The following is a 144,179-nucleotide window of genomic DNA, read 5'->3' on the forward strand; positions in this document are numbered from 1 at the left end:
AATGCACAAGGGAGCCGTCAACTTAACTTAGCCAGTCGTGGATTGTAAGGCACAGAAGGATTTAAGTGCAGAGAAATGCTCACTTTCGAAAAGTGGCATTTCTAAAATAGTATTATTAAATTCAACTTCACCAGTCAGCAGGATTTTGTATTACCATTCTGGCCATACTAAATATGACCTTGTTACTCCTTTCAGATCAGAAGCTACCACTCAAACATTATATGAGGGTAGCCCTAATGTTGGCCTATGAAAGGAGCAGGCCTCACAGCAGTACAAAACTAATTTAGGAGTTTTACACTACCAGGACATGTAAACTACACAGGTACATGTCCTGCCTTTTGTCTACACAGCATTCTGCCCTATGGGTTACCTAGGGCCTACATTAGGGGTGGCTTATATGTAGAAAAAGGGGAGTTTTAGGCTTAGCAAGTACTTGTAAATGCCAAGTCGAATTGGCAGTGAAACTGCACACACAGGCCTTGCAATGGCAGGCCTGAGACATGGTTAAGGGGCTAATTAAGTGGGTGGCACAATCAGTGCTGCAGGCCCACTAGTAGCATTTAATCTACAGGCCCAGGGCACATATAGTGCACTTTACTAGGGACTTATAAGTAAATTAAATAAGCCAATGGGGTATGATCCAATGTCATCATGTTTTAAGTTTTAAGGGAGAGAGGATATGCACTTAGAGTTCTAAAACCAGCTAAAACAGTGCCCAAAAAGTGGAGGGAGGCAGTCACAAAGTTAGGCGTGACCACCCTAAGGCTGTCAGGTCTAACAGTGACATGCTCTGCCACAACTCAGACACAAATGTGTATGATTGTATGATTTTTGTTCTATCACTTATTACAAAACTGCCAGCCTCTCTAAGTCTACAGTTCAATTTAGTTTCCTGATACACAACATAATTCTCTGATATTTCTGATAGTCCTAGCTGAAAAAAGGATGCTTTCAAAATTAAGCAGGTCAAGTCTGCAATTGGCAATCACGTATAGCTACATAAAACAATAAAACATTCTTGTTTCTGCCAAATAACTATTAACGCTGTTTACAAGAGACAAACAGACAAAGGTGTGTCTTCTTAAAGTAAACAACCAACTTGGACAAAAAGAAGTACAACCGTGTATTTGTTAAACCATACTAAGGCCCATTTTTATGCTTTTTTAGCGCCGCATTTGAGCCGCTTTTTGAAGCAAAAACGGCGCAAACTAACTAAATACAATTGGATTTTGTAAGTTTGCGCCGCTTTTGCGTCAAAAAGCGGCGCAAATGCGGCGCTAAAAAAGTATAAATATGGGCCTAAGTTCATTGTGTGCCATTTAGTTGTGCTCTAGTGGGTAAGGCTCCAGTGCTGACCTGGTGGTCTTCACTAATTGGGAAGTTATGGTTTCAGTGCTGTAGCACCATTGACTTTGATATCTTTGCTGCCATTTGCAATATCTTCCTATCATCTTGGTTCACGAAACATGGTCTTTGAAAAAGGTAGGGGATGTGAGGTGCCGGGAAATCACCTTCCCTCCTATTGTTTTTTAGTTTTAAGGCATGAAGTGACTGTCTCCAACTCCCTCAAGTCATCTTATAGCATCAGCAGAGGGCGGCCAAAGACATAAGTGATGTTTGAGAATTTTCACATCTCAATGTAGCGATTCACTAAACACATTCAGAAATTTTAGTGATTCAATAATGTGAAAATCATGTTTAAGGACCTAGGTCGAAAAGGCAACAGGTTTGGAGTTCTTTAAAAATCACAATTTTTGCGACTCTGCAAAGCTCTTTTTACATTAGGGCCATGATTACTTTTCAGATCAGTTTCTTTCATTTAGTGCTTAGAAATAGAACAGTATTCCCTAGTTTACATGCCAACTCCCCCTACTGTTTTATTTTTGTATCCCGGAGGATGGCAAGGAGAGCAATTAGGCTGGAGGAAGATAATAATGACTCATGTGGATACCAATCAATGAGCCATAAGAAGTCAGGCTGGAGAGATGTACCTGCAGCGGCTGATTCATACCTCCCCCCCCACACACACACACTGTCAAGAGCGTTCTACATATCTGTCACCTTAACGAGCTATGCACTCCAGAAAAAGCACGGAAACCAGCTCCAGAACCTTCGGAAATAGGCGATTTGTCGCGAACGAAAATATCTTCCGTTGAATGTTTAGTTTTCAATCATTTTGTTTACTGTTTTTTTTTTAGAATGAGAGTTCTAAGGCTTTTAACTAATGACCCAGTTTGCTAAACAGCTGGATCACACCTTTAGCTCAAATACAGATTTAAGTTAATGAATAAACTTGACGTGTGCACATGACAAAACCAGCTGTAAATCACCGTTGCAAAAGCAAAGACCCAATGTGAATTTGAATAGGCGGATTAATGCATCCACAGTCTGCAGGTTAGAATTTATCCAGCACTTACAGAAAGAACCGTTGATTCTTTAGAGAGAGTCGTCCCACTTGAATGCACGCATAAGAAGGCTTACAATGGTGTATACGCCTGGAATGATCTGTGTAGAAAGGCGTGCTATAAATGTAATGTGAATTCAGCTATGAGAAAGTCGATGCTTGCCATCAGGGATAATGGATGTAGCCAGAACCCACGGAGACAGAGAGGTCTTGACTCCAAATGTACTACGCTGAGAACCATTTATATAATAATGTAATCTGAGCCTAGTGTAGTTTATGCCCAGAGAGAGGTCCACACCAAACGTCTACATGACAAAAATGGGCCAGGCATGGGGCAAAGGCTCCACATGCATGTGAACAGGCCAGCGGGGGTGGCTCCTCCATTAAGGCGAAGGAGTATCACCCCCCGCCAGCAGCAGCAGCTGCAAAACTTTCGCAAGAAAATGATAATAAACTGTGTTTATTATTGTTTTCTTGTAAAGGGGCGGGCCACTGGGGTGATGAGCAGTGAGGGGTAGTGCACACGTATGTTTGTCCGGCCGCCTCGGGCTGGCCAAACTCACATGCGCAGTAGGCTCTCTCCAGCCCAGTAACACAATTGCCAGGCTGGAGAGAGCATGCACAGGCTCCCAGTCTGCCTGGGAGCGCCCTGGGTGGGGGCTCACAGCCAATCCTAACGCTGCTCTGACCAGTGTCAAGATTGGCCGCAGGGCAGGCTGGGAGCCTGTGCATGCAGCAGAGAAGTGGATGGAGCGGTGCGGCTGTGGCAGCGGTAATCGAGGTATTTAAAAAAAAAAAAAAATTATTTTAATTTCCCCATCCCCGTGTGCCACTATGCCCCTTCTGCGCACCGCAAGCCGCGACTGCAGGCCAGTTTCTGACCACACAAAATTTCAGAGTGGAGCAATTTGCCACTACTGTTTGATCTTTCCTCCCACTGCTGGAGGTAAAAACAGTGCTTAATTTGTGCAGGTTGTGGACACAAACGTATTTTTGCGAAGTTGGACTTGGACCGTAACCTAGGGTAAGACAGAGAAAAGTACAAAGTTATGTAACTAATCATCTGAACTGGTGAGGATGGTCTATCAATGCTACCCTCATGAAGGTAGAGGGCTACTGCCCTTACCAGGAGTTAAGTGACATGAGCACTATGGTGGGAGTATACCCGTTTTGTGTTCAGTAGAATCAGTAATGTGAACATTCCTTCTACCTCAGTAACTGGAGTGGGGCCTACTGGCCCACTCATGGAAAGTTCTGTGTATGTGTATTTAACTCACCGTTGGCCTGCATAGATTACATGAAGCACCAGACAGTGTGTGTATACTTGTGTGTGTGTGTGCTAGGTTGCATGTGCAGCACACCAAGAACCACAGAGTGAGGTGTTCATTGTGGAGTGCAGGGGAGAAAAGCAACCTGGCTCTTGGACACTCCTGAAGTTCCTGGCTGGGGTAAAGTTAAATCAGGGCCTATGACCCGTGTGAGGCTTGTTGTAGCTTGGCAGTCTCCTGCCTGTAGAGGTCAAAGCTTTTGAAGCTAAAGCCAGACTTTGATGTATATCATTAGTGCGGGCAGCACCTTGTTTCATCTCCTAAAATTCACCAGGGATGCCATGTATAGTGTGTAGGAGTAGAGGGGGTAATGAGAGGACCATAAAAGGGAAGTACTGCTGATAGGCATGATTCTTGAGAGGCTACTTGTGTGGATTTCTTGTTTTTCTGTGTTTAGTGTGTATAATTCTGCATTTTACACTAAAGATCAGTTTTGGACTGGGCAATCATGTTAATGGGGTCACTGTGGGTACTTTGAGTTATGGATCCTTGCATCCCTTGCAGTTAACTCCTCAGATTGTTGAAGGGGTAGCACTTGGCCTAGTTACCCAAGACCCATAGTTTGTTGGGCTCCGGGACCTCATGTATAACAGGCCACAACCCACATGGTTGGGCCTAGTAGCTCCTGCTTGGACTGTCGCCCTCTGAAAGGGGTTCTAACAGCATCCAATAAATACTGTGGTCTTTAATGTGCATAAATAGTATCTGGCAAGTTTTGGAAATTGCACCTATGCTATAGGAAATTAAATTTTTGCACTGTGATTCAAGTGAAGTCATAGCTAAACACTTCTTGGATGTGATGCAAATAATGGTAAATAATCCTGAAATTGGTAATTTTTCACAATTGCGAAAGCAACTCTCACCATACCAGAAAAAGGCAGATATATGTAAACTACATATTAGGAATTGGGTTATCAATTTGGGATGGAATGACCCCTACTAACCCTATCAACCCACTCTGGCCAGGCCAAAGCACAATTTATTAGAAAATCTCTGCTCAATCCCTGGTAGCTATGGCGCAAACAACAGTCAGTCTCCAGAGAAATATATGTGAAGATCAAGCAGTACCAACATTTCTAAAGTCAAGAAAACAACACATTAACATTTCCAAACTAATTTAGAATAATTGAGAAAATATAGCAAACTGAATAGGCAAAAAGACACCAACATCAGAAATATTAGGTTTAACAGTTTTAAGACAAAAAGTGCCTAGAAAGGGTAAAGCACTTCGAAAAATATAATTCCTTGGCTGACTGAAACCTAAGCACAATTTCAGGTTTACCATGATGGAGTGTAAGTTGGATGCTTCAGGCAGGTTATGCTGGTCAAAAGGCTGGGAGCCTGTGCCTGCAGTTGGAGCGTCAAGGGACAGAAGATCGACGGCAACGAGGAGGTACGTTTTTTTCTTTATTTTGTTTATATTAAATGTCCCGCTCCCCCCCTTTCCTCATGCGCCACGCCCATCCCTTTCAATCGGAGCGACCTGCGACTGCCCACCAGTAGCATTTAATTTACAGGTCCTCTGCACAAGTAGTGTACTTGACTAAGGACTTATAAGTCAGTTAAATATGCCAATTGTGGATAAGCCAATGGCAAGATGTTTTAGGGAAAGAGCACATTCACTTTAGCACTGGTCAGCAGTGGTAAAGAGCCCAAAGTCCTAAAGCAGGTAAAAATGAAGTCGGTAAAACAGGAGGTCAAAAGGCACAAAAAGTCAGGGGAAACCATGCCAAGGATGCCAGGACTAACACCTTGACAGTGCTTGTGCTAGCTCTTCCAGACCATTTGTTTTTTAACAGTGGACTTGAAAGACAACCATTGCCTTGAACCATGGCTTCATTGTCACTTCTGTTTGCTTGCTTCCTATTGATCAGTTGCATTAGACATCCTTCCTCTTCATGTGTTTGCCCCTCCTCTTCTGCGCATGTGTGTTTGGCTGGCCCAAGACGGACGGCAAAACACATATGCACTCTGAGAGGAGTAATCTGTGCACTCCCCTCCGAGGCTGTCATCCCCAATGCCCCCCCTTTCACCAGGAAGGGATAATAAAGATAGTTTTTTATCCCTTTGTGTTGAAAGGATTGCAGCTTCTGCTGCTGGCCGGGGGGAGGGTGCAACACTCTTCTGCCCTTATGGAGGAGCCACCCCTGCTGGTGGGCCTGCAGCACTAATTGTACCATCCACTTCAGTAACCCTTCAAACTTGGCTCAGGCCAGCCTGTCAGGAATCCCCAAGGTGCCTCCTGCGTTATCTGTCAGCATCCCCAGGGATTAGGGTTAAATCATATCTATGTTCTTGGTTAAACCTTCATATTTCTAAGTAAACATAATGTGCTGTGTTACACAATTGGTTTTATCAATGCTTGTTTTTACCAGTGCTTGTGTGCTAATGTGAGCAGGTGTAGACCTGTGCTTCTAATTGGGTGTGGTGTAGACATGTGCTTCTAATTGGGTGTGGTGACTCATCCACATGTGGAAACTCAACTGCTTTCCTGATTGGCTATGAATAGCAGAGTGAAGCATGCCTCCCTGCTTGGCTTTGTTTTGCTTCCTGATCTCAGCATCTGATTTGGCAGTCCAGCCCTTGCTGTCATCCTCATATTCAGGACTTTTGAGGCAATACATCTAAGTGACTAGTATTCTCCAGGGAGTTTGTTCTTTGAGTGCCATGCTTTCCTAGAACAGCTGGTGAATTTCAGACCTCGTATTTGGCAGTGTGCTTAGCTTGAAGAGACAAATGCATTTCTGAACATTCTACATTATTACTGTAGTTACTTGTCTAAATGTGCTTCAGGAACTCTGCTTAAGCTCAAGTACTACAAAAAGTGACAGTGCAATTTTAAAAGAGCATTTACATGACCTTTCTTTCTCTAATAGCACAACTCTTGGATTTAAATTGTGTCATTTATGCCTGTGTTTCAGGTTTGAGGAATTTGCTTTTGAAGGGTTTTTCACACACATAGTGAAACCAAATCAAACTGTGCCACCCTAACTGTTTAAACCCAGAGAGGACATTTTTATTTCTTGGATTGTTGTTGTTCCTTTTAGTTTAACCCTATTCATGCAGAAAAGTTATATGTGATATAATTAATGCCCTTGTTTGCCTTTCTTGTACATGATGAGTGCAACCACAGTTTAATTGTAATGTGCAACAGTGAACCTCTGTGAAGCCAGCCCTAGTGTTGCAGTACTTATTGTTATGGTACTCAGTTTGGGTTTTTGGTAATGCAGTGTTAGTAATTGTGCCATCAGTTATTATTATCCAAGAAAAGTGATGGAGCATCCAGGTGTTCTTCTACTGCTCCCATGCCCAAATCAGAAAGAGAGATTAAGTTTCAAGGAAGTTGAGGGCACTAACTCTACTATCACTCTGTCAACAACGACCTGCCCCCGAAGATACAGGGTGCCTGGCTGGACCAGCAAGATGTGGCAGTGTTTCGTCTCTTTCTCTTCCACTCCCCCTTTCCTTTTGGGACACCTGCCGGGGTTTCTGTGTTCACTAGGAAGTGCCAAGAGGTGTTCAAGGAGGTCGGGGCATACCAACGTCCCTGCAGACATCCTGCTTTTCAGGTGAGTGGCCCGTCTCGACACTGCCATTGCAGAGCCTGTGTGTGCTGTTTTGAACTGCCATGTCAATCTGGCAGGTTATCCCATTTACCAGTCCACACCTTCCTTTTTTAATACACCCCTAAGGTAGGCCCTGGTCAGCCCTAAGGCAGGGTGCAGTGTAATTAAAAAGTTGGACATGTATGTTTAAGTTTTACATGTCCAGGTAGTGAAAAACTCTTAAATATCTTTTTGAATCCTGCACAGCCTATCTCTCTTATAGGTTAACATTGGGGTTACCTTATTACTTTTTTAAGTGTAATTTCCAGTTGGAACCTGGTAGATATTTGGCGTTTGGTGTCTCTGGACTCACAGTTTAAAATCACAACTTATGATGAAGTTGGATTTTAATTTACAAGTCTGAAAATGCCAATTTGAGAACAGTGGCCTTTTCTTACTCTAAACATTCTTTGCTACTACCTGTCCCTGAACACCCATCTGGGTGGGTGACAGCATGTTCTTGTGTATTCCCTCCAGACAGCCACACAAAGGGAGCTGAGATGTGCCACTTACTTCCTGAAGGCCCATCACCAGGCTGCCACTGTGAGTCCTACCCTGCCAAGTGGTGCCAATCCAGTCCTAGTCCCCTGGAAGTGGGTTCTGCAGCTGTGTTTTGAGAAAATCGACATCAGTGCAGCCATCGGAACCACTCTATCCCTCCTCAACACCGAAGTATCCCAGCTGCTGATGAGTACGAGGACTTTGCATGGCAGATTGTGTAGCTCAGGATCGACACATCACCATCAGTCATGGCACATCACCTTCACATTGCTAGCTGAGTGGGTTGACGATGCATCACTTTAATCACAACGGATTGATGAATGGATTGGATTCAACGCTGCATCTAGAGGACATCACATTAATGATTGCATGACTTGATGGCAATGCATCCCCTGACTGCGTGGATCAGAACCGACACATAACATCACCTCCTTTGCTCCTCGCATCGGATCTACGATGGCAACACAACACTCCCTCCAAGGTACAGTTTTAGCGGCACAAGGTTGGTCCCTGTAGCTACATGAAGACCTGTAGTCTTCCACATGTGCCTCATCCCTGGTGGTCCAGTGATGAGTTTTTGTCTCTACTCTTAATCTGGTTCTCTTGTATTTTTTCTTTTTCCTTTTTTCTTTTTCCATTATTATTCCTCACTCCTTTCCACTTCCTGCACCTGCCACTGCTCCGTTCCTGCGGCCCCACCCCCTCTCAGTGCCACTTTCCACCTCCTAGCTGAATAGCCCCTCCCACCTCCCAACCTTTCTTAATGGCAGCTGCTGTGTGGCTGCGCCGCTAGTGCGCCAAAGGCAAGCCCATCTGTGCCCGTGCGTGCCCAGACCTTGTCCAGCATCACGGACCCTGGTCCCCACCCCTTTCACCGCTACAACACCAGCACCCTCCACACCCTCAACTCCGGATGATCCACTGCCTTCCACCTCCTGTCGCCAAAAGACACACAAGGTGTGTTCACCTGCTGCAACTGCACCTTCTCTTGTCTCCGCACACCGGACCTTCTTACCATACGTCCACCTAGCACCGGACCCGACCATTTCAGCTGTATCGTACTCAACACCTGCTCCTCTTCAAACACACAGTGGAGATCTGGGACCTGCTTGACTTAATTGCTCAAGACATCACCTTCTTCATGGAAACCCAGATGACCTCCAGCTCATCCCCAGACATCGTCACTGCCATTCCCAATTACTACAAAATCATCCACAAGGACTGCATCAACGACCGGGAGGAGGCATCGCCATCATTCACAGAAACACCTTTTGCCTCACTACTAGCTCTGACGATGTCTCTTCTGACATGGAGGACCTCAAGTTCCAGATCCACGCCAACCCTAACACCACCCTCTGCGGCACTACCCAGACCCTGTCCCTCCTTCAGCAAATCCATAGCTGATTTCATCACACACCACGCCCTCACCTCAATGGGCTACATCCTTCTTGGAGAGCTCAATTTTCACCTGGAAAAACCTCAGCAACCCCAGCACATCATCCCTACTGGAAAACCTCACAACCCTGGGACTAAAACAACTGGTCACTTCCCCAACTCACTCAGCAGGACATGCGCTGTTCTCTGCTAACAACAACATCTACGTCACACACACCTCTGAACTGCACTGTACTGACCACCACTGAGTCCATTTCTCCTTCACCAAACCCATCAAACAACACTGCACCCACCGCCACCAACACAGATGCTTGAACATGGTCTCTGAAGACCAACTCACCACCGCCCTTTGCAAAACACCACCGCCAGCCACCGCGGATCCCATCACTTCAGCATGCAACCTCCACCAATGGATCTCCGACTGCTCCAATACATTGGCTTCACTCAGGAAATCCTCCGAAAAACAACCCCTCAAGTAAACCAGCTGGTTCTCCCCCACCCTCCAAGAGTCCAACAGCACCTGCAGATGGCTTGTAACCACATGGAGAAGCAGCAAGACCCCGGCCGACCATGCAGCCTTCAAAACAGTGGTCATGCCACCCACTACCTCATCAGAATCATAAAGAAAATAACCATTCAGGAACTTATCGATGTCATCAATGCACACAACAGCAAAGAACTCTTCACTGTGATCAAAGAATTCACTAAACCCAGCATGGACTCCACAGAAATCCCCATCCCAAGACGTCTGTGACAACATCGCAACCTTCTTCCACCACAAGATTTCAGACATTTACAACATCTTCCCAACCCATGACCCACCCACCCCACCCGCAAACACTGCACCCAAAAGCTCCATTTCCCTGATGGCCCTGCTCAACTGGACCACCCTCACCACTGATGACACCCTAAACATCATGATAAACATCCACTCCAGAGACCCCTCAGACCCAAGCCCCCACCACATCTTTAACCCAACCTGCGCCATCATCGCCCCTGAACTATGCTGCACCATCAACTGCTCCATTGAGTCTGACACCTTCCAAGAAGACTGGAAAAATGCAGAAATCAACCTTATGCTGAACAAACCTTCCGCCGACAAGATGGACCTCAAAATCTATAGACCCATCTCAGTACTCTCGTTCCCAGCCAAAGTAATCAAGAAGGCCATCAACATCCAGCTCACCGAATTCATTGTAACCATCCACCCACACCTTGGACCCTTCCTAATCAGGCTTCAGAAGCAATCGCAGCACAGAGACCACACTCCCTGCAGCAACAGAGGACACCTGAACTCTCCTCATCTGAGGCTAAACTGCAGCCCTCATCCTCCTGAACCTCCCCACCGCCTTCAACACCATCTGTCACCACATCCTCTGCACCCGACTCCACGACAGCGACATCAGAGACAAAACCTTAGAGTGGATCCTCTCCTTCCTCACCGGCTGAACCCAGAGAGTCAGACTCACAATGTTCTGATCAAAGCCTACAGAGATCGGCTGTGGAGTTCCTCAGGGCTCCTCTCTGAGCCTCACCCTCTTCAATACCCACTTGTTACTGCTTGCGAACATCGTCAGAAACCAATGACTTAATATCGCCTCCTATAAGTCAGTCGCCGCCTGGATGAAAGACAGCTGCCTGAAACTCAACTTTCAGCGAAACAGCAGGAAGTGGAAAGGAGTGAGGAATAAGAATGGAAAAAGAAAAAAGAAAAAAAAAAATACAAGAGAACCAGATTAAGAGTAGAGAAAAAAACTCACCACTGGACCACCAGGGATGTGGCACATGTGGAAGACTACAGGTGGAGGTCGGCTTCGAAAGTGCGACCGGGAGCAGGCAAACGACAGCAGCAAATAGGTGGAGCTAAGTTGTGGGGAGCAACTGAATGCTGACCAAGGGTCAGTGAGGTCGCTCTGTGACCGCGCAGCAGCTGCCATGAAGACGGGTAGGAAGGTGGGAGGGGCTGGTTAGCTGGGAGGCAGGAAGTGCCGCTTTGAGGGGGGTGGCTGCAGGGATGGAGCAGCAACAGGGTCAGAATGGGGAAAGGAGCGAGGGATAAGAATGGAAAAGGAAAAGCAAAACGACAAGAGAAACAGAGTAAGAGCAGAGACAGAAACTCACCACTGGACCACCAGGGGTGAGGCACAGGCGGGAGCCTGCATGTGAAGGAAGGCCTCAAATGTGCGACCCTGAGCAGTGGAAGCGGCAGCAGCAAACAAGTGGCGCTGAATGGTGGGGAGTAACTAAATGCTGACCAATGGTCAGTGAGGTTACTCTGTCAGCATGCAGCAGCTGCCATTAAGAAGGGTAGGGAGGAGGGAAGGGCTGGTTAGCTGGGAGGCGGGAAGTGGCACTTAGAGGGGCTGACCACAGGGACAGAGCAGCAGCAGGGGTGGAAAGGGGAGAAGAGCGAGGAATAACAATAGAAAAGGAAAAAGCAAAACAACAAGAGAAAAAACAAAATGACAAGAGAAACAGAGAAGATCAGAGACTGAAACTCACCACTGGACCACCAGGGATGAGGCACAGGCGGGAGCCTGCAGGTGGAGGAGGGCCTCAAATGTGTGACCCAGAGCAGCACAAGGGGCAGCAGCAAACAGGTGAGCAACTGAACACTGACAAAAGGTTAGTGAGGTCGCTCTGTCACCATGCAGCAGCCACTATTAGGCAGATCGGGGAGGTGGGAGGGGATGGTCAACTGAGAAGCATGAGGTGGGAAGCAGTGCTGAGAGGGGGTGGGGCACAGGGACAGAGCAGCGGCAGAGGCGTGAAGAGGAGAGGAGTGAGGAATAAGAATGGAAAAGGAAAAAAACAAAAAGACAAGAGAAACAGAGGAAGAGCAGAGACAGAAACTCACCACTGGACTACTATGGATGAAGGGTCAAAGACTGCGATAACTTGTTTCAGTTACAGATATGAGAATCTCATAAATATGTATCTTCCTAGCGTAGGACAGAACTCTCTCAGTTCCTGCTTCGACCCTTTCCAGACTTCTCTGCAGAGCCCTTTGTAGACGCTTTTCAGATTCATTCTGAGAGACGCTTTTACTTTATCTAACTGAATCTATGCTGCTCTGAGACTGCACTGAGTTTCTTGAACCTCTCTTTACGGGAAGCTCTGCTTTGATTAATAATTTAGATTTATTACTAAAAGCTTCATGCTTTTACCTCTGCTAACTGATGCTTTTCTCTCATTCCCCATAGCTTAGAATAGGTAGTTTTCCTTTATGGAACATTCTTTATGCACTTGTTCTGATATTAGTGATTTGTATTGATTATTACTAATTGATTATTCTGATAATGATAATAAAGATTTACTTACTAGGCGAATTAAATAAAGCTTTGACTCTCACGCAGTCTCGACTCTTACACAGTCTGATTATTGGCTCTCAAAAGATTTTACATTGAAACTGTTATACTGCTATGAATAAGCTGGTTTGACTTGCAGCTCCTGGCTACTGTCCTCTATGAAAAAGGTCCATTACCTGGGCCCAATGAGAAATCCTTTATGCCAGGATGAGTTGGTAAGATTTCGTCACAAACTGCCACTTATAAAAGATGAAAAATCAAACTGTTCACCTCATCAAAGATAAACTGCATCTCCTCAGAAGATCACCAGTGGAGCAACATGATGTGATTGAAAGGAAGAGTGCAATGTGTAAATAAGTCAGTCAACAGTGCTTTTAGGGCTTACAAAATGAAAGCCTCTCCTTTACGCCTACATGCTGGGTGTTAGAAGGGGTTTTACCATTATACTATTTCTGTAGCTATCCTTTTTTCCAAATCAGGTACCCAAGGAGAAGCAGGAACCTTACCCCAGTTTAGCAGGCCTCAAACTAGGCCCACTCTTTATATGATGCATGCTTTGAAAGCCGCACTTGGTGGAGGGAAACTGTGCATTTTAGTGGAGCCCAGTTGAGATTCTTGCTAGGTCTATGTCTCCACGAGACGTTTCAAGAAAACAATGTAGATGCCCTGTGGGAGCACTGAAGGCAAGAGGAAGTGGCATTATAATGGGAGGTGTGCCCTTAGCTTTACTGTGAGACTAGTGTGCAGCAACCTAAAGTCTCTGGCTTCCTGCCATTTCTTCTACATCATCAAAAGCAAATGGAGAAGCCGGTAGGTTTGGAAGTACAGTGCAGCCTCACTGCAACTGTTGCAGGTGCTATCTACCGTCTCTTCCTTCTTGCAGGTTCTAGCTACTGTCTTTTCCTCCTTGAACAGGAGTGGATACATGCTACATACAGTGAGAAGCAATGCCAGTCATACGGGATAAAGGGGGACTTGGAGTCCAACAGCATCAAGTCTGCTCCAGTGCATAAATAAACAGAACTGATGCTCTCGTGCATCTCAAACAATGATTCATCTTTAAAGCTCTCCGGTGTGTCATAACCTATAGTATCTGGGACTTTAGGTTTCCTCTTCCTTTTCCTAAAACAAATAGCCTGTCAACTGGAAAAAGAGCTGCTAGGGTGAGGGGGGTATGGGCCAAGAGTCAACAAATATGTAAATTGCTGGGTAGGTACAAGTTCGTCAGTTTCTTTAAGTGTCTCCACAATGTGAACATGCAGAGTTAGCAGTAGGTGCAAATAATTAATTCAGTTTTATCATTTTGCAAAACATCTGTACATTCATCATTCAAAAAGACACATTTTTCATAGCACTGAAGTTTATTCTGTATCATAAAAATCTCAATAGAATTTTTGCTCTTTTGAGTTCATAAATTATTTATTTACTATTGACCATTAAATAAAGATCAGCTGAAAATTAACAATAAGGAAAATAGCTTGTATTCTTCTTAAAGTATATGTACATTAATTACATCAAGTAGATATTGGATATTGAAATATTTTTTTATTAAAAAATGAGGTGAAGTCAGCAACAGACTGCACTAATGCCCATATTTATACTTTTTGACGCAAACCTGCACTAGCGCAGGTTTGGGTCAAAAAGTTTAACGCCGGCTACCACCATTCCAATGCGCCAGCCGGGCATTATATTTAATGAATGACGGTTGCCGGCGTTGCGGCCTGATTAGTGTCAAAATAATTGACACTAATCGGGCAGCGGAGGTGTAGGGAAGACTGGGGGTTGTGTGTCAATGAATGGTACAAGTCAGGTTAGAGTAAAAAATATTGACTCTAACCTGACTAGCGTCATTTTTTGACACACAACCCCCATGGAAACGACTCCTGTCTTAGCAAAGACAGGAGTCATGCCTCCTGCCCAATGGCCATGTCCAGTGGACTTCTGTCCCCTGGGCATGGCCATTGGGCACAGTGGCATGTAGGGGGGCCTAAGTTAGCCCCCCCATGCTACTTAAAAAAAAGAAATACTTACCTCTACTTACCTGTACTTATCATAGATGGGTCCCCCATCCATGGGTGTCCTCCAGGGGTGGGTGAGGGTAGCAGGGGGTGTCCCTGGGTGCAGGGAAGGACACCTGTGGACTGCTTCCATGGTCAGAGACCATGGAAATAAGCCCACAGGTCCTCTAACGCCTGCCCTGACCCAGGCGTTAAAAATAGACTCTAAACAGGCTTAGAGCCATTTTTTAAGGCCCTCCTCCTCCTGTGCGTCATTTGTGCACGGGAGTATACATAAGGTGCAAATGCCTTTGAGTCATTATTTGCCTGGGAACACCTACCTTGCATCTCATTGACGCAAGGTAGGTTTCCACAGTAAAAAAATGACTCTAACTCCATAAATTTGGCGCTAGACAGGTCTAGCGGCAAAGTATAAATATGGAGTTAGGTTTGTGCCGGAATTGTGTTAACAAAATGATGCAAATCCTGTGCAAACAGAGTATAAATATGTGCCTAAATCCACTAATTAGGAGTAGCAATGGGTACCTGACAAGAGTCACTGTCAGTTTGAAATAAACTGTTCTGAGCTTCTTTGGGCCCACCAGCAAATCTATTACGCTTTCCCTAAATCAATTACCAGCATTCAATATAGCTAGATTTGAAACTCGGTGTCTGTCAGCTGCCTAGGAAGACTAGTATTGCCATTTGTGAAGGCGTCGTGTTGAAGCAAATGTCAATTTCTTCACCCGAATCTCAATACACTACAGTGAGAATAGTGGCAAGTGCAACATCCAATTTATAAAGATCTGTGGTTGTATGTAACGACCAATTCATTATATTTGCTTGCATATTGTTTAATATTAAAAACAATGGCTGAGATTTACTGAGGGTTTAAATAAACATTGCGGAACGCTAACAATGGTTGCCAATGGTAAGCAACACAAACCGTAGCACTGACCAAATTTTGCATGCAAATTGATTTTTGTAGTGAAAGTTGGTTCGCTTTGAACTGAGAATAGACGCCAGTAAATCAGAAGCCATACTCTGGCCGGGTGCGACATGTAGGCTATGTTGCTAGCCCCACGCAGACCTCTTTTTTTGCTCTGCCCTTAAGAAGTGGCTTAAGTTATGGCACCACCGCCTTGACCTTTCAGAATAATGGCAATTTAAAAAGAACGTCGAAGAGTGACGTTCTATCACTGTAAATGTGCAGCGGTGGTGGTGGAAAAATAATTAACACACCTGGTGACTCAGAAAGATGAAGTTTACATACAGGTGCATAGACAGATGACAACTATCCTGATCAGACCTACGAACTCACCGTGGGTCATTTGGATTGATCCATGTAGGAACCCACAACATCTTTCTGGAAAGATTCTTTTTGTTAGTTGATATACATCAAACTCGGGTTATAATAGTACTCTGAACATATGACTCTGTAAATAACATTACGTATTTTGGAGCTCTGCACCGTGTATACCATATTTCTTGCTGTACAGTGCTGCAGCGCCACAAAATCCTAACTATTACTTAAGCTGAATAGTGGATTTTGCGTAAGAGGACAATGGATAGAAGTGACAGGGGATTGAGGGGATCTCATCAATAAGCAATGTGATTATCAACGGCAAACAACATATTTAGATTTCTGAACCTTAAACAATAACCACACCAGTTTATTAAAAAAAAGTATGAATTTATTTTCCTAGATTAACAATGCTAATGTCATGAAAATAACTCTCAAACACAAGTGATAAGCATATAGAATCAATAGTGGCTGATTAGAACTTCTTATATATCTGAGTTTAATCAAAACAATCAAACAAATAATCTCCAATATCATAACACTGATTAATAACACCAGAATTGGTAATAATGGGAATGTATACATTAGTACAATCAATCAAAGAGTGTCAATATGATTCTTGATCATTTGAAAGTTAATACCTTCACTAACCCCAAATTAGCATCAACATGTTGGACTTCATGTAAAAGAATTTAGAAACACAAATTTAGAAAAACATATTAACTCGGGTTATAAAAAAAAATATTATTGTTAATATGCAGCATTTAAACTGTATGTTGCAGCTGGTACCTACAAAGCAAAAGAGACACATATAACAATGCAATTTCATACATTACCCATAGAACAACAACATGTAGTCTACTTCAGCAAAGAGACACCATCAGGTAAATCTTCAGAAGATCAGGCCTATCGACAGCTAAACCCACACTGCTAGTATTACTCAAATCATCAGGAACTCGAACTAAGAATCTCAGAATCCCTCTCTATAGTTTTTCACTCTTCTCTTCTCCTAGAGTCTACCTGTAGAAAAATCCTACCCAGATTGTTATATTAATCTTCAAATAATTTATGATTGGTCAGTACATGGGGTGGTTACGATTCAACCAATAGTAGCTGTAATTGATAACCTAAAATATCATGACATCAGTGATAACCAGGACACATTCATAACAGTAACTTTTCCTCTTCCATCTCGTCTGTGACCCCATTGTTCCATCTCGTCTAAACTTCTCTTCTCAGGAAGAAACTTCTCAATCTAAAACCTTTACTTCCATCCTCGAGGAAGAAACCACGTAGTGGTGACAATTTCAAACAATAGAACATTCAACTCATGCAAGAACTTTATCAAACTTGACCTTGTAAGACATAATGCAGCAACCCACTAGGGGTAGCTGTGTACACACCTATTAAGCTATTTGACACACTTTTATGTAAGCATTGAACCACGGAAAATAACCACAACTTTAGTTAGAATTTTGCTCAGTCAAAAAACAGAAATGAATTATGGCAACCATTTTCAAAAGTCACCCGTTCTCGCATGTTAATTCACTATATAGTTGATACATTGAAATTATTAAGAAAACATTTTAGAAAATTCACACTCTCACAATCTCTCCTATGATGAATATTTATGTCATCACATCAATCCATAATACATTTATGTATTATCACACAATAATTCAAAATCTGGTCTGATTTACTTTCGCATTATTTTTTTTTTCCCTTTATTTTCCCCATAGACTTTAGTCATTTGTATATCAGATATTCCCTGATTCTTCTCTAGTCTTCTCCTTTTCAAACATTTTATCAATTTATATGTTCCCCAGATTCCAACTAAGCAAAACACAATTATTGACACCCATTTGGTTATTGTTAATATAATTCCTTTTCCCACATTGCCAAACCAATTTCCCACAGCTGCAATTCCCTTGCCAGCTTTTCGTCAAACTGTAGTTTCAGTTAGTTCTTTTAAATCTTCTTTGTTATTTGTTACGTTTTTAATCAACTCTCTAACGTCTCCTTAATTATCAGGAATATAAGCACATCAATGACTTAAACCAAGTAATTTACAAACTCCGCCCTCTTTCACCAAGAGACTATCTAATGCAAGGGGGTTCTGAAGTGCCATAGCTCTTGCAGTAGCCAACTCAGTTTCTAGAAGAATGATAGCTCCAGAATAGCTTGTCAACATGTTATCCACAATTGTAGACAACTTCTGTATCTTGATAGAATTCAGAGCTACTCCCACTGAAGGAATTATGGCTCCATAAATGTCTCACACTATGCTAGAAATTGATTCTCGCTTATGTCTCATTTGAATTTTCATCGTCTCAGGAAATTTACTCAAGTCTTCCAGCTGATATTTTTTTTGGAAAGACTATTCCTAAACAACATGTTCCATACCATCCTTTAGGAAGACGGTAATAAGTAATTCCTCCACACATATAGTAAATACCAGGCACAGGTGGATCCTGCCCATTCATCCTAAAATCCTATTTACTCTGGAACATAAACACATGTCTACACTCACTTGTTCCCACAAACACTGTATCATTCTTACTCCATGGCCTATATGTACAAAGTTTTCCTACGTGCTCAGAATCCAGTGTTAGTTTTCCCTGTTTTTTAATATCTGTATAAGCATAATCAAACCCAGGTCTTCTACTAATCATTCCCTTATCCACACTTGCCTTTATTTCTCTCCTTCTATCTTCAGTGTTATCTAAACTTTTCTTTTCTACAGGTGTTGGTAAACATGTTAAATTGTAATGATGAGTGAATGCAGTGCGAAAAGTTAAAGTAGGCTCAAAGAAATCTCTTATAATAACTATGTTATTATCTTCAGCTATTCTACTAAAAAAAACAATGACAGGGAGAAATGAAAATACCATGTCATAATTTGAATAGAAATACTGAATACATGCTTGGTTATAGAAGCACGTTAGTAAAAGACTGCAGCTTATAGCATAAGTAACTGGCACACTATGGTAAGTAGGTCCTTCTTCCACTGAAGTCAGAATCTGTATACATACATTACAATCTTTTGCGTCCTTCAGCTCAACATACTCATGCAATAAGCGATAGAAAACATTGGAGGAAAGCTCTTTCTCTTCATGTAAGTATTTGACCTCTATTCTAAACTTGTCTTTAGTCAGTGATGTGACAGTTGTATCCAAAAAATTATCAATCTTTGCAGTATGGTTGGCTGCATGCATCGCATAAACCATCACTCCTACAAATAATAATAAACACAATAACACACTCGCTACCGTCAATCCAATACCTAAAATTTTACAACAGCGAATTCTACTGTTTTGGTCATGATAGTTTCTCATAGTCTCCATGATCTCCAAAAACAAAAAAAACAAAAAAAAATGTTCAAAAATTAAGTAAACAAATCAATAATAAAAATCCCTCCAATTTTTCTTTTTTCAATAATTCATTGACTCAGGGCAGTCTCTTTTGTCAATTTCGATATAGCAGCTTATCTAGTTCTATCATATTTGTCAATTTCAGTTATTAATGTCTCTTTTAAGCATGACTTTTCAGGTAACTTTCAACCTCCTCGCAAAATCTTTCTCATAATCTTCACATGCCAGAATAAAGAATTTCAGTTTCTCTATCAAAACAATGACTCAAAAATAAATTCTTCAAGCCATTCATTTGTAGTTATATATGCCCATTCTGGACCAGAATACTCCTTTTGGGTCTTTTGCTGCTTTCGTCTTCTTCTCCACTACTATTGTTGCCTTCATTCAACTCTTTTTCCTCTTGAATTGGTTGTACTACATTAATTCTTCCATCTTCCATCCGACGTTCCCGCAACTGGTTCAGGAAGAGAATAATCCACTTGGGCGGGACTACCCGCAAATCCTTTCCCAATGGGGTCAGTCCTTAGTTCGGTTTGGTATGTCAAACCACCTGCTACTGAGGACGCCCACCTCTGAGCAGATCTTCTCTCAGCTAACTGTTTCTGGTCACTCTCATCTGAGGACACCCTCCTCTGATCAGAATTTCTCTCAATCAATATTTCCCTTTCTTCATGAACGGACTCCTCTTCTACTCTGTTCGTAGATTGTTCAATCTCTTCTGAGCCTTGTTCTTTCTCATCTGTTATAGGAGGAGGTGCATCTCGATCATTCTCATTGTTCGGCTCTTCACTTTCTTGCTCTTTACTCGTAATGTTGTCAGCTGTTGGTAATCGCAACACCTCTTCTTCTTGTTCTGTTGGGTTATTCACCTTTCTCGTGTGGCTGGCATGCACCCATTTCAGTAAACCTGCACACTTTATAGCAGTCTTTGTTGTGAGAATGATTAGGTAAGGCCCCTTCCACCGTGGCTCCAGACAAGACTTCCTCACATGCTTCCTTATAATTACCCAATCACAAGCTCTCGAGTGGTGGCCTTGAGTTTGTTGCACTGTTGTTGCTTCCACCTGATGAGAAAAAGACCGAACCACATCAGCCAGGCTTTTGCAATAATCTAGCACCACGTCATTTGTAATATTCTCAAGTGCATTTGCAGGTATCGCTGGCAATCTCATTGTTCTAGGCATTAATATCTCATGAGGAGACAACCCAGTCTTCTTATCAGGAGTGCTTCTCATTGACATTAGCACTAGTGGTAAAGCATCTGGGCACTTTAAATTTGTTAATGCACACATGTTTGCCAATTGTGACTTTCAAGTTCCATTCATCTGCTCTACAAGTCCTGAGGCTTCTGGTCAATAACTACAATGTCGTTTCTGCTGAATGTTTAAAGCTGCAAAAAGTAATTTTATCACTTCGTTATTGAAGTGGCTTCCCCTATCTGATTCTAAAGAGATGGGGAAACCAAAACGTGGAATTTACTCTCTCAGAAGTAATTTAGCTACTCTAAGGCTATCATTTCTTCTTGTTGGATATGCCTCAATCCAGTGACTAAAAATGCACACAATCACTAATACATATTTCAAACCAGCACACGCAGGCATCTCAATAAAATCCATTTGCATTCTGCTGAATGGACCTCCCGCCATGCCTATGTGTCCCATGTTGACAACTGTTCCTTTGCCTACATTCATCTGTTGGCAGACAATACAACTATGGCAAACCAGTATAGCCACTTGTCTAAATTTTGGATTATACCAGAACTGTTTGAAACACCTGATCATTGCGTCTCTCCCTATGTGTTACTGACCATGATAATATCTGGCCATTTGTGTCAGGAGACTGTTTGGTAAGACCACTTTTCCTTCTATTATCACCCAAATGTCATCTTCTCTTTGAATGCAATGATGTTTTACCCAATCTCTACGCTCTTCTTCTGGAACATTGTTCTGTATGGCTTTCAACTCTTCTAAGGTCTCAACAATTTGCATTGTGAAATTTGTATACAGTTCATCATTTTCAGACATTAATTCCCAATTTCCTTTGAATTAAATACTATTTAAGGCACAAAATGTTGCAACCTGGTCTGCGCAAGCATTTCACAAAGTTACATAATCTTGTCCTCTCTGGTGTGCACTGCATTTAACCTCAGCAATTTGCTCAGGTTTCTGTACAGCTTGTAGTAAATCGAGTATCCTTTCACTATTCCTTACAGGTAAGCCCAATGACGTTAGAAAACCTCTCTGTGACCAAATGTGCCCAAAATCGTGTACAATACCAAATCCATACTGGCTGTCAGTGTAGATCGTTACTTTCATCTGGTCTGATAGTTGGCATGCTCTAGTAAGAGCCACCAGTTCTTCAACCTGAGCAGAAATCACTCCTTTAAGCCATGAAGTTTCTAGTATGCCAGTAACTGTGCACCTTGTGTAGCCTGCTCTTAATGCACCTCTGTTGTCTCTTAGACAGGAACCATCAACAAAGATAATTTGATCACTGTTTTCCAGGCAAGCATCTTTAATATAATCTCTTGGTTTTGTGCATAATTCTGTCACTTCTAAACAATCATGTTCAATGTCATCTATTTTTTCTGGATCATCTCTCTCATCTGGTAACAACGTTGCTGGGTTAAGCACTGTGCACCTCTTTATAGTCACATTTGGTGCCCCAAGAATCACTGTCTCATAACGTGTCAGTCTTGCATTGTTTATGTATTGTGTCTTTGATCCGGTCAATACAATTTCTATTGAATGAGGTACCATTACTGTCAGAGGATAACCCATCACAATATTTTCACTTTGAGTTATAATCTTCTCAACTGCTGCAACTGCTCGTAAGCATCCTGATAAGGCTGCTGCAACGGGATCCAAAGTAGCTGAAAAATATGCTACTGGACGATTGATACCACCATGTGTCTGTGTCAAGACAGACAAAGAACATCCATCACGCTCATGACAAAACAACAGGAAAGTTTTTGTATAATCAGACATACCTAAAGTTGGAGCTTGACATAAATTTTCTCTCAACTCAGTAAATGCTCTAATGCATTCTTCATCCATCATTATGGGATCTGAAACATCCTTATGCGTCAGCCTCTGCAAAGGTTTAGAAATGACTGAAATTTGGAATCCACTGACAACAATATCCTACCATTCTCAGAAACATTCTCACCTCTTTTTGTGAACTTGGTATTTTCATTTTCATAATTGTCGCTACTCTTTCCCTTGAGATTCTTCTAGATCCTTTTTCAATCAAATGACCCAAATATTATACCTCTCTCTGACAATACTGTAAATTGGTAGGAGATACCTTATGTCCATTGTCTCCCAAAAAGTTAAACAATGCAATTGTATCCTCCCTGCAACCCACCTTTGTCTTTGATGCAATTAACAAATCATCAATGTATTGCACCAATGTCGATTGGTAAGGCATTACCACTGACTCCAAGTTCTTTTTCAGAATCTGAAAAAAAATTGATGGGGACTCCGAAAACCCCGAGGAATTCTATACCAGCAATAAATTCTGGTCAGAAATTTGAAACAAAAGAAATATCTACTATCCAAGTGTACATGCACAGAAAAGAACGCTTGACACAAATCTACCACTGTGAACCATTCTGCATCACACCAAATCTGAAAAATTAACACGGCTGGATTTGGCACAACTAGACAACATTTCACCACAATATCATTTAATTTCCTCAAAACATAGAACACTACGAATTTTCCCAATTGGCTTTTTCAAACCCATTATTGGTGAAATGCACAGACTACTCATCACTTCCTTCAAAACTCCTTGTTTCAAATATTGTTCTATTAAAGGTCTTATCCCTTCAATTGCCTTGTTCATCATTGTAAATTGTGCAGTTTGCGGAAACACCGCATTTTATTTCACTGTCACTCTGACTTGTTCAACTCCTTTAATCAAACCTATCTCTTTTCCTGATTAATCCCAAACCTTTGACTTGACTCTCTCCTGTAAGTCAACTGGTAGATCTTTTATTTTGAAAACTGGAAAGAAATTAAATAAGTCTACTGAATTGTTATCTTCATTTGTCTGCCCATTTTCATCAATCTGATCATCAAAATTAATCAAAGGAAACTCCTTGGATACCAATTCCTTTTCAACAGTAATTGTCGAATCCTCTCCATCACTATTTGTCTCAATCTTAATCCCTTTAATTGAACATGAAATTGAACAATTTATCTGTTGTGGGTATGTTAGTGCTTATCCTGACCAAGGTTATATCTAATAAAGAAATGGATAGACAACTCCTTACATGGGGTGAGAAAGTTATTTATTTTTCTTTCCTTTATATATTCTTTTACCTTTCTTCTTACTTTTCTCTTCTTTTCTCTCTCTCTCTAGTCTTCTGTAGACTTTTTGTTAATATCTTGTGCTTTCTTTTCTTCCTAGGTATGTCTCAGTTTCCAGATACGTCGTTCCCCACAAAAGGATTGGCAAGAGTGGAAAAATAAGGAATAGATATAAAAAAAAAAGGTAATTGTTTTAAATTCTAGTATTGGCTAGTATAACCTGGTGGGAGGGGGAAGGGATAAGGAAAAACCCGGGATCAGTGAGGGACCGTGTCTAATAGTGTACATCTAGTGTATATTCTTTTAGTCTCAGTATAGTGGTAGGGTAGCCTAGTTTTAACGTGCAGCCAAGAGAAAGGATAAACAAAGAAAACGATAAGTGAGTCCGTTTAGGTTCTGCTTTCTATTATTTATAGAGTTTTCGTCTGTTTCTGGCAGTTTCTTTTGGTAAATTTATATTTTCCCCTCGTCTCCCTCTTGTCTCATTCCTCTCTCCCCTCCTCCCCCTTTCCTCCTTTCCTCTTCCAAAATATGCACTGGGGTTCAGTATGCAGGCACGTACCTGCATTAGCCACGTCCCTCCTGGGACGTGGCGGGTAGTTTTGGCTTCTTCCAGCATTTTCACCTCTTCGGCTTGGGATCTCGTTTCCCCAACAGGTTCTGTCTCGCTGGGACATCCCACGCTCCTCTCTTTTCCCGGCGTCCTCCTTTTCTTTCTCTGTGTCCTCCTCCTTTCCTTGGTCTCTCGGTCCCGCATCTCCCGTCTCTGGGTCTCTTCCGTCCTTGTCTTCTTTGTCCGTTTCTTTCTCGCTTGTGTGTTCCTTCTTCACACGCCTCTCCTCCTCTTGCTGCGCCGATTTGCAACGATCTATTTCCTGGATGGTGTGCATGCTTCTACGTATGTAACTTTTTGTAGTGCCCCGGGGCACTCTCTTGTCAGCCCCACTCGCGTAGTGGTGTCCGATGCCTTAGTAACCCTGTTACACATGCTCCTCCGTGGAAAGGGCTGATCGAGTCCTGTTTCTAAGGGATTTCTGGACAAGTAGTCTGCAGTGATCAATTCACTTCCTGGACTATGTTGAATCTGAAACATAAAAGGTTGCAGTTCCATGAACCATCGTAATATCGTGGAGTTAGTATCCTTATTCTGATCTAACCACGTAAGAGGAGCATGATCGGTGATTAATACGAACTGATGTCCCAGCAAGTAATACTGTAAACTTTCAACAGCCCATTTGATCATCAGACATTCTTTCTCAATCCCAGCATAATGCTTTCCCCTTGGTAATATCTTCCTGCTTATGTAGACAATAGGGTGACATATCATTTTCAGCTTTCTGTGACAAGACTACTCCTATGCCCACATCAGATGTGTCTGTTTGTAAGTAAAAAGATTTTGTAAAGTTAGGGCAGCGCAAAACTGGTTTGGTTGTCAAATAATTTTTTAGTGTCTCATAACTATTGATCTGAGTTGTAGTGAGTCCCCTGAGTTTTGTCGGTTGTTCCTTTTTTAGGAGGTATACTTTTATTTACATTTGGTATACTGGGATTAATGCGGGGAAGCCAAGCACATGAGTTACCCGGTTGGGGACACAATTTATTTCCACGGGTTTTACCTTATTTAAAAAAAAAACTGATATTTAGATTTGGGAATTGATTATCATTTTATTTCCATTTTTTTAGTAAATTGATGTGGTAGATTTGTGTTTTCTTGGGTGTTTCTGATATCTGTAGTCATTGGGTAACAGGTTTACTTTTTCTAATACTTCCTATAGTCCTTGCCATTTAGCCAATAACTTATTTTCAGAGCTGGGTAAAATCACTAGCACCTTCTCCCCGACCTTTAGGTCCCTTAAAATAATTCCTTGATTGTAATATTTCTTTTGCTTCTTTTTGGACCTCCTCTAAGTGAACTCTGACATCATCCCATACTGATTGGATCTGATCTTTTAGTTGTTGGGTATATTCAAGAATATCTTTATAGTCTGTTTCTTTCTCCTCCCACCTCTCGGCGGCCATGTCTAATAGAGTTCGGGGTTGATGTCCAAAAACTAATTCAAATAGGCTGTGCCCGGTTGAGGCCTGAACGTGAGTTCGTATGGCATATAGCAGTAAAGATAACTTTTTGTCCCAATCTCATCCAGAGTTGGATATTGTCTTTTTTAGTAGTATTTTAATGGTCTGATTATATCTCTCTACCAACCCATCTGTTTGTGGGTGATAGACAGATGTGCGAATGTGTTTCACCCCTAATATTTGATATATTTGATTCATTAAACGAGACATAAATGGAGTGCCTTGATCTGTTAACAATTCTCTCGGGAAACCGAACTGAGAAACAAATCCAATTATGGCATGTGCCACACTTTTGGTTGTCATACTGGTGAGAGGGAGGGCCTCTGGATTCTTTATTGCATAATCTACAAGGACAAGAATATACATATATCCTCTAGAGGAAGGTGTTAAGGGCCCACTAAATCCATACAGACCATGGAAAAAGGGATATCAATAACCGGTAACTGGTATAGGGGGGCTCTTTTAACTTCCCCAGAGTTGACTACTTGACACTTTGGGTATTGTGCACAGAACTTACGAATGTCTGGAAATACCCCAGGCCAATAGAACCACAGGAGAAGGTATTCATCTGTTTTCCTCTCTCCCATAATGTCTTCCCCCTACTGGACCATGTGCTAAATGTAGTGCTTATGCCCGGTAGGAATTGGGTACCACTAATTGGGTCTTTTACTGATTATTATGTCATACAACCCTCTCTAGTAAGCCATTCTGAGTAAGAAAATATGGACCCACCTGTCCAGTTTTCTCAGTAACTGCAGAGGCCCAAGCATGTTGTAATGCGGGATCATCTCTCTGACTAACCCGGAAAGGTGGTAGTGTTGCCAGGATAGGCTTCTCTGTCGGGGTTAAAGGGAAAGAATCAGAATAATTAGTCATATGGTACAATCTTTTTTGTTCTGACTTGTGCGTATATTATCTAATAGCTCTGGAAAATCAACGTAGTCCATTCCTATAATAATATCTTCGACCAGATGTGGTATTATTCTTACTAAGAGGGTTTCTTTTCGTCCCCTCCATTCTATTTGAACTTCAGCTATTGGGTAATGTCTCATGTCTCCATGAATACAGCAGATGGAGGCTAATTCATCTGGTCTTGTTTGTTCCTTTGATACTAAGTCTGCATTAATCACTGATTGACTGCACCCGGAGTCAACCAATACCCTAGTGGGCTTCTTATTTATTAGCATTTTCTTCGTATACTGTGACACCCCTTGGGCTGTTCAAAGTACCCTTCCTCTGGTAACACCTATTTCCATTGGTTCTGGTTTGGATAGTTTGTGGGGGAAGTTACGAGTAATATGTCCCCACTCTGCACAGTTATAACATTGTGGTGTTTGATTAGGTTCTTTGTCTGGTATTCGAGCAATGGGAGAATCCTCAGGATTTTTCATTGGTCGCAGTCTGGGAGAGGGGATAGCTGATCTTCCTCCCGAGATCTGTCCTTTTTGGGGACTTATTCTAAAATCCGGAGCTCTGTGAAACGCACATGCTAAGTCTATGGCTGTGGTTGTGGTTATATTAGGGGGTTGTTAAATCCAGTTGTGAGTTTGTAGGGGTAGGGCTTCTAAAAACTGTTCTAATAATATTATCTGTATTATTTCTTCTCTATTTGTACCAATCGGACTCAACCATTTTAATCCTGTACCCTGTAATATAGGGCTCAGGGTTCTCCATAGGAATCCACTTTGTCTTCCAGAATTTTATACGGTAATACTCTGTATCAAAATCCACCCTCTACAGAATAGCCTTCTTTATATCTGCATATGGTGTCGTTCCTCCTGGATTTACGGCCTGGTAGGCGGCTTGCAATGTTCCTGTCAGCAGGGGTGCTACATATTGGCCCCATCTGTCTTGAGGCCAGTTTGCGGATGTTGCAACCCTTTCAAAATTTGTGAAAAAAGCATTGAGGTTTTCCCCATCTTGGAACTTTTGTAGCATGGCACTGGGGACGTTAGGATGAACCCTGGTGGTAGCTATAGTGTCAGTTAATTTCTGAAGAGCTGTTTTGTGCACCAACTGATTATTTGCAATTATTGTAGCTTGACTTTTTAATGCATTCTCCAAAGTCTCTCTGTCATTCTGGGCCTCTTGTAGCTGTTCCTCCCATACCATCTGTAAATGTCTTTGTCATTCGGCATGCTGATTAATCATGTCTTTTAAGGAGGGTTTTGCCTCCATGTTCCCAAACTATTAGTAGGGAATAAAATCCCACTTCTGACACCAATATGTCATGGGTATGTTAGTGCTTATCCTGACCAGGGTTATTGCCAATAAAGAAACAGACGACTCCTTACATGGGGTAAGAAAGTGATTTATTTTTATTTTCTTTATATATTCTTTTATCTTTCTTCTTTCTTTTCTCTTCTTATCTCTCTCTCTCTAGTTGTCTTCTTCTTTAGACTTTTTATTAATATCTTGTTATTTCTTTTCTTCCTAGGTATACCTCCATTTCCGGGTACGTCATTCCCCACAAATGGATTGGCAAAAGTGGAAAGATAAGGAATAGAGGAAAAAAAAGGTACGTGTTTTAAATTCTAGTATTGGCTAGTATAACCTTTTTGGAGGGGGAAGGGATAAGGAAGAACCTGGGATCAGCGAGGGACCGTGTCTAATAGTGTACATTTAGGCCCTGATTCTGACCTTGGCGGACGGCGGAGGCCGTCCGCCAAGGTACCGCCGCCAAATGACCGCACCGCGGTCAGAAGACAGCGGCGGCCATTCAGACATTTCCTCTGGGCAGGCGGGCGCTCTCCAAAAGAGCGCCCGCCGGCCCAGAGGAAATGCCCCTGCAACGAGGATGCCGGCTCAGAATTGAGCCGGCGTAGTTGCAGGGGTGCGACGGGTGCAGTTGCACCCGTCGCGTATTTCAGTGTCTGCAAGGCAGACACTGAAATACTTTGCGGGGCCCACTTACGGGGGCCCCTGCAGTGCCCATGCCATTGGCATAGGCACTGCAGGGGCCCCCAGGGGCCCCGCGGCACCCCCTACCGCCATCCTGTTCATGGTGGGTTTCCCGCCATGAACAGGATGGCGGTAGGGGGTGTCTGAATCCCCATGGAGGATTCCCCCGAGCAGCGGAAAGTCGGCGGGAGACCGCTGACTTTCCGCTTCTGACCGCGGCTGAACCGCCGCGGTCAGAATGCTCGTGGGAGCACCGCCAGCCTGTTGGCGGTGCTCCCGTGGTCGGTGGCCCTGGCGGCCACCGGCCGCCAGGGTCAGAATGACCCCCTTAGTGTATATTCTTTTAGTCTCAGTAAAGTGGTGGGGTGTTCTAGTGTTAATGTGCACCCAAGAGAAAGGAAAAACAAAGAAAATGTCTCCCTCTTCTCGCATTCCTCTCTCCCCTCCTCCCCCTTTCCTCTTCCAAAATATGCACTGGGGTTCAGTATGCAGGCACGTACCTGCATTAGCTACGTCCCTGCTGGGATGTGGCGGGTAGTTTTGGCTACTTCCAGCGTTTTTACCTCTTCAGCTTCGGATCACGTTTCCCCAAAACTTTCTGTCTTGCCGGGACTTCCCACGCTCCTCTCTATTCCCAGAGTCCTCCTTTTCTTTCTCTGTGTCCTCCTCCTTTCCTGGGTCTCTCGGTCCCGCGTCTCCTGTCTGAGTCTCTTTCGTCCCCGTCTTCTTCATCCGGTTCTTCCTCGCGTCTTCCTTCTTCCTGCGCTGCTTTGCAACTATCAATTTCCAGGTTGGCGTGCGTGCTTCTAAGTATGTAACTTTTTGTAGTGCCACCGGGGCACTCTCTTGTTGAACCCACTCATGTAGTGGTGTCCGACGCATTAGTAACCCTATTACATTATCTTACAAAGCAAATATTTTCCCAGTAATGACACTGGACTGGAATCACAAATGACAAAATTGTGAAAATCTCTAAAATTGCCAACCTTCACAAGAACTGGTTCTATAAGAGTATTAGTCAAATGTTTGTTCGCAACTCCTACTCTCTGAACTGTCCTCTCTGAAATCAATATGTCTGGAACTTCTACAGTTCTTGCCGTCGAACGTGTTGCTCCCGTATCGACCAGAATGTGAACTTCATGACCATGTACTTCACCCTTTACATAAGGACCCCTCTGATCCACTTCTAATGATGCTGCCATCACATACTCTTCCTCATCTTAACTATCCAACGGCCATTCATCCTTTATTTCATCCTCACTGTGTAAAGGAAACTGTTCAGCTGTTTTTTCACCTTTGTTCTTTTTCTGATTCGTGACCACTTGCGAAAGCATTGCCTGTTGTTGATCCATAGGACTCTGTATAATTTGAAACTGTCTCGTCATGTGTATTTGCTGTACAGGCACCATCTGCACCTGTGGCTGCATTTGTTGTATTTGTGGCATTTATACTTGATGTACCTGTGGTTGTGCATTCTGTACCTGTTGTTTTGGTTGTAAAGGCTAAAAGCCTTGCATACCATTCATATTATTCTGGAAAATCTGATTTTGACCCCCCATTCCAGGTCCTCTCATGCTCTGATATGAATTGACACCATTTGTCTGTTGTACAACACCACCTTGATTTAACATCGGACACTGTCTTTTCCAATTTCCAATTACCCCGCAATCATGACAAGGTAACACCTTTCACTTTTGTTGCTCATCTTGCATTACCACTGAACTCAAATCCACATTTCTATTGACCACCGGAAGCATCATTCCACCTCAACCTCTGCCTCTACCTTGACTTTGAAACATACCATTCCCTTGTGGCAGTTTCTGAAAACTTCCCTGTAATCCTGTCTGTGCAACCTTAATCTGCATCCATCACCATTGCTTTTTCTTTCAACTTTATTCTGCTTCAACTCGATCTCATCACTACAATATTTTGCATACTGCAATACTTCATCAATCAGTTTTGCTTGCCAGCAGATTAAATGACTCTGAATCATCTGACTAATTTCTGGTTTTAACCCTTCAACAAACCTAAACACCAAATGATTCATGCTCTCTTTCTCAATTGTTTCCACACCACTAAATTGTTTAAACACCTTCAACAACCTTTCATAATATGCATCAACCAATTCTTTCCCTTCCTGTGCTGCCCTGTCTATGCACTGGCAATCGAAAGTTTTTGGTGAAACTCTTGTTTTAAGAAAATCAATAACCTTATAGTAATATTTCATTACTTCTGGAGATGGTGCACCTGTTTTCAAATCCCTTTGCGACTCACTTGTTGGCCAATCCACACTTCTTTTGCATTAAAGCCACAAATCTGCCGGAACAACAATATCAAAAAGTGTATTCAGGTCTTCCCACAGACATTTTGCAAGCTTCACAAACCTATGTGTCTGCTGATGCCACTCAACTGGTTTTTCTCTCAACCTTGGGTAATCATTCGTAAAAGTTAAGATATCACCCCTACCCCAAGGTACATGTACAAAATTTCCTCGTGGTGTTTCTCTCATTGGTAACATTTTCACAGAATCTCCTGCCTGTGTCGTGTCATCCTTCTTTGGTCTTTCCCTTTTCTTGACCCATCTGCCTTCCCATTTGTCTAATGCTCTCCAAACCTGCTCTCTCTCTCAAGTAATTCCCTAAGGTGTGTTTTCTTCCTAGCAGATCTCATGTGAGTAAAATCTTCCTCATCCATGTTTAATCTGTAACTTCTTTTCAGACTTTTCATTTTTGATAAATCAATATCATACTCATCTGCTATTTCTTGTTACTGCTGGTATACCTTCTCTGCTCCTCTGGTAATTATTTTACACAAATATCTCAATTGAGCTTCAGTATAGGACTCAAGTCCGTTTACACCCATGGTCCCTTCCAAAAGTTCATTTCCTTCCATTTACAATCTCACTCTCTTTATTGTGTCTTCTTCCCTGTCTTTCTTTTCCATGGTCTTTGAATGACTTAAATCTTCCAACCACTTTGTTATTTCTTGTGCAGATAAACCTTTGAAAAAAACCTTATTAGATTGTGCACCCAAATCTTGCTCTTGTGCCGTATTTGCACATTGTCGTGGAATCATTAATCTCTCCCCTCTGATCACAGTATTTTCAACAGGAGACAAATCTATTAAAGAATTAGTCGCATTCAGTGTTTGTCTTTGCCTAGGTGTTGATTTTTCCAAAACCCCATTCTGAACTTGGATCAGAGAATTCACTCCACTCTTGTTTACACGTGCATATAATTGAGTTACCGGACCCATTGTAATAGGCACAGAAATTGCATCTGGACCAGCTAGAGATGCAACCCTCTGTATCTGTCCTGCACCCATGCTCTGCAGTTGTGGAATCTGTATTTGAACAGGCTCTCTTTGAATCATACCCAATTCTTGTTGACCAGGAGACAACACTAAATTAATAGTCACCCCTATGACCTGAGCCTCTGGCTGTATTTCAGGAATATTTATTTCCAACTGCTGTCTATTGTTCAGTGAATCATTGAAACTACTCTCCATCTGAACTCTTTCATTGTTCAGGGTGTCCTGTGATATCTCTGATGTGGATGGTGCAGTAGGAATCGAATTATTAATTACAGTCCCATTTGATCCACTCTCACTTGAGCTCTGATCTCTCTGATTCGTGTTTGGTGGAGGATAATTCTCTAAAATCTCAGAAACTATTTCATCTTCACCTATCTCATTGTTATCATTAAACATAACTCTTTTTAATTCTTTCAATTATTGTTCTTTAGTCACTGAAGAACTCTTTTTCTTTTTCTTTCCATCTTTTGACTCATCCTCATCCTCTTTTGTCCTTGCAGGAAATAATCTGATTCCCTGTAGTGTTGCTACTCTCCACCTTTTCTGCTCTTCATCCCATCTAGCCACTGCTAGCATTTGTTTCTACTCTCCTCATTTTCTTTTCAAATTTCAATGCTTGTTGCTGTCAAGCTACTAGCTCCCAAATCGCTAGGACTTAGTACTGTGCTGGCCTCAGTGGAGGTTTCAAATTGTATATCTTCAACCTCAAATTCTCCAAAATCCTCAAGTTAAACGTTCCATTTTCGGGAAAAGCTAAACAACCTTCCTTCCTTGTAATCTTAACCCAATGTTTCAACCAAAGACACGCTCCCGCACCTTTCTCCTCAAATACAATATATGTTGGAGTGTGTTCTGGTGGGCAAATATCTCCTTCGAATGCCTTAATATATTCATCATCCACTTCATTTTCAACTGATTTTTATTTAAACCTGATGTCCACAACAAAAGTTATTATTTACGAACTAAGTTAAGCTAAACAAAACTTATAGTAAAATCAATCGGGAAAAGTGACTACGATCCCACAATTTTCTTCAACCCTCTCACCTTCCAATTGAATTACTTTATTATTGGGCTGATTGATGAATCTGTGCGCGACCCTTCTCACTAATCAACCAATCCCAGTGCGGTACCACTCACGTCACACTAATTCACACACCCCATCTCAGCATGATCATTGAGACACTGACAAAGTCTATTGTTCCGATTTCTTTAGTAACTCACACATTAAATCAGCGCAATATTAATTTGCGAGCAAATTTAAAACCGAAATAAGAAAACAAATTTGTCCATTTACTACAGGTAGGGTAATAAAATCACTTCAGGAACCTTCCAAAGTAACCTTCAGCTTCCGCCTACTCTTTTTCACAGTTCCCCTCATTCGCGAGAATAATTAGACCAGCAAATTTCACTTCTCAACTGATCATTAGACTATCGTCCTAGTGCAGTTAGTACTCACCAAATCTCAGTATAATTTCAATCACACCAACTATCTCACAACCTCGATTTACCAATCATGCCGGATCGGTCTATTGAATGGACATATTACAACATATACCAAGTGTCTCACCACAGCTGTCAATATACTCCGGAGTCCCAGACCTCTATCCTTAGGTCTGTCATCAACAACCATGTGGATAATTATTCCTGCATTAAGCGCCACACTCAAATGAAGAACGCCGCTTCCCTTCTCTCATACCTATCGGAGTATGCCCACTCCTTCTAAACTCTACTGGAGTATCTCCACTTTTAAACTTGTATACACCTCAATCATCTGCAAATTATCTTAAGCTGTGAAAGCGCAAATCACCTCACTCAATTCAACCAAACACCGCTAGAAACATACCCTTCAACCTAGAGGGTCTCCAAGGACTGGGGAAAGTCACTTACGGCAACTAGCAACTCATCTTATCAAATCCGTATAACATTACAGAAAAACAGCAAATCTATTTTTCCTTGAAAAAAAAAAAAAAAATCCACAAATCACAGTAGTCCCTTTATGACATCATCAATCAAGGACGTAACCGTAATCTGCTACCAAAAACTGCTGCAGCGCCACAAAATCCTAGCTACTAATTAAGCTGAATAGTGGATTTTGCTCAAGGGGTCAATGGATCGAAGCAACAGGGGATTGAGGGGATGTCATCAATGTGATTATCAATAGCAAACAACATATTTAGATTTCTGAACCTCAAACAATAACCACACCAGTTTATTAAGAAGAATTATGAATTCATTTCCCTAGATTTACAAGGCTAATGCCACGAAAATAACTCTCAAACACAAGTGATAAGCATATGGAATCAATAAAGGCTGATTAGAACATCTTATATATCTGAGTTTATCAAAACAATCAAACAAATAATCTCCAATATCATAACACTAGAATTGGTGATAATGGTAATGTATACATTAGTTCAAACAATCAAAGAGTGTCAGTATGAATCTTGAGCATTTGAAAGTTAATACCCTCACTAACCACAAATTAGCATCAACCTGTTGGACTTCATGTAAACGAATTTAGAAACACAAATTTAGAAAAACATACTAACTCGGGTTATTATAACAAAATATTATTGTTAATATGCAGCATTTAAACTGTATGTTGCAGCTTGTACCTGCAAAGCAAAAGAGACACATATAACAATGCGATTTCATACATTACCCATAAAACAAAAACATGCAGTCTACTTCAGCAAAGGGACACCATCAGGTAAATCTTCGGAAGATCGGGCCTATCGACAGCTAAACCCACACTGCTAGTATGACTCGAATCATCAGGAACCCGAACTAAGAATCTCAGAATCCCTCTCTAAAGTCTCTCACTTTTACCCTTTCCTAGAGTCTCAGTGTAGGAAAATCCTACCCAGATTGTTATACTAATCTTCAAAAAATTTATGATTGGTCAGTACATGGGGTGGTTACGATTCAGCCAATAATAGCTCTAATTGATAACCTAAAATATTATGACATCAGTGATAACCAGGACACATTCATAACAGTAACGTTTCCTCTTCTGTCTCGTCTGTGACTCCATTGTTCCATCTCATCTAAACTTCTATTCTCAGGAGGAAACTTCTCAATCCGAAACTTTTACTTCCATCCTCGAGGAAGAACCCACGTATTAGTGACAATTTCAAACAATAGAACATTCAACTCATACAAGAACTTTATCAAACTTGACCTTGTAAGACATAATGCAGCAACCCACTAGGAGTAACTGTGTACACACCTATTAAGCTGTTTAACACACTTTTCTGTAAGCACCGAACCACAGAAAATAACCACCACTTTAGTTAGAATTTTGCTCAGTCAAAGAACAGAAATTAACTATGGCAACCATTTTCAAAAGTCACCTGTTTTCGCATGTTAATTCACTATATGGTTAATACATTGAAATTATTAATAAAACATTTTAGAAAATTCCTACTCTCACAACAGCACCGTTTGTTTTGATGAGATCAAAAAGAAAGGAGAAGGCTTCTGGAACTTTCGGTATACACTCCACAAAGAACTCATATTTCCATGATGGAATTCTATAATGATGTATTTATACCTTAGACTCTTCGGAATGATATGAGTGCTAAAAGAGTGTCATGGAACCCCTTGTTGCATGTATTATGATTGCCCTGGTCCTAGTGGGTTAAAGGATTGTTGTAGTTCACATATAAAAGCATTGTGGTAAAAGACACTAAACTATGTAGTCTGAAATTCACGATAACATATATATAAAATCGGAATAATGGGATGGGAAAAGTGCAAACAACTCAAGGATTCCACTCAAAACCAGTTCGACTAAAGTCACAGAAAGTAGAACAACACAGCTTTTCATGGAATGTTTGTACCAAGTGAAAACAGAGGACAACAGTTAGCAAAAAGAAATCATGTCATATTTCTGTCAGGTCACACCCCAGGTCCAATATGATAGCATCTTAATGCCTTGGCAGGGCAGGTCAGTTATGATGTGCTGCACTAAGGCTCTATTTTCCATTGTCTGATAATAGAGGCTAATCAACCTGACTAGAAAATAATGTTGTAGTTTTACAGCGGGCTCAAGGACCTCTGCATCTACTCTATGTTTTTTGTGCCCCTGACTCTTACAGAAGACTCACCTGTCAGCTGTCCCATGTCTAGGAGACAAGTTGAATCTCAGCAATACAGTTTCTGGCAAGATCTCACAGAAAGACATGGTCTTGATAGAATCTGCAGCTATTGTGGGCAAGGTTCCTACATAGACTGCACCCAGGAATGCTTCTTTCACTATGCCTACTTGTTTCAGGAGAAAAAGCATTGAGTGATTCAGATAATCAGTCTTCCTGATATGTGTTTGGTTGTCTTGATTTGTCTTGACCCAAGGGTGCTTACAGAGGTTTCCCTTTGCAGACTAGAAAGAAGGAATAGGCGTAGTACAAGCCACAAACAAGGCAAGTGTGTACAATAGATACAACAGAGGTCTTGTGAGAACATTTGTTTCCATTTATATGCTGCAACCAGAGCACAGAATAATGAGACCATGTTGTCACTAAGGCTTTTAGTGATATTTCCTACCTAAGCTATGTTAGAGCATAGCATGTTAAACCCTAATTCTGCCCTTTCCCTGGGGAGACATCATCCCTCATACCTGAGGAGAGGCCTGTAGGCTACATAAGCAGCTGTAGCGAAGCAATCAGCAATCAGCGTACAGTTGTGGTCATCTGGCTGGAATCTCCCTCTAACGTACATGGGTCAAATTAGTGTTTTTATAATAAAACAGCTGATGTTCCGAGAAAGGATCCCCACATAAGAGTGTATATGTTTCTGTGAACATTGGAGACAAAGGGGGTCATTCTGACCTCGGCGGTAAAAGGCGCTTACCACCGGTCAGAAGACCGCCACAACACCGCCGCGGTCGCGGTAAACCGCCACGGTCATTCTGACCCGCAACTGGCAAACCGCCAAAAACCCGACATCCACACAAGTCCGCCACACCAAAGGTCAGCGAAAAAATGGCGATGACCAAACCTCCACCGTCACGCCAACAGAAATACGCCCATACCATTCCGACTCACGAATCCACGCGGCGGTCTTTCAACCGCGGTATTCCATTGGCGGTACACACCGCCGCGGTCAAATTTACAAAACACAACCACATTGGACAATTTGAAATACACACACCTGATACACATACACACACCACTCCCACACACCCAATACAATATAAAACACACACCCACATCACACACAAACCCTTACTACCACAATTGCGACTGAAGGCCAGAGAGAGACTGAACAGCTTAGAGTAGACCATAACACAGAGGCTAAACACAACATCACCCACACAATTACAACGCACAAAACACCATACACCACCACACACATCACACTCCACAACACATACAACATCCCTCACCTCAGCCACACCACCCCATGGCACCCCAAAGACACCCCAGGTTCTCTGACGCAGAACTCAGGGTCATGGTGGAGGAAATAGTACGTGTAGAGCCCCAGCTATTCGGGGCACAGGTGCAGCACACCACAATTGCTAGGAAGATGGAGCTATGGCAAAGGATAGTCGACAGGGTCAACGCTGTGGGACAGCATCCACGCAATCGGGACGACATCAGGAAGAGATGGAACGACCTACGGGGGAAGGTGCGTTCCATGGTATCAAGGCACAACATTGCGGTGCAGAAGACTGGTGGCGGACCACCACCTACTCCCCCAGATTTCACAGCATGGGAGGAGGAAGTCTTGCACATCCTGCATCCTGAGGGCCTCGCAGGAGTACATGGAGGAATGGACTCTGGTAAGTCAATTCTTAACTACTACTTCCCACCCCCACCCCACCTGCATGCCAGCACATACCCCCACCCTCACCCCCACCCCCATCACAACAACTTCTTGCAAATGTCCCACCATCACAACCCACCCATCCCAACACCTGGACCTGCATGCGACCACAAAGCATGGACACCCATCACCAAAGCATGCCCACTGCACACACACATCACCCCCACAAGCCACCCTCACAAAAGCCCCCACAAGGGAATGCCTGCACTTGGGTACACGGACACCCACCCATTACACGATATGCCACACACAGAAGCAATAACCATACCCTTATACCCCTGCAGGACCCGAACGCCACCACACCGCCACAGAGGGTACAGAGATGTCCATCCCACCCCCAGAAGAGGCCCCCAGCGATGACAGCAGCTCTGTCTCCCTGGACCCAGATGACCAGCCCGGCCCATCGGGGACCTCTGGACAGTCGGTTCCCCACACACAGCCACAGGCTTCAGCAGACCGAACCCCCTCTGGGAACACCAGCACAGTTCCCACCCAGCGGGCCCATGCCTCTGTCTCCAGGACACGTCAATCAGCGGTGTGTCCGCCACTACAGGGCACCCAGGTTGACCCACCACCCCAACAACAACAGGGACCTGGGGGCAGTGGAAGTGGGCACACCGTCCAGGGGACAGAGAACCAGGGAAACAGGGGAACTGGGAGGGCTGCTGTGCGACAGGGGATGGACAGGCCCAGGGAACCCACTCTCCAAGAGGCCCTCACCACCATCATGGGAGCATACCACCACTCCCAGGAGACGATGGCGACGGTACTGGCCAGGTTCCAGGAGATCCAGGCACAGCAGGAGGAACGGTACATGGGGTTCAGAGACGAACTCAGGAACATCGGTTCCGCAATGGGGATCATAGTCCTGGCCCTCAACCAGATAGTCACCACATTGCGGGACCATGTGGCACCACAAAGGGCCCCTGTCACTAGCCTGGACCAGGAACAGCCTACCACCTCCGCCAGCGCTAGTGGACAGGAGGCCCCCACACAACGACAGGCCACCAGAACCCCACCTCCTGCTGAAGAACAACCACCCCGCAAGCGGAACCTGAGATCTCACAAGAAGACAGAGTAGGATGCCAAGACCCCCGCCAGCATAAGATACCCCCTGATGTCATCCCACTGTCCCACATTGTCACCCTGTCCAACCTTAAACTGCCCCTGCTCCATCCTTCCACAGGCATATGGACAATGCACCTGTGAGACTGAGAACTGGACTCTGCCATAGACATTACTCCACCCCAACCCATCACCGTTTTACTATCATGTACCTATATGTAGCACTTGAAATAAATCACTTATTGCACGTACAATAACAGGAGTCTGCTCATATTTTACTATTATGTATCATACATAACGGTGCTATTATGTTCTGTGACATTGTGATGACAACATACCAATGACAACAAGGTGTAGTCCATGGGCAAACAAATCAGAAGTCACGCAGTTGGTCAAACAGCTCTGAAAAGTGAATAGAAAGTCACAATTCAGTTAAGAGGAAATGGTGGGGAACACAGAAAGTAGAGATGCAGGAGGCCTGAAGTAAATGTAAAATGGCGTGGGTGATTCTTACCTGTGTGCTACTGAAAATACTGTTGTATAACTGTGTCCCTGTTGTCCGTGTCGTCCCCGTTGTCTTCCTCCTCTTCACTCTCCACAGGCTCCACAGCTGCTACAACACCACCATCTGGACCACCCTCATGCAGGAAAGGCACCTGGCGTCGCAATGCAAGATTGTGAAGCATACAGCAGGCCACGATGATATGGCACACCTTCTTTGGTGAGTACATTAGGGATCCACCTGTCATATGCAGGCACCTAAACCTGGCCTTCAGGACCCCGAAGGTCCTTTCTATTATCCTCCTAGTTAGCCCATGGGCCTCATTGTACCGTTCCTCTGCCCTGGTCCGGGGATTCCTCACTGGGGTCAATAGCCAGGAGAGGTTGGGGTAACCATAGTCACATAATAACCACACACGGTGTCTCTGTAGCTGTTCCATCACATAAGGGATGCTGCTATTTCGCATAACATACGCGTCATGCACTGACCCAGGGAACTTGGCATTTACATGGGAGATGTACTGGTCAGCCAAACAGACCACCTGGACATTCATCGAATGATAACTTTTTCTGTTTCTGTACACCTGCTCACTGTCTTTGGGGGGAACCAAAACCACATGGGTCCCATCAATGGCACCAATGATGTTAGGGATATGTCCAAGGGCATAGAAATCACCCTTCACTGTAGCCAAATCATCCTCCTCAGGGAAAACAATGTAGCTCCGCATGTATTTCATCAGGGCAGACAACACTCTGGACAAAACCTTAGAAAACATAGGCTGAGACATCCCTGATGACATGGCCACTGTTGTCTGAAAAGACCCACTTGGCAAAACATGGAGTACTGACAGAACCTGCACCAGAGGAGGAATCCCTGTGGGTTGGCGGATGGGGGACAACAGGTCTGGCTCCAGCTGGGTACACAGTTCATGTATAGTGGCTCTGTCAAGTCGGTATCGAAGTATAATATGTCGTTCTTCCATTGTCGACAGGTCCACCAGCGGTCGGTACACGGGAGGATTCATCCTTCTCCTCGCAAGTCCCAGCGGACGGTGCCTAGGAAGGACAACATGGAGTACAGACAGAACCTGCACCAGAGGGGGAATCCCTGTGGGTTGGCGGATGGGGGACAACAGGTCTGGCTCCAGCTGGGTACACAGTTCATGTATAGTGGCTCTGTCAAGTCGGTATCGAAGTATAATATGTCGTTCTTCCATTGTCGACAGGTCCACCACACAGCTTGCACAGTAATTGAATCGCTATGCAGTGAAAGGCTTGTATGAGTGGCAATGCAAGGCCTAGGCCTGTGTGACGCAGTAGAAATTAAGCCATGTGGGCCCTTGAAATGGCGGCTGCCTGACCTGAGAAGTGTGACAGTGGGATGTGAGGTCAATGCGCTGGCGTGGCACACCGTGGCGGTAGGCGGTCGAAGACCGCGGTGCGAAGGCGCATTGGTTAACATTGAACCCTATGGGTTTCATTAGCCAATGACGATGTGCGCCGGCGGTCGCGGTACGCACCGCGGCGGTATGCACCGCCGCGGGCGTGACCGCCATTTTCTAGCTGCTTAATCACTCGAGACCTGATCATCCACAGGAGAGGACCTATACTGCAAGTGCTGCTGTGACCTTGGTCTGGAAGATACAATGGCTGCTGCGACTGGGGAAAGGGCCCCTGCCTTCACTTCTGAAGAGTTGGAGAAACTTGTGGATGGGGTCCTCCCCCAGTATGCGCTACTCTACGGTCCTCCAGACCAACAGGTAAGTATACTGGGTGCACGTTGAATGGGCTATGCCTGTGTTGGGTAGGGTGGATGTAAGATGGTGGGGAGGGGAGCGAATGAGGAGTGCAACGCATGACAGATGAGAGCATGTGCCACATGGCAAGGTTGGGGAGGGGGGGCCAATCACATCTAACATGCAGAAAACTGATGATATTTCCTTTCCCACCCTGTACATGTCAAATAGGTCAGCGCCCATCAGAAAGTCGACATTTGGCGTGCCATCGCCAAGGACGTCCGGGCCCTGGGGGTCCACAACAGACGGGGCACCCACTGCCGAAAGAGGTGGGAGGACATCTGCCGCGGGACCAGGAAGACCGCCGAGTCACTGCTGGGGATGGCCTCCCAACGTAGGAAGGGTGCCAGTCGTACCTTGACCCCCCTGATGTCCCGGATCCTGGCGGTGGCCTACCCCGATTTGGATGGGCGCGTGATGACATCACAGCAGACACAAGGGGGTGAGTATCAGCACATTCTGCTATATTTGCGCGCAGTGGAGGTGTCTGGGTTGGGGAGGAGGGCTGTGGGTGACTTTAGGCCAGGGCGCTTTCTGTAGTCTAGTCCCCTCCTTTAGGCATGGCCCTGTGCCCCCGCCCCCCCACCTCTGTAGGGTGCCAAGTACAGCTATCCATGGTCCAGCATCATCCATGTGTGCATTTGTTGTCCATAGACCTGTAGGCCTAGTCACAAGTACTAAGTAGTGTACCCCGATTGCACGGCCTTGTGCAGGAGGCTTCTGTGTCTGTCCTCTCCGACAACGGTGTTGACAATGCATGCACTCAACCTGTCTTTATTTCTCCCCCCACCCTTTTTCTTTATCTTCTTGTGCATGTGTGCATTAGCATCATCAGGCGGAGGAGAATTGGCACCGGAGCACGAGGGAGCTGCAACTCACATGGCCCCGGTGGGCCATGCTACAGACACCGAGGTCACCAGTGATATGGAGGGCGAGGGGAGCTCCACAACGGGGACCCGTGGAGACATTAGCGACACTGACACGTCCTCGAAAGGGAGCTCCCTTGCGCTGGCGGCAACATCTGTGCCCCCCGCCACAACAGGTACAGCCGCCACCCAGTGCACCAGCCCCGCCCTCCCAGCAGCCCCTCGGCCTTTGCTCCGTGCCCGCTCGCCCAAGAAGGCGGGCATCTCCTTCGCCCCAGGCACCTCAGGCCCTGCCCCAGTTACCCCTGCTGCCCTCAGTGAGGAGGTCATTGACCTCCTGAGGACACTCATTGTTGGGCAGTCTACCCTTTTGAATGCCATCCAGGGTGTAGAAAGGGAGGTGCATCATAGCAATGCATACCTGGAGGGCATTCATTCGGGTCAGGCTGCCCATCAACGATCGTTCAATGCTCTGGCCTCAGCAGTGACGGCAGCCATCGTCCCTGTTTCCAGCCTCCCTCTTCTAACTGCCTCCACCCAGTCCCAGTCTCCTGTTGTTCCTCAGCCTATCCCATCCACACCATCTGACCAGCCTGCACACACCTCAACACCCAAGGGCAGCTCATCCAGACATAAGCACCACAGATCCCACAAGCATTCACCCAAGCAACATCCAGATGCAGACATGGCAACAGTCACTACCACCTCTGTGTCCCCCTCCTCCTCGTCTCCCTCCTCCCTCCCTGTGACGTCTCCACTCACACCTGCATGCACACCACCATCAGCCAGTACTTCCATCACCAGCACACCCTCCAGTACAGTCCGCACATGTGCAGTCACCACCCCCACTACCATTTACACGTCCCCTCTGTCCTCTCCCACTGTGTCTGTCATCGCCTCTTCCAAAACACACAAACGCAGGCAGCCACCCACCCAACAGCCATCCACCTCACGACAGCCTACGTCACAAGCACCTGCACCCAAAGACACCACACCTGACTCTCCTACAACCACATCCTCTTCCTCCACTCCCATTACCACTACACCTACCCGTCCCTGTCTTTCCAAATTGATTTTCCTTTCCAACCTTGAACTCTTTCCAACCACTGACCCACCCCCTCCATTTGGTAAGAGTCCTAAGAGCACCTCAGCCACCACCAGCCCTGCATCGAGGGCGAACATTGTGCACGGGTATTGGAGTCCACCTTTTCCCAGTGCAGATACATCGGGCAGCAGTATGGGGACAGCCAGACCACCCCCTGGGAAGAGAACCCGAAAAACCAAGGGCCGGCGCGAGAAGGCTGACACGGCTGCCACCAAGGAGCAAAGTCATGGGCCGTCACCTGCCACAACATCAAGGGGAGGCAAGGGCCAGAGTGCCTCATCGAAGGAGGGCAAGGGCAGCAGGGCAGAGAAGTCAGCCAGCAGGCGCGCGGACCAGGAGGGCCCCACCAGCCCCATACCGGGTGTGACGGAGGACACCCACGGGCCCAGGACTCCATCACAGGAGGGGCCAGCAACCGCACGCTCGGAGGGCGACTAAGCAGGGAGTCCTGGCCAGGTCTGGCTCCCTTGAAAGACAGGACAAGCACCGCTGAACAGGGCCCCGTCGTGAAGAAAGGCACCGATGAACAGGGCCCCGCCGTGAAGAAAGGCACCGCTGAACAGGGCCCGCCGTGAAGAAAGGCACCGCTGAACAGGGCCCCGCCGTGAAGAAAGGCACCGCTGAACAGGGCCCCACCGTGAAGAAAGGCACCGCTGAACAGGGCCCCGCCGTGAAGAAAGGCACAGCTGAACAGGGCCCCGCCGTGAAGAAAGGCACCGCTGAACAGGGCCCTTCCTGTCAAGCACCGCTCCGCTGGGCCCCGCCGTCTCAAGCACCGCTCCGCTGGGCCCTTCCTGTCAAGCACCGCTCCGCTGGGCCCTTCCTGTCAAGCACCGCTCCGCTGGGCCCTTCCTGTCAAGCACCGCTCCGCTGGGCCCCGCCGTCTCAAGCACCGCTCCGCTGGGCCCTTCCTGTCAAGCACCGCTCCGCTGGGCCCTTCCTGTCAAGCACCGCTGGCCCATTGACAGTACCCGGTCTGTGTCGAGCTGGTGTTCACGCTGCACTCTGGGCACCCTGCCTCCTCCAATACCAGTGGAGTTGGGTATCCATCCGATGGACTGTGGCTTTGCACTCCCCAGGATGGCACAGTGGGCAATCCACCCACTGTGGAGACTTGTGAGACTGTGGCTTTGCACTCCCCAGGATGGCACAGTGGGCAATCCACCCACTGTAGAGACTTGTGAGACTGTGGCTTTGCACTCCCCAGGATGGCACAGTGGGCAATCCACCCACTGTAGAGACTTGTGAGACTGTGGCTTTGCACTCCCCAGGATGGCACAGTGGGCAATCCACCCACTGTAGAGACTTGTGAGACTGTGGCTTTGCACTCCCCAGATAAAGACAAAGATAAAATAAAACATATCTAGGTTAAGGTGCACAGCGGCAGGCCTAGTTTGCTAAAATAACGCGTATAAAACTATAACTAAAATGGCTACACAACACCCTCCCCTTGCCGTTTCAAAGGTGGTTCAAAGCCTAATTATATATGTGAAGCTACAAAATGCATCGTAACGCATTTATATATAGATATATATATATATATATATGTATATATATATATATATATATGGGAATGTCGATAATAACAAGTCAGAGTCATTTTTAAAATCGCCAATTGAATCCAGGATAATTGAAGACAGGAAATCTTCCACTTCGGCCGGTGGTAAAGTAGTAAGTTCATCTCAAAGGAAAACTAAGGAGCATTCCTGTTCCAAAGCCTGAGCTCCAGCCGAGGCATCAGCATTTCATGGTGTGCCCAACAGTGAGTCTAGAGCTGCATGATCCACAAAGGGCAACTCATAAACAGCTTCCCAAAGCAAACGCACCTTCAACGCACATGTCTGGTAATGAGCCCTCAGCGAGAACATCAACAGATCAGCGTCCAATGAAAGCAAGCGCTGCATAGAAAGACAAACTTTCAGTGCACATTTAAAAGGGCATCAGAGGCACCCAAACATGGGATGCACACAATGCAAAACCGGTCTGAATGACAGATACCAGTCGCACTCCAATTGCTCCAGGAGTGGTACTCCAAAGTACTGCATCATGCGTTCACGACACAGCTGCACTGGTGGAAGCGCTTTCAGTCCTCCTTGTTGCAACAGGACAGCCATTGCACATAAAAAGTAACAATAGCAAGATGGCACCTATTATAGCCAAAGTTATCGGAAATCCCCCGAAAATACTGGAAAATATTGAGTGAATAGCTGACGGTATAAAGCCAAATGTAGAGGAAAAAATGTGAACGAAACCAGAACCAACACCCTTAAAGAAATTTGGGATTCCAGTAGTACTAGATGCATTAAATATCTGTCCCACGAGTTCACGAAAGTGTCTCAGAAAATTAGTACTTAAAAGGGACTGTATCTCTGCGGATGACCTTGCAACCTGAAGCGCATAGGTCTTGCGTGCAGATGTAAGCACCACATGTTTTTGAAACAATAAAGCCTTGAGTCCGCTCAACTTGTCAAAATTCACATTTGAAATAGCGATATGGGGCCAAATCTCAGCTACTTCCCTCTGTTTTTGTAGGAGGGAAAAGCACATTCTTGCAGCATGTAACAATTTTGGAGACCGAAACAACATAACCTATTCTGGCTCGCATCCCACAACAGCTCTCACTATTAAGGACCACATGGCCACCATTTGAGAGCACCTGGAACGTAGGTCTAATTAAGGGGACTGGGACTCCCCTCATATAACAAGCCAAGTTCGTTGCCGAAGCGTTACACGCCCCGTGCAAGAACAGCTGTTTACCAACCATCGAATGGCTGACAGAAGTCTTGCATTCACTTCCGATAGGAAAGACATCTTTCATGCCACTGAGACATTTGTATGTGAAGGGCAGCTCCCACTCCTCGTGTATATAACTATCTCCTAGCTTTTCATATCTGCCAACTGGACTGTGTTTTAAGCAGGATGTGAATTGAACTGTTGAAGTAGGCAGATTGATGACCCCGTGTATTAACCACTCAGCAGATGGTATTTCAGCCATAGAAAAAGGCAACTTTTCCAATTTCTTAATATTTAACATGACATAAGCCGCTTCTTTTTTATCCATTAGTTGTTGTTGTTGCGTTAAATTAAACATAGAAAATATGTCCTTTGCGCTAGCGTGTTGTCAGGGAATGCAACCTGCTTTCAGTTTTTGTAGTGTCCAACCTAACTGCATTATGGATCTTAGTTGACTCTGTCTATGGTGTAAAGAGGACATGTCACTCTGTACTATATCTATTGCAGAGGAAGCAATGCTGTTTAAGGTGTATATTCGGTTGGATAGGGTATTAATCCCATTATCTACAACAGCTAACGCCTTCTGTAAATTTTCCTGATCTATTTGCCTTAACCAGGCAGCAACTTCTTGTTGAGAAAGCTTCCAAATGTCATTATAGACTGCATAGAAGAAGCACTTTCTATGTTGTTTTCTGGGGCCTAACAGGAAATCCTATAAGTCAGTATTATTAGACAGGAGACTGAGGTGTTCTTTAACAGCATCTAGTGAGGAACTCTTCAACCAATTCTGGCATAGTTTCCCTACACTGTGGCCCTCATTCTGACCCTGGCGGTCTTTGACCGCCAGGGCGGAGGACCGCGGGAGCACCGCCGACAAGCCGGCGGTGCTTCAATGGGGATTCCGACCGCGGCAGTAAAGCCGCGGTCGGACCGGCACCACTGGCGGGGTCCCGCCAGTGTACCGCGGCCCCATTGAATCCTCCGCGGCGGCGCAGCTTGCTGCACCGCCGCGGGGATTCTGACCCCCCCTACCGCCATCCAGATCCCGGCGGTCGGACCGCCGAGATCAGGATGGCGGTAGGGGGGGTCGCGGGGCCCCTGGGGGCCCCTGCAGTGCCCATGCCACTGGCATGGGCATTGCAGGGGCCGCCGTAAGAGGGCCCCTAAATGTATTTCACTGTCTGCTGCGCAGACAGTGAAATACGCGACGGGTGCAACTGCACCCGTCGCACAGCTTCCACTCCGCCGGCTCGATTCCGAGCCGGCTTCATCGTGGAAGCCTCTTTCCCGCTGGGCTGGCTGGCGGTCTGAAGGAGACCGCCCGCCAGCCCAGCGGGAAAGTCAGAATTACCGCCGCGGTCTTTCGACCGCGGAACGGTAACCTGACGGCGGGACTTTGGCGGGCGGCCTCCGCCGCCCGCCAAGGTCAGAATGAGGGCCTGTATGTTGTTACTATACCCGCTTGTTCAGATGACACATAGTGAGTGTCAGGCCTACTTGTTGTAAAACCACCTGAGGAGCTTAAAAAACATTTATGACATCCATTGGTATCTGTTGGCCACAATAACCACCGACCAGGACGTGAAAGTGAAGCATTAAACGTGCCATTTTGGACCCATTCATCGAGCTAATCTTCAGTTACATTTATATACTTTTGCCAGTTGTAAAATGTTGCAGGGGCAGGAAAACTAGGCGCATTCAAATCCTTGAGTTTTGCTAGGCCTAAACGCCTTGTCTGTTGTACGGTTTCATTCAAAAATATAATTTGAAAAGGTATCAGGCATGTTCTAAACAAAGCTTCCTTACCACTTATTTGCCAATGTTTTGTTCCCCACACACTTTTTAATTCAATCGACTTCACCCAATAGTATAGCCTTCTATAGCCAACCGGGAAACAAAGGAATCTGAATAAATTAATTTTGTGTCTGTCAATAATATATGTACATTTTCCATAAATGGCAATATGAAATAATATGACTCAGCATTTTCAACATTGTGCCCAGAAAAATATGTAAATTTCTCTGTACGTATTTTAGAACTTCCTTGTGGAGGAGTTGGACAATGTTCCCATTGTGTGTAATTAAAGATAGTTTTCGGGGTACTTGCTCTGCGAATGAAATGGTGTCCATAATAATTATAGCAGAACATGTTACCATAATTTTGTTGGAATTGATAAATATCCAGACTTTCAAATACAGTAAAATACTGCAACTCAGTCATCATAGAATCAACTGTTTTCACATCCCAGTCATCAGAAACAACTCCGGGTATTATTACACCATTCATAGAAAGTTTAAACACTTATGGAATTTGAATGGCCTCCATCGGGCCATATATGTCAGATGTGATTTTATCCCACACAATCCCATCAGGAATTGGTAAAGTGGAAATGTTCACGAAAGACAAGTCTGCAGACTTTGTGAGAAGAAAAATGGGGTTTTAGGACCTCATCCACGAGTACAACTTGTAGATCTTTCAAAAAGGTAATGAACATGTATTAGTAGAAAGAAAGTAATAACAAAGCCAATCCAAAGGAGAAAAGCTAATATAGTCAAGAAAAGCCACAGATAATTCCATGGGGAAATAAAGTAATATATTGTGAGCCAAATTATCATCTTATGTGTTTTTGACAATTCAGATGCAAAAGAGGCAGATGAGTCTGAAAAAGTATTAGTGATGTCGGCAAAGTATCCAGAAACAGTTTGTGCAAAAACTGGAGCTGTATTTGAAGGAGAGTTGGTATAAGTTTCCCATGGGTGGTTCATAATAAATGACGCCATCAGTTTGTGTAGAAGTCAAATCGATCATCATGTTGCCTGTTGCAATCGATGTTAGTGGAACTAATGCAAGATCATTTTCCTCCCTCCCCAAGCTCGGATAGGTGTCAGCGATGCTGCTCAAAACTTGTAGAGGGACATCTTGACCAGTAGTGAGAGTGATTCAGGTACTACTAGTTGTTCTTCTTGGTCTGCTCTGCAAGATGAGCAACATGGTGTGACTTCACACTGTCGATAGAGACAAAGCGGTTTTCTTTTGAGGCAGGCAGTGGTTGGTAGAACAACAGTTCTGGTGCTGTGTATTCTCAAGACTGGAACTGGTGCACAATAGGAAGGACCAAACTCCTTTTTCACAGCAGATTTTTCACGTAGTAGATCCCCAACCTTTGTAATCCAACCAGTACATGTTATTGGTACATCCTTAACTCCTAAGGAGGCAGCACTGGCAGAAGCGTTGTCGCCACGGAACTGTTGTAATTCCTGCAAGACAGTGACACGTTTATTTATGTCGAAGGGTGCTTCTGCTGCCTACACGCCAGGACCATCAAGATCTGGGACATACATTTCAGTTCCAAACAGGAACTCGTATGAAGTACGACCCCCAGGGACCTTCTAGGCAGATTATTAAGTGCTCTATGGATTGCATACAGGTGGCTAAGCCAACTACGAACCGTATCTAGTATTCTGGCTGTTAAGGATTGCTTTAAATCACGGTATTGTTGCTCCACAACACTATTTCCATTTGGATGAAATGGAGACGAGTAATGGAGTTGGACCCCCAACGAAGCCATGGCGTCCCTGAATGCCCATGAGGGGAAAGCAGGGCTGTGGTCTGAGTGGAAAGCTGCAACTGCATATGTGCCAATAAAGACTTGAAAATCTTTAATAACAGACTGAGTGTCAGCCGAGCATTGTGGCCACACCCATAGAAATCTGGAGCAGGAGTCAACAGTGACTAGAATGTATTTGTATGCACGTCAGGTGTCAAAGGACCTCAATTGTCCAGGTACACATATTGTAATGGTTTGTTAGAATTTAGGAGGGGTGTCTGCGGTGGGTGTTTGATGGTGGACCCCTTAATTTGTTGGCAGCTATCGCAACAAAGGACATACTGCTTGTTCTGTTTCTAAAGACCTGGCCACCAATACGAGCATGCAAAAATTATACTGTAGCCATCACACCAGCATGGGCCGAGGCAACTCCCTCATGCAGTGCTTTGATCAACTCTGGTCTTTATTGGGAATTATTTGAACTCTCGCACCTGGTATTTTTACTTCTGCGTCAAGGAAGCTTCCCATCCGGTAGGAATATTTAATGGGATCTCCTTTAGGTAAAGGTGTGCCGTCAGCCGAGGCTTGCATGGCAGCCAGTATTTCATTGTCCGGTTTCGTTCTAGAATGAGTTACTGCAGCAACAGAAGCCGTAGCTACTGCTGATTTGGCTGCTTCATCAGCCAGTGTATTCCCAGCAACATGTATTCCAACGTGCTGGTATCCAAGTGTATGTACAACTTTCTTGGTGTTTCTTTCAGTTCCGCTACTTTCCCCCACAGACGTCTGTGTTTGATGGTGTTACCTTTGGAATCTCTGAACTTATTCTGGCGCCAGTAATGCAGATTTTCATTGAAGGACCGGACACAATAGTACGAATCACAGACAATCAGTGTTAGCTGGTCAGGATCCGTATGTTCCAGTGCTATCACCAGAGCCTTTACCCCTGCTAATTGTGCAGTGCAATCCCCTAGGGTTTGCGTAAAGGTATGTTGTGGATAGAATTTATTACCTTCCATATAGCCGCTAATGACTGCGCAAGCAGCGGAGTATCGATGCTTTGTGTCTATAGCAGGTTGTGCTGAGCCATCAGTGTACATGACTCTTTGATATTGATCAATAGGCAATGTATTTGCCAGAACTGGGTATTCTAGTTCATATTGCAAAAATTCTTGAGTTTGTGACTTTGGGTCAAAAATATAGACAACATCAGTGGCTGTCAGAGACGTTGCCCATTGGATCCAACGTGGATGTAATGCTTTAGCGTTTGGAACGCTGGCTTTGGTAACAGCCTCAAGGGCTGGAATTGGAGATATGACAATAATGCCTTTCCCCTGGACTAGTGGTCTTTCTTTAATGACAGCCATCTGAACAGCAGTGAGAATGTTCTTGGTGGGAGCAAAACATTGTTCTGCTGTTGAATACAAATGTATTCAATTGGGACTGTCTCACTCTCATTAAATATTACATAGGTGAAACCAATGGCACCAGTAATTACCTGATGACCAGATGTTTTTTATTGTCCCTTGTGTGTAGATGTTGTGCTGCAAGCATGTCTTGTGGCAATGCTCTGAGGATGCGTGTGTGTTTGACTGTCCAGAATTTACTTGAAAAGTCAAGATGTATCAAGTCACATAAGGGTTTGATATGTGATGCATAATCTGGACTGTGTGTTCTGCCAAAATGTAGAAAACCTGATAGTGATTGGAGTTTTTTTATGGTATTTGGAGGTTGCAACTGTGCGCATTTTTCTAAGAATTGTGGCGCTATGCTCTTTCCTTCACTTGATCATTCGTATCCCAGAAACGGGACACTAAGGAAGGCTCTTTTTTTTTAAATTTAATTTATAGCTCCGTAAGGTACATGTCATCTACATAGGACAATGCTTCAGGGTCAATGTTGTGCAATATTGAAGTTACACGAGCCGCGAACAACCTGGACTGTTCTTATACCCCTGGGGTAAACTCAAGAATTTTTTCTGTGAACCCAGTGCACTGAAACTTGTTAGGTCTCTACTCTCAGAAGCTATATTTTGGCAGAAGAAGCCATTGGAAATATCCAATGTTGTTTTGTATTTTTTGTGCACTATGTTGTTCCGTACTATGAGAGTTTTGTATAGCATATGTGCGTGTATGACTGTTTAAGTGTCTGTAATCTAAGAATACTCTGTATGAATGGTCCGGTTTAGCTACAGGGAATGGGGGATTATTCCTTGGTGGGACACAGGGTTTGATTACGCCCTGGTACTCTAGTTGTGTGAGGATTTCCCTCACAGTGCTTTCGCATCATGTTTTAATGGGTATTGCGGTTGATTTTCAATTGTAGTTACATGATAAGGGGAATCTTCATCCCACCCTACATGATTGCGATATAACGCTGGTGCCTGCACCAATGCCCAATCAATGGCGCAGGACTCTGCGAGCTCATCGGGAATAAAAGGTGAAAAAGAAGGCTTGATAATGTCTTCCCCATGTGGGTAAGTACGGACGAATTCAGGTGGCCAATTCTTTTTGGCCAGTAAAATATCATAACTGTTAAAGACGCGGTCCCAAAAGATTGCATCAATTATGCGTTTAATGTTTCCTTCTAACTGTATTGTTACTTTGTACACCCTGTCAGGTGTGGAGACACACATGTCCAAAGTTTCAGCTTGTAAGAAGTCATCAGTTGCTTTCACCTCCAGATGCTCTTCAAGATTCTGGCGAACTATTGTAACCTCTGCTGCGCTGCCTAGCAGAGCTAGTGCACGCGTCTTTTTCTTCATTAGAGCCCTCTTCTTGAGTGGCATGGCGAATCACAACTCCTGCCACTTTTTTCTTTTTAAATTGAGTTTTGTGTTGGGGAAGTTTCTCTTCTTTTTAACAGAAACTTCTGCAAAGCATTGTGATTCCTGTTTCGGTTTAACATACTCTGTTCCTCGCTCTGACCGCCCACCTCTCTGATTGCGTTTTTCCAGTGAGTCCTGAAAGGAACAAGATTGGCAGGTATCAGTATATTGATATCTGTTAGGCGTTTTTATAATATCTCTGTTTCTTAGATTATATCTATTCTGAGGGGTCTCCAAGTGCGGAGATTCTCCCCTTTATTTTTTAGGTGTTTGTTGTTTTTTATCCCAGCATTTTTTAGAACCCTCAGGTGCTTGCTTGGTAGAATCTTTATTAGATTTAACTGAAACTGTGGTTTCGTGGGTCTGGCCCCCAGACTATCTTGCCCAATACTAGAGTAGGTTTCTGCGATAATCTTTGGCAGCTCCCGTTCTTGATCCTGTGGATGTACGTCCCGGAGCCGCATATGCACTGCTAGTGCAACTGCTTCCCCTTTAATGTTACTTAATATAATTGAAGATACAGTGGAAAAATTGCCCATAAGTTGCATCCCGAAATCTAGGGCCGGGGCAGCCCCGTATTTGTCTTGAATTTGTTTAATACTTCTGATAGATTGCCAAGTGTCGGGTTACCTGTAGTCTAAAGCGTGGCAAATACCGTGCCCCAGGTATTGCATTTATCTACTGTGGGAACCATTCCAAATCTCAAGCACAAAGTTAATATTCTATGCTTATCCTGAGGTCCCGTATGGGGAAATACTGCTTCCAGTGCATTTGAGCTAACCAAAACGGAATCTCTTCCCGTTTGGCGGGTACCTTACCCATAATAGAATATACAGTTGCGGGATTAATACCTGGCGTTGCTGCATGTGGTTGCATCAGGGCAGCATGTGCTGGGTTTGTATTTGGTGTTTGCATTACAAACTGTACTACTAGTCTATATATTGCCATAAGTTCAGCATATAAGCGGCGAACCTCAGCTACCGTCAAGGTTTCTGCGTCAGGGTATGGTGTGTATGTGGCCAATAAAGGCCAGGTAGGACCATCATTACTTAGAGGACCTAACCTAACATGTAGGACTGTATGTGGTAGGGCGCCATCAAGCCAATTATTATGGTCTTGATAAGATAGAGGTATTTATAAATATGCATATGCTCTATATTGTGCAGCTATGTTTGCAAGTGTATAGTGGTGAAATGTATTTGTGTTCCCATTAACTGCTGGAAATGTGACCCAAGAATAGAAAATTTCTGTTGTGTATGCTGCATGAGCTTCAACAACAAATGTAACTGGGCTGTGAGGCCATGTGCCAATAAATGTGCAGTGAGGGGTGGTAGCATATTAACTGCAATTGCTACCTGTTGCGGGTTTGCCATGGTAAATGGTAAAAAATTTTCAGAGATAAGCACGCCAAATGGGGATTATACTTTTAGGGTTCATGCTTGAACAACCTACAGCGTTTTTTAGGTACTCCCTACTTAGCTGAGGAGGAAAAATCCTTAATAGCACATAACTGAGAACAGAACTGAGGTGTCTTTGCATGTAGTGAGACAGAGATACTCGGGAGGAGCCGAAAATTAGTGCCAGACCAAACGTTGGCGGTGCCATGTCACATAGGTTCTCATTATCCTAATGAGACTATTGGATTCGGGCGGCAGAATCACCTATACTGTGGGAACTGAGTCTAATCCCACACCATGTGACACCTGTCGGCCTCATCCGGGTTTGCTCTGGCTAACTAGCAGTGCCTCATCTCCACCCAAGAGCAGGGATGATTGGGGCAACCGGCGCATGACATAAATGACTCCTCAGGGGAATCATGGTCACTCAGATCTCATCCATTTCTGTCAGTTACATTAGTCTCACACATGCAAGAACAATCAGAGGCAGAGTAAAGTTCAATAAGGTTTTATTGAAGTAACTGCATCTTAGATAATAAAGCATTCATTGCAATAACTAGGCGATGAAGCACAACAAGATTAAAATTGTGACCAGGACAGTAAAACACATGAATAACGCTACCATATTGTCACTAAGGCTTTTAGTGATAGTTCCTAACTAGGCTATGCTAGAGAACAGCATGTTAAACTCTAATTCTGCTCTTCAGGTCCCCCCTGGGAAGATATCATCCCTCATATCTGAGCAAGAGGCCTGTAGTCTACATAAGCAGCTATAGTGAAGCAATCAGCATGCAGTCGTGGTCATCTGGCTGGAATCTCCTTCTAACGTACATGGGTCAAAGTAGTGTTTTTATAATAAAACAGCTGATGTTCCAAGAAAGGATCCCCAAGAGTGTGCATGTTTCTGTAAACATTGAAAACAAAGCGTACTACTTTTGCCGGCAACCTATCTTACTGCAGCCTTGAGAAAAGCACAGAGTGAAAGAAATGTCATGTTTAAGAATGTAGTGCTTACCTAGGCGAAGAACAGCTAGATAGAGAAAATAAAACAAGACCGCAAATGTGGCTACTATTAAAATAATATGACAAAGTTAAAATAAAACATATCTAGGTTAAAGTGCACAACGGCAGGCCTAGTTTGCTGAAATTATGTGTATAAAACTATAACTAAAATGGTTACACAACAAGAGGTGTGGGTGGAGGGTGAGAGGTATGTGAGTGGTGGGTGAGAGGTATGTCAATAGTGTGTGAGTGCAGAGCCAGTACTGTGCAACTGGTGGGTGAGCAGTATCTGACTGCCCACAAAATGTCAGGGTGACTGTGCAGAGTAAATGGTAGGTGAGTGTGTAGGGTGAGCGATGTCTGAGAGTAGGTGAAAGGTGTGTAAGTGTTGTGCAGGAGCTGTGCAATATAGATTACTGAAACTCCATAAAAGTTTTATGACTTGTTTATTGAGGAAGCCAATATACTGTGCAGTAACTGGTGGTAATATAATGTGGGTAACTGGTGCAGTGCAGTAACTGGTGGCAATATAATGCAGGGAGACACAGTGGGTACCTCTGGCACCGCTTGATATTATGGCAGCATTGTTAGAAAGGGGCTCTCTAGTTGGCAGTCGGTTTACACCCTGTCCAAGTAGGGATTCTCACTCTAGTCAGGATAAGGGAGATACCCTCTCAGATAACCCCTGCTAACCCCCCTTGGTAGCGCGGCATGAGCAGTCAGAAGCAATGTGTGAAACTTTTGCATATAACAAACAGTAACACAGTGAAAACACTACAAAAAGACACCACACCAGTTTTAGACAAATAGCCAATATTTGTATATAAGAAACAAGACCAAAACGAGAACAATCTAACACACAGTAGTAAAGATATGAATTTTGCAAGAATTACTTAAAAATACAGTTCCTTGAAGTCGATAGCTCCACCTGGGGCTATCATGGCATCGTGATGAATAAAACCAACAGTTCAGCCTAGCCGCGGCGTCAGGAAGACCCGCAAATAGTACCTTAAAAATGCAGGGCATCATGATCCTCGCAATGAGTTCTGGAGAGCGGTGTCACTGGCGTAGGTTCCGAAGGTCAGTGCAGGGGTTGTCAGGTCCTTGAAGTAATATGCATTGCAGATCAAACTCCGGGCTGATGAAGTCAGGAGTGTTGGCGTGGATGACGTCTGGGCTGCGGTCACCTGCGGTGCCCACAGATCACGGTGCAGGCAGCAGCTCAGTGACAGTATCCAGTGGTTCTGGTGAGATCAGGGCTGGGGTGTAAAGCGGGGCGGTGCGATGTGCGGTGTCACCAGGTCACGGTGCAGGCAGCGTCATCGCTGTTGCCGAATCACTTTCGTTGGTAGGCCCAAGTCTCTTGTGCACCATGGGATGGGCTCCGTGTGCTATCCATGGGTCGCGGTGCAGACGGGGATGCCTGGTGATGACACTGGAGTTGATGATACTGGTGTCAGTGGACCAGGGCTGCGGTGCTTTGTGTACCTGACGAGTGGTGTGCACATTTCACAATGCAGGTAGCGGCTTGGTGGCCGCATCAGATGGCGGCATCGGTGAGAGCAGTGTTGTGGTGTGAAGGGGGCAGTGCGGCTCCGTGCAGCATCAGCAGGTCACGATGCAGGCCAGCGGCGTCGGTGGCAGCATCGCAGTGGTTTTTCTTATTGAACAGCACAAAACACACAGTTCCAAGTGTGGTAGGCAGATTAAACTGAAGTCTTTCGTGTCTGTGAGACTTCCAACAGGAGGCAATTGCTACTCCAAGCACTTGGAGAACTTTCTCAAGCATGATACACAGCAAAGTTCACCCTTTGCTCTCTTTTAAGGCAGAAACAGCAACTGCAGGCCAACAGGGCAAAGCAACACAGCAAAGGGGCGGTACTCCTCCTCAAGCTCTTCAGCTCTTCTCCTTGGCAGAGGTTCCTCTTGATACAGAAAGATTCTAAAAGTCTGGGGTTTTGGGTCCACTACTTACACCCCTTTCTGCCTTTGAAGTAGGCATACTTGAAACGAAAGTCTCTATTACCGCCACTGAGTTTGTGAATGCAGCTTTGAGCAGTAATAGATGCAACAAGATGAAAGGAGCAACTTGACAAGATTATTCTAATGGGATAAGAGTGTGGGTGAGGGGAGGGTCAAAGTCTGTTTCTGTTCCCTTACGGTTAGCAAGTAAAGAGGCACAATAGGAGCGAGCAACGGCCTCTGCAACAAAAGGGAGCACTAGAGTGGGTTACTGCTTTGGTCCCGGAGGAATGGTGAGTGTGATTACGATCAGGGTGCAAGACTCAGTGTGAAGCACATCATTCCAGTGTTTATGTGCAAATCACTTAATCTTTCTGTGTCTGTGAAGGGCTCCAATACTTTCTTTCAGGTTTGTGCTATGTGTAAAGTAGCAAATTAATTAAGAAAAGAATTTCCGAAACCAAAGTGGATGAACACAGTACTTGGGGCTCAGGACACTGATAAGCTCAAACACACAAGGAACAACAGGAAATAGTGTGCTACAGCCAGTAGAAACAGAGGAAAAGTAAGTGACAAGCACAGGATCCAATGAAAAGGAAGAAAGCAAGAGGGTGGGATGTAAGCTCCTTCTAAGATTTACATTAGATACGGTAGGTTTCACAAGCACAGAGAAAGCAATATGGAGGCGAAACCTAAAAATAAGGTGGCCACTGGCTTATGGAGTTTTGGCGGATGGAGCAGCTTACAGCAGAAGATTTATTTTTCGACTGGCCCATTCATAAAGTTTGCTTCAAATGAATTCTGTGTTCAGAAGTGCCCACCTTCTTAGGTATGCATGCTTCTCTCTCCTCAGGAATACTTATCGCACTTTCACATTACAACAGTCATTTTTGGACATTCTAACACTATATCTGTTTTCTACTATGTTAGTCAAGACCCTGACATATGTTTATACATAAGGAGACTCGTCATATACTTATTGTTTGTTGCCCTGTCTACTCTATACCTCTATACTGACTTAACAGCTGTGACATTGATCAAGCTGTACTTATGTTTCACACTTTGTGATTATCATTGCATGGGTAAAGTTAAAAGGCACAAGTTAGCTGGTAACTTTGCACATGCTATCTCCAAAGAATCTTCAGACCATTTTGCAGATTCCCTGATAATAGATGACTCTGCTTCCTCTTCCATTGACATATCTCCAGTAGTAATTCCTAAATCTGGACATTTGGTTAAGCCACATACTAAAGTGAACAAGTGAACAAGTGAACAAGAAAGACCTGCAGTCACCCACTAAAGTTTTGCTTATATCCTCCAGGGATTTACTTCTTGAAGAGATTAGAGCACCTAACAACTTTGCATAGAAGAGACAAAGGAATATCTCTAGGTTCTAGCCAACATGTGGTCATTTATAGAAAAGAGAGAGACAGAAGTTGAGCAACGAGTTAGTGACATCCAAGATGCTGCTATCAAAATTGTTTCAATGCGAAAGGAGATTGATCTTCTGAGGCAACCAGCTGAAGACTTGAAGAATTGAAATAGACCGAATAATTTAAGAATTTATGAATTGCCAGAGGGAGATGAGGGTCATGACCCTGTCCAATTCTGTCATTCCTTTTTACCTAACAATATTTGGCATGAAGGGTGTGTACATACAAACAACATATAGACTGAACCATTTATCTACATTTGCTGCTTCTCCTAAACTTATTGGTATAATACTACTATAAGTTGAAGGTTACTGACTTGCTTAAACTACTTTCCACTGCTAAGTCCAAGAAAACTTGGATTGGTCTGGTAACACTCTTTTCTTCTTGCAAGGTATATGCAAGATCATAGAGGATCTGGGGAAGAGATTTGTGGACATGCAACCTGCACTCAGATCATTAGCTGCACGCCTTTGCTTGATACATCATTGTTTGTTCACTCTCACATACAAAAGTAAGACCACTACCCACAATAATCACGATAATCCAATCAAACTGAAAATGTTTATTGTAAGGGAGAAGCAATGAATATAACTAGTTCTCAATTTTCTTACTCTTATTTTAGCTATTTATGTCTTTCTTGATGTCTATAATTCTACCAATATGTTCTACTTTCTCAACGTGTCTCTGACTCACACATTTTTTTCACTGCTTTTTAGATTTTTCTTCCAGTTGTTTTATATTCACCTTTTGCATCAAGTGTTGTTGCCTCGGCTTCCTTTGGAGCGAAGTTGTGTTATCTTGGTTTGTATATGGCCTCATCATTCGCATTTTCCTTGTGTTGTAACATAGGTATGTGTTATTTATCTTCTCTTATGATACTCCTAGTCTTGTTTTCTCCTCTTGTTTATTTTGTCCTTCTTTCCTTTTGCTTATAATTTCTTATTGTTTCAACAGTTTGTTACAGTTTTACTAGATAATGATGTTATGATTCTTCCATATATGTTTGATATTGGTGATTTGCAGAAGATTTTACATATATAATATTTTTATTGTTTTTCGAGTTTATATGTTCACTTCAAGTGATAAAAAGGCTTGGTGCCCCATTAAGCAAATGTGTTCACATTTAGAACAATTTAATCCTCAAATTGTCTTTTTGCAGGAAACACACTGATTCGTAGAAAAATCTGCAAAACTCAAAAAGTTTGCTCATGTTTTCACCTCCCCTGAATATAATTAAAAGAATGGTACTAGTACACTTTGTTACAAAGTCTTAGATGCTTCCATACTATATCAAGAATTGGATACATTTGGGAGATGAATATTTGTTAAATTAATTATCATTTAGGAACCCATTACCATTATTAATGTTTAAGGTCCTACACAATCAGAGAATGCCTTTTGGCATAATACCATCCAAAAATTAATGACATATTCAGATGACTCCCTTTTACTTAAATTCTTATGGAACCAGAAAAAAGTAGGATGTTACTTGTGAGATTCAATCTAACCAAATCTGAGGGAGGTATGTATTATCCTTATTTTCGAAAATATGCTGATGCCTTGTGTTTAAAGAATCTGCCTTTTGGTTAATGTATTGCACCTCTTCCTTTTCACCTGTTTTTGGCAATTTAGAAAAAACAACTGCTCATTCCCTTTCATTTACGGAGTTTCTAACTTTTTCACAGAAACCTTCCTCTTGAGCATCTGCTATCATTAAAAATACATGTAGGCTTTTACAACCGATGTGCAGGCCAGATATCTCTACAAAACAGGATTTGTGAAATTCCACAATTTGGCACAATAAAAACACTAAAATAAAAGGAAGGGCAATGTACTGGTCTACTTGGAGATCAAAGGGTCTCATTTGGGTTTATCAATTATTTCACAATAAACTACTTCTGTCATTTACAGATTTACAAACTAAAATTCCCTTGCCTGATTACTTTGGTGAGAAATATCAGTTCTTTTGTACAGTCATATTCAATGCTCTTTCTGCTCTGCCTGATGTTTCACATCAACCCATACATGGTTACACACTTGCAGCATTGTCAACTTCTGATCTTCAAGCTTCATGTATTTATCAGTTACTTAACACATATACACCTACCTGTTTTAAATTGAAAACTGAAGTGGTCTAGGAAGTGGATATTATTGTTTCTTGGTCAATTGCAAAATGGAATAAACCGTGGTTCATACTTCATTAATCTTCACGTACAGCCAGCTCTACACAACTTTTAGAGTTAATTTATAATAGAATGCTTATTAGTCATACTACTCTCTCCAAAATTTGATGTTCATTGTAAAATGAAATGATGGTCATGTAGTCTTCATAACGCTGACCTTATGCATATGCTCTTGCTTTATCCAGCTATTGATATTTTCAAGCATAAAATTTGGAATCAATTGAATCGTATATTTCATACTGCTATTCCTTATCATACCAGCCATGTATTTTTAGGTAGTTTAGCTGACATTTGGTCCACATACTCCTTTGATACTCGTTTGGTTGATTTAATAGCTCTCACCTTTCAACAAATGACAAAATATTGGAGAAATACTTCACATGTTTCTTTAACAGCTTGGGGGTATAGTGTTTGCTATAATCATCAACTTGATAGTGCTTGCATGTCACCACCTTCTCTTACTACTTCATGATATATTTTTTGGCCTGCAGTCATGTTGTATCTAACTTAAATGTCAAAATGTATGGCTATCAGATGTTTGAAATCTTCTGAGGTATGTAAACCATCATGAGGATTTTTCTTTCCTCATCACATTACATTTTCGTTTTAGTATTCTCAATATGTACTATTAATCCCCAAGATCAGAGTTTGCATTATTCACATGATACAACTAAGATGCATTGTCATATTACTGGTACTTTCACTTAGCTGTTATCCTGTTAATTCCTTTCTCCTTTTTCTTTCATCAATGTAAATGCATACTTTCTATTCAATGTTGTTTTCTTTCATATCTCATATCATTCGCATAGACCTCTCTTTTGATATTATTTTTCTAACACAATAAACTATGGTTCAAATAAAAAAAAAGGCCTTCACATTAGACTACATAAGCCGAACTAATGTAGCTTACATAGGCAGTCTCCACTACTTGATACGAATTGTGACAAAAGACCTGAATTTTTTTTCTTTTTTTGTCAAAGGGTGTGGTCCAGTAGGCAAAATTTTACATGTATTGCTGAAAATCTTTAAACCATTCCCAAATAGCTGAAGTTTTACAATACTGCCTGTAATATTTGAATGTTACTTATTTGAATGCATTTGCATGTAATTTATTTTTGTCTAGTGTTGTAATACCAATAAAATGAAATAATACAATAAATTCAATGGCTGCAAGTGAAAAACCATAAAAATGACAATTAGCAGGCATTAAAATGTTAAATGTGTTTCAGCCGGAGGCAAATATCCCCCAAAGATTTTTGCCAAACCTAGGGCCAAGTGGAACTACTTGAAAACCCAGGTCTGCTGCTTCTTGCAGAATTCAAGAAGTGAGGAGGAGGCTCTTCTGTGTAGCAGCAGGTCGTTCCACAGTGTAGGAGCAAAAAAGGCCTGAACACCTGATCCGGTCTTCTGCATGCCTCAAATTTGTGCATATGGGAGTCAGGACAAGCAGGGGTGTCTGGAAGGTTAGTGAAAGCAGATGCAATTGTTGAGGTATGCTGGGACAGTATTATGTAGTGACTTGAAAGAGCGAGTGAGGAGGTTGAACTGTGCTCGTTTGTGAATGGGGTGCCAGGGGAGCCCCTTCAGGTGTGGTGTGATGTGAGTGAAGCATGGGAGGTTGAGTGAATCTGGCTGCTGAGTTCTGAATGGTCTTCAGCCTTCTTGTGAGTTTCTTTTGTTGGGCCAGCATAGAGGGTGCTCTTGTAGTCCAGCTTGTTTGTGACCAGAATGTGCACAACGGTTTTGTGGGTGCTGATTGGGAGTCATTTGAAAATCTTCCTCATTATCTTCAGGGTATGAAAGCATGAGGTGGTGACAGCATTGACTTGGATGGCCATGTCGGATTTGCTGTCAATGATGATCACAAGTTTCTTGGCATGATTGGAGGAGTAGGGTCTACCTCTGCTGGTCACCCTGGGGAGTCCTTCTGTGATGTGCTCTTCCCAAATATCCCAATTTTGGTCTTGTTGGTGTTCAGCTTTAGACAGTTGGTCAAATGGGCGATTTTAGTCAGGCAGCACTAAACTTGATCTGGGTGTGGGTTATTTTATCCAGATTATGCTCAATACTGTAGACCAAAGAGAGTTATGGGAACAAGTCATTGATCAAGGCTGTTGACCTGATAGATTAATTTAGAAAAGTTATATCAGATGTTATAGATCTGAACCTGTTTATTATTGAAAGTTATAACAACGGCAGGAAAAAGCTAATATTAAAGCTGACAGGCCTTTATCGATCATTTGTTATGATACTGTGTTAAGGCCCACAGACTAGTATTTACTAATGCAGACTCGAGGTGAAAAGTAGTAGGAAGGAACTTTGCATGGTGTAAACCTGTGACTGATAGAGCAGGAAGAGGTTTCACATTGTGAAATCTCTGACAAATAATGTAGGAAAGGGTTTGACATTGTGAACTCCATGCCACACACCATAGATAGGGGCTTTACACTGTGGAGCTTCTGAAATATGCAAGGAAGAGGTTTTACATTGTGAGCTTTGACAAATACAGTAGGAAGAGGTTTCACAATGTAAACTCCCTGACAAACATCAGGAAGATGCTTTGCATTTTGATACATTTCACAGATACAATAAGGATTGGTTTTATATTGTGATCTTTATGAAAAATGCAACAGGAAGGGGTTTAGTAAGAGAGGTCCTCTTTTTCAGATCTGGCCACAGAAAATGTTTGGTGTCTTAAGGAAAATAGTTAAGGTTCATTTCAAAGTATATTCTGAGTCTGCCTAAATTGTTTAATGGGTTTCACTAGACAAAGACCACATGATTGTATTCATGTTAACGTTAAGTCCAACAGGCCCGCTTTACTGATTATTAAATGTGAATGACTTGACATCTGCAGAAACATTTTGATTCTAAAAAGCCTGCAGCTTTCAAAAAGGGCCTTATAGGACCATCACCTTCTGGTACACAAATTGTCAAATAGTACCTAGCAGATAATGAAAGCAGACTACATTTACATGATTGGTTGCACCCTGCCTTATTTCTTTGGGATACATGATTTGCACCCTGGCTAATTTGTACGGGCCCCATTGGAGTGCTTCCCATTTGTTATCTACACTAGAGGCAGTAAATATTTATCATTTTGATTATGGTATTTATTTGTGTGTCCATTAAATAACATTTTTATTCTAAAGAAAAAGCTCTCACTACACATTCAGTTATTGAGTGTTAATGTTGTGCTTTGCTGTGAACTGAGTTTCTAGCTCATAGCACCTCCCTGTGTCAACCTTGGACTGTTCTTCATAGCTACTGTTGGAAATGGCCCTTTCTGCAGGGTTATCCCCAGACTTCTTGGATTTCTCCTCCTATTTTTCTGACCCTCTTTCTGTTGGCTTGAAGACTCTGGGCACCACTGCTAATCAGTGCTAAAGTGCATGTGCTCTCTCCCCTAAAACGTGGTATAATTGACTTACACCTATTTAGCTTATTTAATTTACCTGCAAGTCCATTGTAAAGTGGTATACCATATACCCAAGGTATATGTGCTACTAGTGTGCCTGCAGCACTGATTGCGCCACCCAAAGAAGTAGGCTTTCAAACCTGTCTCAGGCCTGCCACTGCAGAACCTGCATGCGCAGTTTCCTGCCACATTGACTTGGCAAGTCAAACTACTTGCCAAGGCCTAAACTCCCGTTTTACAACACCTAAGTCACCCCTAAGGTGGGCCCTAGATAGTCCTATGGGCAGGGTGCAGTATATGCAAAATTTAGGACATGAGTTTTTATGTGTTACATGTCCTAGTAGTGACAAACAGCCTAGTTTGTTTTTCACTACGGTGAGCGCTGCTTCTCTCAAAGGTTTGCATTGGGAAATCCCTTATATATATCTAAGTAGTCATTTATGATCTGTAAGGAGTAGTGTGGGCATATTTAGTGTGGATGGCAGTGAGAAATCCTGCTTACTGGTATAGGTGGATTTTATATTACTATTTTAGAAATGCCACTTATAGAAAGTGGGCATTTCTCTGTGCTTAAAACTTTGGTGCTTTGCATCCTGACTCCAATCCCTGTCTGGGGCAGAGTGACAGTTCCACTTTGTGCATACTCTCCAGAGAGCCATAGATCAGAGAGGGTTCGGTGTGACAGGGTTACATCTGCATTCATCTACATACTGATTGTCATCCTGACCTGGGAGAGGCAGAGGGCATTCACACTTTACACTTATATAGGCTGTGTCCTGCCCTCACACAAAGGACTTGTTTATTCCGTACTGATGTTTGGAGCCAGAGTAGGAGGGAGTAGGAGGGAGCAGGAGGGAAACTCCTGGTGCTGCTCAGGCCTTGCTGGAAACTTCTCCTACCTTCTAGAAGCTGGGCACCAGGGTATAAGTACAGGGGCTCTGATACTATTATTTAAAGAACACTTTTGGGACTGGGGCTGACTCCTGCCAGAAGGACTGCTGGACTTCTCAAATGACTCATTTGGACTGCTCTTCTGTTGTGCCCTGACACCTGCTGCAGCTGGTTGGCATAAAGGACTCACTGGATGGCTTTTCTTCTTGATGCCCTGCTGACTTTGGATTCCCCAAGGCACTGTTGTGATGTGAGGAGGAACCACCATCCCTGCCTTGTACTTTCCTGGATGTGCTGGCCTACTTGTCTGCTACTCACTGCATGTGCCCCTTCTGAGTGTCCTACCAGGGCTTAGTGGCCTGCCCAGTGTTTTCAAAATCTAGCATGTGGTGAGCGCTTCATCTGCTTCTGAGCACATAGGAGTGCATTGACAACACTTCCCCTCTTGGGCTGGAACTCATAGTGGACCCACATAACTTTACTATCCCTTGTAAGACTAGTATGCAATGAGCACTGTTTGGCTGTCTCTTAATACAAAGGTAACAGCGCTCTGCCCAAGCCCCGCCTGCATCATTGAGGCACGCTTCCACACAGCGCCCACCCCGAGGAAAGCATCACAGTGAGGTAGCTGTGGTGCCTCTCAGTCAGGGCTCAGAGGGACCAGAGGTCAACTGTGAGTTATGTGGCTTCCCTCATGAGGACCTCCTCACGACGGTGTGTAACTGCCAGGACCCAGTGGGAGAAAGGGCTGCAGATGCACTACAGGCCCTGGTGGCTGGCCTACCCCCTTGACTGGTCATGAGGGACCCTGAGAGCGCAGTCGCTGCTGGCTCGGGTGTACAAGTGGCTGCACCCCCTATGGAAGTGTGGATAGGGAGGGCAGCCACGATACTGCAAGCGCTCTGACAGAGGAGTGCACTTTCCTTGCATCTGATGTCCAGGAAGGCACCCATTGTAATGACTGCCTCAAATTGAGTGGTACCAAAGGGTTGCTCTCAAACCCGAACATGGGAAAGTTGCCCCAGGTACCATAGAACCCTCAGTACAAGCGAATGCATTTTTTCCATGTTCCAGCAAAGTGTGTCCCCTAACTACCGTACCCCATGTAGTAGGTGTGCAGGAGCTCCTACAGCCTATGTTCTGAACCTGCTAAGCATAAGTGGGATATAGGTGAATGGTGTGAACTATCTGCTTAACTGCAAATAGGTTTTAATAACAACCCTTATGATATTTCTCCTAAACCTGCAGACCTACAATGTTATCCAGGGGAGTGTTACTGTAGTGACCTGGCTCTCTGCCTGTAAACAAATAATACTTCTTTTAAGGGCGAAATAACTTGCATAATATGTACTTAAGACATGTTGACCTGGCCTTCAGTGGTCATATTGTGGCATTACAATAACACTTCGAAAAGGAGCCCAATTGTGGATAGATACTGCATTTGTCAGGGCTTAACTTTGTGCAGTTTAACTGTGTATATCTAAAGAAGCACTGACAAAAATTCTACCATTCGATGATGCATGATATGCACTGTAATGTTTTCTTCCATGATGTTTTCCAACCTAAGAATTGTTCCTTCACTAATTGTGATGTTTGGGACATTTGTCTAGTTGGCCAAGTATTCACTGATTTATGTTGTAACGATCTGTGATGTGTATAATATACTTTATATTCTTATATAGCACTGTGTAGAGTCTCTTTTGTGGTGTATTTTATGGTGTCACTGGTGTGAGTGTGTTGTACAAATGCTTTACACGTGAACTCCGGAGATAAGCCTGACTGCTCTGTGCCAACCTACCATGAGGTGAGCACAGGTTATCTTCAGTGTGTAACTGACTTGCCCTGACTAAAGTGCAGGATGCTGCCTGGCTTAGGTGCGTACCCAAACCAACCATAAACCCCATTTCTAATAGCTACCCATAGAGGCAATGTTAAAATGTCCAGTTAGTCTCCAGTTTGAGGATCTGAAATTGAGATGCCCGAGGACACCAGAGGTGAAACCCCCCATTAACACAATTGGTGCTAGAAATTCTGAGTGTCTTGGGAACCTACTGACTTGAAGTTTTCAATTTTTCAAATGCAATAGGAAGAGGTTTTATATTGTGAGCTTTCTGACAATCACAAAAGGCAGGGGTTTTACACTGAAGACTCCTTCCTGAACACCATCGGACAGGGCTTAACAAGATGAACCCTCTGAAAAATGCAAAAGGATGAGGTTTTACATTGTGAACTCTCTGACAAAAGCAAGGGGTTCTACAATTTCAGCCAACCACACTTCTGGGCTGGCACACACAGCTACTCACAGCACCTGCAGCACTGAATATTTCCAGTAAACCCTGAATGGCATGGGCAGGCAATCTACGCAATAATGGGATAATGCAAACGAACGCTGAGTGGACAACAAGCCAATTCCAATGTCAGGCTTCACCAGAGCAGCCCCCAATGATAACAAAATCAAGAGGCATAGCCATCTACATCTCACTGGAAGTGAAAGCGAGCATTCAGGGAAAATAATTTATTAACATATTTTGATTATTGGAGAACAAATTAGAGGTCTTGGCCCTGATGACTAGTATAAAGGCAGAATGGTTATTGCTATTGTGAGGACTACCTTGGGCTATATGAGTCTATTTCAGGAGGAGTCCTAGTTAATATATGATAAGGGATTTAGCTTTACTATACAAATATGGCCTAACATGGATGGGGATAACAAACATGTGTCATGTTAAAATCACACAATGATGGCAGATAAGGGCAAGGGAATTAAACTGAACCATTCCTTTCATCTGTCAGGGTTCAAGGCTGGGCAGGACAAGCTCAAGCTCTTTATAAGAAAAAGGTCTTATACTGGAACATTCCTTTCATCTGTCATGGTTCAAGGCCTGGCAGGATAAGTCCAAATTCTCTATTAGGGCAAGGCCTTATTCCAGGCAAACAACAAAGAGCCAGGTAGAAATACTCCTGCCATGTGCTAGAAATCTGAGTAGAAGGAGTGCTTCTGGGACCCAGCATGCTAGTTTAGACACATATGTGCCTCTTCAGGGGGGGACACTCTGCTGTGCAATGCAGCAAGAGAAAAGGAGCAGGGAAAAAGAAAAAGACACACAAGTAAGATGAGAGAGATCACAGGATTAGAACCAGGGCTCACAAATTCCATACAGTAAACACACCTGTAGACAAGTAAACTCAGAGATTTGCTGAACACAAAGAGCAAAGAGAATGTTTGACAAAGGATTTAGAATCCCATTCAAGGGATTGGTGATTGTAGCATGAACCAAGAACCTGACATCAGAAGCAGAGCATTCATGAGCTGTTGAACAAAAGACATAGAATTAGAGCAGACAAATAGCTGGCTGGGGTGTATTGAAGGCCCACTGAAAAGTCCTCATTTATGAATCTGGTAATATTCTCATAGGGTAACACCCAAGAAGGAACTACCATCTGATCCATCACCTATAGCTTCCTGAAGGTGACTCAATAAATGACAGAATCAGTCAGAACTACACATGGTGGTCTACATGTCCATGGATGATGCCTTAAAACTAGTTGGACGAGAGAAAATAGGGCTCTGATGGGGTAGGCAGACATTGAATCTGTATTCAGATTTTTTCCTGTTAACCTTGACAACTTTCATTAAGTACTCTTCGAATTCAGAGAGACATATAACTTTGACAAAGCATGCCTGTGGGCTGTGCAATGTCATGTGCACACCCCAAGTGCTTTAGCACATGTCTGGAATAATCCCTTTACAAGCAACACCCCAAAGGGGGCAAAGTACACTACCTAGATAACTTCCAGTTTGAAGGGAACCTGACAACTGATCAATGAGTCGTGCTACTAAGCAAATTCAGTGAGATCTTAAACTGGACTTTATCAGTGGTCCTTCCAGAATCCAACAAGTCAAAGTAGAGGCACTAAGGAGCAACATAAGAGGATGGTGACAGGGAAAACGCAGTGCTAAAAGAGATTCAAAACCTATTGGGCTGCTTGAACTTCAATGCAAAGGTAATACTGGCAGGCATGGTTTTTGCAGATGGCGGCACAACTCTAGTAATAAAGAAGAAGCACCATCACTAGAGACTGAGGCTGGGAGTGAAGAATGATTTTTTGATGTAGCATTTATTCCTTGCACACTTCAATGGCAAATTCATTTAAAAGGAGAGATGGGTGACATCAAGGCAAATTGATCTTTCCTCTCCATAATTTTTTATCCTCCCACAGCAAACAGATTGTTGGGTGTTTTTGATGTATTCTATTCAGGTTGTAACAGCTAACTGACTGGTCATATTGAACAGGGTCTGGCTGATCGGCCCCTCATAAATAGCCGAAGCATACAAATGGGCAACCTGAAGCCACCCACGACAGGGTGTTGTGTTTTTAAACTCAGCCCTAAAATAGTGCGGTGTCCAATGAATGTAGTGGGGGCAACTCATGCACACAGTAGAGAGGACAGTTGCAGAAATCTCATCACCACACATAAAAGTCATTCATTTAGGGTGGAAGGGAGAAGACTTAAAATACGTCGGGAGGAGGGAGCTGCTGATCAGGATTAGACAAGACTTGCTAGAGGTCTCAAGGATGCTAAGCTGGATGACCATAGTGTGGTCTGAGTTAATACAAAGGATAACATGGAGAGAGAGGATTCAAATAGAGCAGTAGAGCTCAGGTTGCAAACTGAACTTAGTATCAAGCAAACTTTGCAGGAGAATTCATCAGATAGTTTGATCAACATAAGAATCTTGGAATACTACACAGTGGACTGGGTTGGGATAGGGGCTTTGAGAGTAGCAGTAAGTGAATAAAAAATGTAAAAAGCAAAGTTGAGGGACCACCCTGTGGGATAGTAACCCCAGAGGTAGATGAGTTACACAGTCACGAGCTGGATGAGGGATACACCCTTCCTGGGAGATGGGAAGAGGGTAGACAGTATCTGCTCACCTTGGGTTGCCTATTGGTAGTGCAAGCTACAGGTGCAGCATTAAAAGAGATGTTCTCTGCACAAGACACAGCACTTACAGCCCATGTTCTTTCTAATGGCCACATATGCAACAAATATGGGAGTGAGCTAAGCCTACCCATGACCAGTGGCGGCCACTGCAAATGTCAAGGGGGCGAGTGGGGGGGGGACGAGACCGGGGACTAAAAACAATTTTTAAAAAAAACACTTACCCTTCCCGCTTTCCCTGTCTCCTGCCGCCTCACTCCTTTCCTGTTTTGGTGTCCCATCATTCACTGAGACACCAGAACAGGCTCCCAAGCAATCCTGGTACTGGTGTCATGCTAAAACTAGCATGAAAGCAGTGCCAGGATTGGCCTGAGCAGCTTGAACTGCCGCTCAGACAGTGCACTGGGGGCTGTGCAGGTTCTCCAGGCTGGCTGTTCAACACAGCTGGGTTGGAGAAACCTAATGGTGCATGTGTGTTTGGCCGGCCTAAGGCGGTTGACCAAATACACATGCACACTTAGTGCACTCCATTCTTTCTCCCCTATCCCATGGCCCAGCCCCCCCCCCCCTTCACTTGCTGGCTGAGCCAGCAGCCGAAATATAAAAAAATAATAAAGTATTGTTTTATGTTTCTGCTTCTGGCTCTTAGCCAGGGGGCAACACCCCTCCACCATTGCAGAGGAGCTGTCCCTGCCCATGACTGGATCAGGGACCATTCTTGACAAGGACTGAAAAGACTTTTACTACATCATGATCATCACCATGCATAAAATGTGACAGGTTGCCTGCGAGCAGACCATAAAAATGAAACTGTTGAGCAAACTGTGGCTTTTTACTCCTAAATGAGTGTCCTTGGTGTTGAATGGTATAATACATGTTTATATGCACAATAGAGGACGAAAGCAAGGGTTACAAGCTGTGCCAGACAAAACCAATGCCTTCTTGATGCTGAATGGAGTGTGCTACAACAGGACTCTCACACTCGTTTAATGTGCACTCTGTCCGCAGCTAGACAAAGGATCAAGTGAAGTTTAGATAGTGGCAGAACGTCAAAGCAACCAGAATGAGCACAAACATAAAGATGCATGGAATAGGAAGCAGTCCCGGCTCGTGGCGCACAGAAGGGGCTGAGCAATGCTCATGGGGAATCAAAATTTAATTAGTAAAAAAATAATAGAAACACTTACCGCCATTGCCACCACCACTGCTGCACCGATCCATCTGCTCCTCTGCTGGCTGTAGGCATAGGCTCCCAGCCTGCCCTGCGGTCAATCCTCACGCTGCTTAGAGCAGCGTGAGGATTGGCTGGGATCGTCCAGCCAGGGTGCTCCCAGGCAGACTGGGAGCCTGTGAATGCTCTATGCAGCCCAGCAACTGTGTGGCTTGGCTGGAGAGAGCCTACTGCGCATGAGTGTTTGGCTGGCCCGAGACGAACGGCCAAACTTCACATCCTGTGGCCCTGCCCCTTTTACCAAAAAACAATAATAGACACAGTTTATTATAATTTTTTGGTAAAAGGTTTGCAGCTTCCGCTGTTGGCAGGGAGGGGGCGGCGCTCCTCCACCCTAATGGAGGAGCCGCCCCGATAGGAAGGCAGAAAGGCCTCACAAGAAGAAGTGGGAAGCTAATGCAGGTAGAAGAAGGGATACAGAGAGGGGGAAAAGAAGACAGGGGAAGTGATTGCATATAGAGAAGTAGAGATTGGAATTAAAGTTATCCCACCTAAGCTCTTTTAGGCTACTGATGTATGTTCTTAAGAAGAAAATTACTAAAAAAAGGGAAAATATGTGATTTCACTGAGAGCAGCCAAAGAAATAAGACGAGGACCTGTGAGGCAATCTCGTTGCTTGGGCCTAGTTGTTTGAGTTCTGGTCATGCCTGTGTGTTCTAGTTTGATTGTTTGCTGCTGAAGGTTTGGATGAGTAAAGTTAGCATGCATGATATATAAATCATACTCTGCAATACTAAAAACATGATTTTCCTTCTACACATTCTAGGAAAAATTGATATTTGTACTTTTTTGTGATTTTCATGTACACATTTTGTGTTCTTTGTGCCCAAATAAACCTGAACTTGTCTTTCATATATTTTACTATGACAAAATATGGGATTATATTTGGTGCTTGAGCTGTTAATCTAAAACTCAGGAAACTATCTCACACATAGGAACATATTTATGAGCCCCTTGCACCATCCAGCGCCACTTTTTGTGATACTCCAGCTACGTAAACTACAAAATCATATCTATGAGGCCACGCAAGGCCACTTTGCGTGACTTTGAATGGCTCATAGGTATGGAGAAAGGCAAGGCAGAGCAAATCGTGGTTTTGCCTTATTGTGCACTTGGGAGGAACTCCATGGGCATTGTGGTGAGTGTTTCCATGCAGTACCCATGGATTTTGACCCTTCCCCAGATTTACAAACCCATGTAAACATAGGGATGCTTAAAAAACTTACATCCCCTGAGGTGGGGAGTAAAGAGGCGAAATAACTTCTTTTCTCCTCAGTTATCCCTCTTTCTATGTGTGCTTTTCCTGCACAAAAACAATTGTGTTGATAACATAGGCTCCCTTGCACCATGGTGCAAGGGTGCCTGTGTTGGCGCAAGGCTGCTGAAAGGGTGCCAGCACAGGGAGAAAGGACAAGAATACCTACATTGCATAAATACAGCACGTTTATGCCCTTTCACTTTGGCGTAGGGCAGCACTGCAAGGTGGCTGCTGCACTGCTCTGTACCAAATCTCCATAAAAGAGGGCCATAGCCTTCAAACCTTATTATTCTCGGTATACTATTATTAGTAAAGTAATTAACTTAGAAATTGCTAAACAATTTTGTGATCTGCCTTAAATGTTTCATAATGGGAAAACGTTACATACATTGCTGTGTGATGTCTCCTAATTTAGGGTTGTGGTATTTGAGTGTGATGAAACCACGGAAGGAAATACATGCCTCACTGCGTATTTTTTTGACCTCACCTGCTCATTTCAAGTTGCGCATTTCAAAATAGGGTCTGTGGTAACACCGTATGTAATAATGACTGCTCATGTGTTACTTTATTTTACCCACTGAGAGGAATTCAGAATGTTTACTTTAATTAAAATTGCTCTCATTCAATAACAAGAATTCATGAATTCCAGTCAAGATCACCTTCTTCAACCACTAATTTAATTCTATGTAATTGAATTTTCCTGGCTCTGATTTTTACAGGCAGACGTTGCTAATCACTACAGTAATTTCAAAAGTAGCAGTAGTGAAATTATAATAGAAAGCACGTGGTACGTTCGGTCACGAGGCATAGCTCTACTTTATAATCAACTCATCAAAAGCAAGAACAGGCTTCCAAGGCAATGTTTAAAACAGTTACATTGCAGGAGCGAGCACAATGCACAGCATTTGGCTTCAGCCTACACACTGTCAACAAAGAATGACACATCAGTGCTTTTGAATCGCATGACCTACTTATCTCTTTTTGAAGTATTTTCAGATCATTCCTTTGTTTCATTCCACAGCCCAGGTGAATGTGGAGGACATCTGATGATTGCTCTTGAGAAGTATAGTGCTTGAAAGGTATGGGAGGGGGCTCCTCGGTATTTTCAATGCAGAGTTCCTAGATTATCCTCCAAAATTAAGGCCCTCATTACAACCCTGGCGGTCGGTGTTAAAGCAGTGGTAATACCGCCAACAGGCCGGCGGTAACAAAAATGGAATCGTGACCACAGTGGAAACTGCCAACACATACGGCCACTTTAACACTCCAATCGCCTTGGCGGTAGCAACAAACACTGCGGCGGTAACCGCCAACAGACAGGCAGAAGCTAATGTACCACCCACCCATCCACCAGCTTTTCTGGGGCGGTACCAACGCCATCAAAAGCACAGTGGAAACAGTTCTTGGAAGGGAAACCACTCACCTCTTGACACTCAAGGAAGAACAGGACGCTATGGAGCCCGAACTACAGGTGTTACCCTTGCTGGTGTATCTTCTCATCTACCAGGAGTACCAAAGGCGGCGGTGACGCAGTGAGTACTGCACCTAGCACATAGGGGAGGGGTGAGGAAAAAGAGAGTGACACACACACACGCAACACCCCCACCCTCACCCTCACCCTCAACACCATACACACAAACACATGCAACAACATTACATATACACCCCGTAACCATCTGGAAGAACTCAAGGACAAAAGGAATGGAGTCAAATGAGTGTTATATTAGAAATATTCAGGTGCATTGTCCAAGGGGGCATAGGAAGGGGAGCAATGGCAGTTCAAGGTGGACAGGGTGACAATCAGGATAGTCTTATTTCCTGGCGGAGGTCTTGGCAATGTTCTCTGGCTTCTGCCTGGATCGCAGGGACCGTTTACAGGGTGGTTCTCCTTCTGCAGGGGGTGGGGTGCTGGTGGCCTGTTGTTCCCGTGGCAGGGCCTCCTGTCCACTAGCGCTGGTGGAGGTGGAGGGCTGTTCATGGCTGTGGCTAGTGTGAGGGGCCTGTTGTTGTGCCCCTGCCTCCGTCATGGTGTTGGCCATGTCAGCCAGCACCCCTGCAATGGTGACCAGGATGGTGTGGATGTGTTTAAGGTCCTCCCTAATCCCCAGGTACTGTTCCTCCTGCAGCCGCTGGGTCTCCTGCAACTTGGCCAGTATCTGGCCCAAGGTCACCTGGGAATGTTGGTATGCTCCCAGGATCCCAGCAAGTGCCTCGTGGAGAGTGGGTTCCCTGGGCCTGTCCTCCCACTGTCAAACAAGCAGTCCTCCCAGCTTCCCTGTTGTCCTTTGCCTCTGTCCCCTGACCCGTGTGCCCACTGCCACTGACCCCAGGTCCCTGATTGTCTTGAGTTTGTGGCTTGCCTGGGGTTCCTGTAGTGGTGGACACACTGCTGACTGATGTGTTCCTGGGGACAGTGGTATGGGCCCGCTGGGTGGGTGCTGTGCTGGTGTTTCCTGAGGGGGGAGGGTCTGTGGTGGTATGGCACAGTGCCTGGGTACCCGACTGTCCTGAGCTCCCTGATGGGCCAGGTTGGTCATTGTGATCTAGGCATGCAGAGCTGCTGTCATCACTGTGGGCCTCCTCTGTGGGGGGACTGGATGTTGGTGGCACCTCCTCTCCAGTGACGTTGAGTGGGGGTCCTGTGGGGATGAAAATGCAGTGTTATTGTATCTGCATGTGCCATCTTGTGCATGGGTGTGTTTCCCTGTATGGTTGTGATAGGCCTGTCAGTGTGCCTTGCGTGCGTAGTGATTTTGTGGGCTAGGTGATTCTATTTAATGGCCATGCTTTAGTGATGTGTGGCCATGCAGGTCTGTGATGGGTGTCCATGCATAGGTGTCGCATGCAGGGCTTGGTATTGGGGGTGGGTGGGTTGTGACAGTGGGGTATTTGTGAGTTGGTGGAGTGATGGGGTGAGGGTAGGGGTAGAAGTTTGTGATGGCATGCAGGTGGGGGGGATATAGTAGTAAAGATTTGACTTACCAGAGTCCAGTCCTGCTGCTACTCCTGTGAAGCCCTCAGGATGCATTATTGCCAAGACTTGCTCCTCCCATGTTGTTAGTTGTGGGGGAAGAGGTGGGGATCCACCGCCAGTCCTCTCTACTGCTACCTGGTATCTTGCAACCACGGAACACACCTTCCCCCATAGGTCGTTCCACCTCTTCCTGATGTCATCCCTTGTTCTGGGGTGCTTTCCCACGGCGTTGACCCTGTCCACGACTCTTCTCGATGGCTTCATCTTCCTTGCAATAGATGTCTGCCGCACCTGTGATCCGAATAGCTGTGGCTCTACCAGGATGATTTCCTCCACCATGACCCTTAGCGCCTCCTCTGAAAACCTGGGGTGTCTTTGGGGTGCCATGTATGTGGTGTGAGTGGTATGTGTGAGAATGTGTGGGGTGATGTGTTGGGGTGTGTGCTGTGAGGTGCATCAATGGTGTATGGGTGATGGTGTTTTGTGGCTCAGATTGAGTGGGTGCTCCTGGCTTGTCTCTCTCTGTTTGCTATCTTTTTTTCGTTGAAAGGGTTGTGGGTAATGTGGGTGGGTGTTTTATAGTGTTGTGGGTGTGTGGGTGTGGTGCGTGTATGTGTGTCTGGTGTGTGTAGTTTGAATTGTCCAATGTGGTGGAGTTGTGCTAGTGTGTATGTATTATGAATGCGGTGGTGTGTACCGCCAATGGTTTACCACAGTAGAAAGACCGCCACGGTGATTCGTGGGTCCTGATACTGTGTGCGTATTCCTGTGTGGGTTTTGGTACCGCCAGTTTATCACTGACCTTTGGGCTGGCAGACTTTTGTGAGTGTCTGTATAGAGGTGTGTTTCTCTGTGTGGGTCATAATACCCATAGCGGTATACTGCCGTGGTCACGGAATGTTGGCGGCCGTCAGCACAGCGGTAGGCGGCATTTACCGATAAGTTTGTAATGAGTCTTCAATTTGAGAATTTTAGCTGTTGGCAACGAAGCGGCAACTGGGCAAAGAGAACCCACTTGTTCATTCTAAGCATTCCCAAGCACCCTACTGTCAATGAGTTGAGGCATCCTTTTAAATGACGGTCTCTTCACATCCAGTGCTGACTTGTATAACGCCATAGATTGAGAAGTTTTGTTATCCAAATGATGTGCTCCAGATTCGGTTCTTGCTGTTGGATTCTTTGTGTGAGATTCGGTTCTTGCTTAGGACCAATCCACAGGGCGCAACTCTGATGTCTGCAAAAAGTGTGATATTCCCTGTCACAGCTCTGAAACCTCAGTTTAGTGTCCACCACAACCTTTACATCCAAGTAACTGTTGAATTAAAGGATTTATTAATAATAGTTCTTACTCTAACCAGAATTGAATAAGCTATGAAAAAGAGTCTTTCTTTTGCTCATAGTTGCCCAAACAAGTAGCCATATTTTGAGTTGTGAATGGAATCAGATACACAGAACATAAAACGTTCAACTAGAAGCTAAAACTGTCCTCTTTCCATTGATAGAGTTCAAAACATAATTCGTTCTACAAAATCAAAAAAGGAATGATATCCTCTGACAAGCAAACTGAAACACCAAGTATGTTTAGTAAAGTTCTTCTTCTCCACTGCGGAGCCATAAATTCTATTCTACCCAAAAATTGTCGATGGAAAATCACTTGGCACCAAAGATACTTGTAAAGTGAAAGCACCCACAGTTGCTTGGCCACAGGTACAAAGACATCAGGGCTTCATGGGATTATTAAAATCTTGACCCCGAACCACACAGGAGCCACTGAATCAACAGAATAGATTCTTTTATATAGGTAGATATCCCAAAAAGGAACATTTATTTGAGTTCCCATAGGCAGTAGGACTGAATAAATAGTACCATAAAAAATATAACTTTTTAATTTTCATAGCGATACTTGAATTCTCTTCTTGGCAGAAAAAGGAAGCCTAACATACTTCTGAGATTATTTGACAAAAGAAGAAACAATCCCTCTTAGCTACAGAGCCACACTACCACCATCTGTATCCTAGGTAACTTATAAACATGTCATCCTAAAAAAGCACGTGACTTGCAATCTAGTACTTCTTATATATATATATATATATATATATATATATATATATATATATATATATATATATTTATATATATATATATATATATATATATATATATATATAAATCAAAAACAAAGTTGTCCTCATGTGAAAGCGCACTCCCAACAGGTTATATAAATGGGAAGAAAAAGCAAAGCCAGCAACTCACAGTGAATTCTTTAAGCAGTTTCATTATTCCAGGCCTTAAGTTATAAAATCATCTCTGGACACGTGTTTCAAGGTCAATCCTTTCTTCAGCAGAGAAAAATATAAAAGTGTTTCACCCTCGTAGGTGCAGCCAGTGCTGGAGGTGTTCCAGGCATCTCTTTCATTGGGATTTTAGGGCCAGATGTAGCAAGCCTTTTGCGAGGCGCAAAAGGCCTTACGCGATGATTTGAGGCTGCGACTCGCAAATAGGAAGGGGTGTTCCCTTCCTGTTTGCGACTGCATCGTCATGCAGAATTGCTTTGGGACCGCGAATGCGGTCGCAAACCAACTCGCAGTTACCATCCACTTGAAGTGGATGGTAACTCATTTGCAAAAGGGAAGGGGTCCCCGTGGGACCCCTTCCCCTTTGTGAATGCCAATAAAAATATTTTTTCAGAGCAGGCAGTGGTCCTATGGACCACCGCCTACTCTGAAAAAGCTGAAACCAAATGGTTTCGGAATTTTTTCTTTTTGCAGCTCGTTTTCCTTTAAGGAAAACTAGCTGCAAAAAGAAAAAAAAAACTGCTTTATTCAAAAAGCAGTCACGGACATGTTGGTCTGCTGTCTCCAGCAGGCCACCATCCCTGTGAGTGCCTAGACTCGCTATGGGATCGCAAACTGCGACCCACCTCATTAATATTCATGAGGTGGGTCTTTGCGACCCCATTTCGAGTCACAGAAGGTGTCTGAGATACCTTTCTGCATAACATTTTGCGAGTTGCAAATTGCGAGTCGCTAGTACTCGCAATTTGCAACTCGCAAAATGTTTTCTTTCTACATCTGGCCCCAAGGCACTACTACAGCTCGCACCGCTGAACGGCATTAAACCACATTTGGTAGTTAGCTAGATCTTGGTCCAAACAATTTGCTTTTTATAATTTGTTGCAAATCCGCTCAGTATTTAATGGAAAAATAAATGTAAATTTCTAGGGATGTGGATCCTCTGCGCATCTCATGGTGAGATTTGTTTGGCTGCCAACAATTCAACCAGGAAGTCTTGGCAGGCATCTTGGGAATCAGGACTGAGCCCAAGTCCCCCAAAAAAACACAAAAAAAATAAAGGGGCCAGGGTTGGAATACCCTGTCACCCCAGGGCCTGGGGGTGGGGTCTGACAGGGATCCTCCCCTGAGGGTTGACATTTTTTTTTCCTTTTTACCATGAATTCACATATATTTTGTATAAGCCCCCTGGGATGGCCAGGTCCTGGGGGTAGATTCTTTATTATAATAGGGGAAGGTGGTTATGTGGACCCCTACCCTGGGCTAATTTTGGTGCCAGGGACCCCACCCTTTGGACACAGCTGAATAGAAAATGGGGGGGAGGGTGGCTATGCGCCCCCCTCCTGGGCCGATTTTTACCCCGGGAGTACCACTCCTGTGGACCTAGCCATTAACTAATAGGGGGAGGGGAGCCACACTGCCCCTCTCCTGGGCTGATTGCAGCCCTGGGGACTGCCATCCCTGGGGTCCAGCAGCCCCCCTCCCATGTCAATTTCAGCCCTGGGGACTGCAACCTCCTATGGCCTGGCCATTAATGGCACCTGGGGACCCTATCACTAAGGGCTGGGCTCCTGCTATTTCCTGGGGTGCCCATCCTCGGACATAGCATTTGCCCTGCCTGCACTGGTGTGGGCAGGGAAACCTCTGTTGGCTCTTGTTTGGTGGGAGCAATTTAAAGCTGCTGCCAAGCAGGAGCAAACAGTAAGTCCACTCCCACTGGGCAGGAGCATAAAGAATAAAGAATGCTCCTGCATGTAGGGAACGACTTTTCATATGTTTCCTTCCTCGCTGTGAAGCGAGCAGGCAAACAGAGCAAAAAATTGCTCCTGTTCGCTGGGAGCAGCATTTTTACCTACTGCCTGCAGGTAGGAGACATGCTGGCTCCTACTGGAGGCGGGGAGCTGGCTGGGGCTGCAGGGACATTGGGGCTCCCTCCGTGGCCTCAAAAACAAAAAAGGCAGTGGGTGCCCTGGGTGGGCTCCAGGACATCCACTCTTTAGTGGAAAGGCCTCAGGGAATGGGGTACCTGGGGCCATTACTGGCCAAAGGAGAGAGGCTGTGCGCCCCCTTTACTTACTGGCCGGTGCCCAGGGAATGGGGTCCCCAATACCAATATTGGCACAGAGAGGGAAGCTTCATGCCCCTTAAGAATAAATGCTGGGCTCTGGGAGGTGGAGTCCCCCAGGGCCAAAACTGGCCCGGTGAGTGGGGCAGCATGCCCTCGTCCCCCTTTTAAATATGAGATGGGTGCTCTGGGTGGGCTCCAGAGCACCTACCATCTAGTGGGTGGGCCCGGGGGGATGGGATCCCTGGGGCCAATTTTGTCACAGGGAGGGGGGCTACATGCCCCCCTTTATAATAACGCCAGACCTATCCAGATTGGGTTTCCTGGGCCAAAATTGGCCTGGGGAGGGGGTCTTTATGCCGCACCCTCATAATTTAAGTTATTAGGTCTGGGGGATGGGGTGCCAGGGAGGGGGCGATGTATTCCCTCACCCCAAAAAAAGGTAGTGGGCCATGAGGGGAGGGGTCCCCAGGGCAGAAATAAGCCTGGGGAGGGAGACTGCGTGTCCCCCACCTGGGTTGACTACCTTTGCGGCCTGGCCCTGCAGCCAACCCCCCCGCCATGCCTGGTTCACCTGGTTCCAATCCCAGAGACGATGCTGGACCTCCTGTCCCTCCCAAAGCAGCGAATGAATGAAGGCAACATCCACTCTTGCATACACCTTGACTCAAGGGGGATGGGATAAAACGAATAAAGATTAACTTGTGTCACTGGGGGGCTGCTCTGCTCTCTTGCGCCACTGCCTATTAGTGCTGGACCTCCCTGGTCCTTGTTATAAGTGATGCAAGGATGGCACACTAAAAACAACAAGAAACAACATTACCCACCAGTTCTCAACTCTCAACTAATGTACACTTAGAGACTTCATCATAAATATAGCATGAGAGAGCAGGAACCATATCAAAATAGACAAGATTTTTCTGGCACTCAGTAACATACAATGTTCAGATCAAAACTTGAATATAACTTCAATCTCTTGAAGTTTCTTCAAAAATATTTCATATAACCTATCAAGAAATACAGTAGTAAAACTTTTAGTTCAGGTACAAATAGTTCTGAGAGCTGTAGTGTCCAGGGTGCTGGGTCTTCTGAGGGTTAATACTCCAACAATGTCCTATGTCTAAAGGCATGCTCATGTCTTCATGAGAATCAGACTTGGAATTATCTACTGAACTATGGATTAGTGCACACTAACCTGAGGGTAAAGTACTTAGCCTTGTCTAGCACTTTAACTGGAATTTGAAAAGGAAAGGAGGCTGTGGTGAAAGAAACCCAAGGGGAGGCGTAATCATAGATCATGAAGGAAGACACTTGAAAAGTCACAGAAGCTCGGATCAAGGAATCATCAGGAAGTGTTGGAAGAGTAAAGCGTTGGAATTTCTGGGCAACTCAGGTGGTGAGGGCAGGACCGATGCTTGTGCAAGACTGGATCTAGGCTAAGCACCAAGGGAGGTTCAGATGGGGTATTTAAGCTAGAAGGAGAGGCTGTTCAAGAAGGCGCGTGTCCCACGTGGAAGCATGGAATGTTCAAATGAACCTGGGGAAAATCACGTGTTACCCACAATGGATATGAGGAGTGGCAGGTGCAAATGTCAGCTGGAAACAATGAACACGTGTAACGGAGCCCCAAGTGCATGATGGTACAATTCATTGAGTTAGTGTGGATATCGTTATTTGCCTAAAAGATACGTGATAATCTGCAGGTGCAAACACAGACTAAACTTGCATAGCAAGAGTACAAGAGGTTCAATGGTTCAAGCTTCTTTCTGGGAGGGCGGCTGTGAAGTGCTCAAGACATGGAAGCGCCACAAGGGAGTGATGCCATGAGACTCACAGCACAAAGAGTACATAATGGATTTGTGACAGGAGGCTGAAGACCGTGGTTAGTAGAGGTTGGATTAACGTATGGTAATTAAATATTACTTTGCATTAAAAAACCATAGAAGTTCACTGAAAAAAACAAGGTTTGCAGGGATGTTATACTTAGGAAATAAAATTCTTAGAAATTCACTAAAAAAGCCAAAGGTAACAGGGACATTTTAGTTAGCTTCACATGTTATACACACAAAACTATGGAAATTCAGCAATTATAGCTTGAGCTTTCTTACGTAATATAACTCGTGCCTTAAGGTATCTATAATTTGTGGAACACTGTTATTTGGAAAATTTTGTGAAGATTAGTCAAATGGCACCAAAGATGTAGGCAAGTCAAAACATGCTTTTTCAAGGGAAACATGGTCCTAACTTCCTACTGGCGACTAGCAGTAGGTAATTAATATATATATATATATATATATATATATATATATATACTCACTGAAAAAAACAAAGGTGGTGATTTGGTTACTTTTCTCATGGGCAGGGGATCTGCTCATTTCCAATATTCATTCACTGATTTGCAGCCAGAATATCCAATTCCTGCATAATTTACAAGACTTGTTGTAGTATATACCTTAGGAAAATGGGATGCCCAGTTGCTAATATACTCATGCACAATATTTATGGGGCACATTTGTATCCATATTCAATCAGTGTGTTGTAGGATTCCTGGAGAATTCAGGGAGGTTTTGGTTGACTTGTACAATCAAATGCTTCCAGTATCCACAAGTAAGCTATCTTTCAGTCTTGCCTCAGTCTGACACCTCAAGGACAAAAACTGTAGCTCCTTGCAGCCTCAGTCCTCATCCACTTCTTTGAGAGGGAGTTTTCACTTGACTTCTGCCATCTCATGTAGCACTAAAATGCTGCTAAACCTGTAAGAATGAGGTACATCACTGCACCTTCCAATAGGTAAAGGCATTACGGCGTTTTTGGTGATGTGAGGCAGGAGCTGGAGTTGGAAACCTTAGGTATTTAATGGAAGCCACCATACTCACCTATAAGAGGTGTGGCAAGGGGGAGAGACAGGAGTATTCAATCAATCACTATATTTATAGAGTGCAAAGCTTCCAAAAGGCTCCCCAGTGCTAAACACAAAAGGGAACCCAAAAACCAAGTAAAATTGGTTAATGTCAAAGACCCAAGTCTTCAGCTCAGACCTAAGCAGGCTTTCCTTCAACAAAAGATACAAAGGCAATGGCAGCGTATTCAAGGTTTTAGATGTCAAAACATCAATTGATCATCCATCTCTCATCTTCAGGAGAAACCAAGGCCATTTTAAAAGTTTGGCATGCTCTGATCTCAGGACACGCTCAGGCTGATAATGACAGAGCGTGTTGCAGTGATATTTAGGAGCCATGGGATGAAAAGATTGAAATGCAATGACTAAGGCTTTATAGGTGATATGCTTTTTAATAGAAAGCTACTAAAAGTCCTGCATCTTTAACAACACCCTAGCATCAAAACAATGACGCTAGAGTTGCGCAAGGTGGCGCTAGGGGCTTGTAAATATGCCCCTTGGAGTTTTATGACCTTACAAAAGGAACTCAGCTTTTGGCCTCATTCCTCTTTATGATCACCGATCACGTAGGTTATACACAATATCTTTATAATTATGGTTCTCTGTTTGCCCATCTTTACAGATAAATACAGACAGAAACATGTTTATTTTGCTGTCCATATTTATTTTTAAATACATTTTTTGTGTGTTTTAAGTGATTCAAAATGCTGTCAGTCATGACTGCCAGGTCCATAGCTGTGCGGATTGTCAGGTAAGGGGTTAAAAAATAAAGGAATTTTAGTAATGAGGCTTAACCAGCAGTAGATAGGCACAACATTGCATGTTTTCATAAAATGTGCATGTTTTCATAAAAGAGCATTAATTTATCATCTGTGGGTGTTCAAATCATTGAATCCTGTCACCCATTCAAGTATGTGTGCACATTTATTAGTTAAATAAATGTGCAATTATATTAGTTTCAGCTTCATCTTTTCAAAAAATCCATCATAAATATGGATAAATAGGATAAAACTAACAAAAACAAATATGGATTAATACAGATGGAAATGTAAAAAATAAATAAATACCATAAAACTAGTGTCCCTATTTATAATGTACAACATAGGGTATTTTACCACATATATAAAACATGGGAGCCTGCAATACCTGTATAAAATCCAGTCTCTAATTTCTTTATCTCTGGTGGTTTGTATTTGCCTGTAATAAAGGAATGGTATAGGTGCTCAACTTTTACAAGTTATTGCATACAATCACAATGCCTATTACCAGAGCCAACAGCCAGGATGGAAAACGGGTGATGTGGCAATATCACAGCTGCTAGTTAAACAAGGAAAACAAGAACTGCTTTTTCCTTCTTCTGACATGTTTTTCTAAAATGAAATCATTCAGTAGAAAGGAGATATTTATGGCAACTTGGTTATGTTTTTTCATGCCATAGGTTATTCCAAGAAGACAGAACCTTTTGCGTGGCATAAAACACACACCATAATGGGCTAATGTAGCCTGGTACATACAGAGGTAGTACCCTGGGGTGACAAGAATAATCAGATTCTGCCATAGGCTAGAGTATTTGACTAAACTTTGTGGACACATTTTTCATCCTTCACAGGAACCAAATGCACAATGAGGTTGATGAATCTTTGGACCCAGAAAAATGTGTGGTGAACCATCAACAATTTCTTCAACACCACCCCGATAATTTAGACACCATGAACAATGTGGCCGCAGAAAGAAAAGGCCAATCAGGAATATAGTTAAAAGATGTATTATAAACACAGGGTCAAAGTCAAGTAGACAATGTGCAAAACCAAAACATAGATATAAATAATCACCATGGGCTGTCCAAGGCAATGAGATACATTCAGGTGAACTAACATCAATAAAACAAAGCTTTCAAGAAGAATGGTACAGAAAGTCAATAGACATATCTGTGACAGAGAAACCACATGGTTCTCAGATTGCACAATCGTTAGTCAAGCCAAATTTAGCTGAGTCAATAATCTTTGCCTAAACACAGGTCAACCCCACAGCTAACCAAATTAGGGAAATACATGTGTGAGGAGGAAACCATGCGGGCAAAATACAAAAAGGACAACATAATATGGAAAAAGAATAACTCAGGCTACAGGACACTAACTAAAAAGAGAAAAAAAGAAAGTGTCATCATAGTGGAGTTTCTAACCTAAAAGGGCATTTCAAGGGGCAGTGGCAAATCGCAGAGAGGAAGATGCCTCTCCAAGGGACACAGCATTCAGGGACTCTTCATCAGCAATGCATCTGGTCAGCAAGGCATCTGTAGGCATCAGGAAACTGTCTGTCTCTGACCAAGACAGTAGTGGGACTGCTTCAGTTCCTCAGACTGGACTGAGCAAAGTGTGGCTGTTCAGTGTTCTATTAGTTTACATGACTGCAAAATGCAAGTTCTGTAGGCCACAGTTATGCAAACACAATGATAAATATAAAATACATTTGATGTACTACTTTTTAGTAAAACACATACAATATGTAAACCTATAAATTCATCATTAATAATATTTCCTCAATATGAGTAAAATATCTCATATAAATGGAAAAGCTTTGTTATAGCATTACATTGAGTATAACGGAGAACTGCACATTTCTCACTTGCACATACTTTCAAAATCCTTAATCTTCCATAAAACACAAGAGATCTAATTTGTTTCTAAAAGTGGCACTGGTTTAAAGTCTCAATTGCATTAAAACATCAACATTAACATTCTAGCATGTGAATTAATTTAAAGGCATGTATGTCCAACTTTGAAATACAAATAAATGAACATTTAAACCCATTTCTGTGCAGCTTCCATCTTAGTTTTGTCCACTCTTTAGTTTCCATAAAACAAACTTGTCACGTTCTGATAACTTTAGTGTAATGAGGGACAGAGCTAACATTTACGCTCTTGTCAACTTTAACCTGAATTGATAAAATCTTTAAAACATCTTTCAGAATGTACACTGAAGACATTTGCTGTGGCAACATTTTGGACATACAAAAAATTATCACTTTGGTACAGTCCTGGGGCCACAACTAATCACACTTTAAGAATCAAAGCTCTTGAAATACTTAAAGGCCTGTGGCACTCATAAGGCACTGTCTCCGGACTATATAGACTACTGACAGCTAACAGATTTTCAGACCCAGTAGCACAACACCTTAAAGAGTGGTGGTCCAGAAAATTTCAACCGGGGCATACTGAAAGATTGGGTGGAAGTTATGTTGATGCATGATAAACATTCACAAGAAGCCTGGTTAAAAATGTGTTACTATAAAATATTACAGGTGGCCCTGGACACAACTGAATGTTGTAGAAGTGGCCAGGCCAGCTGCAGCATAGTACACATAATATGGAAATGTCCAGTTTACAAGGCAACTCTGTAGAGATCTGGAGCATGGTAAAAAAGGACGTGGGGAAAAGGGAGAAAAGAGAAGAGTGATGCACTTTGGTTTAAGGAAATAAAGGATGTATCTCTGTCATTAACCCTGTATAATATGAGATCAGAATGACTGCTCAAAGATGGTACCAGTTTTTACCCACCCTGTAATAAAGTAATGTTAAAAAAATCCCAAAAATATAGATTCTCTGTATGGTTCGACACAGTAGTTGTTTGATCTGAGTTATATTAACTTGATCCTAACATCTTCTGCCAAAAAATACTAACTGCTTTTTGGTATTTTTAACCTTATAGTGCAGATTCTGATTGTATTGTTTCTGCTTGCACTGAATATGCACAAAAAGCAAAACACTGAGGTGTTAGTAGTTTGTGGGAAGGGTGATGGTGTGTTCATAATAATAAGGAATAAAATGCCCTCTACCATAAAGGATATTGCAAATCATTTCGGAGTTCTATAAGTAATAGAAGTTGATAAAGTTACTGGATCTTTGGCCTCATTATTCTGCTGGCCGAGGAACTCCTGGGTGACTTGTAATATCCTTGTAATATAGGGCAGGAGAGTACATTAACCCATATAGCTTCTGTTCATCACAGGAACTGGTTCCATTTGGTCACCAAGTAACAGTCCACGAGTCTCTTCACAGCTGACAGGCTTTGTAAGAGGGAGGAAATGGTTCAGCCGTAACCCCTGTTTAGTCAAACCTATCCTATCCTCAGGCAGTGGATGAATAATTTCTGAGCCAGTCAGCACCCAATTGTCGGTTCACTGAAACCCAGACATCGCCTTGCAGTTCCTACATTTAGAGCTCTAATCTTGCCTCGAGGCTATATGTACAGCAGTACAGAAACTACCTAATTAAATAAGACATAGGACGAAATAAAGTGTAATAACCTTAATAGCAGTTCCTCCCAAACCGTTACAATTAACTGAATATTTTAGAATCTCTTTGTCAACTAACCTAGTGTGGGTTTAGCTGTGTTGAATTGGTTCCTTATTCTGATAACTGTATTTCGTTTTCACCGTGTCAGTGTGAGAAATAGGCTGCATTTATTTTTAGAAATACTCCCACTGCTTGTATCTGAAAGACACTCAGTGATAAAACGGACTCAAAATAATTGAGAATGAAGCGCCATCTAGTGGTTTTACGGCATTATTTTTTCTTGTGGCTATTTTTGGATTATTCCACTTGATTTTCTTTAAATCTTGGTAAGAAATCGAGGTACGCTGCTGGACTTCAGACATTGAAGAAGAGTGAAAACATGGCATGATAAAATGAATTACAAAAAAGGGAGGAATTGCTACTGGTCACTTTCCTTCTCTTACAATTTGCAAGGGATCACAGTGCTTTAATTTCGAATCCTAATACCGAGTGCAAAATCGTAGTGTATTCCGAATTTAGACTTTGGGCCTGATTACGATCGTGACGGAAATGGTCCAGCTGTGATTTTCTGTGAGATTTCCCTCTGACACTTGGAGGGCTGCCCATTCAATTTAGACGTTGGCGGTTCCATATTTGAAAAAACGCCAACAGACCACGTCACCGCCATTAACCTACACCCGCGTCACCCGCACCATAGGCAAAAGCAGCTGGCAGCAGGACCCCAGCCACTTTTACCGTCAAGCAAATCATGATGAGGCTTCCCGTCGACGTAACTTTGGTGGACAAACCCCCACAACTGAGTTGGCAGATTGGAAGGTATATAGGCAAAAAACTAACCTTTTTCCAATTTTCTTATTTGCTGCCGCCATGAACCTAGCTGCTCCTGTACCACGACAAAAATCAACCCCCTCGTCACCAGAACAGAAGGTGCGTCACTGTATTAGCTATCATCCTCGGAATTATCTGTGTACATTCGCACTGGACTCGTGCATGTTTAAACAATATTAGCAAGCAATAGTACAATGATGTGCAAGGCATATGTGTGTAATGTAGTCATTTGATACAAATTAAAAAAAACACACCTCAGTGTATCAGTAACACCTGCCACTCTGGTACTAACTGCCTTCGTGGCAGTAGACTCCTACACAAAAAGTTGCATCAATCCAAATCGAAATGTGTATGTACAGGTGTTCGCTATAATTTACCCAAAACTACCATAACCTTTTTGATAAACAGGACAACTAATTTGAACGACATAAAGCAATGTAAAGTAGCAATTGCACTACACAATGCTACAAGTGAGTGAATGTACAACCAATGTTAGCTTTAAAATGCAAATGTGTCAGAGATGTATAAAGAGCTCATGTCCCCTCGGTATGCGTAATTTCTGTCAAACATTAGATGTGTTTGAAATCTAAAGTGTAATTTACCATGTATAATGCATTTGTGTATATTAGTAAAACATAATGTTAAAATAAATGCACATGCATTTTCCAGGCAAAATAAGAGAAACATACAGTTTTGATGCGAGTGCCCAGCAACATGATGAATGCTTGCACCAAAAATAACATGCCACAGCACTCCAATCTACTGTTCAAGACATTATTTCAGTTTATGACACTTTCCTCCTATACCACTCCACTTCATGCCACACTACTCTACGACATGCAAATCCACTCTGTTATACGTCATTCCACACTAGGTTACACCAATCTGCTCCACTCCAGTCTACTCCACTGCACCACACTTTACCTCACTGTACGTCACTGTAAGATAATCCATTCTATGCTCATCCACTTTACAACACTCTACTCTACACAGTTCCACTCCGCAAGACTCTACTACACTGTATGCTACTTTATGATACTCTACTCCACTCTATGCCCATGCACTTTACACCACTGTACTACACTGTATGGTACTATAAGAAACACCATTATATGACACAGCATGCCAGTGTACAGCACCTGCCTCTAGTACACAACACTGTACTCTAGTTCACTGTATGGCATACCACTCTACGGCACTCTACTATACAACAATACAGTGTGTGAGACTCAACATCACTCTACTGTATGACAGTCTATTTGGTAACACTGAACTACACAACACTGTACCCCACTAAACTCCACTCTATTCCATTACATTCTACAACACTCTCTTCCACTCTATGCCATTGTACAGCACTACTCGACAACCGTCCACTCCATGACACTCGACTCTACAACACTGCAGTTGATGAAGCTCCACTGTACAGCACTCAACTGTGCCGGACGATACACCCCTTCACAATACAACACCCCACTCCACTCTATGGTACTCCACTCAATTATACAACACTCCACCTCACTATATAACACTCTACTCAACTGTATGCTACACCACTCCACTATAATCTATTCCACTGAACAAGACTACACCCTACAACACTATACTCAATGATACTGTCCTCCGCTTTACTCTACCACACTCCACTTAACAACAATCAACTGAACAACAATTTACACTATGATTTGAAACATATTTTTATTAAAAAATAAAAGCATCTAAATTTAATGAACAAAAAGAAAGTTAATGCTAAGTTATAGTTACAACAACTTTATCTATTCTTTCTATACAAACCCAATTTAAACTATACAAACACTAGACATTCTGAACTCATAGTTATAACTTAAATTTAGAATTTATGCACTACCTTCATGTTACTATATGTATGTTGCATCACTTGGCACACAACATTAACTCTAACTCACTACTCCACCATGCACTAGTTATACTCTTGCATATTTTTATATGCATTCATAACAACACTTATGACATCCCAAATGACATCATTTGTGACAAGAGTTAACAGGGTAGAGTGACAGGCTATATCTAATGTAGTGTGGTGAGTGATGAGGCAAAATTGTGTGCGGAGGTGCTTGATGTATAGTGATTTGAAGGTGATTTGTAAATTCTAAATTTAAATTATAACTATGAGTTCAGAATGTCTAATGTTTGTATAGTTTAAATTGGGGATTGTATAGAAAGAATTAAGTTTTCCTAACTATAATTTAGCCTTAACCTTTGGTTTTTGTAATAAATTTACATATATATATATTGCAATCCTTCTTTACACTTCTATGAAGAAAGAAAAAAACACACTCCAAAGCTTGATGTGTTTTTGTCCCCTGGACCTTGTTCATCACTAGTCCTCCATAGTGTTTATATACCATTTTCCCAAATTAAGCAAACCAATACTTAACATCAAATTTCCATTTTGTCATAGTTATTTCATTCAAATACTTCAAATCTGTGATTGTTTGGTTAGTTGTTAATCCCATTTGTATAGATCTTTAACAGATCGTATATTACAATTATTAGCAAGTCTGCCCAATTGATCATATATATTGTCAAACGTATACCTTGTTACTCTGCTTCTTGCAAAAATTGTGATTTCCAAAATGTGGGACTTATTTTTTGTGATTTCTCTGATATGTGTGCACAGCAATTGCAATGGTCATTCCTGTGTATCATAGATGTTGCCTCTTTTACCATTCCTACCACTAATGGTTTCCTATCTCGCTACATGTCTCAGCGCCAATGCATGACGCAATTTCTTATGTATGTATGTATGTGTGGTTTCACTTGCTCTCTCACTTTTGGATAGATTGGTGTCAAGTGGCCGCCAGTAACCATGATGGATTTCCCTATATTTCTTGCACCAGTGCCTGCTACTGTTTAATTGGCAACCACCATCCCTACTGAGGCAGATCCCATTTTACTAATTGAAGTGGGGTCCTATTTCTATATATGAATTTCATGGCTGGTGCTCGCTATTGTACATATGCTCTTCTGCTTTGTATCCATGCACGCAACATGGTATGTGGCCCACTTATTGTGCAATCCCATCAATTCCATTGAACTAATACTAAAAAGATATAACTTGAATGGAGCAGATGTATCCAAGAAACTGTAATAAAGTATCCCTCCATTTCTTGGTTTAAGTAGCTGCTTCTACTTAACTACCAGCCACCCTCCATGACTGAGGCAAATCTCATTATATTCATTAATCAAGGATATTATTTCTATATATAAATCTCATAACTTAGAGCTAGCTACTGTACACGTACTATCTATCATTTACCTATGCCCACCAACATAGAGTGCAAACCCCTTGCTGTAACACCTCAGCAAAAAACATAAAACTGGACCTAAAAAAGTGAGGCCAAACAAAACGGATTATTTCTAGTTTTTTAAGAAAGTTGGTCACAGAGTGTCTCCAGCTGTCCCATTATAGTTCTAAGCTTAAAAATATGAGGATTAGCACTCATAGAGGTTCATATAACTCTTCTTCAGAGTTGAGTCCAAAAGGGGTCCCAGTTTGGATTACCATGATATGTCTAGATCCCAATTGGCAGAGTAATTTTTTTATTATCTCCACCTCATTCTGTTTTTGGAATGTGGTCAATTGCATAATATTTCAGATGTTTCCATATGTCTAGTCACAGTGTAGCTTCAGTCTAAATTGACCATTGCACGTATGTGCTACAAAATCCTTTTTCTCGTTTCATATACTGTGCTTCCCAAATATTCTAGTCCGTAGGGACATTCAATGCATAAACAGTAAAGCAACTGCTGCATGTGATGTTATTTGTGGGTAATCTCCCACTACTTTGCCCACAAAAGGATCCAACTTTAGTACTGCACTACTGCAGGCAGGGAAATATGTGTATGCTCCCGAATGGCAGGAGCATTTTTAAATCTCCTGCCAAACTGAAGCAAACACTAAGGGCCTGATTACGATCTTGGTAGGTGGAATACACCGTCACAAATGTGACAGATAGTCTGTCCACCTTATTACGATTTCCATAGGATATAATGAAATCGTAATATGGCAGTCGGGCTATCCATCACGTTTGTGAATGGAGTAACCCCATCACCCAAGATCGTAATCAATCTGCTCCTAGCCAGTGGGAGCTTTAAAAATGCTCCCACTGGCTGGGATCAGGCTTGTGTTTTGTTTCTCTGCCCCTACTGATGCAGGTCGGGAAGTAGAACACATATTGCTTCTGCGTGGAGGGAGCGGCCTAGATAGCTGCTGGACGGAAGCATTGTGGGCTACTGCACTTCCCTGGGAGCCAGGTGAGGCTCTGGGGCTCTAAGGCTCCCTCCAAGGCCCCAAACAGGTGTTTGAGGGTGCCCTGGGTGGGCACCAGGGCACCCACCTATAAATAATAGAGACGCCAGAACATGAGGTTCCTGGGGCTAAAATAGGCTCGAAGAGGAGGGCACCTAGTCCCCCTCCTCTTTTTAATAAAATAAGGCCCCAGGGGATAGGGTCCTCTCAGCCTAAGAGGCTCAGGGAGGGGAGGGGGCACACAGCCTCCCCCCCTTTTAAAAAATGGAGGCCCTGGGGGTTGGTGTCCCCTGGGGCTGAGAAGGGCTGAGGAAGGGGACCATGTGCCCCCCCTCTTCATTAAAAAAATGCCCGGTCCCCATGGATGGGATTTCTGGGGCCTGATGAGGCCCAGTTGGGGGGAGCCCTCTCCCTCTCCTTTTTCATTGCATTTGGTCCTGGGGCATGAGGTCCCTGGGGCCTATTAGGGCTTAGTGAGGGGTGCTGCATGCCCCCGTCCCCTTAGTTTTTTGATCCTCCTCTTTTTATTGGAACTGGCATCAGGGGATGGGGTCTCCGGAGCCTAAAGGCCATCCCTATTCTGTGCATGCTAAAGGCTGTGCATGACGTGGGGTTGGCAGTCTGATAGGGCTCTGGGCACAGGTCCTAGTGGCAGGCCATGTCTTGTGGCCCCCGATGGACACAGCCAAAGGCTGTGCACAGTGTGGGGTTGGCGGCCTGCTGGGGATTTGTCTATAGAGCCTGATGCGGCAAGCCAAGCCCTGTGGCCAATCCCCTACCACACACGGTCAAAGGCTGTGCATTGTGGGAGGTTGGCTTTATATATGGTAATAAAATATTACTTTACATTAAAAAAATAGAAACTCACTGAAAAAACAAATGTTAAAGGAGATTTATATTTAGGTGTGATCAAAAGATATGGTTAAAAGTTTAAAGTGACATTATAGTTAGGTGAATATCTCAGTCACAATATTAACGTATTAAACTTAGAAAAACACAGAAGTTCACAAATTCTTATTAGCAGGGCTAACTATAACATGCGATTAGGACACAAAAGATCAACGCCCCCCTAGTTGCTCATTGGTTATCTTTAAACCACAAGGAGGTAGATATCAAGTGGATTATTCTTGAGAAAGTACTGACAAGAAACGATGTGGACCCTGAAAAACAAAGGAAAAAGAAAGAAGTGTTTTGGATTTTTTCTTTAAACACATATGAGAATGGTCTGAACGAAGATCTCCCTTGGAGCAATGCCATCTGAGTACGTATGTACAGGATTGCCTGAGGGGTCAATATTTTTCCAGGTGCCTACCACAGGGCTGCTTTGTGCTCTCCTGTGGTGGCCCTTTATCTTACTTTGAAGTGAATTCTTCACTTTATACGATAAAACTGTTTTCGGTTCCTTCTTCTAAAACCTTATGTTATCGATTTGTATTATATACACGATACGTATTGTATTTCACTAACCCATTTTGTGCCTACCCTTGGGACATTGAGTACCCTGTACTTTGATGTTCCAAGATGGCGCCCACTGTTTTGGGCGTGCTGGTAAGTTATATCTACTCTTTGGTTTGATTTAGAACTGGCCATTATTTTTTATTTTTTATCTTTGGTTATTTCCTTTTGCCACTATTATATGGCTATGACTCTACAGTTTGATTGTACCTCTTATTCTCTGTAGATTTGGGCATATTTCATGCTGTTTTGACGGTTCTAAGATGGCGCATGTTTGACCATTTTCTTAGATGGCCCCTACGGGCCTGTTTCTATGTTCATCACATCACCTGTAGTGATTTGGTTTAAATAGGAGGCAGCTGGGGAAGTACGGGTTATTGCTCCTCAAGAGATCATCGTGCTGGTCATATGTCCTGGATCCTGCTGATACTGGTAGGTTAGCCTTGCTGAACCTTTGTGGATTGAATTATTTTATACCGTCTGGATTGTGTCATTTCTATCTGGCTCATGACTCCCCCCTGTTTCTTTGCAGTTAGCAAGTTGTTCCCTACAAGTTTGGTATCCTTGTGGGTTTCCCCTGTGGATTACGTTTTTTAAACCATGTGAACTTGTAGGTAAGTCTGTAGTTAGCGATTGTACATATGAGCAGATTTTTTCTTTTCTATCCTGTGGACTTTCCTGCCCTGTGCAAGCTAATGATTTCATTATGTTTGCTTTTAGAGTGAGAAAGCATAGCTTCATTTAGCTATATCCATGTGTTAGTCCTTCATTTTGGACTACAAATTTGAAGTTGGAGAGTGTTTAATCCAGCCTGTAAGGGATATCTAAGTTTTTTCATATCTAAGGTATTTTATCTTATTTTAATATAAACAAACTAGTCTTTTACTATTCTTGACTAGATTCTCTCGGTGGTAATCCAACACTTTTATGCTATAGGTGATTCTATTTCTGCACTTTATCTAGCATTTTGCTGGACACTAATGGTGCTTTCCTTGGATCTTTAGATTTATTTACCTTTATTAAGCATTGGTTTTATAGATTTTGATCTTGGGCACTTTATCAGTGTTTTTTCTTAATTAAGTCACTTGAGTTGGTCTGGTTGCAAATCTGACATGATTCGAGCCTTTCCCCTATGCAAAGAACTGTAATGAATAATTTTGATGTTTCTTTGATAGGCAGATTACAAGATGTACGTATGCCAATTATACTGAATCATAAAGTCCTGATGAAGGTGTATTTATATTTTTCTTCACTCACCGAAACGCGCGTCGGCTTGTAAATTGGCATGTCTTGAACATTGGCATGAAGTGTTTGAAATTGGCAAATTTGAAGCCCTGACCAGGATTGGCTACCATCAGGCCTGTAACACGAGAATTTGAATCAGGAAATTATAACCTAGAATTGGCTGTTATTATGTTGAATTTTATACAATCCAAACTACAACGCATAATTGTAGCATCAAAGCAGTAACTTTATTGTGCTGTTTAAATATCCTCTCATGTATGAGGCGGTTGTAAATTTGTATGTATACTATTTTGTGATTTTGTTGGTTCTGTGTTTTTTGTTTATTTTTGCGTATCTACTGGTATGTTATTTATGTTCTCATATATGTATGTTTCATTTAGGTTAGGGGGTTGTATTATATTTTTTTGGTTGATTCTATGTTGATTATATTATGTGCGAACTGAATGTTTAATTAGCTATAATAAATATCTAAATTGAAATATATTGTATGTTGTATATTTGAATTTAAGATTTCCATTCCTATGTTTGCTATGTTAATGGAGAGTAAACTACGTTATACTCATAGTATAACTATAACATGCACCACCACCATGCACTGCTTATGACCTCACATATTACATCACTCATGGCATCATCATTTATAACATCACTGATGACATCTCAAATGAGGCTGAATGAATTTACACCAAATTTGACAGAAAGAGTGCTTTTTTGGTTTGATTTAATCCATTCAGTAGTTTTCAAGAAATTCATGGTTAAAAAAGTATAGATCTCAAAGCATGGAGGATCCACAGAGTCAACAGATCTCATCAAGAAATATGATTAGCTGCCATCATATTTGGATGGTTTGGGTACCCTGATCCCCTAGTCCTGGTGGGAGGGTTGCCTGGGGACACATCGTTTTAAAAAAAATGTTGCTGCAAATTTGCAGATGATCTGCAAATCAGCAGCAAAAGTTTGAAAAAAGCATGGGCTCCTGCGATACTCATCAAAAAATGCCCAGGTTGGGTCAGGGCCTGGGGAAGTAGCACAAATTAGTTCTACAAGGGATGGGGCACATGCTCCCCCTCCCTAAGCCTCTGTGAGGCTCCAGGGATGGGATACCCCAGGGCTGATGTGAAGATGAGGAGAGGGGTCATGAGGAGCCTTTTCACAGGCCTTGTTAGGCCCCAGGGACCCCATGTCCCAAGGCCTAATTGCATAAAAAAGGAGAGAGGGGATATGCAGACCCCTCCCTTTGCCTTAGAAGGTCCCGGGGACTACATCTCCTGGGGCTGAACTGAAGTTAAATGGGAGTGATGACTCTCAGTCGCTCTCATGAAGCATCTTAAGTGCCTGGGGAACCCCACCCGAGACAAAGCAGTTTCCCTCCATGGGGTATGCAGGAGCACCGGCAGGGAAGACATGTCTGCTCCCATCCAGCAGGAGATTTATAAGTGCTCCAGATAGGTGAAATCATGACGACAGGGAAACAGATATTGCTCCTGTCTGGAGAGAGCAACTAAAAAGAGCTGCTCAATGTCAGCTCCTGCAGCAAGTGGGGTCCTGGTGGGGCCATGGGGGCCCTGGGGCTTATCCCCCACTGCCCCAGCAAGTAATTGGTGAGTCCCATGGGTGGGCACTGCCCCCCCCCCCCACCTCTGACACCAGGGGCATTAGACTCTCCAGGATCCAATGAGACATGGGAGGGTGGCTGCACACCTCTCCCCTTTGTTTAAAACATAAACCCTGGGTGATAGGGTCCAAGGAGACTCAGGCAGGGAGCTGTGTGCCCTCCTCCCCTTATTTATGATGGGTCCTGGAGGTTGGGGCCTGAGGACCTAAGATGGGTTGGAGAGTGGGACCATTCTCTCTTCCCCTAAATAAAAAGAAAAGCCCAGGGGGATGGGGTTTCTGGGGCCAAAAAGGCTACAACCCCCTTTCCAATTCTTTTTTTTTTAGGGGTGTCCCCGGAGGGGGGGCGGGGGGGCACCAGTACACCAAAGTGTAGTTATGGCAGGAACCACTCATTTATTATTCATTGCTCCTTCAAACAGCGCACCATAATGCCCTGTAAGGATTATTTACATATTTTTAGTTTCAAGTGAGATACCTAGAAAAAGGCAGGAGCACCACTAAAATTCTTTTTTTTAATGCTGTGAGGGCTGCAGGGAATTCTGCAGCTCCCAGCAACATTAGAAGTAAATTTGAAATTAAATAGCCAGTGACACTTTTCTTTTTTTAAACCCAATATGTCTGACTATTTATTTTCACATTATTAACCCACAAAATGTAATGATAAAAACTATGTAAAAGGAAGTCTTGTATTTTAATAAAACATTATTAAATATATTATGAATATTAATAGTATTAAGAGTATTATGTGTATTATTGAAATATACATTTGATTAAAATTATTGATGATTTTTGGAGAAAGATGATAGATCTGCTTTATTTATGGGGGTTTGGTGCCTGGAAGAAGGGAGGAAGGAAGAGGAGAGAGAGAGAGGAAGAACAAGGGAGAAGGGTCTGGCTGTGGGGCCGGGGGAGGGAGGGTAGGTGGCTGTATGGCCTGAGGGGTGGAGGGTTTGGCCACAGGGGCTGGAGCTAGAAAGTAATAAGGCCTTTTGCCATTTATACAGCAAATTCTTTAAGCCTAGAAATAGCACAATACAATCCACGCCATGACAAAAGCCTTTCACCACTCCAGCCATAGTAGTGGTAAAATACCACCCAAGCCAACCTGGAATAAATAAAAGCAACTCAGAGTGGAGTGGAGTGAGTGAAGTGGAGTGGTTTACAGTACAGTGGTATACAGTAGAGTGGTGCAGAGTGTAGTAGTGTAGAATAGAGTGATATAGAATGGAGTGGCATAAAGTGGAGGGGCATGTAGAGGAGTGGAATAAAGTACAATGGTGTTGAACTGCATAGAGTAGATAGGCACATAGTAGAGTAGAGTGTGTGGTATAGAAAGAAATGGAGTAGAGTAGAGTGGTGTAGTGTAGAGTGATGTGTAGTAGAGCAGAGTAGATTGGCATGGAGTTGCTTAATATAGAGCGGTGTAGACTAGTGTGGAGTGGTGTAGAGTAAAGTGGAGAAGAGAAGAGTGGTGTAGAGTGGTGGGGAGTGTCAGAGTGGAATGGAGTGGCATTGTGTGAAATGGAAGGGAGTGGCGTGGAGTGACAGAGTAGAATGGCGTAGAGTGAAGTGGTGTGGCATGGAGTGGTGTAGAGTGGAGTGTCATAGAGTGGTGTAGAGTGGCATAGAGTGGAGTGGCATAGAGTGCCATAAAGTGGAGTGGTTTAAAATGTTGTGGTGTAGAGTAGAATGATGTAGAGTGGAGTGTCATAGATTGGAGCGGTGTGGAGTGGAGTGGCATAGAGTAGAGTGGCACAGAGTACAGTGGCACAGGGTAGAGTGGCATAGAGTGGAGTGGCTATGGTGGAATGAAGTGGAATGGCACAGAGCAGAGTGGAGTGGTGTAGAGTAAAGTGGAAAATAGTAGGGTGGAGTAGTTTAGAGTGGCATGGAGTAGAGTGGCATAGGCTAGAAAGGTGTGGGGTGTGTAAAGTACAGTAGAGTGACTTGCAATGAAGTGGCATCCGGTAGGGCGGGACAGAGGAGAGTGATACAGAGAAGAATAGAGTGGTATAGGGTAGAGTGGCATTGTGTGTAGTGGAAAGTTGTGGAAGGAGATACATAGAGTGGAGTGGCATGGAGTGGTATAGAGTGGAGTAGAGTTAAGTGGTATTGAGTGGCATAGAGTGGAGTGGTTCTCTCATAGAAGAGTGGTGTAGACCAAAGTGACAGAGTAGTGTGGCTTAGAGTGGAGTGGATTAAAGTGTAATGGCCTAGTGTGGTATGGAGTGGAGAGGCATACAGTGGAGTGTGTAGAGTGGAGCAGTGTAGAGTGGAGTGCATAGACTGGAGTGAGTAGAGTGGAGTGGCATGTAGTTATGTGATGTAGAGAGGCATAACGTAGAGTGGGGTAGAGTGGCAAGGAGTTGAGTGCAGTGGCATAGAGTAGAAAGGTGTGGTGTGATGTAGAGCAGTGTGGAGTCATATGGAGTTAAATGGAATAGAGTAGAGTGGTGTAGAGTAGAGTGGTGTATAGTATAGTGGAGTAGAGAAGAGTGGCATTATGTGACATGAAATGGAGTAGCATGGAGTTGTGTAGAGTAGAGTTGTATAGAGTGGAGTAGCATAGTGTGGAATGTGGTAAAGTGGAGTGTAGTAGAGTTACATAGCATGGAGTGCCGTAGAGTGGCATAGAGTGGAGTGGAATGAAGTGGCATATAAAAGAGTGGCATAGAGTGGAGTGGCATAGAGTGGTGTAGAGTAGAGTGATATGGAGTGGAGTGACATAGAGTGGAGTGGTGTAAAGTGCCATATAGTAGAGTAGCATAGAATACAGTGGAATAGAGTAGAGTGGCATAGAGTGGGTGGTGATGGTGGCATAGAGTAGAGTGGCATGGAGTAGAGTATAGTGGCATAGAGTATATTGGAGTAGAGTGGCTTGGAGTAAAGTGGAGTGGCATGGGGTGGAGTAGAGTAGAGTGGCATAGAGCTGAGTGGAGCTGCATAGAGTACAGTGGTGCAGATTGGGGTGGACTGACATACAGAGGTGTAGAGTAGTATATCATAGAGTTGAGTAGAGTGGGGTGGAGTAGAGCAGTGTGGAGTGGTGTGGAGTAGAGTCCATAGACTGAAGTGGAATAGAGTGAGTGATGTAAAGTGGCAAAGAGTAGATGTAGAGTGGCATGGTGATGGGTGGCATGGAGTAGAGTGGCATGACGTAGAGTGGAAAGACATAGAGTAAAGTGTAGCAGAAATGGCATGTAGTGGTGTAAACTGAAGGGGAGTGGCTTAAAGTAGAGTGGCATAGAGTAGAGTGTAATTAAGTAGAGTGGCGTAGAGTGGAGTGGTGCAGAGCAGAGTTGTATAGAGTGAGGTGGACTGGTGAACAGGGGTATAGAGTAGCATGGCATAGAGTTGAGTAGAGTGGGATGGAGTAGAGTGGTGTGGAGTGTTGTAGACTAGAGTGGCATAGAGTGAAGCACAGTAGAGTGCCAGAGTGTGGCTTGAAGTGTGTTCACTACAGTAGTGTAGAGTGCTGTAGAGTGGCATTGTGTGGAGTGGAGTGGTATGGAATGGAGTGCCATGGAGTAGAGAGATGTACAGTGAAGTAGCATAGAGTGGAGTGGCATAGAGTAGAGTGGAATGGCATTGTGTGGAGTAGAATGGAGTGATGTGCAGTTGCATAGATTAGAGTGGCATAGAGTGGATTGGCATGGAGTGGAGTGGCATAGAGTGGAATGGAGTGGCGTAGAGTGGTTTAGAGTAGAGTGATGCAGACTGCAGTGGCATAGAGTGGAGTTGTTTAGGGTGTAGTACTTAGAGTGGTATTAAATAGGGTAGTGTAGAGTGGAGTGGAGTGGCATGAAGAAGCATGGAGTGGTGTAGAATAGAGTGGCACAGAGTGGGGTGGAGTGGTATGGAGCAGAGTGACATGGAGTGAAGTGGAGTGGAATACAGTAAAGTGGTGTAGAGTTGTGTGGAGTAGTGTGGAATGGTATGGAGTGGAGTGGCGTGGAGTGTCATAGCATAGAGTGGCATAGAGTAGAGTGGTGTAGAGTAGAGTTGATTGGAGTGGAGTAGAGTGGCACTATGTGGAATGGAATGGAGTGGTATTGAGTAGTGGTGTAAAGTAGAGTGATGTCGAATGGAGCAGAGTGGAATGGAGTGGCATGAGAGGTGTACAGATGAGTTGAGTGGAATTTTGTAGAGTGGTGTAGAGTGGCATAGATTAGAGTGGAATAGAGTAGCATAGAATGGAGTGGCATAGAGTGGAGTGGCATAGAGTAGAGTGGTGTAGAGTACTAGCATAGAGTAGTCTGTTGTAGAATTGAGTGGCATAGAGTGGGGTGGTGTAGAGTGGAGTGGCATAGAGTGGTTTAAAGTAAAGTAATGTTGAGTGAAGTGATGTAAAGTGTAGTAGTATAGACTAGAGTGGTGAAGAGCAGAGTGCATAGAATTGAGTGGTGTGGAGTGATGTAGAGTGGCAGACATTAGAGTGGCATAAAGTGAGATGGAGTGGTGTAAGGTGGCTTGGAGTACAGTGGCATGGAGGAGAGTTATGCGCCATAGAGTAGAGTGAAATAGAGTGGCAAGGAGTGGTGTGGAGAACAGTGGAGTGGCATAGAGTATAGTGGTGTAGAGGCATACAGTGGTGTAGAGTAGAGAGGCATAGTGTTAGAGTAGTGTGGAGTAGAATAGATGTGATTGGTTTAGAGTGGCAGTGTTGTAGAGGAGCATGGAGTGCCTAGAGTACACAGTGCCTAGAGTACAGTGGCATGGAGTGGAGTGCCGTACAGAGCCATAGTGTGGCATTGTGTGGAGTGGGGAGTGGCGTGGAGTAGCACACAGCAAAGTGACCTAGAGTGGAGTGCTGCAGAGTAGAGTGGCATGCAGTAGATTGGCTCAAAGTGGAGTGGTGTAGGGTGAACTGCATAGAGTGGCACAGAGTATAATGGCATAGAGTAGGGTGGCACAGAGTGAGGTGGGGTGACCTAGAGTGGCATGGAGTAGAGTGGAGTTGTGTAGAGTGGTGTAGAATAGTGTAGAGTGGTATTGAGTGAATTGACATAGGGTAGAGTGGCATAACGTAGAGTGGTGTAGAGTAAAGTGGAGTAGAGTGGAGTGGTACTGAGTGGAGTGGCATGGAGTGCATATAAATGAATGGAATGTTGTGGAAATACATAGAGTAGATTGGAGTGACTTAGACTGGAGTAGAGTACTGTGGAGTGGAGTGGAATGGAGTACAGAAGAATGGCATAAAGTGGAGTTGTGTAAAGTGGTGTAGAGCAGTATAGTGTAGAGTGGAATGCCGTAGACTAGTTTAGCATAGAATGGGGTAGTGTGGAGTGGCATAGAGTGGGGTAGAGCAGAGGTATGTAGAGTGGAATGGTGTAGAGTGGAGTGGCGTAGATTAGGGTGGCATACATTAGAGTACGTAGAATGGATTGGGATAGAGCGGCATAGAGTAGAGTGGCATAGGGTGGGTGGAGTAGTGTAAAATGGCATAGAGTAGAATGGAGTGTCAGAGTGCAGTGAATTAGAGTGGCATGGGGTGATGTAGAGTGTAGTGGAGTAGACTAGAGTGGAGAGGTAGAGAGTGGTGTACAGGGACACACAGTGATGTACAGTGGAGTGATGTAGAGTGGAGTGGCATAGAGTAGAGTGGTACCCAGTGGGGTGGAGTGGCATAGAGTGGCATGGAGTAAAGTGTCTGACTAGAGTTATGTGACAGAGAATAGAGTAGTGCAAAGTGGTGTGGAGTGGTGTAGGGTGGTGTGGAATGGCAGGAAGTGGATTGGCATAGGGTAAAGTGGCTTACACTGGAGTGGTATAGAGTAAAGTGGAGTGGGGTACATTGGAGTGGCACTGTGTGGAGTGAAATGGACTGGGTGGAGAGGTGTGGAATGCCATAGAGTTGTGTGGCTTAGATTAGAGTGGAGTAGTGTAGAGTGTTGTAGAATGGAGTGGTGTAGAGTAGAGTGCCATACAGTAGAACAGCATAGAGTGGACTGGTGAACAAGTGGTGTAGAGAAGAGTAGTGTAGAGTGGAGTGTCATAGACTAGAGTAGCATAGAGTGGGGTGGTGTAGAGTGAATTGGCATAGAGTAGTGTAGAGTATAGCTATATAGAGTGGAATGGTGTAGAGTGGAGTGGCATAGATTAGTGTGGCACACAATAGAGTGCATAGAATGGAGTGGCATAGAGTAAAGTGGCATAAAGTGGAGTGGAGTGGAGTAGTGTTGGGTGGTGTGGAGGAGAGTGTAGTGGCATACAGTAGAGTGGCATGGAGTGATGTAAGTAGAATAGCGTGGCATAGAGTGGAGGGGTGTAGAGTACAGTGGAGTGGCAGAGTGGAGTGGCATGGCATGGAGTGGGGTAGAGTAGAGTAGAGTAGACTGGCACAGAGTACAGTATAGTAGTGTATAGTGGTACAAAGTGGGGTGGAGTGGCATAGAGTGATGTACAGGGGCATAGAATTGAGTAGCAAACAGTGGAGTAGAGTGGCATGAAATGGTGTAGAGTACACTGGCATAGAGTTGAATTGCATAGAGCTAATTGGCATAGAGTGGTGTGGAGTAGTGTGACATGGAGTAGAATGGCATAGAGTACAGAGGTGTGGAGTGGAGTGGTGTAGAGTGCCACAGAGTGGCACTGTTTGGAGTAGAGTGACATGGAGTAGAGTGGCATAGAGTGGAGTGGCATAGAGTAGCATGGAGTGGCACAGAGTGGTGCATACTAGAGTGGTATGGATTAAAGTGGGATAGAGTGGAGTGGTGTAAAGTGGAGTGAAGTAGCACAGAGTAGAGTGGCATACAGTAGAGTGGTGTAGAATAGTACAGTTGTGGGTGTAGTAACTAAAGTGTTGATAAGACAGCAGATAGGGTGAAAACTAGTTATCTAAGAAGCCATAAAACATAAAACAAAATGTGAAACTGCTGGAATTATGTGAAAATGCATGCAGAGCCATGAATTGATTCATTGTAAAGAACATCCAATGTAAAATAAAAGTGCATCTTTTGATAACAAGAAAACCCAAGGTAAAATAAATGTCCATCTTTTGAAATAATTTATCATTTATCACTCTTGTTTAATCATTACTGAGCATAATTTAATGCACTTAAGTGGTTTCTCAATAATACTAAAGTGTATTTAGCGATGGAAGATAGGTGAAAGCAACATAAACAGTAAACTGAATGCCAGTGCTACAAGCAGGAAAGCACATTGCATGTCCAGGAATAATAACACAACACTAATAAAAAAAGTGTTTTGCAAAAAGACAAGAAAGAGAAAGGACAAGGAAAAACATGCACTTGGGCTGTGCTCCAGACACAGGCTCACACAAGAAAGGAGGGGAAGCCTAAGGGAGCTAGGCATCTGAAGGATTGTAAATGAGAGTGACAATGGAAACAACCAATGGTACGCTGTGGGTTGTAAGCCTACTGAATAGTAAATAAAATGTCCTGCAACACAGCACATGTAGGTGATACCTAATAACAATAATACCTTTTTGGCATTAGGCATATGAAGAACGGCTTGTCAGGCTGAATACAGAGAATGGCAGTTACATTCTGAGACCAGGGAGCCTGTGCTTTTTAGTAAGTTGCTTTGTGCATAATATCATAGCTTTAAAGATATTTGCTGCAAATAGGCAGTCAGTAAAGTCATCTTAGCACATGTGACTTGTTCATGTCTCCTGATCTGTGTTATTACCATGGGAAACTCACGTTTTATCTGTTGGTGTATTTTCAAGTTCTTTGGAGGTTCAGCTAAAGAGGATTATTATAGTCCTTTTCAGACTGAACTTAGAGCATTAATTACTTGCATGAGAAGCTACAAATTGATGTAGGATTTGTTTCAGTGATGTTAGTTAAAGAAAACACAGATCAACCATATTCACAACAATAGTATCTAGGAAATGATTGGCATCAACATAAATGCCTAGGCTGCGCACACAGATTTAGCAGGTAAAGAGCTGGGACCACTACTTGCCCCCCTCCCTCAGATGACTTTCAGGGTGGTAATTAGTAGCAAATTTTGGGTGCAAGGGAGCTTTAAGTCTGGATAGTGAACTTCATTAACTTTAGGAATGGTGATGGTCAACTATTTGTCAATCAATTAATCAGTCAGTAGATTTGTAGAACACTTCTCATCATCCATCAGGGTATCCAAGCGCTAGCAGGGCCCATGATTAGCCAAAAAACTTCAGGGATTTTCGTAACTCTGGAAGAGATGGGGAGGTCTGGAGATGAAAGAGTAGCTTGTTCCATGTCTTCGCTTCTAGATAGGAGAAGGACTGACATCCGCATCTGCTATGTCAGATGCTTGGGGTAAGGGTTAGAGAAAGGGAACCGGAGCAGAGGTGTCTGGTGGGCTGATGGAAGTTCAGGCTGTAGTTCAAGTAGCTGGGTGTGCAGTTGTGTGGGTCAGGAGCTTGAACTGGCATCTTTTCTATACAAGAAGCCAGTGGACTTCCCAGAGGTAGGGAGTGATGTGGGTTCATCTAGGGAGATCCAGGGTGGGTCTAGTGGTGGCATTCTGTATGGTCTGACATCATCAGAGGAGGTAAGCTACAATCCCCGCATAAAGAGTGTGCCCATAGCCTAGTCGGCTGGAGATTAAGACCTGGGTGATGGTGCATCTTGAGCTTTGGGGTAGTCATTTGATTATCTCATGAAGCATGCAGAGGATAAAGAAGCAGGAGGAGGAGGAGAGAGTTGATCTGAGTCATCATGGTTAGTTTGTGCAGAATGATGTTTAGGTTCCTAGTGTGGTCAGTCAGGGTAGGAGTAGGTCCTCGTTCCGAGGTCCACCAGGATGCGTCCCATGGGGAGCTTTTGTTTCCGAAGATCAGTACCTATGTCTTGCCCGTGTTGAGCTTCAGGGATGAGCTAAGAAGATAAAGACAGCAGATAGGTGTCAACTAGATGAAATTGTCCTTCATCAAGTTGGCGACTTCTGTCTTGCAGTTGCGGAAATTGGTCTTGGTGGTGTCTTCAGAGACGGAGAGAATGAGTTATGTGTTGTCTGTGTAAGATATGATGTTGAGTCTGTGGGTCTTGACAATGCTGGCTAGAGGTGTCATATAGGTGTTAAAGCGGAAGGGGCTGAGCGAGGATCTTTGGCATACTCCTTAGATGATTTCCTTGGGTTCTGAAGTGAAGGGAGGAAGGCAGACTTTGAGCTCTTCCGATGAGGAAAGATGCAGTACACCTGATGTGTGTGGTGGGAGACCATATCGAAGGCTGAGGAGAAGTTTAGGAGGGTCAGAGCCACAGTCTCTCCTCGTCAAGTAGGGTTTGGATGTTGTCAGTAGCCTGATGAGGGCTGTCTCGTGCTGAGGTTGCTGTGGAATCCAAATTGGGAGGAGTCAAGTACTGGGTTCTGTTCCAGATATGAGGATAGTTGTTGGTTGATGGCTTTTTCTAATACTTTGGCTGAGAAAGGAAGCAGGGAAATCAGTTGGTAGTTGAGTTCACTGGGGTCTGTCAATGGTTTCTTTAGTAGAGTGCTGACTTCTGCATGTATCCAGTCTTCAGGGAAGGTGTTGGAGGCAATTGAAGTGTTGAACGAGGTGGTGAGTGTGTGGTGATTTTGCCTTTGCCTAGGTGGAAGATGTGGTGAGGGCATGTGTTCGTTGGGGCCCTTGAGTGACCCGAGTTTATAATCGAGGTGGTGTTCTGTGATGGTAGCACAGTTGTTGTATTACTTGAAAAGGTTGATGACTTTTGGCAAGAGTTTGAAGTTTCTCTAGATGTAACTGGTCTTGGTGTGGAAGACGTTTGCAAGGTTTTGCAGAGTTCCTGTAAGGGGGTAATTCACAGATCCTGGAGGGGCTGGAGAATTATTTGATGATGTTGAAGAGTTCTTTATTGTTATTGAAGCTTGATTGGAAGCATGGGGCTATGGTCTATTTCTTTGATGCTATCAACTCTCTGTGGTAGAGGTTGAGAGCTGTCTGGAAGGTGGTCTTTTCAGCCGTCCTCTTGATGGTGCGCCATCTCCTTTCCAGTTGTTTAAAATGTCATTTATCAGTTCCTAGGTCTTCAGTGTACCGGCTAGCCTGATTGGTGGACCTTCTATGGGTGTTGATGCCTATGGGTGTGACACTGTCAGCACAGTTGGTGATCCAGTTGTTGAGGTTTTCAACGTTCTGGTCTAGGTTGTTAGACAAGATGGGTGGGTGATGATGAGGGCATTGATCCATGTGTCCTTTGAGATTTTACTCTAGCTGTGTTGGAGGCATTGTGCAGACAGGGGGCAGAGAACTATTAGCTGGTGATGTCAAAGTGGAGGATGGAGTGGTCTGTAAATGGCTGCATGTGTTTTTCTTTTAAAAAATAAATCACTATTTGTTACTCTATAGTGTGAGGGGGCATGTATTTTTATGTAAAACATATGTGAAAATTGATATTTCTCAATTTTGACAGGAGTGATGTAGCTGAAATATAGTTTTATTATTGGTTCACCCTGTGTGCAGAACTGAAATAGAAGGCAAGGTTGGTCATGCAACCTGGCTGGACATTTTTGTGATTATTGCCTTAGGGATGCATCATAATATGGGCTAAACAGCTCCTCCTCAGGTGTGTGATCTTTACGTAAGGACTTGCATCACTCAGGGGTAGGTTTAGTGGTAGGAAGAGAACTCAATAGAGGATTCTTAGATTGTCTAGGGAGGCAAATAAGACAAGGTGCCTCTTTCTCTTCTAAATTCTGTCATGTCCTACTTAGAAGAATGACGCTGTTAAAGTTCCATGATTTGGTAAAACGTTTAAAAAAAACACATACACATTCAAAATCAGTTTACAGATCACTTTATCACATAACCTTTTAATATACCAGACAAATGATTCCTTGACGCAAAGAGGCAATAGGGACTTGTAAATATGCCCCTTACTTTTTAAGCGTCCGTAAATCCCTCGACTTCTTTCTGAAACCGCAAGGTCATTTCAATTGTTATGTTCAGTTTACATTTTGGGGGGCTTATTCACAAGCCCATTGCGCCACTGGTGCATCACTGTTTCCCATCTAAAAAGTGATGCACCAGTGGCGCAAGGGGCTTGTAAATAAGCCTCATGGTCTTTTTAATACAACTAATCAAAGTGGAGCAACTTCTTTGACCTGCGGCCTTTCCTGTCCCATTGACAAATCACATTTTCATAGATCCAAATCTACCTCATAAAGAAAGATTGCTGATTGTGACAATGCCCAAGGAAAGAGATTGCATGAATGTATTGGGGCAAGTCTCATCAATGAACGGCACATCATGGAACTGTAACTTATTATCCCAGTGTAACTAAAATGTTCAAACAGCAATCACTGTTGCCAGATTGTTGCAAACGGCGAGGTAAGCGCAAAAGACTAGAGACAGTAAAATAGCTCAGTGGATGAAGCACCTCCTTCTGAAATCTGTGTGAAAACTGCTGGTCTCAAGCATTAGAAAGAGTGCAATTAAATTGGCCTACAACAAAACCTATTATTTAAGCACCAAGGGGCAATCCATGGTTTCACATCTACTAAATAATTTTTAATTAACAGGGTATCCATTGTGCTCAATATATTTCGAAAAGCGTTTCCTGTCTCTGTCCTGCAAGGGGAAGATGCAGACTAGAAGAATCAAGAATAGACTGATCAAGATCGGAACGACCAGTGCCAGGCTAAGAGAACAAAGAGAACCAGGACAGTGTGAGGAATGGGGGAGGGAAGTCTGGAAGGTGGCTAGGAAGAGGAAGGTTTTTACGATGACCATGTGAACAGCAAACAGGAGAACCAGGAAGACGAGGAGGAGAAGGGCCGGGTAGGTGGTGGAAAAGAGGACCAGGAGAACTAAGAGGAGGAGGAGGACATTTAAGAAGGGGACCAAGAAGACTTGGAAAAGTAAGACTGGAGAAGTAGAAGTACTGCAAAACCAGGAGGACGAGTATCACCATAACCAGGGCTGCCAAGAAGACCAGTATCCAGGTGGAACAGAATCACTAAAAGGACAGGTACTATAAGGACTACGAACTAAGACTAGAAGTTCTATAACTTGGAGGACCAAGATGAGGACACAAAATACTTTCATGCCTGGGAGAAGGTCAGGAAGGAGGCCCACCAACAGGATCTGGAGCAAAAGGACCTTGAGTCTTGGAACCTGGAGGAGGAGGAGAAGAACTAGGAGGATGAAGACAAACTTCAGGAGGAAGAGGATAAAGATGAGGGACAGGACATAAAATACTAAGAGAAGGAGGATGTTAAAATTAAGTTGGAAGGCCAGCACCACTAGGAAGCTAGGAGCAGCAGAACCACCTGGTGTACAAAGACCACTGGGAGCAACAGGACCAGAGGCACCAAGACCAGGAGAAGTGGGCCAAGGTGCCTCACAAGAACATCCAAAAGGACAACCGTATTTGAACCAGGGCAGCGAGGAGGACCAGGGCCACTAGAATCCATACGACCAGAACACCCACACCCACAACTAACTGAATTCAAATTAACAGGATTAAGGCATAAAAGCATTATGCATATATGGCCCAAAGGAATCATGAGGGCCAGGAGAAACAGGAACAGGATTTGGAGAACGACCAAAAAGACCTGAAGGAGGAGGAAGGCTATGCCCACCAGAGTTGAGACCACAAGCTGGAGTTGGTGGATCAGGAGATGACCACCAAGAATATTAGGAAGACAAGAGCCAGAAGGCATAGTGGATTAACAAGGACAAGGATGAGCATGGTCATATGGAGTACTTGGACCACCCAGAGGATCACAACTATCAGACTACTAGGACCAGGAGAATCAGAAATGATTATATGGCACACGTATTAAAGCACAGTTTTACTTATACAGAGTTCTAGTAAACCAGTCCTAGTTATGCTTCTTAGGCAATGACCCCTTTAGAGACATCTAACTTTTTCAGCTCACTTAAACGTGCTTAAGTGCTCTAACTCTCATTCCTTTTGTTCGTCAATTCATGCAGAGGACCAGCAAGAAAATACGATGTGAGCCTAACATACAAACATCATACATTTAGGTCATTTGACAAACACATATTTCGATCAAAAGCACTCCAGTGAAGAGTCATGCAATACAGCCATTAAGACACTTTGTCGCCTTGTCAGTGGAATGACTCACTGCAAAAATGCAATTGGTATGCTAAAATATATCACAATTCATAATCGTATTCTGAGCACATCTATCCGACCCAGAGATCCTCTCCAACTACTGCTCCATCTCCCTCCTCCCTTTCCCCGCCAAGGTTGCAGAGAAATTAGTCAACACCCGCCTATCCCACTTCCTCGAAGCAAACAACACTCTTGACCCCTCACAATCTGGGTTCCGCAAGAACCACAGCACAGAAACCGCCCTCATCACATGCACTGACGATATTAGGACCAAAGTCGACAAAGGCGAGACCGTCGCACTCATCCTCCTAGACTTCTCCGCAGCCTTTGACACCTTCTGCCACCACACACTCCGCACACGCCTCCACAACATAGGAATTCGCCACAAAGCCTTAGACTGGCTCACCTCCTTCCTCACCTACCAGACCCAGAGAGTCCGCCTTCCACCCTTCCACTCCAACACTACTAAGATCACCTGCGGAGTCCCCCAAGGGTCTTCCCTCAGCCCCACACTCTTCAACATCTACATGATCCCCCTAGCTAACATCCTCCGAGCACATAGAATCACTATCCTCTCCTATGCAGATGACACCCAACTCATCCTCTCCCTCACCTGCAACCCCAAAACCGCCAAAACCAACCTACACGCTGCTCTTCTCGACACCGCCAACTGGATGACCACTAACCACCTCAAGCTCAACTCACACAAAACCAAGATCATCATCTTCGGCCCCAACAAAACCACATGGGACGACTCCTTGTGGCCCACCGCCCTAGGCCCCGCACCCACCCCCGCAAACCACACACGCAACCTCAGCATCATCCTCGACCCCTCCCTCTCCATGACACAGGAAATCAATGCTCTAACCTCTTCCTGCTTCCACACACTCCGCACTCTAAAAAAATCCTTCAAATGGATTCGCCCAGAAACCAGAAAGACAGTCACCCATGCACTCATCAGCAGCAGACTACTACGGTAACGCCCTCTACGCCGGCACCACATTGAAACTCAAACGCAAACTCCAGAGAATCCAGAACACAGCCGCTCGCCTCATCCTTGGCCTCCCCCGCCATGAACGAATCTCACCACACCTCAAATCCCTTCACTGGCTCCCCATAGACAAGGGAATCACATTCAAGATCCTCATCCACGCACACAAATCCCTCCACAACACCGGTCTAACCTACCTCAATGAAAGAGTTAACTTCCACACTCCCACACGCAACCTCCGATCAGCCGACCTCGCCCTCGCCACAGTCTCCCGCATCCAACCCACCACCACAGGAGGCAGGTATTTCTCCTACCTCGCCCCCAAAACCTGGAACTCCATCCCCACCAACCTCCACAAAACCAAAGACCTACTGGTCTTCAGAAAGAAGCTCAAGACATGGTTGTTCAATCAGTGACCCCCCCCCCCCCAGTTTTCCCTTGGTGAATAGCGCACGCTCTACAAATTGTTTTGATTGATTGATTGATCTAAATCAGCCCTCTTCTAACCACATTTCTTCATGCCACTAGCTCACTCCTAACCATTCACTTTATTTAATTCACGTGACCTCTTCCTCTGTTCATCTTTTGCAAAGAGGTAGCAAGGGATCACAATGTGATGTCACTTCATACAGTTCACAAGTCCTGTGAAAGCAGAATGTCGGATGTGGCATAAAAGTTAAGAAAGCCATTAAACAAACACTTTTGGAAAATGGCAGAACCGTTTAGTTGCCGATAAAAAATAGACACTTCATAGGCTATTTTTCAAAGGTTTAACTAAACATTTGAATTTAGTGTTTCAAAGCAGAGTTGTCAAGAAATATGAGAACAGAAATTTTTATTATTTTTGAAGAATCATCATAGCATGTGTTCCTTGCGCGAGCTCCCCAGGTTTTCTTGTTAGTAGCGGCTCACACATACCATGTTTTTTCCATCAAACCTGGTGACTTTGGCATTTTCGGATTTAATATAACAGCCAGAAGCTCAAGGCCCACCTGAAGTCCACAAAGAGCAACGTTTTAAGAGCGGTCATTATATAGGTTTGAAAACCTCTGCGAGCCAGCGTTAGGGGTTTGCCCTTGATCAAAGATTTTTCCACCATGAAGGTCCAGGCAAACGTGCCACCTCAGTGTTTCATCATTTCAAAGGCTCATAGCTGCTGCCAGTCCGCCGATCTCCTTCCTATACGAAAGCTCTCTGCAGCAGCGCCACATCCGGAAAAAAAGAATACCCTCAAGTTGTGTATGGCTAACCACTCAAAGAGCGCCAAGCAATTACTTCTGATTTGTCTTTGAACATATTTTGTTTAAAAGACTATATTGCGATTTAAAATTAAGTCTAAAATAACTTCAGAAATGCACATAATTTATAAAAGGTATTTTTCCAATTAGTCATTCATATTTTTTATTTTGTACCTTCCTATTATGCCACTGATTGGTCGGGATGTAAATAGAGTTGTGAATGGCTGGTACAATAGCGTCATCATACCACATAAGGAACAGTACCACGAGAATAATTTCACTGAGCGGAGCTTGAATTCTCTATTACAAACTTGGAACACCAAGTAGTGGATATGCGGGAGTGAAAAATACTGTTCTGCGAAAAATATGGGCAATTATTCTGTATTTTTTAAAAAACATTCTTCACGAGATATCGAGTGGTGCGAGAAGGCATACTGTAAAATCCATAAGCAAACCAGAAACACAAAAGAGGCAATGTTATGATGTTGATTTCTTTCTTTTGCTGTGCCAATGCAAAAGGGGTCTTTGCACTTTTTATGTAGTGAACACATACATTAATTGGAAATATTTCCGAGTTAATGCATGTTTGTCTGACGGCAGAGATTGGAAACCCCAAGAAGCAATTACTTCCCCATGTCCCAAACTCAGCTGCCAGCAAAACACGCATTAGCTCAGAGCTATTTTTAGTGCATGCATGCGCTCAAAATGCTTGTTCAAAAGCATTGGCAATAAAGTTATAGATGAATTCATTGTAATACTCGGTCATGCCTAAAAAACTTTACAAGTTCACGTATGTGACTTTGTCGTTGACTTACCATGAGCTCACCTGCGCAAGTCAGTGCTGCAATTTCATGGCAAGTGTGACACCAGGAAGGAGTGACAACCTCACAAGACCAGCGTGTATTGACAGCTAGTGCACAGAAACCCTCACACATATGCGCTAACAAAGGTGCTGATGGCTTTTCAGCGAGAAGGGCATTCATTACCTTTGGTTTAGAAGAAGTACAGTCGCGAGGTCTGCCATGGTTCAGGAGCAGTCCACTCTACAAGTGCCACTTGGAACTGGTGCAATAAGCAGGCTGTGTGCAAGAAATGGAGAAGCTGATGCAATAACACTGATTTATAGATTATAGAGTGGGGTGGATTCCGAGAGATTTGTTATCAGTGGCTGACAGTATGACTCAAACTGATCCAAACTAGAGATTTTATTGCAAGACAAGTGGCTAGCATTATGCATAACCTTTTATTCACCCCTTCTGAGCAACACCTTAAAGGTCCAAATCAGAACACTGTATGACAACATAAACAAACTAGAACACCCAGAATATAAACTCCTCCAGCACGCCATCATCTCCCTCTTTTCTTTGCTGCTTCTGAGGAAATAAATATGTTTTTTCATATCTTTTTTACATTTCTAAGTTGATTGATATGGGAGATAAGGTATGTGTAGAAACCCCAGATTATGGGTTCTTTAAGATAAGTGCAGGAGTTAAATTTTGCAACGATTAGTATGATTTTAGACTGTATTTATTTACATTAATTTGGGGGTGAGGTAGCATAAGGTTTTTGAATGATAAACAGGGAGGTTAAACGACTTAACGGAGGTCAAAAGGATGAAATAGATTGATATTGAACCTTACCTGAGGATTTAAATAACTGCTGGAAATATAGGAGAACAAATATACATTATTTTTTTTACCTGCCGCATTTTTTTAAAGGTTTGCACGTGGAGAAAGCACACGCTCAATGCAAGTAGTAAGATGTGTACTAGCGCTCCCGATGTTACAATTGGTATTTTTTCAATTTCGCAAAATGTGCACCTGGCGCATATGTCACGACATACATGATGCCAGGAATTGATGTACAACATGGGAAGTGGCCATCTTTGTTTCGCTTGGCTTTTGGGCTTATTTTGAACATCACCAGTCCTTGTACGAGGCTGTAATTTTATTTGAGATGTGATTAACATTGTTGATTAGCATTCTATCTCATTTTCACAGGGCAATCAGCACACTAGAGATAGCGTGTCGATTATGTTTTTTGTGGAGAGAACGAACAATAGGAAATTAACGCTTTGAAGGACAGTTCTTCATCAACAAGTCTTTCATCTTGAGTTTGAGTGGTGAATTTGTGGAGTATTTAATAAAAAAAGGAGAAAGGATTTGGGAATTTCTTAGTGAAGTACAATTTTTTGGCTATGGCTGAGGAAGTTACTGACAGCTTGAGAAGTGATCAAGAAGAGAGAGTGAGGGACATAATAAGGACGGAATTTAGGTATGGCGTACAGGAAACTGAAAATATTACTGGGAGAGAACAGAAAGAGAAAAGGTAATTTTGGTGTGGAAGAGGAATATTGATCTCTGTCAGATGAGGGAGGTGTCTCCAAAAAATGGCCCTGGTGGTACCTGCCTTAAGAAAAAGAAACATAGGTCAGTGGAAGAAGTATCTGCCACATCAAGGATGGGAGTTCTAAAAGGCTCACAGGAGAGAGGTGCCCAAAGTGGCAGGAGTAAAGAACAGACTAACCCTGTGAAAGGAAGAATCTTTGACAAAATGGCAGAAGATTATAAAAAATGTTTGGATATTTTTTATTTGGATTATGGTGATTATTCTGGCACTGACTTTGGTGACAGTGAAGACATCAGAATTGGTTCAGGAAGTCTGGTAAAGGATCCTTTAGGACAAAAATGATTTGATCCAAAGGATGTGAGGCACCCTGGAGGTTCAGACTCGTGGTCTACTGGCAAATAAGGAAGCCTCTTGAGGAAGAGGAAAGAAATGCAATGAGAGCGAAATGTTCTTGACCTATACTGGGTGAAAAGACAACAATGACACCAAATTTGGATCCCAAACTCATAACATATGTTTAGGCTCGACGCCGACCGACGTAAATGACCAGAACTTTCTTTGATACAATGCAAAGACAAGTTTCTGTATGTTTTGAGTCCACTTGTTAGGATGTTTGATTTGGTAGAGGATACTTATATTAATAGAGGAGCCATTAATATTGGACTATTACATGGATGAAACCAGAGGGCAATATTTTTTTTAGGTACTGCGAGTGCTAGTCTTATAGCAGAAAGGAAGAAGGCAGTTTTGTTTCACATAAACCCAAAGTTGTGGGATTTAGCAAGAAAAGAGACCACGGATGAGACCAAAGATCTGCTATTTGTTGATGACATGATTAAGGGCCTCATTATGACCCTGGCGGGCGGCGGAGGCCGCCCGCCAGGATCCCGCCCTCCAAATTACCGCGCCGCGGTCAAAAGACCGCGGCGGGTATTACGAGTTTTCCCCTGGGCTGGCGGGCGGTTCCAGTTAAACCGCCCGCCAGCCCAGGGGGAAAACGACCTTCCCACGAGGATGCCGGCTCGTAATCGAGCCGGCGGAGTGGGAAGGTGCGACGGGTGCTACTGCACCCGTCGCGTATTTCACTGTCTGCAAGGCAGACAGTGAAATACATTTTGGGGCCCTCTTACGGGGGCCCCTGCCGTGCCCATGCCATTGGCATGGGCACGGCAGGGGCCCCCAGGGGCCCCGCGACCCCCCCTACCGCCATCCTGTTCATGGCGGCTTTCCCGCCATGAACTGGATGGCGGTAGGGGGGGTCAGAATCCTCATGGCTGCGGAGCGCGCTCCGCAGCCATGGAGGATTCCAATGAGCAGCGGAAAGTCAGCGGGAGACCGCTGACTTTCCGCTTCTGACCGCGGCTGAACCGCCGCGGTCAGAATGCTCATTGGAGCACCGCCAGCCTGTCGGCGGTGCTCCCGTGGTCGGTGGCCCTGGCGGCCACCGGCCGCCAGGGTCAGAATGACCCTCTAAGTCTCTAGCAAAATATGTTTCCACTTTTAGAGCCTTAGATAAGGCACAGACTTCTATGTGTAAAGTGTTTAGAGGTAATGCTTTATAGAGTAGGGCTGGAAGGTGAGGGCAACCTTCTGGCTGAGGATACTATATGTACCAATTGCTTTAAGGCAGAGGTGTGTATAGAGGAGGTAAAGGTTCAGCAGGATTCTTTCCTTAGAGGGCAAGAGGTGGACGAGGCAGAACATCTAGAGTTAAAGGTCAACATCATCTTCTACAGGTGAGTAATGGGACTATTTCTAGTTCTTTCCAATGAAATGAGGGAGGCAGGCTGAGATATTTTAAAGAGAGTGAAAAAACATAACAGAGGATCCTTGGGTTATTGCAACTATAAGTGGTTACATGACAGAATTTGAAGAGATTCCAGTGCAGGAGAAGAAACCAAGGGAGTTAGTTTACCAGGAAGATCAAAGACAGATTGTCGATGGGGCAGATTATGGAGAAAGCTGCTACAGTGAAAGGAGATGTAAAACAAAAAAAGTTTGTGAGTACTTTGTTTCTGATCAAAACGAAAGGCACTAATTTATCCATGCACATTACTTGTAATTTTTGATGAGCTTTGTCATTATATTTTCGGGCAGAGATTTGGTTTTATGTGGACAGTTGTAAGAACAATGATTTGTTTGTAAATTGAGTTTTATTATTGTGCCTTGATGGATTTTATTTGTGCACTCATTTATAGCGCAAAGCACAATAAAGACATTTTGAACTGAACTGACATGACAGTAGTCAAGATGACAGTGTATAGGTCAGAAAGCAAAAACCATCTGAAAGAAATATGATAGTGATTAAATATTTGGGGCAAGAATGGATCACAGAAATATAAAGGGATATCTATAGATTTGAAAATTGTGACAATTTGGCCAAATGAGCATATGAGCATTGACAAGGAATGTCTGGTGTTGGTCGTAAAGTGTGTGGATGCTAGGGATATTTGACAAAAAAATTGTAGGATACATGATGGAAAAGGAAAGGTAACAAATGTATTGGTTGATGATTATGATGAGATGAATTGTGGAGAAATTGTACTACAGGTGACTGGAAACAACGTGGATGATCCATTGGCTATTAAAAAAGTGAAAGGCATGGTGGTGTATATGTTATTGATTCAGAAGCAAAAATTACTCTTGCACCCAAATATATTTTCAGTGTGAAGGTGAAGGCGTGAAAGTGAAGGGGAAGGGGAAGTTATTCAAACTGAATAGCATACCTTTGGCCTTTGGTGGGAAATCTATAAACTGATAGTGAGGAGTACAAGATGTATGTGTCCTCTAAAGGAGAAAGCATAACCAGTTTGATCCATTTAAGTGTATTGTAATTAATTTTGCTTCCTAATGAAAATCCTCCCATCAGATTAAAGGAAGACGTGACAATGAGCAGGTGAAAATGGGATTTACAAAATTGACTATTTTCCAAAGTATTTTCTGATCATTTGAGTTTTTTAAAAGGATATATGCACAATACCTTGCTTTCTTATAAAGAATGCCCAACCAAAGGCCTGTAAGCACAGAGTGTGGGCTGAGATTAAATTGCCAATGGGTTATAAAAGAAGTTAAGAGAATGGATTGGTTTTTGTGAGAAATTGGGTCGTCGGTTGAGGGGGAAGTGAGCCCTTCTTAAGCTTAACCACAATTCTTGTCAAGGCGGACCTCAAAAGTCACTAAATTTTTTCCTAATCCTCTGATATGTTGGTACAAAAGCAGCCGCCCTTAACCTAGAGGCAATGTGTAAAGAATTTATGCAGTGCTTAAACTGTAACAAAGATAAAATGCAACCCAAGAAATATACTGCACCAATTTAGAAAAATAGAGTACATTTTAATGTTAATTGAGACCAAAACACCAAAAGTCTAATAAGTAGAACCAGGGGTATGAGTTTTTGAAACTTAAAGTGTAAAATAGCACGTAAAAGATGTAAGCTCCAACCCCAGAAATCTAGTCGCGTGAGACCTGGACAAAGTCAGAAGTTAATGCTGACCGCGATGGAGCGGGAGTTGGATACATGAAGTGGAATGGTCCTGGTCTTCACTTACCTTCGGACTTAGAAGACATTCAAAGAAAAATTTGCTCAAATGGTAAAGTTCAGCTGGGCAAGGTAGCTGGCAGTGTTTGAGGAGGAGTTGTCACTGCTGGGGAGCCACTGGATGAAGTCATGGTGAAGATTTTTACATTCAGACTTTGGGCCTGATTTAGTTATTGACAGACGAGTTACTCTGTCACAACTGTGACGGATATCTCATCCGCCAATATCTAAATCCCATTACATCCTATGGGATTTAGATATTGGTGGACTGGATATCCATCACCATTGTGATGGAGTAACTCATCTGCCGATATCTAAATCAGGCTCTTAGGGCCAGATGTATCAAAGGTTTTTACCCATTCTGTGTCTATGGGAAAAAGTGTTCGTACATATGGCCCTTAGTCTCTTTCATGGAAATTGAAAATCACCAGAGGGACGAAGCTCTAGACGGTGGCCAATGAGGAGCTCATGAGGCCAAATACCCCTTCTGCAAGGAGGTGCTGAACAGGATTTGCTGCTGAGGAACAAAAAATAGCAGGAGCTGCCACAAAGCCAGGCTAACCAGCAAAGCACTTTGGGTGGATCATTGAGCAGGTAGGCCCTGGTCTCCTCTTGGATCTCAGAGCATATTTTGGCAGAAAAATGTCTACATGCCAGGTTTTGGATTTGGGCTATCTGGGCACCTTTGGCACCACTTCCAAGGGTACAGGACTAGAGGGGGCACCACTTCGAGGGTCAGGACTCACTCAGGCTGGGTTCAAATGCAAGTTCAAAATGGTTGGACCCTTTCCTGAGGTTATGATCAGGAGGCCAGCTAACTAGCCCTTGAAGTCACTCTGGAAGTCTTGGGTGTAAGCAGGAAAGCAGGACTCAAGTAGTAGGGCAGCCCCCTGGGGGCATATGGCAGACTTCAGGGAAAAGAGCAGACCTCTTGGTGCAGCAGGGCAGTCCTCTGTAGTACACAGCAGGCCACAGGCCACAGGGCAGGTCTCTGAAAGTCCTCCTGCAGGTCCATAAGTGAACTGAAGAGTATGTCAGAGGGCCCTATTTTTATTACTGGTGCCCCCTCTGAACTGGGAGAAACATCTGGAGGCTTCCCCCCAACATAGGTACCTCCCTGCCCTTGTCCCCCGGTCCAGTTTGCAGGCACAATGGGCTAGTATGAAATTCTTTGCTTGAGAGCTGAATTACTGTTTTTTGAAGTGCACGTGGGGCTATGCACAGCTCTACCCCCACATTCCACCTGAGATGGCCCATACAATCAACACCGAGTCCCTCTAGTGTGTGTCTGTCTGGGGAGAATACACAAAGATCATCTGCCAGCCACACCTAGTCGGGTGACCCCAGATCAGGCTGCAGCACCAAATGGTTAGGACAAGAAAATGCCAACTTTCTAAAAGTGGACTTGTCAGAATTGTGATTTAAAATGTAACTTTACCATTAAAGATGACTTTAAATTACAATTCCTCAGACAGCAAACATGCTTTTCCCACCTGTTTCCAATCAAAAGTTAGAACTTTTTAAATGTATTAAGGTAACCCAATGTTATTGCATGAGAGAGGTGGGCCTCACAGTAGTGAAAAACAAATTTGGGAGTTGTTCACTACCAGGGAATGTGAAACATAAAAGTGCATGGGCAACTTTTTAATTACAGTGCACCCTGCCCTAAGGGCTGACTAGGGCCTACATTAGGGGTGACATATGAATTAAAAATGGACATTTAGGCCTGGCAAGAGAAATATTTTGCGAACTCGAATTGGCAGTTCAAAACTGGACACACATATCTGAGACATGTTTTAAGGGGCTAGTTAAGTGGGTGGTACACTAAGGGCCTCATTATGAGTCTGGCGGTCCTGGGCCAAAGCAGCAGTCTGGCTTCCACATTATGACTGTGGCGGAGCAGCCACAGTCCGACCGCTTGCACTGCCAGGTTGCTGCCAGTCAACAGCCTGGCGGTGCCAGTGGTTTTAATCCACCAGGGCAGCACTGCATGCAGCGCTGCCCCGGGGATTACCAGGCCCCTCTCTGCCGGCTTTTTCATGGCAGTCCCACCGGCATGCAAAGGCTAGCGGAGACAGGGTGCCGGGAGCCCTGTGGGGGCCTCTGCACTGCCCATGCACTTGTCATGGGCAGTGGAAAGGCCCCGCATGGACAGCTCCATCACACTTTTCACTGCCTGAATTACAGGCAGTGAAAAGCGCAACAGGTGCTGTCGCATCCGACGCACCCCAACATTGCCGTCAGGTCGATTACAAGCTGGCATCAATGTTGTGGTGAGTGTTCCTCTGGGCCAGCGGGTGGAAAAACTGTTTCCACCCTCTGTCCCAGCGGAAAACTCATAATAGGGCTGGAGGGTGGAAAACCGGAGTGGCGGTTTTCTGTCCTATATAGTTTGTTGGATAGCCTCTGCCACCTGCCAAACTCAAAATGAGGCCCTAAGTGTTTCAGGCTCATGGGCAATATTTAATTGACTTGCTCAGGGTATATGGTATACCATTTTACTAGGGACTTATAAGTAAATTAAATGTGCCAAATAGATGTAAGCCAATTTTACCATGTTTCAGGGAGTAAGCTCAGGCACTTTAGGACTGATTATCAGTCATAAAGTGCACAGAGTCCTAATGACAACAAAAACAAATTTCAGAAAAATAGGAGGGGAGAGAGCAAATAGTTTGCAGGAAGACCACCCTACTGCTGACACATCTAACAGTTGGTGTTTGTGGGTATTGCGTGTAAACTAAGTGGCGATGTGGGATATCGCTTAGACTTATGAGAATTGAATAAATTAGTAGTTGTAGATAGTCACAGAGATAATGATATTCTTGAAGGATGTTAAAAAAAATCTATGCTTGATTTGTCAAAGTAGCCACTCCCACAAACAAAGAGGAACTTGAAAAACCTGTGGCATAATGAAATACTACAATAAATTCATATAACTTTACAGCATGACTAAAATATGAGAATTCTCTTGAAAAGGGGCCTAGAATGTAAGTGGAATCTAAAGTTTTTTAAGGAATTTTGAGACATAAAGGAGATTTTAGTATATTGGCTCTATCATCAAGAGTTCGACCCTAATTTCACATCCACCGTAATAACCAACACAAAAGTGAAGAGGCTATGTGCAATTTTTTTCCAACGCAATAGTGAGAATGAAAGAACAGTAATGAATATCTCTAAATGTTTAAAGGGATCAGAATTGAAGCACTCTGTTATCAGACAGTCAGGAAGTTAAAACAGTTTCTGTGAGGAACTGAATATAAAGTGAAGACAGGCCATAAGCCACTTAAAGAGGTGTTCACTAAAAAAATAATTGGTTCTGTGTCCAATAGAATCTGCCAATGGGTTGTTACCTTCCTGGAATTTATCTTTGATATAGCGTACATTCCTTAGACAAAGAACACAGTAGCTGACTGTCTCTCTAGACTGTCTTTCCAGACTGGTAATTTTAGATAAAGGGAAAGGCGATTGTGGTGAAAAAGGGGATAAGGAGGTGTATGGTGTCTGTGTTGTGTCTTGAGGATTTTTTAAAAGGGAGATGGAAAAGACAAGTAGTTGAAGACATGTTGCACAAGGTATTGCGAAATATAAAGATAGACACTCTTAGAACAGAGTGCAGAAAATTTTAGGAGGTAGACCTCTACTACCTGTGGAAAATTGGATTATTAGTTGAAGTAGATGGTAGTAGTAATAAAGTAATAATGTCACTATTCCTTATTAGGTCGACTTAGGTCTCAATACTTTAACCCCTTCTGTGCCCAGGACGTAATGGTTACGTCCTGAGGCACAGTGCTGCTGTGCCCAGGACGTAACCATTACGTCCTGTGCACAGAGCCCAGAGGGAGCGCTAGCGCTCCCTCTGTGGGGTTCCCCCCCACCCCCCCAAGTCAGGGATGGAAGGGGAAGCCCTTCCCCTCCCACCCTGACCCCCCCAACCCCCCCTGTGACGTCAGCACGCAAGTGCGCGCTGATTAGTCACAGGGTCTCCCCCATCGCGGTGGAAGCAGAGCTTCCAGCGCGATTGAAAGAGAAATGCTTTTGCATTTCTCTTTCAATCCCATGGGGGAGGCCCCGAGAGGCTTCAAAGGGAAGGAAATGTATTTCCTTCCCTTTGAAGTCTCTCACAGGTTTCAAAAGCTGGATTGCTTGCAATCCGGCTTTTGAAACCCCACTAGACACCAGGGATTTTTTTTTTTTTCAATGAAATTGGCAAAAGGGAGCGACCCCTTGGGCAAGGGTCGCTCCCAGGGGGGACATTTTTTTAGGAAGGCCTTTTCTGCCCCCCCTGGGGGCAGATTGGCCTATTATTAGGCCGATCTGCCCCCAGGGGGGGGCAGAAACCTCTAGGCACCAGGGACCTTTTTTTTTTTTTTTTTGTTTTTGTGATGTTTTCTTTTTTTTTAGGTGGGGAGCGACCCCTTAGGCAAGGGTCGCTCCCCTAGGGGGCAAATTATATTTAGGCCATTTCTGCCCCCCTTGGGGGCAGATTGGCCTATTTTGATGAAGCCAATCTGCCCCCAAGGGGGGCAGAAACCATTAGACACCAGGGAGTTTTTTTTTGCGCGCGAATTTCACGCAACAGGAGAGACCCCTTGGGCAAGGGTCGCTCCCAGGGGGGGCATTTTTTTGGGAAGGCCTTTTCTGCCGCCCCTGGGGGCAGATTGGCCTATTATTAGGCCGATCTGCCCCCAGGGGGGGCAGAAACCTCTAGGCACCAGGGAGCTTTTTTTTTTTTTAGTGATGTTCTCGTTTTTTTTAGGTGGGGAGCGATCCCTTAGGCAAGGGTCGCTCCTCTACGGGGCAATATATATTTAGGCCATTTCTGCCCCCCTTGGGGGCAGATTGGCCTATTTTGATGAGGCCAATCTGCCCCCAAGGGGGGCAGAAACCATTAGACACCAGGGAGTTTTTTTTTTTGCGCAAATTTCACGCAACGGGAGTGACCCCTTGGGCAAGGGTCGCTCCCAGGGGGGGCATTTTTTTGGGAAGGCCTTTTCTGCCCCCCCGGGGGCAGATCGGCCTATTATTAGGCCGATCTGCCCCCAGGGGGGCAGAAACCTCTAGGCACCAGGGATCATTTCTTGTATTTTTTCTTTTTGTTATGTTTTCTTTTTTTTTTAGGTGGGGAGCGACCCCTTAGGCAAGGGTCGCTCCCCTAGGGGGCAAATTATATTTAGGCCATTTCTGCCCCCCTTGGGGGCAGATTGGCCTATTTTGATGAGGCCAATCTGCTCCCAAGGGGGGCAGAAACCATTAGACACCAGGGAGTTTTTTTTTTGCGTGAATTTCACGCAAGGGGAGCGACCCCTTAGGCAAGGGTCGCTCCCTGGGGGGGTGGGGGGGATTATTTTAGGCCATTTCTGCCCCCCTGGGGGGTAGATAAGCCTATTTTGATTCGGCTGATCTGCCCCCAAGGGGGGCAGAAACCACTAGGCACCAGGGATTTTTTTGTTTTTTTGTTTTACAGATGGGGAGCGACCCCTTGGACAAGGGTCGCTCCCCTGGAGGGGCAAAATGTATTTAGGCCATTTCTGCCCGCTTTGGGGGCAGATCTGCCGATTTTAGGTCAATCTGCCCCCAAGGGGGGCAGAAACCACTAGGCACCAGGGATCTTTTTTTTGCGCCGTCACGCAAGGGGAGCGACCTTGTAGGCAAGGGTCGCTCCCGGGGGGGGGGGTAAGGGGGGGCAAAATTATTTTAGGCCATCTCTGCCCCCCCGGGGGCAGAAACCTGTAGGCGCCAGGGCAAATTTTTTTGTGTGTTTTTTCTTTTGTTTGTTTGTTTTTTTAGAGATGGGGAGCGACCCATCAGACAAGGGTCGCTCCCCTGGGGGGCAAACTGTGTTTACACCATTTCTGCCCCCCTTGGGGGCAGATTGGTCAATTTTAGGTCAATCTGCCCCCAAGGGGGCAGAAACCACTAGGCACCGGGGATTTGTTTCTTGGCGCCAATGTCACGCAGGGGGAGCGACCCCGTAGGCAAGGGTCGCTCCCGGGGGGGGGGGGTGGAGGTTCGGGGGGCAAATTTATTTTAGGCCATTTCTGCCCCCCCTGGGGGAAGATCGGCCTATTATTAGGCCGATCTGCCCCCAGTGGGGGGCAGAAACCTGTAGGCGCCAGGGCAAATTTGTTTTTTGTGTTTTTTTGTTTGTTTTTTTAGAGATAGGGAGCGACCCATCAGACAAGAGTCGCTCCCCTGGGGGGCAAACTGTGTTTAGACCATTTCTGCCCCCCTTGGGGGCAGATTGGTCATTTTTAGGGCAATCTGCCCCCAAGAGGGCAGAAACCACTAGGCACCGGGGATTTGTTGTTTGGCGCCAATGTCACGCAGGGGGAGCGACCCCGTAGGCAAGGGTCGCTCCTGGGCAGGGGGGGTTTGGGGGGAGTGGGGGGTCGAATTTATTTTAGGGCATTTCCCCCCCCCCCTGGGGCCGGCTGAGCTAGAGGTCGAAATCCACAGGTAGGCACTTTGCAAAAAACACCTCTGTTTTCTGTGAAAAAATATGTTGTGTCCACGTTGTGTTTTGGGCCATTTCCTTTCGTGGGCGCTAGGCCTACCCACACAAGTGAGGTACCATTTTTATGGAGAGACTTAGGGGAACGCTGGGTGGAAGGAAATTTGTGGCTCCTCTCAGATTCCAGAACTTTCTGTCACCAAAATGAGAGGAAAAAGTGTTTTTGGGCCAAATTTTGATGTTTGCAAAGGATTCTGGGTAACAGAACCTTGTCAGAGCCCCGCAAATCACCCCATCATGGATTCCCCTAGGTCTCTAGTTTTCAAAAATGCGCTGGTTTGCTAGGTTTCCCCAGGTGCCGGCTGAGCTAGAGGCCAAAATCCACAGGTAAGCACTGTTTTCTATGAAAAAATTTGATGTGTCCACGTTCTGTTTTGGGCCGTTTCCTGTCGCGAGCGCTAGGCCTACCCACACAAGTGAGGTATCATTTTTATCGGGAGACGTGGGGGAACGCTGGGTGGAAAGAAATTTGTGGCTCCTCTCAGATTCCAGAACTTTCTGCCACAGAAATGTGAGGAATATGTGTTTTTTTAGCCAAATTTTGAGGTTTGCAAAGGATTCTGGGTAACAGAACCTGGTCCGAGCCACACAAGTCACCCCATCTTGGATTCCCCTAGGTCTCTAGTTTTCAGAAAAGCACAGGTTTGGTAGGTTTCCCTAGGTGGCGGCTGAGCTACAGGCCAAAATCTACAGGTAGGCACTTTGCAAAAAACACCTCTGTTTTCCTTCAAAAATTTGGCTGTGTGCACGTTGCGCTTTGGGGCGTTTCCTGTCGCGGGCGCTAGGCCTACCCACACAAGTGAGGTATCATTTTTATCGGGAGACGTGGGGGAACGCTGGGTGGAAGGAAATTTGTGGCTCCCCTCAGATTCCAGAACTTTCTGCCACAGAAATGTGAGGAACATGTGTTTTTTTAGCCAAATTTTGAGGTTTGCAAAGGATTCTGGGTAACAGAACCTGGTCCGAGCCACACAAGTCACCCCATCTTGGATTCCCCTAGGTCTCTAGTTTTCAGAAATGCACAGGTTTGGTAGGTTTCCCTAGGTGGCGGCTGAGCTACAGGCCAAAATCTACAGGTAGGCACTTTGCAAAAAACACCTCTGTTTTCCTTAAAAATTTGGCTGTGTCCACGTTGCGCTTTGGGGCGTTTCCTGTCGCGGGCGCTAGGCCTACCCACACAAGGGAGGTATCATTTTTATCGGGAGAAGTGGGGAAACGCTGAGTGGAAGGAAATTTGTGGCTCCTCTCAGATTCCAGAACTTTCTGCCACAGAAATGTGAGGAACATGTGTTTTTTTAGCCAAATTTTGAGGTTTGCAAAGGATTCTGGGTAACAGAACCTGGTCCGAGCCACACAAGTCACCCCATCTTGGATTCCCCTAGGTCTCTAGTTTTCAGAAATGCACAGGTTTGGTAGGTTTCCCTAGGTGGCGGCTGAGCTACAGGCCAAAATCTACAGGTACGCACTTTGCAAAAAACACCTCTGTTTTCCTTCAAAAATTTGGCTGTGTCCACGTTGCGCTTTGGGGCGTTTCCTGTCGCGGGCGCTAGGCCTACCCACACAAGTGAGGTATCATTTTTATCGGGAGACGTGGGGGAACGCTGGGTGGAAGGAAATTTGTGGCTCCTCTCAGATGCCAGAACTTTCTGTCACCAAAATGAGAGGAAAAAGTGTTTTTGGGCCAAATTTTGATGTTTGCAAAGGATTCTGGGTAACAGAACCTTGTCAGAGCCCCGCAAATCACCCCATCTTGGATTCCTCTAGGTCTCTAGTTTTCAAAAATGCGCTGGTTTGCTAGGTTTCCTCAGGTGCCGGCTGAGCTAGAGGCCAAAATCCACAGGTAAGCACTGTTTTCTATGAAAAAATTTGATGTGTCCACGTTCTGTTTTGGGCCGTTTCCTGTCGCGAGCGCTAGGCCTACCCACACAAGTGAGGTATCATTTTTATCGGGAGACGTGGGGGAACGCTGGGTGGAAAGAAATTTGTGGCTCCTCTCAGATTCCAGAACTTTCTGCCACAGAAATGTGAGGAACATGTGTTTTTTTAGCCAAATTTTGAGGTTTGCAAAGGATTCTGGGTAACAGAACCTGGTCCGAGCCACACAAGTCACCCCATCTTGGATTCCCCTAGGTCTCTAGTTTTCAGAAAAGCACAGGTTTGGTAGGTTTCCCTAAGTGGCGGCTGAGCTACAGGCCAAAATCTACAGGTAGGCACTTTGCAAAAAACACCTCTGTTTTCCTTCAAAAATTTGGCTGTGTGCACGTTGCGCTTTGGGGCGTTTCCTGTCGCGGGCGCTAGGCCTACCCACACAAGTGAGGTATCATTTTTATCGGGAGACGTGGGGGAACGCTGGGTGGAAGGAAATTTGTGGCTCCCCTCAGATTCCAGAACTTTCTGCCACAGAAATGTGAGGAACATGTGTTTTTTTAGCCAAATTTTGAGGTTTGCAAAGGATTCTGGGTAACAGAACCTGGTCCGAGCCACACAAGTCACCCCATCTTGGATTCCCCTAGGTCTCTAGTTTTCAGAAATGCACAGGTTTGGTAGGTTTCCCTAGGTGGCGGCTGAGCTACAGGCCAAAATCTACAGGTAGGCACTTTGCAAAAAACACCTCTGTTTTCCTTAAAAAATTTGGCTGTGTCCACGTTGCGCTTTGGGGCGTTTCCTGTCGCGGGCGCTAGGCCTACCCACACAAGGGAGGTATCATTTTTATCGGGAGACGTGGGGAAACGCTGAGTGGAAGGAAATTTGTGGCTCCTCTAAGATTCCAGAACTTTCTGCCACAGAAATGTGAGGAACATGTGTTTTTTTAGCCAAATTTTGAGGTTTGCAAAGGATTCTGGGTAACAGAACCTGGTCCGAGCCACACAAGTCACCCCATCTTGGATTCCCCTAGGTCTCTAGTTTTCAGAAATGCACAGGTTTGGTAGGTTTCCCTAGGTGGCGGCTGAGCTACAGGCCAAAATCTACAGGTACGCACTTTGCAAAAAACACCTCTGTTTTCCTTCAAAAATGTGGCTGTGTCCACGTTGCGCTTTGGGGCGTTTCCTGTCGCGGGCGCTAGGCCTACCCACACAAGTGAGGTATCATTTTTATCGGGAGACGTGGGGGAACGCTGGGTGGAAGGAAATTTGTGGCTCCTCTCAGATGCCAGAACTTTCTGTCACCAAAATGAGAGGAAAAAGTGTTTTTGGGCCAAATTTTGATGTTTGCAAAGGATTCTGGGTAACAGAACCTTGTCAGAGCCCCGCAAATCACCCCATCTTGGATTCCCCTAGGTCTCTAGTTTTCAAAAATGCGCTGGTTTGCTAGGTTTCCCCAGGTGCCGGCTGAGCTAGAGGCAAAAATCCACAGGTAAGCACTGTTTTCTATGAAAACATTTGATGTGTCCACGTTCTGTTTTGGGCCGTTTCCTGTCGCGAGCGCTAGGCCTACCCACACAAGTGAGGTATCATTTTTATCGGGAGACGTGGGGGAACGCTGGGTGGAAAGAAATTTGTGGCTCCTCTCAGATTCCAGAACTTTCTGCCACAGAAATGTGAGGAACATGTGTTTTTTTAGCCAAATTTTGAGGTTTGCAAAGGATTCTGGGTAACAGAACCTGGTCCGAGCCACACAAGTCACCCCATCTTGGATTCCCCTAGGTCTCTAGTTTTCAGAAAAGCACAGGTTTGGTAGGTTTCCCTAGGTGGCGGCTGAGCTACAGGCCAAAATCTACAGGTAGGCACTTTGCAAAAAACACCTCTGTTTTCCTTCAAAAATGTGGCTGTGTGCACGTTGCGCTTTGGGGCGTTTCCTGTCGCGGGCGCTAGGCCTACCCACACAAGTGAGGTATCATTTTTATCGGGAGACGTGGGGGAACGCTGGGTGGAAGGAAAGTTGTGGCTCCCCTCAGATTCCAGAACTTTCTGCCACAGAAATGTGAGGAACATGTGTTTTTTTAGCCAAATTTTGAGGTTTGCAAAGGATTCTGGGTAACAGAACCTGGTCCGAGCCACACAAGTCACCCCATCTTGGATTCCCCTAGGTCTCTAGTTTTCAGAAATGCACAGGTTTGGTAGGTTTCCCTAGGTGGCGGCTGAGCTACAGGCCAAAATCTACAGGTAGGCACTTTGCAAAAAACACCTCTGTTTTCCTTAAAAAATTTGGCTATGTCCACGTTGCGCTTTGGGGCGTTTCCTGTCGCGGGCGCTAGGCCTACCCACACAAGGGAGGTATCATTTTTATCGGGAGACGTGGGGAAACGCTGAGTGGAAGGAAATTTGTGGCTCCTCTCAGATTCCAGAACTTTCTGCCACAGAAATGTGAGGAACATGTGTTTTTTTAGCCAAATTTTGAGGTTTGCAAAGGATTCTGGGTAACAGGACCTGGTCCGAGCCACACAAGTCACCCCATCTTGGATTCCCCTAGGTCTCTAGTTTTCAGAAATGCACAGGTTTGGTAGGTTTCCCTAGGTGGCGGCTGAGCTACAGGCCAAAATCTACAGGTACGCACTTTGCAAAAAACACCTCTGTTTTCCTTCCAAAATTTGGCTGTGTCCACGTTGCGCTTTGGGGCGTTTCCTGTCGCGGGCGCTAGGCCTACCCACACAAGTGAGGTATCATTTTTATCGGGAGACATGGGGGAACGCTGGGTGGAAGGAAATTTGTGGCTCCTCTCAGATGCCAGAACTTTCTGCCACAGAAATGTGAGGAACATGTGTTTTTTTAGCCAAATTTTGAGGTTTGCAAAGGATTCTGGGTAACAGAACCTGGTCCGAGCCACACAAGTCACCCCATCTTGGATTCCCCTAGGTCTCTAGTTTTCAGAAATGCACAGGTTTGGTAGGTTTCCCTAGGTGGCGGCTGAGCTACAGGCCAAAATCTACAGGTAGGCACTTTGCAAAAAACACCTCTGTTTTCCTTCAAAAAATTTGGCTGTGTCCACGTTGCGCTTTGGGGCATTTCCTGTCGCGGGCGCTAGGCCTACCCACACAAGTGAGGTATAATTTTTATCGGGAGACGTGGGGGAACGCTGGGTGGAAGGAATTTTGTGGCTCCTCTCAGATTCCAGAACTTTCTGCTACAGAAATGTGAGGAACATGTGTTTTTTTAGCCAAATTTTGAGGTTTGCAAAGGATTCTGGGTAACAGAACCTGGTCCGAGCCACACAAGTCACCCCATCTTGGATTCCCCTAGGTCTCTAGTTTTCAGAAATGCACAGGTTTGGTAGGTTTCCCTAGGTGGCGGCTGAGCTACAGGCCAAAATCTACAGGTAGGCACTTTGCAAAAAACACCCCTGGTTTCCTTCAAAAATTTGTCTGTGTCCACGTTGCGCTTTGGGGCCTTTCCTGTCGCGGGCGCTAGGCCTACCCACATAAGTGAGGTATCATTTTTATCGGGAGACGTGGGGGAACGCTGGGTGGAAGGAAATTTGTGGCTCCCCTCAGATTCCAGAACTTTCTGCCACAGAAATGTGAGGAACATGTGTTTTTGTAGCCACATTTTGAGGTTTGCAAAGGATTCTGGGTAACAGAACCTGGTCCGAGCCACACAAGTCACCCCATCTTGGATTCCCCTAGGTCTCTAGTTTTCAGAAATGCACAGGTTTGGTAGGTTTCCCTAGGTGGCGGCTGAGCTACAGGCCAAAATCTACAGGTAGGCACTTTGCAGAAAACACCTCTGTTTTCCTTCAAAAATTTGGCTGTGTCCACGTTGCGCTTTGGGGCTTTTCCTGTCGCGGGCGCTAGGCCTACCCACACAAGTGAGGTATCATTTTCATCGGGAGACGTGGGGGAACGCTGGGTGGAAGGAAATTTGTGGCTCCTCTCAGATTCCAGAACTTTCTGCCACAGAAATGTGAGGAACATGTTTTTTTTTAGCCAAATTTTGAGGTTTGCAAAGGATTCTGGGTAACAGAACCTGGTCCGAGCCACACAAGTCACCCCATCTTGGATTCCCCTAGGTCTCTAGTTTTCAGAAATGCACAGGTTTGGTAGGTTTCCCTAGGTGGCGGCTGAGCTACAGGCCAAAATCTACAGGTAGGCACTTTGCAAAAAACACCTCTGTTTTCCTTCAAAAATTTGGCTGTGTCCACGTTGCGCTTTGGGGCATTTCCTGTCGCGGGCGCTAGGCCTACCCACACAAGTGAGGTATAATTTTTATCGGGAGACGTGGGGGAACGCTGGGTGGAAGGAAATTTGTGGCTCCTCTCAGATGCCAGAACTTTCTGCCACAGAAATGTGAGGAACATGTGTTTTTTTAGCCAAATTTTGAGGTTTGCAAAGGATTCTGGGTAACAGAACCTGGTCCGAGACACACAAGTCACCCCATCTTGGATTCCCCTAGGTCTCTAGTTTTCAGAAATGCACAGGTTTGGTAGGTTTCCCTAGGTGGCGTCTGAGCTACAGGCCAAAATCTACAGGTAGGCACTTTGCAAAAAACACCTCTGTTTTCCTTCAAAAATTTGGCTGTGTCCACGTTGCGCTTTGGGGCATTTCCTGTCGCGGGCGCTAGGCCTACCCACACAAGTGAGGTATAATTTTTATCGGGAGACGTGGGGGAACGCTGGGTGGAAGGAATTTTGTGGCTCCTCTCAGATTCCAGAACTTTCTGCTACAGAAATGTGAGGAACATGTGTTTTTTTAGCCAAATTTTGAGGTTTGCAAAGGATTCTGGGTAACAGAACCTGGTCCGAGCCACAGAAGTCACCCCATCTTGGATTCCCCTAGGTCTCTAGTTTTCAGAAATGCACAGGTTTGGTAGGTTTCCCTAGGTGGCGGCTGAGCTACAGGCCAAAATCTACAGGTAGGCACTTTGCAAAAAACACCCCTGGTTTCCTTCAAAAATTTGTCTGTGTCCACGTTGCGCTTTGGGGCCTTTCCTGTCGCGGGCGCTAGGCCTACCCACATAAGTGAGGTATCATTTTTATCGGGAGACGTGGGGGAACGCTGGGTGGAAGGAAATTTGTGGCTCCCCTCAGATTCCAGAACTTTCTGCCACAGAAATGTGAGGAACATGTGTTTTTTTAGCCAAATTTTGAGGTTTGCAAAGGATTCTGGGTAACAGAACCTGGTCCGAGCCACACAAGTCACCCCATCTTGGATTCCCCTAGGTCTCTAGTTTTCAGAAATGCACAGGTTTGGTAGGTTTCCCTAGGTGGTGGCTGAGCTACAGGCCAAAATCTACAGGTAGGCACTTTGCAGAAAACACCTCTGTTTTCCTTCAAAAATTTGGCTGTGTCCACGTTGCGCTTTGGGGCGTTTCCTGTCGCGGGCGCTAGGCCTACCCACACAAGTGAGGTATCATTTTCATCGGGAGACGTGGGGGAACGCTGGGTGGAAGGAAATTTGTGGCTCCTCTCAGATTCCAGAACTTTCTGCCACAGAAATGTGAGGAACATGTTTTTTTTTAGCCAAATTTTGAGGTTTGCAAAGGATTCTGGGTAACAGAACCTGGTCCGAGCCACACAAGTCACCCCATCTTGGATTCCCCTAGGTCTCTAGTTTTCAGAAATGCACAGGTTTGGTAGGTTTCCCTAGGTGGCGGCTGAGCTACAGGCCAAAATCTACAGGTAGGCACTTTGCAAAAAACACCTCTGTTTTCCTTCAAAAATTTGGCTGTGTCCACGTTGCGCTTTGGGGCGTTTCCTGTCGCGGGCGCTAGGCCTACCCACACAAGTGAGGTATCATTTTTATCGGGAGACATGGGGGAACGCTGGGTGGAAGGAAATTTGTGGCTCCTCTCAGATTCCAGAACTTTCTGCCACAGAAATGTGAGGAACATGTGTTTTTTTAGCCAAATTTTGAGGTTTGCAAAGGATTCTGGGTAACAGAACCTGGTCCGAGCCACACAAGTCACCCCATCTTGGATTCCCCTAGGTCTCTAGTTTTCAGAAATGCACAGGTTTGGTAGGTTTCCCTAGGTGGCGGCTGAGCTACAGGCCAAAATCTACAGGTAGGCACTTTGCAAAAAACACCTCTGTTTTCCTTAAAAAATTTGGCTGTGTCCACGTTGCACTTTGGGGCGTTTCCTGTCGCGGGCGCTAGGCCTACCCACACAAGTGAGGTATAATTTTTATCGGGAGACATGGGGGAACGCTGGGTGGAAGGAAATTTGTGGCTCCTCTCAGATTCCAGAACTTTCTGCCACAGAAATGTGAGGAACATGTGTTTTTTTAGCCAAATTTGGAGGTTTGCAAAGGATTCTGGGTAACAGAACCTGGTCCGAGCCACACAAGTCACCCCATCCTGGATTCCCCTAGGTCTCTAGTTTTCAGAAATGCACAGGTTTGGTAGGTTTCCCTAGGTGGCGGCTGAGCTACAGGCCAAAATCTACAGGTAGGCACTTTGCAAAAAACACCCCTGGTTTCCTTCAAAAATTTGTCTGTGTCCACGTTGCGCTTTGGGGCCTTTCCTGTCGCGGGCGCTAGGCCTACCCACACAAGTGAGGTATCATTTTTATCGGGAGACGTGGGGGAACGCTCGGTGGAAGGACATTTGTGGCTCCCCTCAGATTCCAGAACTTTCTGCCACAGAAATGTGAGGAACATGTGTTTTTTTAGCCAAATTTTGAGGTTTGCAAAGGATTCTGGGTAACAGAACCTGGTCCGAGCCACACAAGTCACCCCATCTTGGATTCCCCTAGGTCTCTAGTTTTCAGAAATGCACAGGTTTGGTAGGTTTCCCTAGGTGGCGGCTGAGCTACAGGCCAAAATCTACAGGTAGGCACTTTGCAGAAAACACCTCTGTTTTCCTTCAAAAATTTGGCTGTGTCCACGTTGCGCTTTGGGGCGTTTCCTGTCGCGGGCGCTAGGCCTACCCACACAAGTGAGGTATCATTTTCATCGGGAGACGTGGGGGAACGCTGGGTGGAAGGACATTTGTGGCTCCTCTCAGATTCCAGAACTTTCTGCCACAGAAATGTGAGGAACATGTTTTTTTTTAGCCAAATTTTGAGGTTTGCAAAGGATTCTGGGTAACAGAACCTGGTCCGAGCCACACAAGTCACCCCATCTTGGATTCCCCTAGGTCTCTAGTTTTCAGAAATGCACAGGTTTGGTAGGTTTCCCTAGGTGGCGGCTGAGCTACAGGCCAAAATCTACAGGTAGGCACTTTGCAAAAAACACCCCTGGTTTCCTTCAAAAATTTGTCTGTGTCCACGTTGCGCTTTGGGGCCTTTCCTGTCGCGGGCGCTAGGCCTACCCTCACAAGTGAGGTATCATTTTTATCGGGAGACGTGGGGGAACGCTGGGTGGAAGGACATTTGTGGCTCCCCTCAGATTCCAGAACTTTCTGCCACAGAAATGTGAGGAACATGTGTTTTTTTAGCCAAATTTTGAGGTTTGCAAAGGATTCTGGGTAACAGAACCTGGTCCGAGCCACACAAGTCACCCCATCTTGGATTCCCCTAGGTCTCTAGTTTTCAGAAATGCACAGGTTTGGTAGGTTTCCCTAGGTGGCGGCTGAGCTACAGGCCAAAATCTACAGGTAGGCACTTTGCAGAAAACACCTCTGTTTTCCTTCAAAAATTTGGCTGTGTCCACGTTGCGCTTTGGGGCGTTTCCTGTCGCGGGCGCTAGGCCTACCCACACAAGTGAGGTATCATTTTCATCGGGAGACGTGGGGGAACGCTGGGTGGAAGGACATTTGTGGCTCCTCTCAGATTCCAGAACTTTCTGCCACAGAAATGTGAGGAACATGTTTTTTTTTAGCCAAATTTTGAGGTTTGCAAAGGATTCTGGGTAACAGAACCTGGTCCGAGCCACACAAGTCACCCCATCTTGGATTCCCCTAGGTCTCTAGTTTTCAGAAATGCACAGGTTTGGTAGGTTTCCCTAGGTGGCGGCTGAGCTACAGGCCAAAATCTACAGGTAGGCACTTTGCAGAAAACACCTCTGTTTTCCTTCAAAAATTTGGCTGTGTCCACGTTGCGCTTTGGGGCGTTTCCTGTCGCGGGCGCTAGGCCTACCCACACAAGTGAGGTATCATTTTCATCGGGAGACGTGGGGGAACGCTGGGTGGAAGGAAATTTGTGGCTCCTCTCAGATTCCAGAACTTTCTGCCACAGAAATGTGAGGAACATGTTTTTTTTTAGCCAAATTTTGAGGTTTGCAAAGGATTCTGGGTAACAGAACCTGGTCCGAGCCACACAAGTCACCCCATCTTGGATTCCCCTAGGTCTCTAGTTTTCAGAAATACACAGGTTTGGTAGGTTTCCCTAGGTGGCGGCTGAACTACAGGCCAAAATCTACAGGTAGGCACTTTGCAAAAAACACCTCTGTTTTCCTTCAAAAATTTGGCTGTGTCCACGTTGCGCTTTGGGGCATTTCCTGTCGCGGGCGCTAGGCCTACCCACACAAGTGAGGTATAATTTTTATCGGGAGACGTGGGGGAACGCTGGGTGGAAGGAATTTTGTGGCTCCTCTCAGATTCCAGAACTTTCTGCTACAGAAATGTGAGGAACATGTGTTTTTTTAGCCAAATTTTGAGGTTTGCAAAGGATTCTGGGTAACAGAACCTGGTCCGAGCCACACAAGTCACCCCATCTTGGATTCCCCTAGGTCTCTAGTTTTCAGAAATGCACAGGTTTGGTAGGTTTCCCTAGGTGGCGGCTGAGCTACAGGCCAAAATCTACAGGTAGGCACTTTGCAAAAAACACCCCTGGTTTCCTTCAAAAATTTGTCTGTGTCCACGTTGCGCTTTGGGGCCTTTCCTGTCGCGGGCGCTAGGCCTACCCACATAAGTGAGGTATCATTTTTATCGGGAGACGTGGGGGAACGCTGGGTGGAAGGAAATTTGTGGCTCCCCTCAGATTCCAGAACTTTCTGCCACAGAAATGTGAGGAACATGTGTTTTTTTAGCCAAATTTTGAGGTTTGCAAAGGATTCTGGGTAACAGAACCTGGTCCGAGCCACACAAGTCACCCCATCTTGGATTCCCCTAGGTCTCTAGTTTTCAGAAATGCACAGGTTTGGTAGGTTTCCCTAGGTGGTGGCTGAGCTACAGGCCAAAATCTACAGGTAGGCACTTTGCAGAAAACACCTCTGTTTTCCTTCAAAAATTTGGCTGTGTCCACGTTGCGCTTTGGGGCGTTTCCTGTCGCGGGCGCTAGGCCTACCCACACAAGTGAGGTATCATTTTCATCGGGAGACGTGGGGGAACGCTGGGTGGAAGGAAATTTGTGGCTCCTCTCAGATTCCAGAACTTTCTGCCACAGAAATGTGAGGAACATGTTTTTTTTTAGCCAAATTTTGAGGTTTGCAAAGGATTCTGGGTAACAGAACCTGGTCCGAGCCACACAAGTCACCCCATCTTGGATTCCCCTAGGTCTCTAGTTTTCAGAAATGCACAGGTTTGGTAGGTTTCCCTAGGTGGCGGCTGAGCTACAGGCCAAAATCTACAGGTAGGCACTTTGCAAAAAACACCTCTGTTTTCCTTCAAAAATTTGGCTGTGTCCACGTTGCGCTTTGGGGCGTTTCCTGTCGCGGGCGCTAGGCCTACCCACACAAGTGAGGTATCATTTTTATCGGGAGACATGGGGGAACGCTGGGTGGAAGGAAATTTGTGGCTCCTCTCAGATTCCAGAACTTTCTGCCACAGAAATGTGAGGAACATGTGTTTTTTTAGCCAAATTTTGAGGTTTGCAAAGGATTCTGGGTAACAGAACCTGGTCCGAGCCACACAAGTCACCCCATCTTGGATTCCCCTAGGTCTCTAGTTTTCAGAAATGCACAGGTTTGGTAGGTTTCCCTAGGTGGCGGCTGAGCTACAGGCCAAAATCTACAGGTAGGCACTTTGCAAAAAACACCCCTGGTTTCCTTCAAAAATTTGTCTGTGTCCACGTTGCGCTTTGGGGCCTTTCCTGTCGCGGGCGCTAGGCCTACCCACATAAGTGAGGTATCATTTTTATCGGGAGACGTGGGGGAACGCTGTGTGGAAGGAAATTTGTGGCTCCCCTCAGATTCCAGAACTTTCTGCCACAGAAATGTGAGGAACATGTGTTTTTTTAGCCAAATTTTGAGGTTTGCAAAGGATTCTGGGTAACAGAACCTGGTCCGAGCCACACAAGTCACCCCATCTTGGATTCCCCTAGGTCTCTAGTTTTCAGAAATGCACAGGTTTGGTAGGTTTCCCTAGGTGGCGGCTGAGCTACAGGCCAAAATCTACAGGTAGGCACTTTGCAAAAAACACCCCTGGTTTCCTTCAAAAATTTGTCTGTGTCCACGTTGCGCTTTGGGGCCTTTCCTGTCGCGGGCGCTAGGCCTACCCTCACAAGTGAGGTATCATTTTTATCGGGAGACGTGGGGGAACGCTGGGTGGAAGGACATTTGTGGCTCCCCTCAGATTCCAGAACTTTCTGCCACAGAAATGTGAGGAACATGTGTTTTTTTAGCCAAATTTTGAGGTTTGCAAAGGATTCTGGGTAACAGAACCTGGTCCGAGCCACACAAGTCACCCCATCTTGGATTCCCCTAGGTCTCTAGTTTTCAGAAATGCACAGGTTTGGTAGGTTTCCCTAGGTGGCGGCTGAGCTACAGGCCAAAATCTACAGGTAGGCACTTTGCAGAAAACACCTCTGTTTTCCTTCAAAAATTTGGCTGTGTCCACGTTGCGCTTTGGGGCGTTTCCTGTCGCGGGCGCTAGGCCTACCCACACAAGTGAGGTATCATTTTCATCGGGAGACGTGGGGGAACGCTGGGTGGAAGGACATTTGTGGCTCCTCTCAGATTCCAGAACTTTCTGCCACAGAAATGTGAGGAACATGTTTTTTTTTAGCCAAATTTTGAGGTTTGCAAAGGATTCTGGGTAACAGAACCTGGTCCGAGCCACACAAGTCACCCCATCTTGGATTCCCCTAGGTCTCTAGTTTTCAGAAATGCACAGGTTTGGTAGGTTTCCCTAGGTGGCGGCTGAGCTACAGGCCAAAATCTACAGGTAGGCACTTTGCAGAAAACACCTCTGTTTTCCTTCAAAAATTTGGCTGTGTCCACGTTGCGCTTTGGGGCGTTTCCTGTCGCGGGCGCTAGGCCTACCCACACAAGTGAGGTATCATTTTCATCGGGAGACGTGGGGGAACGCTGGGTGGAAGGAAATTTGTGGCTCCTCTCAGATTCCAGAACTTTCTGCCACAGAAATGTGAGGAACATGTTTTTTTTTAGCCAAATTTTGAGGTTTGCAAAGGATTCTGGGTAACAGAACCTGGTCCGAGCCACACAAGTCACCCCATCTTGGATTCCCCTAGGTCTCTAGTTTTCAGAAATACACAGGTTTGGTAGGTTTCCCTAGGTGGCGGCTGAACTACAGGCCAAAATCTACAGGTAGGCACTTTGCAAAAAACACCTCTGTTTTCCTTCAAAAATTTGGCTGTGTCCACGTTGCGCTTTGGGGCATTTCCTGTCGCGGGCGCTAGGCCTACCCACACAAGTGAGGTATAATTTTTATCGGGAGACGTGGGGGAACGCTGGGTGGAAGGAATTTTGTGGCTCCTCTCAGATTCCAGAACTTTCTGCTACAGAAATGTGAGGAACATGTGTTTTTTTAGCCAAATTTTGAGGTTTGCAAAGGATTCTGGGTAACAGAACCTGGTCCGAGCCACACAAGTCACCCCATCTTGGATTCCCCTAGGTCTCTAGTTTTCAGAAATGCACAGGTTTGGTAGGTTTCCCTAGGTGGCGGCTGAGCTACAGGCCAAAATCTACAGGTAGGCACTTTGCAAAAAACACCCCTGGTTTCCTTCAAAAATTTGTCTGTGTCCACGTTGCGCTTTGGGGCCTTTCCTGTCGCGGGCGCTAGGCCTACCCACATAAGTGAGGTATCATTTTTATCGGGAGACGTGGGGGAACGCTGGGTGGAAGGAAATTTGTGGCTCCCCTCAGATTCCAGAACTTTCTGCCACAGAAATGTGAGGAACATGTGTTTTTTTAGCCAAATTTTGAGGTTTGCAAAGGATTCTGGGTAACAGAACCTGGTCCGAGCCACACAAGTCACCCCATCTTGGATTCCCCTAGGTCTCTAGTTTTCAGAAATGCACAGGTTTGGTAGGTTTCCCTAGGTGGTGGCTGAGCTACAGGCCAAAATCTACAGGTAGGCACTTTGCAGAAAACACCTCTGTTTTCCTTCAAAAATTTGGCTGTGTCCACGTTGCGCTTTGGGGCGTTTCCTGTCGCGGGCGCTAGGCCTACCCACACAAGTGAGGTATCATTTTCATCGGGAGACGTGGGGGAACGCTGGGTGGAAGGAAATTTGTGGCTCCTCTCAGATTCCAGAACTTTCTGCCACAGAAATGTGAGGAACATGTTTTTTTTTAGCCAAATTTTGAGGTTTGCAAAGGATTCTGGGTAACAGAACCTGGTCCGAGCCACACAAGTCACCCCATCTTGGATTCCCCTAGGTCTCTAGTTTTCAGAAATGCACAGGTTTGGTAGGTTTCCCTAGGTGGCGGCTGAGCTACAGGCCAAAATCTACAGGTAGGCACTTTGCAAAAAACACCTCTGTTTTCCTTCAAAAATTTGGCTGTGTCCACGTTGCGCTTTGGGGCGTTTCCTGTCGCGGGCGCTAGGCCTACCCACACAAGTGAGGTATCATTTTTATCGGGAGACATGGGGGAACGCTGGGTGGAAGGAAATTTGTGGCTCCTCTCAGATTCCAGAACTTTCTGCCACAGAAATGTGAGGAACATGTGTTTTTTTAGCCAAATTTTGAGGTTTGCAAAGGATTCTGGGTAACAGAACCTGGTCCGAGCCACACAAGTCACCCCATCTTGGATTCCCCTAGGTCTCTAGTTTTCAGAAATGCACAGGTTTGGTAGGTTTCCCTAGGTGGCGGCTGAGCTACAGGCCAAAATCTACAGGTAGGCACTTTGCAAAAAACACCTCTGTTTTCCTTCAAAAATTTGGCTGTGTCCACGTTGCACTTTGGGGCGTTTCCTGTCGCGAGCGCTAGGCCTACCCACACAAGTGAGGTATCATTTTTATCGGGAGACATGGGGGAACGCTGGGTGGAAGGAAATTTGTGGCTCCTCTCAGATTCCAGAACTTTCTGCCACAGAAATGTGAGGAACATGTGTTTTTTTAGCCAAATTTTGAGGTTTGCAAAGGATTCTGGGTAACAGAACCTGGTCCGAGCCACACAAGTCACCCCATCTTGGATTCCCCTAGGTCTCTAGTTTTCAGAAATGCACAGGTTTGGTAGGTTTCCCTAGGTGGCGGCTGAGCTACAGGCCAAAATCTACAGGTAGGCACTTTGCAAAAAACACCCCTGGTTTCCTTCAAAAATTTGTCTGTGTCCACGTTGCGCTTTGGGGCCTTTCCTGTCGCGGGCGCTAGGCCTACCCACACAAGTGACGTATCATTTTTATCGGGAGACGTGGGGGAACGCTGGGTGGAAGGACATTTGTGGCTCCCCTCAGATTCCAGAACTTTCTGCCACAGAAATGTGAGGAACATGTGTTTTTTTAGCCAAATTTTGAGGTTTGCAAAGGATTCTGGGTAACAGAACCTGGTCCGAGCCACACAAGTCACCCCATCTTGGATTCCCCTAGGTCTCTAGTTTTCAGAAATGCACAGGTTTGGTAGGTTTCCCTAGGTGGCGGCTGAGCTACAGGCCAAAATCTACAGGTAGGCACTTTGCAGAAAACACCTCTGTTTTCCTTCAAAAATTTGGCTGTGTCCACGTTGCGCTTTGGGGCGTTTCCTGTCGCGGGCGCTAGGCCTACCCACACAAGTGAGGTATCATTTTCATCGGGAGACGTGGGGGAACGCTGGGTGGAAGGACATTTGTGGCTCCTCTCAGATTCCAGAACTTTCTGCCACAGAAATGTGAGGAACATGTTTTTTTTTAGCCAAATTTTGAGGTTTGCAAAGGATTCTGGGTAACAGAACCTGGTCCGAGCCACACAAGTCACCCCATCTTGGATTCCCCTAGGTCTCTAGTTTTCAGAAATGCACAGGTTTGGTAGGTTTCCCTAGGTGGCGGCTGAGCTACAGGCCAAAATCTACAGGTAGGCACTTTGCAAAAAACACCTCTGTTTTCCTTCAAAAATTTGGCTGTGTCCACGTTGCGCTTTGGGGCGTTTCCTGTCGCGGGCGCTAGGCCTACCCACACAAGTGAGGTATCATTTTTATCGGGAGACATGGGGGAACGCTGGGTGGAAGGAAATTTGTGGCTCCTCTCAGATTCCAGAACTTTCTGCCACAGAAATGTGAGGAACATGTGTTTTTTTAGCCACATTTTGAGGTTTGCAAAGGATTCTGGGTAACAGAACCTGGTCCGAGCCACACAAGTCACCCCATCTTGGATTCCCCTAGGTCTCTAGTTTTCAGAAATGCACAGATTTGGTAGGTTTCCCTAGGTGGCGGCTGAGCTACAGGCCAAAATCTACAGGTAGGCACTTTGCAAAAAACACCCCTGGTTTCCTTCAAAAATTTGACTGTGTCCACGTTGCGCTTTGGGGCGTTTCCTGTTGCGGGCGCTAGGCCTACCCACACAAGTGAGGTATCATTTTTATCGGGAGACGTGGGGGATTACTGGGTGGAAGGAAATTTGTGGCTCCCCTCAGATTCCAGAACTTTCTGCCACAGAAATGTGAGGAACATGTGTTTTTTTAGCCAAATTTTGAGGTTTGCAAAGGATTCTGGGTAACAGAACCTGGTCCGAGCCACACAAGTCACCCCATCTTGGATTCCCCTAGGTCTCTAGTTTTCAGAAATGCACAGGTTTGGTAGGTTTCCCTAGGTGGCGGCTGAGCTACAGGCGAAAATCTACAGGTAGGCACTTTGCAAAAAACACCTCTGTTTTCCTTCAAAAATTTGGCTGTGTCCACGTTGCGCTTTGGGGCGTTTCCTGTCGCGGGCGCTAGGCCTACCCACACAAGTGAGGTATCATTTTTATCGGGAGACGTGGGGGAACGCTGGGTGGAAGGAATTTTGTGGCTCCTCTCAGATTCCAGAACTTTCTGCCACAGAAATGTGAGGAACATGTGTTTTTTTAGCCAAATTTTGAGGTTTGCAAAGGATTCTGGGTAACAGAACCTGGTCCGAGCCACACAAGTCACCCCATCTTGGATTCCCCTAGGTCTCTAGTTTTCAGAAATGCACAGGTTTGGTAGGTTTCCCTAGGTGGCGGCTGAGCTACAGGCCAAAATCTACAGGTAGGCACTTTGCAAAAAACACCCCTGGTTTCCTTCAAAAATTTGGCTGTGTCCACGTTGCGCTTTGGGGCCTTTCCTGTCGCGGGCGCTAGGCCTACCCACACAAGTGAGGTATCATTTTTATCGGGAGACGTGGGGGAACGCTGGGTGGAAGGAAATTTGTGGCTCCTCTCAGATTCCAGAACTTTCTGCCACAGAAATGTGAGGAACATGTGTTTTTTTAGCCACATTTTGAGGTTTGCAAAGGATTCTGGGTAACAGAACCTGGTCCGAGCCACACAAGTCACCCCATCTTGGATTCCCCTAGGTCTCTAGTTTTCAGAAATGCACAGATTTGGTAGGTTTCCCTAGGTGGCGGCTGAGCTACAGGCCAAAATCTACAGGTAGGCACTTTGCAAAAAACACCCCTGGTTTCCTTCAAAAATTTGACTGTGTCCACGTTGCGCTTTGGGGCGTTTCCTGTTGCGGGCGCTAGGCCTACCCACACAAGTGAGGTATCATTTTTATCGGGAGACGTGGGGGATTACTGGGTGGAAGGAAATTTGTGGCTCCCCTCAGATTCCAGAACTTTCTGCCACAGAAATGTGAGGAACATGTGTTTTTTTAGCCAAATTTTGAGGTTTGCAAAGGATTCTGGGTAACAGAACCTGGTCCGAGCCACACAAGTCACCCCATCTTGGATTCCCCTAGGTCTCTAGTTTTCAGAAATGCACAGGTTTGGTAGGTTTCCCTAGGTGGCGGCTGAGCTACAGGCGAAAATCTACAGGTAGGCACTTTGCAAAAAACACCTCTGTTTTCCTTCAAAAATTTGGCTGTGTCCACGTTGCGCTTTGGGGCGTTTCCTGTCGCGGGCGCTAGGCCTACCCACACAAGTGAGGTATCATTTTTATCGGGAGACGTGGGGGAACGCTGGGTGGAAGGAATTTTGTGGCTCCTCTCAGATTCCAGAACTTTCTGCCACAGAAATGTGAGGAACATGTGTTTTTTTAGCCAAATTTTGAGGTTTGCAAAGGATTCTGGGTAACAGAACCTGGTCCGAGCCACACAAGTCACCCCATCTTGGATTCCCCTAGGTCTCTAGTTTTCAGAAATGCACAGGTTTGGTAGGTTTCCCTAGGTGGCGGCTGAGCTACAGGCCAAAATCTACAGGTAGGCACTTTGCAAAAAACACCCCTGGTTTCCTTCAAAAATTTGGCTGTGTCCACGTTGCGCTTTGGGGCCTTTCCTGTCGCGGGCGCTAGGCCTACCCACACAAGTGAGGTATCATTTTTATCGGGAGACGTGGGGGAACGCTGGGTGGAAGGAAATTTGTGGCTCCTCTCAGATTCCAGAACTTTCTGCCACCGAAATGTGAGGAACATGTGGTTTTTCAGCCAAATTTTAAGGTTTGCAAAGGATTCTGGGTAACAGAACCTGGTCCGAGCCACACAAGTCACCCCATCTTGGATTCCCCTAGGTCTCTAGTTTTCAGAAATGCACAGGTTTGGTAGGTTTCCCTAGGTGGCGGCTGAGCTACAGGCCAAAATCTACAGGTAGGCACTTTGCAAAAAACACCTCTGTTTTCCTTAAAAAATTTGGCTGTGTCCACGTTGCACTTTGGGGCGTTTCCTGTCGCGGGCGCTAGGCCTACCCACACAAGTGAGGTATCATTTTTATCGGGAGACATGGGGGAACGCTGGGTGGAAGGAAATTTGTGGCTCCTCTCAGATTCCAGAACTTTCTGCCACAGAAATGTGAGGAACATGTGTTTTTTTAGCCAAATTTTGAGGTTTGCAAAGGATTCTGGGTAACAGAACCTGGTCCGAGCCACACAAGTCACCCCATATTGGATTCCCCTAGGTCTCTAGTTTTCAGAAATGCACAGGTTTGGTAGGTTTCCCTAGGTGGTGGCTGAGCTACAGGCCAAAATCTACAGGTAGGCACTTTGCAAAAAACACCTCTGTTTTCCTTCAAAAATTTGGCTGTGTGCACGTTGCGCTTTGGGGCGTTTCCTGTCGCGGGCGCTAGGCCTACCCACACAAGTGAGGTATCATTTTTATCGGGAGACGTGGGGGAACGCTGGGTGGAAGGAAATTTGTGGCTCCTCTCAGATTCCAGAACTTTCTGCCACAGAAATGTGAGGAACATGTGTTTTGTTAGCCACATTTTGAGGTTTGCAAAGGATTCTGGGTAACAGAACCTGGTCCGAGCCACACAAGTCACCCCATCTTGGATTCCCCTAGGTCTCTAGTTTTCAGAAATGCACAGGTTTGGTAGGTTTCCCTAGGTGGCGGCTGAGCTAGAGGCCAAAATCTACAGGTAGTCACTTTGCTAAAAACAGCTCTGTTTTCTGTGATGTGCCCACGTTGTGTTTTGGGGCATATCCTGTCGCGGGCGCTAGGCCTACCCACACAAGTGAGGTATCATTTTTATCGGGAGACTTGGGGGAACATAGAATAGCAAAACAAGTGTTATTGCCCCTTGTCTTTCTCTACATTTTTCCCTTCCAAATGTAAGACAGTGTGTAAAAAAGACGTCTATTTGAGAAATGCCCTGTAATTCACATGCTAGTATGGGCACCCCGGAATTCAGAGATGTGCAAATAACCACTGCTTCTCAACACCTTATCTTGTGCCCATTTTGGAAATACAAAGGTTTTCTTGATAGCTATTTTTTACTCTTTATATTTCAGCAAATGAATTGCTGTATACCCGGCATAGAATGAAAACCCACTGCAGGGTGCAGGTCAGTTATTGGCTCTGGGTACCTAGAGTTCTTGATGAACCTACAAGCCCTATATATCCCCGCAACCAAAAGAGTCCAGCAGACGTAACGGTATATTGCTTTCAAAAATCTGACATTGCAGGTAAAAGTTACAGAGTAAAACGTAGAGAAAAAGTGATGTTTTTTTCACCTCAATTTCAATATTTTTCTTTTTCAGTTGTTATTTTCTGTAGGAAACCCTTGTAGGATCTACACAAATTACCCCTTGCTGAATTCAGAGTTTTGTCTACTTTTCAGAAATGTTGCGGTTTCTGGGATCCAGCGTTGGTTTCATGCCCATTTCTGTCACTGACTGGAAGGAGGCTGAAAGCACAAAAAATCGTAAAAATGGGGTATGTCCCAGTAAAATGCCAAAATTGTGTTGAAAAATTGGGTTTTCTGATTCAAGTCCGCCTGTTCCTGAAAGCTGGGAAGCTGGTGATTTTAGCACCGCAAACCCTTTGTTGATGCCCTTTTCAGGGGAAAAACCACAAGCCTTCTTCTGCAGCCCATTTTTCCAATTTTTTTGAAAAAAACGAAATTTTCACTGTTTTTTGGCTAATTTCGTGGCCTCCTTCTGGGGAACCCACAAAGTCTGGGTACCTCTAGAATCCCTAGGATGTTGGAAAAAAAGGACGCAAATTTGGCATGGGTAGCTTATGTGAACAAAAAGTTATGAGGGCCTAAGCGCGAACTGCTTCAAATAGCCAAAAAAAGGCTCGGCACAGGAGGGGGAAAAGGCCTGGCAGCGAAGGGGTTAAACCTGAGCTCAACTACTGTCAGCTGTAACCCACAGCAGGCAGGTTTAACTTAGGAAAAATGTGTAAGGCATTTATCAGAACCAAAGCAGCTAAAAAGTAGAAAACACAACACAATAAAATCCCCAT

The sequence above is a fragment of the Pleurodeles waltl genome, chromosome 4_1 (assembly GCF_031143425.1).
Source record: "Pleurodeles waltl isolate 20211129_DDA chromosome 4_1, aPleWal1.hap1.20221129, whole genome shotgun sequence".
Taxonomy (NCBI): Eukaryota; Metazoa; Chordata; class Amphibia; order Caudata; family Salamandridae; genus Pleurodeles; species Pleurodeles waltl.